This window comes from Eubalaena glacialis, chromosome 2, assembly GCF_028564815.1.
Source record: "Eubalaena glacialis isolate mEubGla1 chromosome 2, mEubGla1.1.hap2.+ XY, whole genome shotgun sequence".
Taxonomy (NCBI): domain Eukaryota; kingdom Metazoa; phylum Chordata; class Mammalia; order Artiodactyla; family Balaenidae; genus Eubalaena; species Eubalaena glacialis.
In genome coordinates, this window is record NC_083717.1 from 149,579,192 (window position 1) to 149,705,294 (window position 126,103).

At 40.1% G+C, this 126,103-nt stretch overlaps 1 protein-coding gene across 1 annotated transcript; it reads right to left on the reverse strand.

The window, feature by feature from the left end:
- Positions 1-15,871: 15,871 nt before the first annotated feature.
- Positions 15,872-67,830, reverse strand: GCH1 (GTP cyclohydrolase 1). The gene is made up of 6 exons (XM_061182584.1): positions 67,359-67,830; positions 40,427-40,536; positions 28,905-28,960; positions 18,386-18,417; positions 17,233-17,317; positions 15,872-16,458 (listed from the first exon to the last, which is right to left on the reverse strand). The coding sequence occupies exons 1-6, from the start codon at positions 67,696-67,698 to the stop codon at positions 16,332-16,334; spliced, it is 750 nt and encodes a 249-aa protein (XP_061038567.1). The 5' UTR covers positions 67,699-67,830; the 3' UTR covers positions 15,872-16,331.
- Positions 67,831-126,103: the final 58,273 nt, after the last annotated feature.

The window sequence follows — 126,103 nt, forward strand, 5'->3', positions numbered from 1 at the left end:
AATAAAAGGTAGATCCCCACTGATTCACTTTAGACCAGTAAGAATTCTGACCCCACAAAAGGAGCCTGCTGCCATGATGACCTGGATTACCCTGACCAGTAACAAGCAGAAAGAATATGCTCATTTCTCAGAGACAGAGACTGTGAGGGCCCCTCCTCCCAGAGATTACCTCCCACTCGAAGAAAATAAAACTATTTTTCATTAAGGTGTACTTAGAAAAGGTAAGTATCCTTTGATTTAGATCAAATCCCTTTTAGAAATAATTTTAGCAAAGTCTTCCAGTCTGTCCTTAGCCAGAAAACCCCATTAAGCAAAATACTATTGTCTCAACTCCATGAAAAGAGTTTCTATAAAGTTAGTACCAGTTTTGTTGAAGGTAGAAGTCTGTATGCTTATTGCATTTGGCAGCTTCAGTGACTTGATTTTTGCTGAAAATAATGTTTCAAAGTATTGGATAACCAGAGAAATGAAAGAAACGGCTGTCCCATGTTCTCTAGGAGAGGATTTGTAATACTCTTTGAGACCAAATTTGATAATAAATGCATTAAAAGACTGTTAAAGTCTTTTATGTTAAATAAAGGTAGGACAGTGAAAATATTGTCCCCCTAGTAATATATTACATTTTTAAATGATACCCAATTCTGGTAATACCTTGCCAGGAAGTAATTTGGAATATTTATCAAGAGTCTTTAAAATGTGAAGGGAGGAGGTGTGATTACAATAAGGGAATACAAAGGATTTTTAAAAAAATTTTTATTGGGATATAGTTGATTTACAATGTTGTGTTAGTTTCAGGTGTACAGCAAAGTGAATCTGTTATACATGTACATATATCCAATCTTTTTTAGATTCTTTTCCCATATAAGCCATTACAGAGCATTGAGTAGAGCTCTCTGTGCTATACAGGAGGTCCTTATTAGTTATCTATTTTATATATAGTAGTGTGTATTTGTCAACCCCAATCTTCCAATTTATCCCTCCCCCTTTACCCCCTGGTAACCATAAGTTTATTTTCTACATCTGTAACTCTATTTTTGTTTTGTAGATAAGTTCATTTGTAGCCTTTTTTAAGATTCCACATATAAGCAATATCATGATATTTGTCTTTCTCTGTCTGACTTACTTCACTCAGTATGACAATCTCTAGGTCCATCCATGTTGCTGCAAATGGCATTATTTCATTCTTTTTTATGGCTGAGTAGTATTCCACTGTATATATGTACCACATCTTCTTTATCCATTCCTCTGTTAATGGACATTTAGGTTGCTTCCATGTCCTGGCTATTGTAAATAGTGCTGCAATGAACATTGGGTTGCATGTATCTTTTCGAATTATGGTTTTCTCTGGATATATGCCCAGGAGTAGGATTGCTGGATCGTATGGTAGCTCTAGGTTTAGTTTTTTAAGGAACCTCCATACTGTTCTCCATAGTGGCTGTACCAGTTCACATTCCCACCAACAGTGCAAGAGGGTTCCCTTTTCTCCACACCCTCTCCAGCATTTATTGTTTCTAGATTTTTTGATGATGGCCATTCTGACCGGTGTGAGCTGATACCTCATTGTAGTTTTGATTTACATTTCTCTAATAATTAGTGACGTTGAGCATCTTTTCATGTGCTTTTTAACCATCTGTATGTCTTCTTTGGAGAAATGTCTATTTAGATCTTCCACCCATTTTTTGATTGGGTTGTTTGGGGTCTTTTTTTTGATAATGAGCTGCACGAACTGTTCATATATTTTGGAGATTAACCCCTTGTTGGTTGCTTCATTTGCAAATATTTTCTCCCATTCTGAGGGTTGTCTTTTCGTTTTGTTTATGGTTCACTTTGCTGTGCAAAAGCTTTTAAGTTTAGTTAGGTCCCATTTGTTTATTTTTGTTTTTATTTTCATTACTCTAGGAGGTGGATCGAAAAAGATCTTGCTGCGATTTATGTCAGAGAGTGTTCCGCCTATGTTTTCTTCTAAGAGTTTTATAATATATGGCCTTACCTTTAGGTCTTTAATCCATTTTGAGTCTATTTTTCTGTAAGGTGTTAGGGAGTGTCCTAATTTCATTCTTTTACATGTGGCTGTCCAGTTTTCCCAGCACCACTTATTGAAGAGACTGTCTTTTCTCCATTTATATTCTTTCCTCCTTTATCATAGATTAGGTGACCATAGGTGCATGGCTTTATCTCTGGACCTGCAGCATTGGAGCCATTCAATATCGACTATGGTGGTGGATACACCAACCCATACGTGTGATAAAATTGCATAAAACTTGGGCTTCCACGGTGGCACAGTGGTTAAGAATCTGCCTGCCAGTGCAGGGGATGCAGGTTCGAGCCCTGGTCCAGGAAGATCCCACATGCCGCGGAGCAACTAAGCCCATGCACCACAACTACTGAGCCTGCGCTCTAGAGCCCGTGAGCCACAACTACTGAGCCCGTGTGCCTAGAGCCCGTGCTCCGCAACAAGAGAAGCCACCGCAATGAGAAGCCTGCGCACCACAACGACCCCGCTCGCCGCAACTAGAGAAAGTCCGCGTGCAGCAATGAAGACCCAATGCAGCCAAAAAAAAAATAAATAAAACAAATTTATTCAAAAATATATAAATAAAAAAATAAAATTGCATTAAACTTAATACACACATGTGTCAGTATAAGTATAAGTGGAGAAAACTTAATAAGACTGGTGAATTCTATCAATGTCAACATCTTGGTTGTGAGAGATTGTATGATAGTTTTGCTAAATTTACCACTGGGGAAAACCTGGCAAAGTATACAAGGGATCTCTGCATAGTGTTTCTTACAACTGTATGTAAATCTACAATCGTTTTGATAAAATGTTCCATTTAAAAATGTGAACCTGCCAAGATAAATGAGGCATAAGGTACCCATAGGTAAAGAAAGAAATTAATTTGTGTGCTATAAAAATTTTAGCTATAAGACAGAGGATAGCTATACATTGCAGGGGATGAGCAGTGAATAGCTCATCCTAAGCCATCTATTCTTGTCACTTAGGGGAGGGGAAGAGAGAAAAGGTGGTGACTTCTTTGTCCCAGTTAAATCCGTATCTAGAGCCTTATTCTTGAGAAATAGAGATGTTTACTGTAGCATTATTTATAGTAATAAAAAACCAGAGACAACCTAAAAGTCCATCATTATGAAATTGATCGTGACATTAGGACATTTCTACCATGGAATGTCACGTGACCATTTAAACAAATCTACAAGATAAGATACCAAGATAAGAGAGGGAAAGGCTATGTGTACTTTACAGTATCCAAGTATTGTAGACAGTTACATGGGGAGAAGCAGGAGGCAAAGACTGGCAGAGTAGCTATCAAAGTGTTAATAATGAACGCTAAAAGGAAATTTGAGACAATCCAGGGAGTCAGTGCAGTATGGGTATGATATTAAGTAATCATGGTAGATTTTTGTTGGGTGTAATAATGTGTGTGTGTGTGTGTGTGTGTTTTAAATCCTTCCTTACCCTTTATCCATTAGTGTTACATACTGAAGCACATACAGGTAATGTCTGGATAGATTTGCTTCAATACTCCAGAAGGGTCCATATATTATTTGCACAATTTAAAAAGTAAGTAAAATAAAACAAATGTTAACAGTAGTTCTTTCTGGGCTATGTAATTATGGGTACCTCATCTTTTTCTTTATGCCTTACTATATTTTCTATGTTTTGTATGATGAACAACTAAAAATCAGAGGAAAAAAAGTAGGATATGTTTAGAAAAATCAGGCCAGAGAACTAAGTGATTTATACACAGGTAATTGCAGCACTGATTATATTAATCTGGAGACAGTCCCTTTTAAGGGGCAATTTACCTTTAGACTTATCAGCTGAGTGGTTGCAGACGCCCTTAACCCTGGGTGGTGGAACCGATCTCTCACAGAGTGATCCACGCAGCTGTTCTCCAGCCCAAATCGCCTGGGTATGGGCCCAGTAGCTTCCTGGTGGGTTCCACAGGTCTGAATGGTTGTATCTTAGGCTGGTGGTTCACAACTGGGGGAGCCCACCAGAATAATCAAGGGCAATTTTTAATACAGTTATTTATTTATTTATTTACTTTTGGCTGCATTGGGTCTTCGTTGCTGCGCACGGGCTTTCTCTAGTTGCGGAGGGCGGGGGCTACTCTTCGTTGCGGTGCGTGGGCTTCTCATCGCAGTGGCTTCTCTTGTAGCAGAGCACTAGCTCTAGGTGTGCAGCCTTCAGTAGTTGTGGCACGCGGGCTCAGTAGTTGTGCCTCTCGGGCTCTAGAGCACAGGCTCAGTAGTTGTGGCACACGGGCTTAGTTGCTCCGTGTCATGTGGGATCTTCCCAGACCAGGGCTCGAACCCATGTCCCCTGCATTGGCAAGTGGATTCTTAACCACTGTGCACCAGGGATGTCCTGTGATTTATTTCAAAATAACAATTACAAATAGTGAATAAGTCCTCCTAGGGTGCAGGCACATGGATTATCTAAAAGTTCCCCATGTGATTTTGATGGACACACATGGTCAAGCACCCCTGATTTAAATAAGCAAACAGATATGTAATATATATAATATAGAAATAATTTTGTGTGTATGACTTTTCTTACATGTGCCTTAAATATTTTTGGAAGTATATTTAAGAAAGTGATACAAAAATAGTGGTTTTGGGTGTCCCCAGCAGTGGCTGGGAAAAGAGAGAGACTTTTCACTGTATATCCTTTTGTGCTTTCACATTTTATGCAAATGAATGTATTGCCTATTCCAAAAGAAAGGGTGAAAAGTGAAACAAAACCAAATTTTAAAAGAGTCTCTGCTTGAGACACTCGGTTCACCAGAAGCACTTTTCTTTTGCTAAGATAGTCAAAGTTCTGTAAAATGAACACATTTTGGGGGCAGAAGTTTTTGCTAAACAATTTTTTGAGAAAGCACCTAACATTGACTTAAAAAGAACACTAGAAATAATCATTGTAGTGGATCTTACATTCTGACAGTTATGGAGACCACTCACCACTTTAGAGCCACGCAGCCTACCATCGGGAAGAACATACAGTCAGCCGGCTAGAGAAGGGAAGGGTTCTCGTTGTGCAGGAATAGTAAAGCACTTCATAAAATATCCCTGGTGATAGCAGTTGCCTGGCTCACTCAAGGGTGGAGGTGGGTAAGCTTCTCCTTAACATCCTTTTGTGCTGTTTGAATTTTGTGCTAAGTACACGTATTACCAGTTTAAAATCTCTACACGGTATTTTTAAAATATGAGCATTTAAGACTGTGTGATCAGGTGGAACTACAGGTGGCCAGTTCACGCCCCTATCTTAAAGTTACTCCCAGCAGCACTTCTGAGTTCAAAGGGCAAAGCCAATTGCATACATCTTCAAAAATCTGATTCCACAGATTGAGGCCAATACATTCTGTGGACAGGAAATTCAGTTTTAGCAAATACCGCACAATAATTAAATGTGGCTGGGCCATGATCGCAAAATCTAAAATTTAAAAACAAATCTGATTCCAATTCAAAAAAGTGGGGCCTCAGAGTTACAGAGGTCAACTGGAAAAGATTAACCAGCTACAATGGTGAGCTAGAGGTGACCTCATGGTTTAGGCCCATTGGTTAACAAGATGACCAACAGATGGAGAGTCAAGACAGGAACCTCCACTCTAACCCAGTGGCAGCAACGCAAGTCATTTAATCCTCCCTGAGGCCCAACTTGCTCACTGATAAAATGAAATAAATATTCTTAAGAAAGCTGTTGAGGAAATACTACTTGTGGAAAGTACTATTAAAAGTTTAATACATCCCATAAAAGAAGTAGCACTTTATAACAATTTTTCCAGATTTAATGTAGGGTACAAACACACACGTACACATGTACACACATACACACATAATGCACACGTGTACACACATATACACACACACACACACACACACACACAAAACATTAAATCTGGAAGATTTCTCTTCCATCTTCAAAAACACTAAAATGCAGGAAACATAAATTATCAGTTCTCAGGATTCAGGGTTTCACCTTGATTTTATTTATTTTTAATTAATTAATTAATTAATTAATATATTTTTGGCTGCGTTGGGTCTTTGTTGCTGCACGCGGGCTTTCTCTAGTTGCAGAGAGTGGGGGTCACTCTTAGTTGCGGTGCGTGGGGTTTCTCATTGAGCCTGGAGCATGGGCTCTAGGCGCAGGGGCCTCAGCAGTTGTGGCACACGGACTCAGCAGCTGTGGCTCGTGGGCTCCAGAGCACAGGCTCAGCAGTTGTGGCGCACGGGCCCAGTTGCTCCGTGGCATGTGGAATCCTCCCAGACCAGGGCTCTAACCCATGCCCCCTGCATTGGCAGGCGGATTCTTAACCACTGTGCCACCAGGGAAGTCCCTTGATTTTAACTTAACACTCTTTTACAGTGTTCTAGTTAAAAAGGCCATGAGAATTCATTGGTTTTCTTTAAATTTTATTTATTTATTTATTTTTGGCTGCATTGGGTCTTCGTTGCTACGCGCGGGCTTTCTCTAGTTGTGACGAGCAGGGGCTACTCTTCGTTGCGGTGCATGGGCTTCTCATTGCGGTGTCTTCTCTTGTTGTGGAGCATGGGCTCTAGGCACGCAGGCTTCAGTAGTTGTGGCACACAGGCTCAGTAGTTGTGGCTTACGGGCTCTAGAGCACAGGCTCAGTAGTTGTGGCACATGGGCATGTTGCTCCGCAGCATGTGGGATCTTCCCAGACCAGGGATCGAACCCGTGTCCCCTGAACTAGCAGGCGGATTCTTAACCACTGAGCCACCCGAGAAGTCCCGAGAATTCATTGTTGACCTATCGATACTTTAAGTGCACCAGATACTTTTAATGTTCTAATTATTTTCTAAATATTAAATTTATATGGAAATTCTGTTAAAATAATCAAGCATTGACATAAGAAGTCTCTCTTTCCTACCCCTTCATTAGGAGGTGATTTGACAACTGTTAAACAAGAGAAGGTCAGATAAGATTTGGATGAGAACTTCAAGCTCACATGTTCCTTGCTCACAGATGAATCAGCTTTCAGAAGGACCCAGAAATGAGAAATTTTTCTCTGAGATTAGCTGTCCTTAGTTAAAGGTACTTTCCAAATGGCCACTATGAAATAATTCTGTGGTCCCTGATCGTTTTAAACTGATTTTTATCTACTAGCTTTTCTGTTTCCTATTCAGTTTATCTCTGGGTTTTAGAAGTGAAATGGCCCTCTAAAAAAGAAAAATCCCCATAAAGAAATTTACCAGTCAAGATCAAATATGACTTTAAAGATTAGTGTCATCACATGGGAGACATTGGAAACCCCGCAAAAAGACAAATTAGAAAGAAAAGTATCTCATTTGTCTATTCATTTGGCACATTTTCAAACATGAGAAGATCCAGGAAAAGGAGAAAGAAGAAGAAACTCATTCTAAAATCAGGAGAAAATCAACAAAGCCTAAGTGTGACAGCCTCAGAGGAAGTTTTCATACACGCCCCAGCATTTCATCACAGCTCTCCCTCAACACAGCCTTCTCAACACTGATCAACAGCCAAACCATGGCTCTCTGGGCAGCACGGTCAGTTCCTGAAGTTCAAGGATTTCTCAAAAGGTCAGAGTTGTGGACACATTGCTTAAACCAAACAGGAGAATGTAGAAATAAGAGGAAAAGCAGATGGACGCATTAGGGCTGTGTACTGCATGTGCTAGGAGTCATCCCAACAGGATTTGTAAGCAAGTCATAACTACACTGTTATGGAGAGCATAAAGGAAGCTACTTAAATACAAGACTGGGTGTGTCACTTCCCTCCCCACCCCAGTCAGCCAGAGCCTGGTATTCTTACTCAGAGGGCCATGGACATGTAACTGAAGTCAGGCACCCAAACACTCCGACCGTCCAACCCAAACCTTGGAATTCCCCAGGAATAGGCCCACAAAGTGATGTCCAGTCTTGTGGGATTCACCAATTCCAGTCCTACAATAACACTTCCTCCTTAACCCAAATCTTGACAGCCAAGGAACACACCACGATGAAGCCAAGGAAGTCACGTGGTAGATGTTTTAAAACTGAAGCCTGTCCAGAGAGGACAGACCCTCCCAAAAAAGGAAGGAACTCTGTTCCATACCTGGGAGGGTGACTCTGAGTTACAAAACAAAGGAGAGCTGTGTCCAAGGTAAAGGCTGAGCAGGACCAGGCTGAGGGGGGCTGCCTCAGGAGTAGGAATACAAGGTCATGGAGGAGTACTGTAGAAGAGAACAACCCTTTTGTCTTCTGGTCAGCTGAAGTTTCACTTAGTTGGACAGCCATGGACATTCCAGCATTTGACATTCCTTGGGGTAAACATAGGGCTTCTCAAAAGCAAATGACCAAATAAATTGTAAAGGAGAATATGGGACTGAGGGAGCAAGAGGTGAATCTACAGCTTTAAAAAAGGCTTTGAGGAACTTCCCTGGTGGTCCAGTGGTTAAGAATCCGCCTTCCAGTGCAGAGGACGCGGGTTCGATCCCTGGTAGGGGAACTAAGGTCCCACATGCCATGGGGCAACTAAGCCCTTATGCTGCAACTACTGAGCCCGCACTCTCGAGAGCCTGTGCGCCACGACTAGAGAGCCCACATGCTGCAACTACTGAGCCTGTGTACCCTGGAGCCCGCACCACAACTAGGGAGAAGCCTGCACACCGCAACGAAAAGATCTTGCATGCTGGAACAAAGATCCCGCGTGCCACAACTAAGACCCAACGTGGCCAAATAAATAAATAAAATATATTTTTGAAAGGCTTTGAAAACACATCAACCAATGAACAATCTAAAGAGGAACTTAACCTCTCACAGTATACACAACAAAAAGTGGCATTTTTGACATCTATATGAATGGCAACTGCAAATGAATGTCTTTGAATTTGTTATGAATAAATATGCAGTTAACTCATAAAAAAATAAAAAATAAAGAAGAAATTAAGAAAATACTTTCATTTACAATAGTATCAGCAAGAATAAAATAGGTGATGACTGTGGAACATGAATGATTTTTCGGGCAGTGAAACTAATTTGTATGACACTATAATGGTGGATACATATCATTATACATTTGTCTGAATCCATAGAATGTACAACACCAAGAGTGAAACCTAATGTAAACTACGGACTTTGAGTGATTATGATGTGTCAGTGTAGGTTCATCAGTTGTAACAAATGTATCACTGTGGTGTGGGATGTTGATACGGGAGGCTGGGCATGTGGGGGGGCGGGCAGGAGGTATATGGGAAATCTCTGTATCTTCCACTCAATTTTACTGTGAATCTAAAACTGCTTTAGAAAATAAAGTCTGCTAATAAAAAAGAATAGAATACTTAGGAATAAACTTAGCTAAGGAGGTGAAAGACTTGTACACTGAAAAACTATTAAAAATTGATAAAAGAAATTAAAGACATTAATAAATTGAAAGATACCCCATGTTCATGAATTGTAAGACTTAACATTGCTAAAATGTCCAGCAATCTACAGATTTACTGCAATCCATATCAAAACCCCAATGGCATTTTTTTTTTCAGAAATAGAAAAAAACATCCTAAAATTCATATGAAATCTCTGAGACCCCAAAGAGCCAAAACAATCTTGAGAAAGAAAAACAAAGCTGGAGGCCTCATCTGGTTTCCAAACATATTATAAAGCTACAGTAATCAAAATAATGTAGTACTGGCATAAGCACAGACATATAAACCAATGGAACAGAATCAAACAATCCAGAACAAATCCTCAAGTGTATGATCAAATGACCTTTGACAAAGGTACAAGTGCTACACAATGGGGGAAAAACAGTCTTTTCAACAAATGTGCTGGGAAAACTGGACAGCTACATGCAAAAGAATGAAGTTGGACGCTTACCTTACATCATATGCAAAAATTAACTAAAAATGGATTAAAAACCTAAACTTAAGAAATGAAACTATAAAATTCCCAGGAGAAAACAGAGGGGGAAACTTCATGACATTGGAATGGGCAATGATTTCTTGGATATGACACCAAAAGTATAGGCAACAAAGGCAAATAGACAAATGGGACTACACCAAACCTAAAAACTTCTGTGCAGCAAAGGAAACAATCAACAAAGTAAAAAGGAAACCTACAAAATTGGAGAAAATATTTGCAAACTATTTATCTGATAAGGGATTAATATATAAAGAACTCCTACAATTCAACAACAAAAACATCAAATAACCTGATTTTTAAAAAGTACTTGAATAGACATTTCTCCAAAGATACACAAATGGTCATATGCACATGAAAAGATGCTCAACATCACTAATCATCAGGGAAATGCAAATCAAAACCACAATGAAATACTACTTCACACCCATTCCGATGGCCACTATCACAAAACTGGAAAGTAACAAGTTTTGGCAAGAAGGTGGAGAAATTGGAACCCACGTGCATTGTTGGTGGGAATGTAAAATGGTACAGCAGCTATGGAAAACAGTATGGCGTTACCTCAAAAAATTTTAAAGAATTACTATATGATCTAGCAATTCCACTTCTGGGGTATATATCCAAAATAATTGAAAACAGGATCTTGAGATATTTGCATAGTTATGTTCATTGCAGTATTATGCACAATAGCCAAGAGGTGGAAACAATCTAAATGTCCATCAGCAAATGAATGGATAAAGAAAATATAGTATATATGTATATAGTGGAATATTATTCAACTTTTAAAAAGAAGGAAATCCTTTAAAAAAAAAAAAAGGAAATCCTTATACTACAAAATGGATGACTCTTGACGACATTATGCTAACTGAAATAAACCTGTCACAAAAAAGACAAATACTGCTAATTCTACTTATATGAGGAATCTGAAGCAAACTCTTAGAAAGTAGAATAACAGTTACCAGGGTCTGGAGGAGGGGAAAAGGGGGAGTTGTTCAATGGGTAGAGGGTTTCAATTTTGCAACATGAAAAATTCTAGAGATCTATTGTACAATGTGCATATAGTTACTACTGTACCATACACTTAAAAATGGTTAAGATGGTAAATTTTATGTGTTTTTAACCACAGTTTTAAAAACCCAGATCAAGCAATTGCAGTGTATAGACCTCATTTGTACTTTGATTCAAATAACTATTTTTAAAAATTATGGGACAATAGAGAAAAATTGAATGCCAACTGAATATTTTATATTAAAGCATTGTCTTGTGTGATAATGAATGGTATTTGGGTTATGTGATTCCTCTTCTTTTAACTAATTAATTAATTAAAATATTTATTTATTTATTTAGGCTGCGCCAGGTCTTAGTTGTACCACACGGGATCTTCATTGCAGCATGCAGGACCTTTTAGTTGCGGTGTGCAGGCTTCTTAGTTGCGGCATGCAAACTCTTAGTTGTGGCATGCATGCGGGATCTAGTTCCCAACCAGGAATCAAACCGGGGCCCCCTGCATTGGGAACATGGGGTCTTACCCACTGGAACACCAGGGAAGTCCCTCCTCTTCTTTTAGTTAATCTGAAATATTTATGGGTGAAAGGATGTCTGTGATTTGCTTTGAAATCCAGATGGAGGAATCACGAAGACCATGAGTTGAGACTTACTGAAGCTGGATGATGGGTACGCGAGGCTCATGTACTCATGTACTGTCTACTGTTGTACGTTTTTTCCGTAATAAAGACTAAAACACAAAGCAAGTGCCCCTGGAAGGGTTGGGGCTGTCAGGCATTTACACTGTGCCCTTGAGCTCATCTACTGAGACTTTCCTCCTCACCATCAGCAGGACCAGGCCCATCATGGTGAATCTTGGGCGTTCTGTGTTGATGGACAGCCTTCTCTAAAACCTTTGGTGTCTGCAACTGCTCTTCCACTAAGTGATAAAACAAGGAACTCACCCAATTTAATCTTTAAAAAAATTTTTTTTATTGTAGTCGATTTACAATATTGTGTTAGTTTCAGGTGTACAGCAAAGTGATCCGTATATATATATTTCAGATTCTTTTCCATTATAGTTTATTACAAGATATTGAATATAGTTCCCTGTGCTATACAGTAAGTCCTTGTTATTTTATATATAGTAATGTGTATATGTTAATCCTAAACTCCTAATTTATCTCTCCCTCCTCCTTTCCCCTTTGGTAACCATAAGTTGGTCTTCTATGTCTGTGAGTCTATTTCTGTTTTGTAAATAAGTTCATTTGTATCATTTTTTTTTAGATTCCACATATAAGTGATATATATTTGTCTTTCTCTGTCTGACTTACTTCACTTCATATAATAATCTCTAGGTCCATTCATGTTGCTGCAAATGGCATCATCTCATTCTTTTTCATGGCTGAGTAATATTCATATATATATATATACCACATCTTCTTTATCCATTCATCTGTCCATGGACATTTAGGTTGTTTCCATGTCTTAGCTATTGTAAATAGTGCTGCTATGAACATAGGAGTGCATGTATCTTTTTGAATTAGAGTTTTCATATTTTCTGGATATATATGCCCAGAAGTGTGATTGCTGGATTACATGGTAACTCTATTTTTATTTTTTTGAGGAACTTCCATATTGTTCTCCATAGTGGTTATAACGATTTACATTGCCACCAACAGTGTAAGAGGGTTCCCTTTTCCCCACGCCCTCTCCAGAATTTATTATTTGCAGACTTCTTGATGATGGCCATTCTGACTGGTGTGAGGCAATACCTCATTGTGGTTTTGATTTGTATTTTTCTAATAATTATCGATATTGAGCATCTTTTCATATGCCTGTTGGCCATCTGTATGTCTTTTGGAAAAATGTCTATTTAGGTCCTCTGCCCATTTTTTTATTTTTATTTTTTTGATATTGGGCTGTATGAGCTGCTTGTATATTTTAGAAATTAATCCCTTTTCAGTCGCATGGTTTGCAAATATTTTCTCCCATTCCATAGGTTGTCTTTTCATGTTGTTTATAGTTTCCTTTGTCATGCAAAAGCTTTTAAGTTAATTAGGTCCCATTTGTTCATTTTTGCTTTTATTTCTATTACTCTAGGAGACATATCCAAAAAAAATATGCTGCGATTTATGTCAAAGAGTGTTCTGCCTATGTTTTCCTCCAGGAGTTTTATAGTATCCGGTCTTCATTAGGTCTTTAATCCATTTTGAGTTTATTTTTGTGTATGGTGTTACAGAATGGTCTAATTTCATTCTTTTACATGTAGCTGTCCAGTTTTCCCAGCACCACTTATTGAAGAGATTGTCTTTTCTCTACTGTATATTCTTGCCTCCTTTGTCATAAATTAATTGACCATAAGTGCATGGGTTTATTTCTGGGCTCTCTATTCTGCTCCACTGATCTCTTTCTGTTTTTGTGCCAGTACCATACTGTTTTGATTACTGTAGCTTTGTAGTATAGTCCAAAGTCAGGGAGCGTGATTTCTCCAGCTCTGTTCTTCTTTCAGCCAATTCAATCTTTAGTGAAAAACCTCTGGAGCAGCAACTTGGGCTTATTGAGTAGCTCATTGTTTTATTGACACGTGTGAGTTGTGGTTTCAGGAATGTTTTAGGAATTCCCTGGTGGTGCAGTGGCTAGGACTCTGTGCTTTCACTGCTGAAAGCATGGATTCGATCCCTGGTTGAGGAACTAAGACCCCACAAGCTGTGTGGTGGGGCAAAAAAAAAAAAAAAAAGGAATGTTTCTTGCATTCCTAGTTTAGGTGATTAGGTTCACTACCTACAGGCTACGGGGTCCTTCAAAGAGCAGCAGCCCACTCCAGTGGCCCCAGCACCTGGACAGGCTGACAATCAGTGATGGCTGGGGCTTCTGCCTAGGTGGAGCAGGGAATGGGAAGACCACCCAATAGAGGGAATGATGTGGTCACCAGGCATGGACAGAAAAGAGGCAGCAAAACCCTTGCTCCTACTTGGAAGTTTTGCCCAGGCAGGCTCTTCCCTATAAAAGGGAGGGAAACTCTTCCACTCCCTGCACTGCCCAGCTCCCTGCCCCAGCCAGCTCTTCCCTCCTCAGCTGCTCCCACACAGAAAGCAGTGGAGTTCTCAGGAGCTGCAGTTATGCAAAGTTAGGCTTAGAACAGGGACATGAGGGCCATTCAGATTCCTTACTCTTACCCCACATCTGTCCTTCCCATTACTGCAATAGGGTGAGGACAGTAATACCCAAACTGAATACCAAAGGGAAACAGAGAGCCTGGGGTAAATTTATGTCTGGGATTTATATTCTAATAGCTTGATGGCTGAGAGAAGCCCTTATGAAGGGTATCTTTGCTAAAACAGAATGCAGTAAAAATAATTGAATTTATTGACATATCTATAGCAGTGGTTCAAAAAGAAACTACTTTCACAAGAACAAAGTCATAACACTTTAATAATTTGAATAAAACCAACTTCAGGAACAATATACATACAATTTGAACAATTAAACTGAACAGTGTATTTAAATGCATCAAATTCTTAAAAATCCCCAAAATGAACTCAAGGCCATGGATATGAAAAGGTAATTTTGAAGTACTACAGACCAGAGTAAAACAGACAAGGTAATTACTTTGCATTTATCAATACTCTAGACCAATATTGTGGATACTGTAGACCTTTATGAGAACAGTTCTAAGGAATGTTAGAATAAAGAGTCATTAAAAAGGAATACAATTGATCTCAGAAAGATGAATTAACAACTAACAATTTCTTTGGTCCTCCAAGTCACAGGTGTAAAAACTTTAAAATACCAAATGTGAGCTGAATGTTTAATTCTATCTCTAAATGTTAAGCAGGATAATGTTTATATCAGGTTAGATTTTAAAAGGAACTCAGAATCAACCACCACTCTACTTTAGAAACTCCAAGTAAAAAATATATATATAGGAACTAGAAGTAGGGAAGATTTAAAATTCAAAAAACAAACAAACAAAAAAACTGCCATCTGGCCCTAGCATAAGCCAAATGGCATCAGAGTGGCAGAGACAGGACTACCAGAGTTACCGCAAGCATTGTAGTTAATCTTTGCTAAGGTAACGGGATAAATTTGAAGAGCACAATGTCAACCAAATAAGAGACTTCTCCATGGAATAATTGTGTTTGTTTTTGCAGAGAGTTGGGGTTTTTTTCGTTTGTTTGTTTTAATTTGGCCCACACTGCCCCAGTGGAGGAAATTTTAAGATAATCATTAATAAGGCAGCAGCTTCCTGGACTAAAAGACCTATCCCACTTGAACAGTTACACAGAAGACAAGATCCACATGGACCACAAGGGAAACCAGAACACTGGCTTCCAGTAGCTTCCAATCACTCCAGAAAATGACGGTGCATTTTTACAGACACCAACAATACAGCTTTCATTAGACATGGGACATAGCTCAACGCAGTCCACAGTGCAATTCTGCATTCTCTCATATTCACGAAAGCTATGGTTCTGCAGACCTGAAAATGATGGACACTTTCAAAAGTTTCTGTAAATACTTAGAAAAATATTTGATAAGTTAAAAAAAAAAAGTTTTGAGGCATCTACAAGGAACTCACAAAGTAAGGTCCCAAGAAACGTGTAAAGGTAGAACTGTGAGAGCTAGTTATTTGCAGTGTCAGTACTAAGTCTTATAAAATAATGGCTTTTAAAAAAAAGGCAAAGGTATCTACACTCTAAATGGTGTGATATTCTCATCAAGGCACAGAGAGTTAAATGTCTAAATCCCTGTATACTGACATGAGAATACACTCGTAAACAACTCCAGGAACTAATTCCCTGTACTTGAATTTTAAAAAGAATAGAAGGTAGAAATTGCCTTTTTAACTCACAGTGAAATTAAAAAACATAGATATTCCACCACCTTCCCTTGGTGACATATGTTACAATTGGATAGTTAAAAAATAAATATATAAAAAATAAAGTGTCACTGGCAGTTAAATAAACATGATTAAAGTGGAGCCTGTTGGACTTTGAATTTGCAGAGCAATGCTGCACACTGTACATAAATTATTTTAAGCACTATGCCATTTTTGCTTGGGGAGGATAAAATAAATATATTGGTCATAGTTTTCTCCCATTCCCAACACTCCTGTGCTTCTGAATCAAATTACCATACTCTGAACAAAACACATGAATTCTTCTCCCTTCCCAGCACCCTCAGGTTACCTGAAAGGCAGTGGTTTTATGCAAGTAACTTACACTATTGGCAGTTTGCTTGAATGTTGCCACTAAAAGGTGGCAAGAAGAAAGTAGATTAATTACCCCTTTATTAATTATCTTTACTTGACTTGCTTTAAATAATTATTAAATACAATTAGTGACAAGGAATAAGCAACAACTGGAAATGGAATGTACAAACAATTAAGACCAAATGATGCTACTAGCTGCACAATCTGTAAACCATGTGGCACACGCTGAGGTTCAGCTCTTAATGAGAGTCAGAAACTCTTCCCGGGTCTTCGGGTCCTCGCGGAACACCCCCAGCATCGTGCTGGTCACGGTTCTGCTGTTCATTTTCTGTACCCCTCGCATTACCATACACATGTGTCTGCAAAACAAGGCAACAAACGTGGCTTCAAAGAGTAGACAGTTGCTGGTTTGGTATTTAAAATAAAAGCAGCCTGAAAGATTAAATCTGATTCAACTGAGTTCACAGTTACCAAGTATATCAAAATGTCGCTTCTTAGACAAATTTGGTCTAAAACTTTTTTTTTTTTAAGTTCCTAAGCTTTATAGCTCTTATTCTTATCAGTGGTTGAGTCCTTAAGGCATCCAGTCGGAGGGGGAAAAATAGAATTTTCTTCCTGGGTGAAACTAATACAAAGTGTCTACAGAGATACACAACTTCTAGATAAAAAGAAATTCAGGATTCTCACTTGATCCATCTTCAGGACCGAGACAGCACTAAGCTAGCTTAGGTGTTCCGAGAAATACTGAGGCTCGCTGGTCTCACCAGGCAGAATCCAGAGAACGGTGACCACAGTGGGTGAAGCTGGACAGCACCCATAGTGCACAGTTCACGCCATGACAAAAAATGGGTGAAAACTGCCCACAAGATGGTCGCAATTCTCATAATTCATTCTAACTTAAAGAAGTGTCTTCAGTTGCCCTTTGTACCTATTCTTAAGTACAACTCTTTATTTTTCAAATGTGTGACAAAATATTGGGAAAACTCTGCTCTTAGCAACAAAGAGCTAAAGAAGAAATCAAGAGAAGACTGATTTGCACTGTTGTGCAAATTCTCTACACCTAAGCCTATGACTCTCTACACCTCCAGCCCAAAACACCACTGGGACATTATTATAGGCAAACACGGACTTACGTCGCTTCAACCACTACCCCCACTCCAGCAGGTCGCAAGGCCTCTGTGATTGCTACAGCAATTTGTTTCGTAAGGCGCTCTTGAACTGTGGATATGACAAGGAGCTCAGTTTAAGAGTCTGACACAAACAGAGACCTGGAAGCTTTTGTTGTCTCTAGAATATTTGAAATCTTAAAAAGCAAGACTTTGGTGAGGTTTAAGAGCCAAGACACACCACCTTTTACCAGTTTGCTTGCTCTGCTGTCTGGGCCACAGGATGCCCCTGTTCAGTCCCCTCACCTGCAGTACAGGTGCCAAGGGGAACTCAGGAACCCCCAGTGCCCTCCAGCACCACTGGAAGGAACAGATCAGAATGATGACTGTCTCTTTAGGTGTGCGGAAAGACTGACCCAATATTGATAACAAGCACCCCCGTGGAGGCAGAGTAAAGTAAAATAAATAAATATTATTAAATAAATATTTAATAATAAATAGCTTGAAGCAGGGTTAACAAAGGAGCTACAGTCCAATTATTGAATTGTACTTAGAGCAAAGTTGAAAACCAACGATTTAACCTAAATAATGTAGTTCCTGTGCTGAATAAACAACACCTTTGAAAACATTAAGTGTTCAGCACTGCATCTATTTGAAAACCGACAAAATCCCCAGGAACTGGTTAAATCAAGCCACAGCGTAGCTGTACAATGGAATGCTGAACAGCCAGCAAAATGAATGAGATGGTTACATGTATGTGAAAAAATGTTTAAGATTTGGTAAGTGAAAAAGTAGGGAAAAAAGAAGGTGACACCAATTTTCAAATACAATAATAAAAGTAGATTGATTTTTTAAATGTTGATATATGCAATAAAATGTGAAAGAATGTGCAAATACAATGATTTGTTCTGGAGGCTTGAAACGCAGCAGACTTTCTGTTTTATAATTTTTTTTTTTTTTTTTTTTTGGTCACACCACACAGCTTGGGGGAATCTTAGTTCCCTGAACAGGTATTGAACCCTGGCCACCGCAGTGAACGCACTGAGTCCTAACCACTGGACCGCCAGGGAATTCCCTTGATTTTTATAAGCCATATGTATTACACTTGTAATAAGAACAAAAAATACTTTTTCCTTAATAAAAAATGTTTTTCTGTAAATAAAATAGTTTCAAAGTTTACCTTGTAATCTTCTACTATAGATTTCTACAATCCTAGAAAAGAAAGAATTGTTTTAGTTAATTATAAATTGTTTGAAGTGAAATTGGCAAGGCTTCCCCATAAGTCTAAAGAATAATTGCTTTATTGAAGTAATTGTAGGGTCTGGGCAGGAGATAAATGCTTATAGGAGGAGGATAGAAAGATACAAAAACTACAAGTAAATGAGAAGAGGGAGGGTCTAAAGGAGACCACCAACCATGACACAGTGGTGCTTCCCTAAGTCCACAAAGACAGAGAGAATTAAGTGTAACATTCACTTAGGAAAAACAACAATTAGAGGTGAGTAATTTTCAAGCTCCCACGTCATCAATTTTAGGTCATGTCTCACGTGTTCTAATTAATCATATTGTTTAATAAGAGCTTAAAGCTCAAGTTAAAAATAAAGACTATTTGTTAATTAATAGCAGACAAATATCAACTATGTACCAACTAAACCTATTAGGATAATCAGATTAGAGCTAAACAGACTTCTTCAGACATCTCTTTATAATACAGGTCTACATAAGCACTCAGTAGGATTAACCGCCCCCTCCAAATAAAAGCCCCTGATCTTAGCTCATAACACAATCTGTCAAGTGATGAATTTCCCCTTTCAACATCTTTTACTCTGGCTGTAAAATGTAAAGATGGCTACAGAATTACACATTTGAGGATCGCAATTCACATGAAGGGTCTTTTTTTTTTAATTTGGCCTTTTAGTCATGAATTTGGACTCAATTTAAGGGTCAGCTTACCTATGAGGTATGTTATGGCCCTTTCCCCCACTGTGCCACTCAGACAGAACTGATGACTTGCTTCTTTATACCTGCGACAGCCAATGAAGTCAGTCACAGGTGGCCCGCCTACCCTAACAGGAATGCCTCTAACATTTCACTGCCAGCCCCGGTGCCTGCCTGTTGCTGGTAGATAGTGGCGACCATGTCAGAAGAGGGTCATTCGTTATTGAGTGCCTACTGTGCATATGATTATGTGGCGAACAGGGCCCCTATGCTCAGAGTTTATCATTTCTTATTCCTAGTTTATTTGTTTTTCAAGTAAAGAATAGGTGTTGGATTTCTGTCTTCTCAGCATTAAAGATAATCACATAGTGTATGAAGGCCATTCAAGATGGCTGTTGTGTTGCTCTCTCTACATCTCCTGCTTGATGAGTCCCTGCTTCACTCACATGACTATCCAATCCTCTTCATTATAGGGCTTAATCAGTAACTGCCTCCATGCTTGCCCCCTGCCCCAGCCGCTGGTTTCCCTGGTAACTGATGAACCAACCTGATGTCAATTCCCCCTATAAATGGTAGCCTCCTTCTCCCCCGGGGAGTGAAGGTTGTTGCCGCGCACGGTGAGGTGTTGCTCCAGGACCTGGCTTTGGACTAGTAAGATCCTCCTCTCCACTAAACCGTTGATGTCTCTGTCACTGTTTTGGGGCTCGTTCTTCAGTCTTGAGGCTGGGCAATCAATCATAAGGCTTGCAGGCCTTCGAGGCGCATCCCAATAATTGCTGAGCCAGCCAGGAGGCCGAGGAAACTCCCGTGAATGCAGAGATGTTGGGAAATACGGGTGGGGAACGGAAAGTTGGTGGGGGGGGGGAATCGCGAGGTGGCTGTCCACTAGCCATGTGGGGCCCTGTGGCAGCTGACTGCCATGAGAGATGCCGTCTTCTTCCATTATATTGATGATAGCCTGTTATCCTCAGAGTCTCCTTCCAATTTAAAAGTAGCAGCCCCATGCTCATAGCTCATGTGACTGCACTGGGCTGGCTGGTGAACACAGACAAAACTCAAGGACCTGGAATAGCTAGAAAATATAAGCATACCCCAACTCACCATCCCTAAACAATTACAGACACAGGCTTTAGGGATACTAACTCAGGGGCAGGCTTGCGAATTGGACGTGGCCAGTTACCTGGGAGGATTTGGTTGGGGGTCTGTGGCAACGGCAAACTAATACGAGTACCCATGGGCTTCTGGTCCCAGCTGTGGAAGGGGGTGGAGCAACCATATAGTGTCATGGAACAACAGCCATATGCAGTCTGCAGTGCATTACAGTAAGTGGAAGACGCTACAAAAGGCCTACCCGGGTCATCGAGCAATGCACAAAACCATGATTTGGGGTCTAGAACAGCTGCTTGTGACACACAGGACCCTCGTGAACATCGATAGTGACCAAGGAATCCACTTTGCCAGCTGTGAAGTTCAGGAATGGGCTGATAGAAACGACACGCTGGCATTTCCACCTGCCCTACAACCTCACTGCTGCCTGCTAATTGAAAGGCTGAATGGACTACTTAACAACTGAGATGGGAAACCGGCTCTCTCAACGCATGGGCCAGGAAGCTAACTCAAGCCCTACAAACTATAACTGAACATCCCAGGATCAATGGTCCCAGTGCCTATGTCATGTTCACCCAGAGGTAACCAGTCAACACCATCTGAGTTCAGCTGTTGACCACAGGACAATAACTCATTTTTGCCCTTGTCACAGGATCTAACCCCAAGGGGAACACATTATAAAATGGCCCTGGAACTGACAGTAAGTCCCAGGTGGTTTGGGTTTGCCGCCCCATTGGGGAATAGGATTAGAAAGGGACTTAGCGATTTCACCTGTCTCCTACCCAGCCCCGCCTAAGACTGCTGAGGTAATTAATCTGGGCCCCTACTGGAGAAAGGCAGCGTTGTTACACCACCTCTCCAATACTAGGCACGGCTGTGGGGACTGAGGGTGGACAGGTGGTGTGGTCCCACAGGCCAGGACAAAAACCACGTTGTCTCAGGATGCTATTATTGCTTATGTTTTGCTTAATGGTCATGACCTCCCCTGTATTGTGCCTGTTAAACATCTTATATTTTGTCCCTTGCCTGAGGGGAGGGAATCTGTTCCAGGGCTGGGTGACAACAGTGGGCTCGCTGCAAAATGAGCCTGCCCCTGAGTTAGTATCCCTAAAGCCTGTGTCTGTAATTGTTTAGGGGTGGTAAGTTGGGGTATGCTTATATTTTCTAGCTATTCCAGGTCCTTGAGTTTTGTCTGTGTTCACCAGCCAGCCCAGTGCAGTCAGATGAGCTATGAGTGTGGGGCTGCTACTTTTGGAAAGAGACTCTGAGGAAGAGGGGTGACCAAGATTGTAAGGGTCGTGCAGGGTATGTAAGGGTAGACGGTATGGTCAAGCCATTCAAGATGGCTGTCCTCTTGCTTGATCAGTCCCTGCTTCACTCACATGACTAGCCAATCCTCCTAGTCATAGGGCTTCATCAGTTACCGCCTTTGTGCTTGCCCCCTGCCCTAGCCGCCAGTTTCCCTGGTAACTGATGAGCCAACCTGACATCAATTTCCCCTATAAGTGGTAGCCTTCTACCCCGAGTAGTGAAGGTTGTTGCCAAGCACGGCGAGGTGTCACTCCAGGACCTTTCTTCGGACTAGGAAGATCCCTCTGTCCACTAAACTGTTGATGTTTCTAGGTTCTTTCTTCAGTTTTGAGGCTGGGCAACTACAGAGCATGCAGGCCTGTAAGGTGCAGCCCAACATATAGCTTCACTGAATTTAAAAAAAAACTTTATTTTGCCCTTATCTGTCAAGATAACTTGCTGAGAGGTACTTATTGGGAATAGAATTCTAGTTTGACACTGACATTTATCTGCCTTTCAGTACTGCCATAGGCAAATCAACGGTCAGTCTAATTGCTGTTACCTTGTAGGTAACACTTTTCAGTGTGGCTGCTTTTATGGTATTTGAGTATGTGCACTCTTGCCTATGTTGTGTCTAGACGGGGGTTTAATTTCATTTGTCCTGTTTGGGATCCATTAGGCTTCCTGAATCTGAAGACTGATAGGCTGCATGTGCTCTGGAAACGTCTCAGCTGTTAACTTCTCTAATACTACACCTACCCCATTGCCTCTTACCCCCAGGAATTTCAATGAACGGCATATTATACCTTCTTAGTCTTCCATGTCTTACACTCTCATTCATACTTCCCACCTGTCTGTGTTGTATTCCATGCAGTTTCTTCAGACCTTTCTTCGGGTTAACTCATTTTCAGCTGTGCCAAATCTGTTTGATGTGAGTGTACTGGACTTCGGATTCCATTATCACATCTTTCTGATAACTCTGGTATCTGCCCTATTTGACCAATTGTTTTAGCTGAATCTGGCACATGGTGACTTTCTTTTACTTTCAGTGAACACATGCTCTTAGGAACATTTGTGGGAATTCTTTGAAGCCTGGATAAAACTATCCAAACACGCACTTGTTTCTGCTAGGTGCTAGAAGGCTACCTCCTTAGTGACATCTTAAATAATTGCCTTGGGTTTTTTGAGGACCACACAGGTAATGTGAATTCTGACCCCACACCTGAGTGACTATGTGCCTAGGAGTGGTTCTTCCTGCTATCCCCAGAATAATTAGGGGAGAATAGGGAGGACAAAACCCTGACTTTGGCCCCAGTGCTGGGTAATTCCTGTGGATTCTTACAATAACTGCTTCATATTTCCCCCAATGTGTGAAATGTTAGTACACATGATATCTTAGTATGCTATACCAAGATATCATTACAATCTAGTTTACCATACTCTTGGAATCAGTAGTTCTCAAATTTTAATGTAACCTATTTTTGTATTCTTGAAGTAAAGCTCCTTGGATGATGAAAACAGTACTTGTAGCCTACTGAAGTAGGTTTTTTGATATTTAGGATTTTTACGACTACTCATAATTGAGGGTAGTCTATAATTAACAGCTTTATCAGGCTTTGTTATCAGGGACAGACAGCTTCATCTAATTAATGGTATAGCTTTTCAGGTTTTTCCATGCTCTTGAATTACTTACACAACATGAAAACTAGTGGTTACTTAGAAGTTTGAAAGAATGCCTGGTAAATTGACTGGGTCCAGCCCCTTCCCCTCCACCCCTCTCCCAACATTAATTTGACTTTTACTAATGGTTACTAGCTGATCCAGGTTTTCTAATGCTTGCTTCACTCCTGTCCATCTTTTTCTTTAACCTGTTTTTTAAAGTTTTTAAAGCATATTCTTAGTTATATAACCCCTCACTTCTAAATAGAATTATTCTCTCAGACTTATAAGCAACTTATGATAGATTTTCATGCTTTCAGCTTGTCACCATTGAGTAAGATGTTAGCTGTGGGCTTGTCATATATAGCCTTTATTACACAGGCAATGAGGTAGGTTGCCTTTCTACTCTGAGTTTTTATCATGAATGGATATTGAATTTTGTCAAATGCTTTTCTACATCTAATGAGATGATATGATTTTATCCTTCATTTTGTTAGTGTGGTGTATCACATTGATTGGTTTGCAAATGTTGAACCATCCTTGCACCCCTGGAATAAATCCCACTTGATCATAGTGTGTGATCCTCTTAATGAATTAACTGATTTCAGTCTGCTAATATATTGTGGATTTTTGCATCTATATTAATCAGGGGTATTGGCTTGTAATTTTCTTCTTGTAGTGGCCTTGTCTGGTTTGGTATCAGGATAATGTCTTGAAATGAGTTTGGAAGGGTTCCTCTTAAATCTTTTGGAAGAGTTTGGGGAGGGTTGGTGTTAGTTCCAAAGAATGGCTTTGTAGTAAAGATTGTATACAATTTATGTAGTGTTAGCATCATGATTTTTTATCATGTCTAAGGAATTTTTTTAAATTTTGACTTGTAAATAGTTGGGTTTTTAATCTTGAATTTCTAGTTTTCTTGTTACACAACAGCCTGTTCAATTTTCTTAAGTTTAAGCTTACCTTTTGGCCAAAATTCTATTACTCTGCTGTGTACATCCTTTTTGTCCACCTCAAAGACTGAGAGGTAATTAGTGTTCCTACTCCTTCCAGGTTTGTCAGTTTCTCTATGCATTTCAGCCAGTTCATGTTTTGTTTTGAGCCCATTTGATGAAGATTCATGACCACTTTTATTATACAACCTTCTCAAAATAAGAGGACTCACTTTATCCCCTTTGACAAATTTTGCCTTGATTTTTATTAACATTTTATTATTTTAAAAGGGGGACACGGTTGGAGACTAGATTTAACCCAGTGGACAGCTTATTTACATAGCCTACTTACTGGTCTTATAACCTCTGTGCTCGATCCTCTGTTTTCTCTTGCATTATGCTTTCTCTCCTCTTCCTCCTCTGGCAACTGGGAAAGTAATCTGGTGATACTTTTGCAGGAAGAACCCATGGATGGTATAATTTAACCCTTGCAAACCTTAGAAGTATTCCTGATGCCTTCATATAACTTGACAAGCTAGACTTGACACTGGGCTGCAAATTCTCAAGTGTGGTTAGAGCAAAAAGTGAAAGAAGAGCAAGAAATAGAGCCAGATCACAGTGGGACTTGTCAGCTAAGGTAAGAAGCTTGAACTTTATTAAAAGCTATGGAGCTGCGAAGGGGCAGCATTGCCAAATCCACACTTGAGAAAGAACATCCTAGCAGCATATGAGAGCAGATTTAAGGATCCTAAGAGATGAGAGGACAGGACTTAGGAATTTAACACATAACCCAGGAGGAACATGAAGGCCCAGAGAGTGGCAGCGAGGATAGCAAGAAGGCAGTGTGGTGATGATGCGAGGGAAGTGGAGGTGTTACAGGGGGTCAGTGAGCATACAACAGCAATGGATGGATTCCCCCTTACTCCTTGCCCCAAAATACATTTCCAGATGAAGCAAAGATCTAAATATAAAAATAAAGCCATAAAAATAACCCCAAAAAACCTATGGCTACATAGGTTTTAAACCTCATGAAAAATACTACTAGAAAACAGACAAATGACAAGCCTGGAAAAATTATTTGCAGCTTTAATATTCAGAGAGCTCATACAGATCAGTAATAAAAAGACAAGCAACCCAATGGAAAAATTAGCCAAGACAAAGAGCAGGAAGTTTCTGAAAAAATTCAGCTTCACCCGATTAAATGCAAATTAAAACAACGGGTACCATTTTTTACTTACCTGTTTGGGTTTCACACTCTTCAATGTTTGCCAGTGTTGGCAAAAGGGTAGAGAAACACACACCTTTAATCTTATTATTAGAGTATAGATCAGTATGATCTTTTCTGGAGAGCAATTTGGTAATATCAAAAATTTAGCTACCCTTATCCCAGCAAATCCTACTCCAATGTTACAGACTCAAAGTAAGGAAATAGATAAGAACGTGTTCACCAAAGTTCTTCTTTTTCCCATTTTTGACAGTAGTCTCAAACTGTAGGCTATACTTATATCAAAGACTGGTTAAATGAATTATATTAAAGAAATACTATGTAGCCATTGAAAGGAACTTTTTTAGACTAAAAGATGTCCAAGGAATTTCAAGGTATTTTAAGTTTAAAAAAAGAGTAGTATAGAATGTAGGATATGATCCCCTTTTGCCTTGTTTAGCTAGTAGTTTTAAGGCTACATGTTCGTGTTTGCATTGAAATCTTCCAGGAGGATGGTGAAAGATCTCTAGTGGGGAATGGAAATAGGAAAGAAAAGTTTTCCCTTTACTCACTCATCTGTATTTAAGTTTAACTGGTATGTTACTTTTATAGCATAGAGAAACAGGAAAACAATGTTCCCTTTGTAATCTAATGTTCCCTTTGTGACCTAATCTACCCTTGTTAACTATCTCCCAGTCACCTCTGCCTAAATCTCTTGTATCAATCAACCTGCTCCCCATCCACTGGAAGATGCCTTGCTCCTACCCTCTGATTTGCCTTTGTTTATGCATTAACTATACCTACAGGAATTTCTCTTCTGTTCAGAATTCTGTTCAGCCCTCTACCTCTGGGTCTCCTCAGTCCTGCCAGGCCACAGCCATCTTGGCTTCTCTGAACTCAGACCTCCTAACCAGGCACGTCTGTGGCACCTGCTGCCGAGTACTGTCCACTCTCCTTGAGGGCAGTGGCTCTGTCCTACTTCTCTCTAGCAGCCACGATAACTGGCATATTGTCCTTTCACAGTAGGTGCCCAACAGTTGAACCATGGCTACCTGAGGCACTACAATTCTATATTCAAGATTTAATTGTGTTCACTCAATTTTCTAATTCAAGAAAATGAATACATGTTCAATGGATTTTCAGCAACAAAAGGAATTTCTATTCAAACTAAATTTACTCTAGAATTCTACTAGAGTTACACCAGATCAACTCACTTTTGGCATTTTCTTGTTACTTAAAGCTTTACTGTTTGATATTTGACTTCCCTGGCACTGAAAGGTCATTCGTTTAAAGGCAAGCATATAACAAACTTCACATACAAGATTAAAATGAGCAGTGAAGTTTTGCTAAGACATTTAGCCTTATTTATTCCTCTTCATTCCCTAAATATTCCAACTTCTTATAAGGAATAAGAAGTTGGATAATATCTTAGTCTCCTGTTTCATTTAATAGACCCTTTATTCAAAATTTTTACAAAATATCTGAGTTCAGTTCTTTGGTTTACTGCTCCTTTTTTTTTTCTTATGTTTTAATCCTATTGGTGTAAGGACAAATCCCCATGCTAATAATTAACTCCTTTGTATTGTTCATAAAAGCTTAATTATTGGAGAGCTTTTCCTTTCACTAGGAAAGGAAATAACCAAAGACTATTCCCTTCTACCCCCAAGCCACCACTTTTTCCAAGATCTCACTAGATCACTCTCGAATCCATTTCTATAAAGTGTTACCCATGGCCTATATAGTGTGGTCTTCTAGAGAAGACTGCTTACATTAAGACCATGGCCTAGTGTGGTCTGCCAAGCTTTTTATAATGTGAAAACTGTCTATGCTACACCTTTCACACATGGGCAGTCTGATACAGGCAGGAGCAGTGCCAGGATTTCTATATAAGGTGGAGGATTGGCAATCTTGCTGGAAGAGAGGGAACCAGGGGAGTGAGCCTACAGCTATGTTTGCACAGCAAGCCTGCTGATCTTAGACTATGTATTATAAAACAGTAAGAATAATCAATTATAATAAAGACACTTGTATTCAGCTGATATAACTTTATCACTTGGGAGTAAGTTATTGGAGAGGAGGTTGCTAATAGAAATTATAATAAGGTTGATTACCCCCATCACCACCAATACTATTTTTCAGCCACTCCTTGGCACCGCCATTGGGTACAGATCACTGAAAGGCACCAACATGTTTGCGTATTTGTATTAAGAGCCTGATTGCAGTGAAGCAATTATAGTTATGATGTAATAACATCCTTTCATGGTACCAAGTAGTCCTATCTGGTAGTGAGATTGCCGAGTAGGAATAAAACTAGGGAAACTAGTCAGAAACTAGGGAAGTTAAATTTCTCTATTCTACCTACTTTCTCCTTAATCCCTAGAAGAAATGAGTAAGAAAGTGGAAATGAAAACAAAGTAAAAAGAACAGCTGTGGAGACCAGGCATCAGATTGCAGGGGTGGTGTTTACAGAGTCCAACACAGAATTGAAAAAGATCTGGACCACCATTTCAGGATTGTCTAAGTGGAGAAGAAGCAGGAACATATCAGAGCCACAGATAGTCAGTTGGTCACAAAGGTATGTTTATTCCAATTTTGATATGGTCACTTTCACCTCAATCAAGTTATCCAAACTTAGCTTGGCTTATTTTTAGAAGGAGGGGGACTCTTGGTGACTCTTGGCATTTCGTTACCTACTCCTTCATTTTAACTCTCCTTTAACACATACACCTCCCAATATTTCCCCATCACCCACAACTCGCTAACTCTATACAAGGAAACTACACAAAAGGGTATTTAGGTCTAGTCCCCAGTAGTTTATTGTCCCTATCAGAGATATATGAACACTGACCCTCAGTTTGACTTCTAGTTAAACACAGGAGACCATGCTTGTATATATCACCACTCTTTCCTAAAACTCAAAAATGGTAGCAAAGGCCAGAACCCACAGGACAAAGAATGAAAAAAGACTGTACCAGAAAGAGAAATAAAGAGAGAGTTAGTATTGTCCCAGAATAGAGCTGAGGGGGAAAAAAAAAAAGCTGAAAAAGCCAAGGAAGGCATGGTCTTGGGTCTGTAGAAGCAACAGAACCAGATGTGAACCAACTGGCCCTACAGGATGCAGAGATGTGTGGAGGTACCCAGGTACAGTGGAAGGCAGGGTTGAGGCCCCCACTTCAAAGTGCAGTGCAGTTAGACCTCTGTGCCGGTTTCCTCTCCCCTGCAGTTAGCTAAACCACCCTTAAAGAATGGGGGCTGAACTGAATGCACCCTCAGGTCCTCTCCAGTCAGCGAAGTGTGAGGTAAGGCTTCAAGGATGTGCAGGTGGGAGGTGGAGAAGGAAGGCAGGCAATAGGGGAGCAAGAAGGAAAGGGCATTTGTGTTTTCAGGTCCTCTTAGTCTGTCTTAGACTATACTTATTGTCTATATATTGTCTCTGCAACTATGAAGTAAGTTGGAATGTACCTTTCAAGTTAGATCCACACTGATCAAGAGACAAAGCCTGATAAGATTCTCACCATGTAGGGGCAGGTCCTGTAAACCTGTCATCTTATTCACTACACAGTCATACTTACCTAGCAAGTTTGCTGAGGCCAAGAACTTGCTTGTTAGGAAGATAACCGATATGGACCTTCAGAGAAGAGACAGAAATCATGAGCTAAGTGAAAACACAGTACTTCTTTGTGACGAAAGGAAACATAATACAGTATACTTAGAATGCAGTTCAACACAATGAAAACATATTTTTAAAACATCTAGAAGCTTTAAGACATAGAAAATGAAGCACTTACATAAGCAGTTAAAAAATCACATAAATTAAGTAAAAGGAAAATAAGAATGACTATTAATAAAATGACAAATTTGAAGTACAATCGTGGTATTTCCTGGTGAAGTTAAACTCTTGATGCAATTCTTAAAATCTTTCCTCTGTTGAGGGGACACTTTCTCAGGAAAGTTCTAATTATCCCACAGCAACATTAAAATGTAGCTAAGAAAACCTCCTTTAAATGGCTGAAACTGTAAGTATAAATATTGCCATTCTACACATCATGGTGGCCTTAAAAATCTTGCCCTGTTGCACAGAAAGAGGGTCTCTGTGCTCTTTGCCATCCTGGGCAGTCCCATTTCTAAGCTGCTAGAGAACACCATCCTCCTGACAGGAAGAAAAGGACACAGCTACAAGTTGTGACTCAGAAAGAATCTGGATCCTAAGACCTAAGTTCTTGTAGGACCTACGATAAGGCAAAGCCATTTCTATAATCTTAAAAAGCACTGATTAATATCTAATATGAAGAAGTTACATGTCTTTCAGCCAAGTGTTAAGTATGAGAGAATATTAGTTCTCCAAAAAGATTAATAAATGGTCACTTATAGGCAATCAATTTACCTAATATAAAATGATCAACTCATTTGCATCATGGTTTGCCAGCATTTGTTGCATTTGTTCACCTAATATTTACTGTACACTTGAATAATCCAGGAGTAATTAGTGGTTTTGTTTTTTTTTTTTCCATCTATTAGGCACTATGCTTTGGGAGTCTGAGAATACCAATTCATTGCCTTCCTGCTCAGCAGAAGGAGAAAGTTAAGTAGCACCTGAACATTGGGTATTTCAAAGAAAAATTAGAGTTGAAACTTTCCCATAGAACCAAGGTACCGAAGTACCACTTGAAATTTATACACTTATATACAGAGCTATAATTTATTTGTTTATACTATTTTTAGTCTTCCCAAAGATCCTGTCATCTAAATGGTCACTTTTTATTTTTTTTGGCCACGCCGTGCAGCTTGTGGGATCTTAGTTCCTTGACCAGAGATCGAACCTGGGCCCTCGGCAGTGAAAGCGCGGAGTCCTGACCACTGGACCACCAGGGAATTCCTGTAAGTGGCCACTTTAGGCAATCATCACTGAACAATATGTTTAAAAACCGAGTTAGTAAGAATACAGACACAGAAGTAATCAGAGCAGAAGGTAGGAGGATATAGTGGAGAGAGGCTGAGTACAGGATCAAGTTCCTGGGTCTGACCCCAGCCAAGTCACTAACTCCCTATGTCCTCTTGGACAATTCACAGCTTCCTGGGCCTGATATTCTCACTTAAAATAAAAGGTAGCCATGAGCTCAAAGGTTCCCTCATTTCTGAAAATCCATAGCCCTGCTGTCACGGCCCAGCATCATTAGTTGTGGGACTACCAGACCATATATGCCTCCTCATGTGATGGAACACGGAATCCTCAGCACCCCGATGAACTACTCTTGTCAAATATGTTTAACCTTAAACTTAGGAGGTTTTAGATCTAATCCAGTTTATAGAAAAATGCAGAGATTGAATGGAGCAAATCCAGAAACTGAGACACTCTACAGAACAACTGGCCTAGTTTCTCCAGTAAAGAACGTCATTGGGGTGGGGCTGGAGGTGGGGCTGGCAGAGGAGACTATTGTAGATTAACAGACTTAAGATGCATAACAACCAAATGCAATGCGAGAGCAAATGTGTAACCCTTATTTGGATTCTGGTTTAAACCAACAAGACAGCTGAGACACCTGGAAACATGTAAATATCAGTTAGTTATTAGATGCTATTTAGGAATTACTGTTACTTTTGTCTATGGTAGTGCTACTGAGGATAAGTAAGAATATTTTAGAGATAGGTAGTAATAATTAGTAATGAAGAGTCGTGTTGTCTATAACATACTTCAGTATATTGAAGGATTTACTGCCAACTTTTTAGGTTGATAATCAAATCAGTTATGTTTCTTAAAAAAATCCTTATCTTTTAGAGAAATACGCTGGAAGAAATTATAGAAAAAAACCAATGTTATCTAGGATTTGCTTCAAAATAGTCCAGTGGGGGATGTATATAGAACAAGATTGGTCCTTTACGGATAACTGTTGAAACTGGTTGATGGGAACATGGAACATTATATACTAATATACCTATTCTTAGATATGTTTGAAATTTTCTGTAATAAAAGGTTTTAAAAAGAGATACCACTACACACACATCAGAATACTAAACTTAAAAAGACTGAAAGTGCCAAATGTTGATGAGGATGTGAAGTGACTAGGACTCATGAGAGTATATGAAATGTAAACTGGTACAACCAATTTGGAAAACAAAGTCTGTCTTTAATCAGTTGAACACAGGTATACCCTGTATCCCTGTGCATCCACTCCTAGGTATATTCCAATAGAAATGCATGCAAGAGGAGGATCAAGATGGCGGAGCAGAAGGGCGTAGAGCTCATCTCCCCCAACAAGCACATCAAAAATCCATCTACACATGGAACAATTCATACAGAAAACCAACTGGAAACTGGCAGACTTCTTATATAACCAAAGCTGTAAGAAAGTTCTCTGTGTAACCAGGTAGGATGAAAAAAAAGGCATCAGGACAGGACCGGTGCCCCTGGGAGGGATCTGTGAAGGAGGGAAGGTCCACAGGGGCAGGCCCAAGCCCTGAGGGGCCCCCTTGCCTACTGGGAGGTTTGCTGGAATAGACAGAGGGGCTAGAGGGGCCTGGACTCTGCTTGCAAGGAGTGTACAAGCTGGCTGGCCAGCAAGCAATCAGGGGAGAGAGGGCACCGCTGGCACCCACCTGGCCACACTTCCAGTCCAAAACACTTGCCAGGGCTGGGAGGGGTGCTGCTAGTACACACAGGGCTTAGGCACTGAATCCCGGATGGACAAGTCCTGAGAGAGGACCCAGCCTAGCTGCAAAGAGACAGTCCAGAGGGCCTGGGGTGTGGTCAGGGCCAAACCTCAAAGTCTACTGTCAGCATTCACATGGTAGGGGCAGTCCAGCCATGGCAGGCTTGGTCAGCACACACACTGGGTGGCACCACAGAAACGTCTTGGGTGGACAGCCTCTGGGGAGGAGTAAACAGTGGCTCACTACCTGCCAGGAGCACTCCAGGTCCGCCCACCCCACACTACAGCTCGGTGCCAGATCTGGGGCAGATAGGTCCTGGAAGAGGTCCACCACAGAGGCAGCCCAGGTCCCAGGCAGCAGCACAACCACCTGGATTCCTGCAGCCATCGCACCCTGGCCCCCTGCACCAGCCCGCTCCACATCACAGCCTAGAGCTAGGCCCGGGACGAACACAACGGAGAAAGGGACATGGCCTTGGGCTGCTGCTGAGCAGAGGTGCAGACACCTGCGTGGGCGGTGCCTGGGTTCACTGTGACCATGTGGGCTTCACCTGCTTCAGCAGCCACATGCTTTGAGACAGGGCATGCATTCAAGGGCCGTGGAGCCTTACTGAACCTGACCCTCTGGGCTTCTGCTCCAACCACTGGGGAGCACACCCTACCCCGTGTGTCACAGCCACGGAGCAAAGAGGAGGCCCCACCCAACATCCAGCTCAGGCTCTGGACACACCACCAATCACATCCGTTATCAGGAGGATGACGGCCAGTACACTTTGAGGAAAGACGTGGCTGGCATGCATACCAAAAACAGCCCTTGCATCAAAAATACAGGACTCACACAGTCTACACAGGGACACTCCCACATTAAAACAGCCCTTCAAGACCACAGTAGATTAACTTTATGAATTTAGGAGAAACAGTTAAGTAAAATGAAAAAGCAGAGGAACTACTCCCAATTAACAGGACAAGAGAAATCCCCTGAAAGAACTAATAATGAAACAGGCTTTACCAGTCAACTAGACCCCAAGTTTAAAAAATAGGTAATAAAAATGCTAAAGGATTATAGATGGAAATGCAGATCACTGTAACAAGGAACTAGAAACTATAGAGGAATCAATCAAAATTAGACAACTCAATTCCCAAGATAAAAACCAATCTAGAAGCAATAAAACAGAACAAATAAGTGATCTGAGATAGAATAATGGAAATCTGGAAATCATCCAATCAGAACAGCAGACGGAAAGACAAACAAACAAAAAAATGAAAGCACCATATGAGAACTATGGGATGATATAAAGTGTGCCAACCAACTCGTAACAGGGGTTTCAGAAGGAGAAAAGAGAGAAGATCAAAAATGTATCAGAAATTATGGCTGAAAACTTTCCATACCTAAAGAATGAAACACATTCAGGTACAGGAAGGATAGAGGGTTCCAAACAAGATGAACACAAACAGACCCAGACCAAGATATATCATAATTGAAGTGGCAAAGGTTGATGCAAGGATTCTAAAGGCAGCAGGAGAAAAACAGTTACAAGGGAACCCCCATAAGGCTAGCAGCAGATTTCTCTGCAGAAACTTTGCAGGCCAGAAGGGAGTGGCATGATATATTCAAAGTCCTGAAAGGGAAAAACCTGCAACTCTACCCAGCAAGAATATAATTTAGAATAGGAGAGATAAAGAATTTCTCAGACAAGCAAAAACTAAAAGAATTCAGCAATACTAAACCTACCCTTAAAGAAATATTGAATGGTTTTCTCTAAATAGCAGAGAAGCAAGGATCTATAAGGGGACTTCCCTGGTGGTGCAGTGGTTAAGAATCCACCTGCCAATGCAGGGGATACAGGTTCGAGCCCTGGTCTGGGAAAATCCCACATGCCGCGGAGCAGCTAAGCCCATGCACCACAACTACTGAGCCTGTGCTCTACAGCCTGTGCGCCACAACTACTGAAGCCTGTGCGCCTAGAGCCCATGCTCCGCAACAAAGAGAAGCCACCACAATGAGAACCCCGCACACTGCAACAAGTAGCCCCCGCTCGCCGCAACTAGGGAAAGCCTGTGTGCAGCAGTGAAGACCCGATGCAGCCAAAATTAAATTAATTAATTTAAAAAAATGTTCTCAATTAAAAAAAAAATCTATAGGATAGGGAAAAATCACAATAGGAAAAGCAAATATATGGGACTTCCCTGGTGGTCCAGTGGTTAAGAATCCACCTTCCAATGCAAGGGACGTGGGTTCGATCCCTGGTCAGGGAACTAAGATCCCACATGCCATGGGGCAACTGAGCCCATGCTCCACAACTAATGAGCCTGTGTGCCGCACCTACAGAGCCTATGCGTTCTGGAGACTGTGTGCCACAACTACAGAGAAGCCCAAGCACCACAATGAAGAGCCTGCATGCCGCAATGAAAGATCCCACATGCTACAACTAAGACCTGATGCAGCCAAAAATAAAATAAATATATAAAAAAAGAAAAGCAAATATATAAAAGGATTGAAGATCACTTAAATAAGCCAGTACATAGATTAAAAAACAATAACTGAATCACTGTGCTGTACACCTGAAACTAAGATGACATTGTAAATAATGTTTACATTATTTACACTGCAAAAAAATCAAAAAAATTTGTAAATGCAATTATAACTACAATTAACAGCAAAAGAATAAACATGAAGATGTAAAATGGGACATCAAAGCCATAAAATATGGGAAAGGGGAGTATAAAAATGTAGATCTTTTAGAACATGTTCAAACTTATATGATATGACTATCAGTTTAAAGCAAGTAGATATAGTTATGGGTCAACATACTTGAAAACCAGGATAACCACAAATCAAAAACATACGACAGATTCACAACAACCAAAAAAGAAAGGAACTCAAGCATAATATAAAAAAGAAACATCAAACCACAAAAGGAAAAACATAGAGATGAACAAAGAAGAACTACAAAATCAACTGGAAAACAAGGTTTCAAATGGCAATAAGTACACACCGATCAATAATTACTTTAAATGTCAATGGACTAAATGCTCCCGTCAAAAGACATAGAGTGGCAGACAATAAAAAGACAAGAAACTAAAATGCGCTGCCTACAAGAGACTCACTTCAGGGCAAAATACACACACAGACTGAAAGTGAAGGGATGAGAAGAGATATTTCATCCAAATAGAAATGACAAGAAAACAGAGGTAGCAATACTCATATTGGACAAAATAGACTTTAAAACAGAGTCCATAAAGAAAGACAAGGACATTATATAATAAAGGGATCAATACAAGAAGAGGATATTATACTCATTAACATATATGCACCCATTCTGGAATACCTAAATATATAAAAATACTAACAAAGGGAGAAAGTGACAGGAATACAATAATAGTAGGAGACTTTTAACACCTCACTGACATCAATGTATAGATCTTCCAGACAGAAAATCAATAAGGCAACAGAGGTCCTAAAATGACACTAGACCAGTTGGCCTTAACTGATATCTATAGGATGGACATTACATTAAAAAAAAAATTCTTTTCAAGCACACATGGAACATTCTCTAGAATAGACCATATACTAGGTCATAAAACAAACCTCAACAAATTTAAGAGGACAGAAATTATTTCAAGCATCTTTTTTGACCACAATGGTATGACATGAGAAATCAACCACAAAGAAAAACAGGAAAAAAACAAAACAAAAAAAAACACATGGAGGCTAAATAATATGCTACTAAAAACCCAATAGGTCAATGATGAAATCAAAGAAGAAATCAGAAAATACCTTGTGACAAACAACAAAAACACAACCTTACAAAAATCTATGGAATGCAGCAAAAGCAGTTCTAAGAGAGAAGTTCATAGCAATACAGGATTTCCTCAAATAAGAAAAATCTCAAACAACCTAACCTATCACCTAAAGAATTAGAAAAAGAAGAACAAAACCCAAAGTCAGCAGAAGGAAGGAAATCAGAAAGATCAGAAAGAAAATAAATAAAATAGAGATTTTAAAAAAACAGAAAAGATCAATAAAACCAAGAGCTGGTTTTTTGAAAAGATAAAATAGACAAACTTCTAGCCAGGCTCACCAAGAAGAAAAGAGAGAGGACCCAAATATACAAGAAGTGAAAGAGGAGAAATAACAACCAATACTGTGGAAATACAAAAAAAAAAAAAAAAATCATAAGACAATACTATAAACAGTTGTATACCAACAAATTGGACAACCTGGAAGAAAAGGACAAGTTTCTAGAAACCTATGGCTTGCCAAAACTGAGTCAAGAAGAAAGATAATTTGAACAGACCAATCACTAGAAGTGAAACAGAATCTGTAATAAAAAATTTAAAAACAAAACCTCCCTGCAAACAAAAGTCCAGGACTTGATGGCTTCACTGGGGAAATTCTACCAAACATACAAAGAAGAACTTACACCTATCCTTCCCAAACTATTCCAAAAGACTGAAGAGGAGGAAACACTCTCAAATTCATTCTAGAAAGCCACCATCACCCTAATATCAAAACCAAAGACACTACAAATAAAAGAAAATTACAGGCTAATATCTTTGATGAATATAGATGCAAAAATCCTCAACAAAATGTTAGCAAACTGAATCCAATAATACATAAAAAGGATCATAAAACATGATCAAGTTGGATTCATTCCAGAGTTGCAAGGATGGTTCAACATACAAATCAATGTGATACACCACGTTAAGAAAAGGAAAGACAAAAACCACATGATTATCTCAATAGATGCAGAAAAATTATTTGATAAAATTCAACATCCACTCATGACAAAAACTCTCACCAAAGTGGATATAGAGGGAACATATCTCAACATAATAAAAGCCATTTAAGACAAACCCACAGCCAATATAATACTCAACAGTGTCAAGCTTAAAGCCTTCCCACTAAATTCAGGAACAAGACAATGATGCCCACTCTCACCACTCCTATTCAACATAGTATTGGAAGTCTGAGCCACAGAAATCAGATAAGAAAAAGAGAAGGTACCCAAATTGGAAGTAAAGAGGTAAACTGTCACTATTTGCAGATGACACAGTTCTCTATATAGAGAACCCTAATGACTCCACACAAAAACCATCAGAATAAAAGAAATCAGCAAGGTAGCAGGATACGAGACTAATATACAGAAATCTGTTGCATTTATTTACACTAACAATGAAATATCAGAAAGAGAAAGTTAAAAAATTCTGTTTAAAATCACATCCAATTAAAAAAAAAAACAAACCTAGGAATAAATTTAACCAAGGAGGTGAAATACCTATACGCTAAAAACTATAAAACATTGATCAAGTAAGTAAATTGAAGATGATTCAAAGAAATGGAAAGATATCTCATCCTCTTGGATTAGAAGAATTTATATTGTTAAAATGGCCATACTACTCCAAGCAATCTACAGATTTAATGGCAATCCCTATCAAAATACCCATGACATTTTTCACAGAATTGGAACAAGTAATACTAAAATTTATATGGAACCACAAAAGACCTAGAAATGCCAAAGCAATCCTGAGGGAAAAGAGCAAAGCTGGAGGCATAACTCTCCCAGACTTCAGACAATACTACAAAGCTATAGTAATCAAAACAGCATAGTATTGGTACAAAAACAGACACATAGATCAATGGAACAGGACAGGAAGCCCAGAAATAAACCCATGTACTTATGGTCAATTAATCTACGACAAAGGAGGCAAGAATATACAATGGAGAAAAGACAATCTCTTCAAAAAGTGGTGTTGGGAAAGCTGGACAGCTACATGTATATCAATGAAATTAGAACACTCCCTCACACTGTACACAAAAATAAACTCAAAATAGTTTAAAGACCTAAATATAAGACATGACACCATAAAACTCCTAGAAGAGAACATAGGCAAAACATTCCCTGACATAAGTCATAGCAATATTTTCTTAGATCAGTCTCCCAATTCAAAAGAAATAAAAGCAAAAATAAACAAATGGGACCTAATCAAATTTACAAGCTTTTGCACAGCAAAGAATACCATCGACAAAATAAAAAGACAACCTACCTAATGGGAGAAAATATTTGTAAATGATGTGACCGACAAGGGGTTAATATCCAAAATATACAAGCAAGTCATACAACTCAATATTGAAAAAAAAAACCCAATCAAAAAATGGGCAGAAGATCTAAATAGGCATTTCTCCAAAGACACACAGATGGCTAACAGGCACATGAACAATGTTCAACATGTTAATTATTAGAGAAATGCAAATCAAAACCACAATGAGGTATCACTTCACATTGATCAGAATGACCATCAATCAAAAAGTCTACAAATAATAAACGCTGGAGAGGGTGTGGGGAAAAGGGAACCCTCTTACACTGTTGGTGGGAATGTAAATTGGTGCAACCACTATGGAGGTTCCTTCAAAAACTAGAGTTACCATATGATCCAGCAGTCCCACTCCTGGGCATATATCCGGAAAAGATTAAAACTCTAACTCAAAAAAATACATGCACCACAATGTTCAGAGCAGCACTATTTATAATAGCCAAGACACAGAAACAACCCAAGTGTCCATCAACAGACAATTGGTTTAAGAAGGTACGGTATATGTATACAATGGACTATGACTCAGCCATATAAAAAAGAATAAAGTATTGCCATTTGCAGCAACGTGGGTTGACCTGGAGAATACAATACTAAGTGAAGTAAGTCAGACAGAGAGAGACAAATATCATATGATATCACTTATATGTGGAACCTTAAAAATAATACAAATGAATGTATAGACAAAACAGAAACAGACTAATAGACATAGAAAACAAACTTATGGTTACCAAAGGGGAAAGGGATAAATTAGGATACAAACTACTATACATAAAATACATAGGTAACAAGGATTTACTGTATAGCACAGGGAACTATATTCTATATCTTATAATAATCTAGAATGGAAAATAACCTGAAATATATATATATACACACACACATACATACAGCTGAATCACTTTACTGTACACCTGAGACTAATACAATATTGTAAATCAACTATACTTAAATTAAAAAATAAATTAGTGAGTTCCCTGGTGGCCTAGTGATTAGGATTCTGGGCTTTCACTGCCATGGCCCAGGTTCAATCCCTGGTCAGGGAACTGAGATCCCGCATGCTGTGTGGTTCGGTAAATAAATTAAAAATAAATAAATAAATAAATAAATAAATAAATTCAGAAAATTAAAAAATAAATAAAAATTTAAAAAAGAAATGCATGCATCTGTGCACCAAAAGAATGCTGGTAGCAGTATTGTTTGTAATAGCCAAAAACAAAAAAACCACCACCAACAACAACCAAAAAACCCAAACAGAGAGAGAGAGGAAACAATACAAATGTCCTCCAAGAACAGAATAAATTGTGGTATGTTTGTACAATGGAATTATATATAGCAATGAAAATATAATGACAGGCAATAACCTAACATCAAGGACTCTTTCAATATGGAACAAAAGAAGCTAAACACAAAAGAGTACATTCTGTAGACCCCACCTATTTATATATAGTAATTGAAAAACAAGCAAAACTAATCAATCTATAATGTTACAAATCCATATACTGGTTACCTGTGGGGACAAGATGGGTTAGGGATTAACAAGGGGCACAAGGTGAGCTTCTAGGACACTGATAATGTTCTAGTTCTTGATCTGTGAGGTAGTAGGAAATACCCTCATGATTTGTGCATTTTTCTACGTTTCACTTCTATAAAAAATGAAAAAATACTTTAACAAAAAAATATGAAGCAAATGTTAACACATTAAATTTAGGTGATGGGTGTTTAGATATTCATACCACTATTTCCTGTAAGTCTTCTATTTGAAAATTATTAACAAAAAGTCAAAATAAAATAAAATTATGATACGGGGGGAGGGAAGAGAAAAGGACAACTCTTGGTAACCCACATGTTCTCAAAAGTAGGTTTAACTACAGCAAACTAGATAACATTATCTAGCTCACAGATTCATTTTTCCTAAAATAGAAAGGGTTGGAAACAAATTAAACCCACTAATACTATAACCTCTGCCACAAGAAATTCTGCAATCATTACTGCTCATGTCATATTATACAAAAGTATATCTTGGATCAAGTCAAAATAAAGGGCAAAGGTTTTCAGAGCCTGCAGCAGCTACCTAAAAAAAAAAGATGGTCTTTAATCTCATTATTTTAACCTATTAACATGGTATTTACTGTGAAATGCTTGCCCAGAGGGCCTTCTGCTACTTTGTTTTTATTTTGTTAATATCCAGCTATTAGATTAGTAGGGTTGATAAAGAGTAAATGTTTATGTGTAATTCTAAATATCTGGGATATTAGGAATTAGCAGGTGACAATTTAAAATATAATTATCCTAACTTTAAAACTGTCATTGTGCTTTTAAACACTGTTAGGAGACAACATAGAAAAACTTACCTTTCCAACAAATGGAACTAGATGATGTTCACACATGGAAAACATGTCTATGTCCTTCACAATCACCATCTCATCATGATCTTCATCAAATATAGCATCGTTTAGGACATCTGAAATCAGAGGTTTGCTTTAGTAATGTTTCCAATTTTATAGTAAGATAAAGAATAGAAAAGCTAACACCCTGTAGGTACGTGTAAATTGACAGTCAACATAAGAATGTTAATCCTAACTAAAATATTAATGGCATGCAAATTAAAACTAGTTATTTTTCTCCCACCACATTAGCAAAGCCTTTTTCTTTAAATGGTGGGGAAAATCCTTATGATGTGGTATTACATAAAAAATGCAGGATTACCAATGTATTTGTAGCCTAGGAGAGGAAGAGAAAAAGAGGGAGGGAAGAAAGGAGATAGATTATGCAAAACAAAAGAGTGGGTATTTCTGGTGATAGGAATGGTCTACTTTCACTTTCTTCCTTACATTTTCCTGTACCTAACACTTTCTCTATAACAAATGTGTAGAAAACTATGTCTGAGAAAAAACCAATTCTTACCTCTCTGATTTCTGAAGATAGATCCAGATACCCATAAACTTGACCTCTGTTATTACCACCCCAAATAATTATCTATTCTTATAAAATTTTCTAGTTATTGTATGCAAGCATCAGACTCATTCTAAATAGATGCCTTCCTCCTCCCTTCCTAAGGAAGTTAATTCTATAGTTTCTATGTGTGTGCCTGTCCAGGTTGGCTTTGGGTGATGAACAGTGTCTTGTTTAACCTGTGGACTCTGTCATATATGGCCAGGCTTACAACAGACATTTAGAAACAAAAACTTTATTTTTAAAAACTGCACTCATATCTGAACAGCTTGGCAGACTAGATACATTCAAGTCATCTATGTATGTGATTTCAAGGATTTGGGGATACCCAATCTACACAGCATGAGACAGAAGGGAGGAGATGAACAGAGCTTTGTAGCCACATACTGCTATTTCCCCTTGGAAAGGCAGGCTGCTGAGTGAGTCACAGGGAAGATGTGCAAATGTCCACCCACACAGCCTGACCTTCAGTGGCTCTGTTGCTACCAGAAGAGAGGCTCACAGATATTGAGTTATCATTTAACCACAGTTGTCATCCCCCGATTTAAGCTATTCAGGGACACATTTGACTGTGTAATACAGCAGTTATTAGTGTGGTAAACAAAAGTGAACATGTGGGGTTTAGACACACAGATAAACATGACACCCTGGTTAAGAGAGGCTAAAAAAATCCAGGGAGGAGAAGGCTCAGGGCCATTCTTTAAGTAAATACTCCTCCAAAAGCAGTTTTCTCTTCTGAATACTCTGTCCTAACCTTCAGTCCTATTTTTGAAAGAAGTCCAAAAATAGATCCTCAATGCTCCCCAAAGTATCTTGGAGTTCTCCATGATTTTAATGTAATGTTACTGCCATGCATAGCTGACTAAAATCTTTAGTCACACAAGGAATCTTCCTGAAAGTAAAAACAAAAAAATTTTTCTTAAAGAACAAAAGAGAATTGTCAAATATAGGAAGTGTTCATTTGTTTTCTCTGGCAAAAAATGAGAGCACCCCCATTCTAAGCTCTGACAACAACCATATGGCACATGTTAAATGCTGGCCCTCAAGTTAGGCTTATGTTAGCATCTGGCTCCACTGCTAACTGCTGAACCTTGGGCAAGGCACTCTGTGCCTCAATCTTCTCAGCTATAAAATGGGCATGAAAAAAGTATCTACTTCAAAGAGGTATCCTGAGGATTAAATGAGATAATCCACTTGTGTTTAGAAATATGCAGGTGGGGTATGCGATAGATAACATTATTACTATTACTATAATTAAGATTAAGAGAGTTGCTAAACTATGTTCCCATGCACATTGATGTACACCAGAATTTAAAAAGCAATAATTTGCTTCTAAGGAACAGACTGCAGAAAAGGAAAAGTAATAAATTTACTATGGAGAAACCTGGCAGACACTGCTTGAATCAAATAATTAAGGTTAACTTTACCAGTAATAAGACATACTGATATCATGTAGCTCCTGACATAAGACCATGAGAAGGGCACATCACCTCTCTGGAATTCTTCCCCAAAATCTGTAACTGCAGTCTAATCACCACACAAATTGACGGACATTCTACAAAATACCTAAACAAGAACTCTTTTTAAAAAGACATGGAGGGAATTTCCTGGTGGTCCAGTGACTAGGACACCGCACTCTCACTGCTGTGGGCCTGGGTTCAATCCCTGGTCGGGGAGCTCAGATCCCACAGGCCACGCGGCGTGGCCAAAACAATAAATAAATAATTAAAAAATAAAAAGACATGGAAAGACTAAGGAACTGTCCACGCTAGAGGAGACTAAAGACACATGACAACTAAAAGCAACAGAAAAACTAAAATCCAAATAAAGCCTGTAGTTTCGTTCATAGTGTTGACTATTGCACCATGGCCATGGGAGATGTTAGCATTAGAGGAAGCTGGGGAAACGGTATATATAGAATCTCTCTTACTATTTTTATCATTATTCTGTAAGTCTAAAATTATTTCAGAATAAAAACTTTTAAAAAACACAACAGAGGGACTTTCCTGGTGGCGCAGGGGTTAAGAATCCGCCTGCCAATGCAGGGGACACGGGTTCAAGCCCTCATCCGGGAGGATCCCACGTGCCGCGGAGCAACTAAGCCCATGCACCACAACTACTGAGCCTGCGCTCTAGAGCCCACGAGCCACAACTACTGAAGCCCGTGCACCTAGAGCCCGTGCTCCACAACAAGAGAAGCCACCACAATGAGAAGCCCGCACAGCGCAACAAAGAGTAGCCCCTGCTCGCTGCAACTAGAGAAAGCCTGTGCACAGCAACAAAGACCCAATGCAGCCAATAAATAAATAAATTTTTAAAAATTAATTAATTAGGGCTTCCCTGGTGGTGCAGTGGTTGAGAATCTGCCTGCTAATGCAGGGGACACGGGTTCGAGCCCTGGTCTGGGAAGATCCCACATGCCGCGGAGCAACTAGGCCCGTGAGCCACAACTACTGAGCCTGCGCGTCTGGAGCTTGTGCTCCGCAATGGGAGAGTCCGTGATACTGAGAGGCCCGCGCGTGGCGATGAAGAGTGGTCCCCGCTTGCCGCAACTAGAGAAAGCCCTCGCACAGAAACAAAAACCCAACACGGCCAAAAATAAATAATAAATAAATTTTTAAAAAATTAATTAATTAAAAAAAAGACACACAACAGAACAATGTCCATCAACTGGAGTATATAAGCAATGGAGTACTACTCAGCAATAAGATGGGATAAAATAATGATACATGTACTAAGATGGTTGAACCTCCAAAGAATTATACTAAGTAAAAGAAGTCAAAGACATACACACAAAAAAAACTATGTGAGATTCTAGGAAAAGCAAATATAGTGATAGAAAGCAGACAGAAAGTTTACCAGAGACCACAGAGGTGCGACAGAGGATTGGCTGCAAAAGGATATGAAGACATTTTTTTTTGGTTGATGGAAACCATCTAAACCTTCATTGTACTGGTGGCTATGCAACTGTATGAGTTTGTCAAAATTCAAATTGTGCATATAAAGTTGGTAAATTTTATTGAATATAAGTTACACCTTAATAGAGCTAACTTTAAAAGAAACTGTGGTATACAGGGACTTCCCTGGCAGTCCAGTGGTTAAGACTCCACACTTCCACTGCCGGGGCCACAGGTTCTATCCCTGGTCGGAGAAGTAAGATCCCACGTGCCGCGCAGTGTGGCCAAAAAAAATAATAAAAACAAAAAAAGTTTAAAAGCTGTGGTATATTATGAAACCTTTTGTGTAAAAGTCGAAAGGAGATACGAACATATACACACATATATACACTTATCTTCAAAAGGAAACACTAGAAGAATAAATCAAAAAGCAAATAAAAATGATTACCCATAAAGGACTAAAAGAACAGGCAAAAAGGGATATGATAAAATGAGACATCTTTGAATAAAATTTGTTACATAATTTTGACTTTGAAATCATGTAAATATTTTACATACTCAAAACTAAACTAAAAAGAAAACAACTAGCGACCCCATACGTTGTGATGCTTTGTGTGATAATGGGGCATTGATGCTTTGCCTATATCCCATTTCATTAAAATGGACCCAGACTATAAACTTGACCCAGCCTAATCATTTTTCTTCAGTAATGAAGTCTCCCTGCTATATTTATTTATGTTTTGCTCCAACATATCTGAAAGCTACCATCTGTGGCTAATAAGAACAAAACACTATCACGGATTGTTTTAATTTCCTGTCTGTTATCAGCAGCAAGGAGGTAACCCTGGAAACAAGGATTTATGGCATTCTATTTCCTACTGTTGGTCATAACCAACAAAAGAAATCAAAGCCACCTCCAAAAGTTAAAGGCCTATCTATAACAACACCACACACAAAAAGTATAAAAGTATACCTTCCTCATGTCATTAATGACTAAGCAATGACAACAAACAACCCTGCTGGGCAGCCATCCCTCAAGCATTTTGTCCCTTCCTGAAAGTGCATTAAGGCAGGCCCACTAATGACCCAGAGTAAGTATTTAAGCACCCTCTGAAGCAGGAGTTCCTACTCCCCCAGTGAGCTTGTTAAAACACAAATCCCTGGACCCCACCCCCAGAGCATCTGATTTAGGAGGTTTGGGTGAGCCTGATAATTTGCATTTTTAACAAGTTCCCAGAAGATGCTAATGCTCCTGGTCTGGGAACCACACTTTGAGAGCCGCTGTTTTGAGGTATTCCATGTTCTGTGCTGCTACACAGAATCTTTACACCTTGAAAATGCTCCTACTGATACATCATATATATTAAGGAACACAGACCTGTTTCTGCTGGGGTAAAAGGAAACTCCTAGGGGAAATTCCACACAAAAGGAAAATTATATCTAAGGAACTTTCTTTTGCATGAGTGGTAACAGTAATTAGCACTATCCTGGATGTTTTGTGATCAGCACCAAAAATTAGAGATCTCTGAGGAAGTCAGAATTGCACAGATGATCCATCTTCCTGGAGGACAGCATTTAAAGACAATGGAAGAAGACCTGGAATGCTGAACATGCGTCCATCCTAAGGGACAGGAAAGAGAGAATGGGGTCTGCTTACTGGTTTTCTAATTAAAGAGAGAACAAGATGCAGAGAGTGAGACCTAACAAGGCATCAGGCCTCTTCGCTCTTGGCTGGAATTAAATCAACTCAAGGGGCTAACAAAGACAAGCCCACCTGATTTAGTGGAGAAAGATCTGAATCACTGGCCCAAACCCTCTAACATTAGAGCTGCCTCAACCAGCATAGAGTACTTACTTCATTGTACTTCCTGGTACCACTGTTATCTGTGCTGATTTCTCCCAACCTTGGAGGTAAGTGTTGTAGCTGAAGGCTTTGGAGTTTCCACACAGTACCCTACACACCACGCACAGAGCCAGAGCTAAACAGAGATCTTCCATTTTATCTAATTAATATCTCAGTCTTTACCCTGTGATTTACTTCCTTAAAATAGAAGAGACTCCAAAGAAACTCATGTGGCCAAGGGAACATAAGAATTCTCATTGCAACATTATTGGTAATAACAAATATTAGGAATTTAAATGTGCATCAGAAGAACAATTATACATCTTACTTAGAAAAGCACTAAAACCATTAACTAAGGTATCTCTTCCTTGTGAGTAGCAGTAACCTTCGACCAAGAGGTGTGCTTGATTATCCTTTGTCAAAATCACATATGTACTGACCTCCCCGCTTACCGCTTCAGAACAGTTCTCAAAGTTCTCTGAGAGACTGTCTCTCAGGTTGGCTCAAATAAAATTTTCCATTTCTTACTTAGATTGACTATTGATTAATTTTTTTCATTGACAAGAGTATGTCCATTTAAATGAAGTAGAAACAATACTACCTGTTGTTTGTGGACACACACATAAAATGAAAGTATAAAAATAGGCATGAGAGTAAGAGATCAAATTCAGGATAGTGGTTAACTCTGCGGAGGGAGGCTAGCAGGATCAGAAAGAGATAACTATGAGCTTTATCTGTATTTTTTAAAGCAATTATAGCAAAATATTAAGGTTTGCTAAAATTGGATGAATGTTGGCTAAATTAGTTCTTTATACTTTTTCTTGTATATTTGAGATATTTCATTAATAAAAAAAAGATTTTTTAAACTGAGGAGTTCATACACATGCTGGTGTTTTGTTTTTTTTCCTGAAAAAACAGCAAGCAACTGAGGTTGCCCTTGCACAGAAGAACTGGGACTGGGGAAGGGTTCCACAGGAAAGGCACAGCCTGCTTCATGCAATGCTGCAAACGCCTTCGGAAACCTCCCTAAATCACACTCTGCCATTAAAACAAAGGCTTCTGCCCTGAGTGTGGCACTGAAACTTTTTGCTTTCTACCTCCTGTTTGAAAAGTTTGTCCTACGAGTAAGAGCAACATTAAAACAAATTAAAAGAGAAAAGAAAATCACTATCTCTGCTTTCATTTCCATCATGGTAATACACCTCTTGTTAGTATTCCAACAGGCACAGCTTTTTGGACTTAACAAGACAGAGCTAACATTTGTAAACTGGCCAAAATAAGCATGAACCCGAACATTCCACAGGCTGACATAATGACAGAAACTAAGATGACTCTAGACAACCATTCGCACCATCTGAAGTAGGCAGAGCTGCTGCACAGCTCTGATATGCTCCATGAACTTACTTCATAAACTGCAAGTTTGTCAGCAGGAAAGATCCAGTGCATTGCAAAGAAAGTCAAAGTTCGGTTATTTTGGAAATTTTCCTTCCTGCCATCCTTGGCAGAGATAAATTCCCATGTTGCAACTAAGCAACTAGAATATAGCTAAGACAACATGAATGGACCTTGAGGGCATCATGCTAAGTGAAATAAGTCAGATGGAGAAAGACAGTGTATGATCTCACTTACATGTGGAATCTAAAAAAGCCGGACTTGTAGAAACAGAGTATAATGGTGGTTACAAGAAGCTGGGAGGGTGGAGGAGATGGGAAGAGGTTAGTCAAAGAGTACAAACTTCCAGTTAGAAGATGAATACATTCTGGGGATTTAACACACAGCTTTTTAATTATAATTAACAATACTGTATTAAATATTTGAAAGTTGCTAAGAAAGTAGATCTTAAAAGGGTGGTAATCATATTGCAACATATAAGTGTATCAAATCAATACATTGCACATCTTAAATTTATACAATGTTACATGTCAATTATATCTTAATAAAGCTGGGGAAAAATTACATAGCCAAGGCTATGGAAATAAGTGTGCTGGCTGCCCTCAAAGAGTATGGATATGCATGTTTCAGCAAATATAGTAGCAGTATGCTCTTCCCATCCTCTCAGCAGCTGTTGTAATGAACACAACGTCTCTCCCTGAGAGACAAGTTTCATATATGAAGTTAATTAAGACCTTTTTCTTGATCACAACAGTAATGTTTGTTACAGTTTATCTACAAGACATTAAAACACTGAAATGAGAAAATGGAAGCACATAAAATCTCTCTACCCACAATGACTTAACTGGCTCTTAGGGAACCACACGCACAGTCGTTCAAGAAGTAGTATGGTAGGGCTTCCCTGGTGGTGCAGTGGTTGAGAATCTGCCTGCTAATGCAGGGGACACGGGTTCGAGCCCTGGTCTGGGAAGATCCCACATGCCGCGGAGCAACTAGGCCCATGAGCCACAACTACTGAGCCTGCGCATCTGGACCCTGTGCTCCGCAACAAGTGAGGCCGCGATAGTGAAGAGGCCCGTGCACCGCGATGAAGAGTGGCCCCTGCTTGCCGCAACTAGAGAAAGCCCTTGCACAGAAACGAAGACCCAGCACAGCCAAAAATAAATATAAAAATAAATAAATAGAAGATTACTATTAAAAAAATGCAAATGAGTGGAAATTATAACAGCCAATTCTTTAAAAAAAAAAAAAAGTAGTATGGTAAAGTAGAAGGAATGAGTTAAAAGAGTCCAGAGACCCGAGTTCTCTTTCAAGCTCTGTGCAGACTGTGACCTGGGTGGCAGGGTCCTCACAAGTAAGAGGATGGTTTTGAAAAAGGAATTCAACATGACTCCCAGGTTCCTGGTTTGCACAACTCTGCGAGTGTTGGAAATCGATGCCAAATTACAACAGAATTACCCTCCCACTCCACTGGTCAGCTTCTGAGATGTGCACAGCAACGGCTAGTGGCTTTCTGTACTGAGGAAGAGAAAAGCACCTGTTTTAAACTATTCAGATTTATTCATGGATAAAACTGAAGGTTCCCAATCATATACACTATTAACTCTCAAAGTTACCTAAGCCAAAGAACTCTCATTCTGGTCACAGTTTACTACTCTGAAAATCTGTGGTAAAAGTTTCTTATTTGTGGAAAATAAGATCCTTAAAAGGCTGTTTAAAGAAACAAACACAGAGTATTCAAGGAATCATTAAAAAAAAAAACACACCTGTCAAATTTAGTTTTTTAATTGGATAATTCTGTATACCTTTCACAATCCAGCTGTTAAACTGAAAATGGAATTTACAAAACAGCTGGTGGTAACAAGGTCTGGTGTGCAGCAGTTCTAAAGAAAGAGCACACCAATCTGATAAACTATCCATTTGCTTCAAAGCCTTTAATAGGCTCATCCCTTATCATCCTACTTTCACTTATGCCATGAGATTTCACACTGACGGATGTTATGGAACCATTTGTAATGCTATCCGACAAATAAGTACCAGCAGGGTGTGCAAGTCTCTATCATTCATGACAAATGATTAAGGGACAAGGGATCATCTTTTAGAACAGTGGCTCCCAAATATAGCCAATCATAGGGAGCCTTGGAAAATACAGCTTCCCAAGCCACCCTGACAAAGTCCGATTCACTGGGTGTCGGGGTGATCCCAGGATTACATCTTTTAAAAACCCAAACGATTCCGATAACCAGTCAAGCTGGGAGCGTAGGCTTTTAAGGGGTGAGAGAGGATGAAGGTTGAAAATGGACCTACTACTGGCTCTAATTTGCTGTTCAGCAAGGCCGAACGGTGGGCAATATACTTCCTCACCATAAACCCTCACTACAGTCACCAAGTCACAGGGTGACAACTTGCACGGAACACTGTGAGCTCTGCACAGGAGGCCTGGAAGAGAGACTGAGGTTGGAGGTGGTGGGGTGAGTGACGAGGAGAGACAAAGGTAAGAAGCTGGAGCCACCTTCACAGCGGGTGGCAGAGAGGACCACATGGCCCAGCAAAAAACAGAGGAAGGAGGACCTCACACAAGAAAGTTGTACCCATCTCCCAGAAAAAATATCAGCCATTTAAGAAACCAATTGGCCCCTACAGCCAATGCACTAGAAATCAGTTTCAAAGGTAACATGATCACGTTTTCATAGAACTCCTGTACTAATTTCCAAGCTGGACACAAATATATCAGACTGTGACCTCAAGAACCTTAAGATCTGAGGAAATAAGTCTATGTGTAAAAATATTTGGAGAATGACTATAGCTAAACTACAAAAGCAATAGTTTACATAAAGGGAAAATTATGGGCCAGGAGAAGAAATACAGCTGTACAAAATTGAAGATAAAGATTTGAGCCAGGCCTTAAGGATGGATACGAGGAAAGGAAGAGAGGGTTTTCTAGAGGGCGCGAGGGAAGGAGGTACTATATGAGATGAAATACAGAGGTGAGAAACAATAAAAGGAGAGGTACACTGCCTGAATGGGTCATGCACTGGGCAGAAACCAAATTCCCTTCTGTTTTAGAGCATTTTTCAAGTTAAAATTTACATTTAGTTCATAACCTCTTTCAAGTCCTGCCACACTCTGCATTGGTCAAAAGTTATTATCCTCATTTGAGAGATGAGGAAACTGATGCTCTATTTGGAAACACTAAGTGCCTGCTGAAGAAGAGCCAACTGCTGGTTTGAGGGCTGGATTTTGACCCCTGTCCTCTGACTTCCAGATGACAGCCTGATCACCAGCCACCAGAAGTCTGAACCTGGTGAGCCCAGTGGCTGGAAAGCCAAATCAGGAGTTGCTGCAGCCATGAGGTGACAAGGCCTAGAACAGCAAAGGAAATGAAGAGAGCAAATCTGATTCTTTAAAAGAAAAATAAAATATCAATAGTTACGTATACAGAGGCTGAAGGAGAAGAGAGGGTCAAGCTAACTGCCAGCCCAGGAGAGCAGCTAGAAAGAGTGGCCTGATACCAACCATCTGCTAGAGCCCAGAGCTGGTGCACCTCAGTCGCAAAATACTGTTTAACCAACTATTTATTTGGTTTATATGCAGGAAAATTCAGTAATTTAATGCTACTTTGACCTTTACTTTTCGAAATCAAACTGGAACAGTTTCAGGGGAAAGGAGAATCACATTAAATCTTCAAACTAATAAAAAGGCTTTTTTTAAAAAAAGGAGCTTCTCTATGGAAGTTTATCCTAGGAAACCAGTAAAAGATAGCTTTTCAAACCAACTAGAGTCTTACAATCTTCAAGATCCAAATATTGTGTCTCTCCTAATTGTGATATTGCATGAAGAAAACAGCATTCCTAATGAAAATGTTTTCCCTGAATTTAATCAAGTCTTCAGACCTAACTTCCAGTTTCCAGGAATATGAGGGATAGAGAAACAAATTAAATGAAAACAAGAAGAAAAGAATCACACAAATCTCAAAGGTGGAATATCTTACAGGATAGCTGACAATCTCTGATAAATCGGGGGGAGGAGGGTAGTAGGAACTTTTCTAGATTTAAACCTAACAATCAAATGCAAATGTATGGATACTGAGTGGGTCCTAGTTTGAACAAATCATGAGTGAAAGACATTTGGGACAACTGGGGAAATCTGAATGTAGATTAGGTACTAAATGATATAAAGGAATTAATAGTTAGTTTTACTAAGGATAGTATAAACGGTTAAGAAGAAAAACACCTTCAAGAGTGACATTTTACCTCTAAATACACATCTCTGATTTGCTCTCAGTAAAAGAATAGACCATACCAATATGACAAAATGTTAATTTTGAATCTAGGTAGTAAGTATACAACTGTCCCTCATACAATTTTGTCTACTTTTGTGTTTGGAAATTTTACATAATAAAAATTAAAAGTAAAATAAAATGTCACGATTCTAACAGAATATCAGTTTTCTTGGTATTACTGTTTAACCAATGAATCCAACAATTCCTCTTCTAACTGATATAAAGCTTTATTAATAGACTGAAACCTCAAGTGCTAGTATGACTAGCAACTGCTTACTCTTCTTGGAGAAGTGTCTACAATACTCCTGAGGGGAAAGTCTTTAAATAAATGTTGTGTCCAAGCAAAGGGGCTACAGGTTAGAAGATCACCAACCCTAAAGAGCATATCAACGAAGAACCTTTTAAAAAATCTGCGTCACAAGAAAAATAAGAGAGACCTGTTACCATAGAAACTACCTGTGTGGCTTGAATGTTTCAAAGGAAAACAGCACCTCTAGCAACAAAAGAAGCCTGAGGTCCTTGCTAGGACCTCACCTGTCCGCTGCTGGAAGTCAACAGAGTGAGCAAAGAGAGAATGCCGACAAGCGTGCCCATACTACAGAGACCTCAGCGAGACAATCCAACTCTAGCGTAACTGCCTTTCCCTGCAGACCAGATCCACAATAGTCTTGAAAGTGACTTGTGCAGGGTCATAAACTAGTTAGTGCAGATGCTGTGACTAGTCCAGACTAGTTGTTCTTCCCATTATACCAGGATGAGTCTTTGTTAACACACTAAAATGGTTTGAGAAACACCAAATGGACGCTTAGCATCAATATTATATCAGTGAACATTTCTAACATGCTAAATATGTAGCTAAAAGACTTGTCCCTCTTATAAGCTACTTTACTTGTAAAGGGCCACCCTTGAAAAGGCTCAGTTTGTTGTGCTGGAGGGGTACAGAAAGAAAGAGTTAAGATATTAAAATGAGAGAAAAAAACAGCATGGGCTAAGCTTGGCCTCCACGGAGGCAAATCCTGAAGGCGCTGACAGCTGGGGGCTGTCAGCTAACTGCACCTTACCCTTATGGCTGAAAGGCAAATTGTTTCTGATGGGCAACCAGAGTGGCACTCCTCCACAGTTGCCTGTGCATTAACAGAAGCACTTATATCTTGAAGGCGTGGTGAGCTAGAGAGGTGTGATCTACAGCCGCTCTACCTTAAAGTGGTCTGGAGTTCTGCAGAGCCCTCGCCGAGTTAGCAGCCTCTCAGTTGAACTCCAGCACCCAGACCTTCATCACTGCTCATGAACATCTTACTGCGAGTGCATAAACTATACCATCGGTGTAATTGTATTTTAAGCTATTTTAGTGACAAATTCCTTGTTTGGGACATTTGTCAATGGCCTCTGTTGAACTGGGCTCTGATTCCTACTTAGAATAAAAACTAATACATGTATGATCATGCCTCACATCAATAGCCAGGAACTTCACTGAAACAGCATCTGGACCAACCAGATCTCAAAAAAATTCAACCCAGAACTCAGCAACTGCCAATTTCCTCACCTAAACCTGGGTGCTTGTTCACAGAACTCTAGAGAGGCAAAAGGTGTTGAGTGGTGGAGGTGGCAGGGGGGTGGATTCTCATGGTTAGCAGCCAAAAAAAAAGAGGAACAATTAGAGGAAGAGAGCAGGCATAAGGGCCAAATATTGCAGAACAATCCTCATGTAGGACTTCTGCCTCAGTCTCCAGCTCCAGTGTGAGAAGGAGACAGAGTGTATTTTCAAAACAGGCTATGCACTAAGCTATGCACTAAACTAAAATGCTAACTTGCCCTCGTGAGGAGGTGGTGATGGAAGAGAATTTAAAAATGCAGGCAAGAGGCTGGAACACAACAAAACATTACAGCCGTGGTGAGGAAAGACAGGAGGAAATCAGTCAAGTGTTTCTGGAAGGAAGAGATCTACTCGATGTCTGTAAAATCACTCTGGCACTGATGGATGGGAGCAGGACAAGCTAGGAGGCAAGACAGCCAGTAAAGAAGTGAGAGATGACTAAGAGTCAAAGCAAGAGAAGGTAAGAGAGTCTAGAGATAGTCAGGAAGTGTAAGAGTCAGGACTTGGGGCATGAGTAACCAAGGGGATTAATGAGAAGGAAGAATTGCAAGATGAAACGAACGACCAGATGATAAAGCCTGGACAAGCAACACGTGTTCAGGTAAAGTTGTTCATCAGAAGGGCTGACTGGTCAAAATGGACTTTAGAAACATCAGAGAAAGGAGCCAGCCCTAATGCCTTCCCACGCTGATCTTTAAAAAGTTTAAAATAAACCTGCTTTGAAAGCTTCATTTAATTTTAACTCTATGGTGCAGACAACTATGAATATTAGTGTATTCTTTTTATTCCAGAACACCTAAGAGCGTAATCTTCTCTTAACTATCATGGACTACTTGTTTAAAAAAAAAAAAATTCAAAATGAATTTCCTTCTAGGTTCAGCTCAAAATCTACCTCCTCCATAGTCATCTGTGGTTTCAAGTCTCTCCGCCATAAGAACCCACCTTCCTTCTGGCCACACAGGACCCCACTTGCTCTGCTCTGCAGGAACTTAGTGTCTGGTCCCGGCTAGCACAGACCAGAGGCTCCCTGAGGGCCAAGCCAAGGCCAACCAGTTTTGCTTCCCTTTTAACAGTTAGCTCAGGGTCATTCACAGGCCTGATGTTTGATAAATAAATATGCACACAGTTAATATATCTTCAATTCTAAAGATTTCTTAAAATAAGAAAATAAAATAATTACAAATTTAAGAACATACAACATTCTACAGATGAGTTACTGGCTCAAACAAGGACCAAACGGTTCTTTTCTAACTTTAAAATGATGCTCTTAACACGGACGAACCTTGAAGACATTATGCTAAGTAGGCCAGACACAAAGGACAAAATGATATGATTCCACTCATATGAGGTCCCTAGAATACTCAAATGCAGAAAGTAAAATAGAGGTTACCAAGGGCTGAGAGGAAAGGGGACCAGGGAGTTATTGGTTGATGAGTATGGTTTCAGTTTGGGATAACGAAAATGTTCTGGAAATAGACTCTGGTGATGGTTGCACAACAATGCGAATGTACTTAATGCCACTGAACTATATACTTAAAAATGGTTAAAATGGTAAACTTTATGTCGTGTATGTTTTAAAGCAAACAAATAAAAAAAAAGAATATACAACATTCAACTGCATGCTCTTCAACACAGTTGCAAACATGCAGTAGGAAACACAATTGGGTAAGTTGGTAGAGATGCAACATAATTATGTTGTATTATTTTGCCTAATTATTCAAAGAGAAGATAAAATAAATTGTATCTATGAAATTTACATACCATTGTAGTTACAGAAAAAATTACTTTAAATAAAAGGAAAGATTAAGAATTTAGAGAAATGGAAATAAAAACACAAATAAACAAATGGGACCTAATGAAACTTAAAAGCTTTTGCACAGCAAAGGAAACCATAAACAAGACCAAAAGACAACCCTCAGAATGGGAGAAAATATTTGCAAATGAAGCAACTGACAAAGGATTAATCTCCAAGATTTACAAGCAGCTCATGCAGCTCAATAACAAAAAAACAAACAACCCAATCCAAAAATGGGCAGAAGACCTAAATAGACATTTCTCCAAAGAAGATATACAGATTGCCAACAGACACATGAAAGAATGCTCAACATCATTAATCATTAGAGAAATGCAAATCAAAACTACAATGAGGTATCATCTCACACCGGTCAGAATGGCCATCATCAAAAAATCTAGAAACAATAAATGCTGGAGAGGGTGTGGAGAAAAGGGAACACTCTTGCACTGTTGGTGGGAATGTAAATTGATACAGCCACTATGGAGAACAGTATGGAGGTTCCTTAAAAAACTAAAAGTAGAACTACCATACGACCCAGCAATCCCACTACTGGGCATATACCCTGAGAAAACCATAATTCAAAAAGAGTCATGTACCAAAATGTTCATTGCAGCTCTATTTACAATAGCCAGGACATGGAAGCAACCTAAGTGTCCATCATCGGACGAATGGATAAAGAAGATGTGGCACATATATACAATGGAATATTACTCAGCCATAAAAAGAAATGAAATGGAGGTATTTGTAGTGAGGTGGATGGAGTTAGAGTCTGTCATACAGAGTGAAGTAAGTCAGAAAGAGAAAAACAAATACAGTATGCTAACACATATATATGGAATCTAAGGGAAAAAAAAAAGGTCATGAAGAACCTAGTGAAGAACCAAGATGGGAATAAAGACAGAGACCTACTAGAGAATGGACTTGAGGATATGGGGAGGGGGAGGGGCAAGATGTGACAGGGTGAGAGAGTGGCATGGACATATATACACTACCAAATGTAAAATAAATAGCTAGTGGGAAGCAGCCACATAGCACAGGGAGATCAGCTCGGTGATTTGTGACCACCTAGAGGGGTGGGATAGGGAGGGTGGGAGGGAGGGAGATGCAAGAGGGAGGATATATGGGAACATATGTATATGTATAACTGATTCACTTTGTTATAAAGCAGAAACTAACACACCATTGTAAAGCAATTATACTCCAATAAAGATGTTTAAAAAAAAAAAAAGAATTTATAACTGCATTTAAGAAAAAGTACAAAACCTAAAAACAAAGATTTAAAACAGAACTGAAAAGTTTCCAAATAGTAAAACCATTAAAACAGACTCACATTTGTAAAGTATAAATGATCAAAATATAATTAAATGTGCTTTAGACAAAATGTATAAAATTTTGATTTTCAAATATCTCCCTCAAAAGATAAAGTGGGGAAAAGTTTGTTAGTTATTAATCTACCTTTGAACTGAATGTAATTTAGCTAAATTTTTTGCAATTATTCACAAATTCCCCTGATTAAAAATTTCATGAACTATCTTAAAGTCAGGATGTTAAGAAATGCCTCAAAACTAAAACTACTTGGCTTTCTGTTTGCTAGAATTCAAGAAGAAAAACAGAATGCCTATGGATTACACTGCTCACATCTTAATTAAATGGATCATCATGTGAAACTGTAACATAGGCACTTAAAACCTGAGGGGGCACGATGTCCATTGGAACATGAGCTCTGTCATCACACACACCTAGGTTTTGCTCTGTGCCCTCTGGCAAGTGATTTGACCAGAGGCCTCTCAGTTTCCAACTCTTTATAATGAGTACGGCCTCCAAGTTGACAGGAGGATCATATGAGATCACACGCATACAACCTGGCCCACTTCCCAGGGTTTGGGTGCCCATGTTCTTCTCTTCAACACCTAACACTTTCATTCACCAGCAACCAGCACATTGCTGCCTTGATACACACCAAGGGGAAGCTCACATGATCCTACCGGTCAGGAAAAAATACCTCAAAAAACTTATTTTCTGTAATTTGTTAAATTACTCCCTAAAGTCCTACAATCTGGCTTCTGAGCACATTAAGCTATTGAAACTACTAACATCACCTTCAAATAAAATCTCAGTACTCACTGCTAACACAGACAAAAGGTCTGTAGCACTTCATACATGCTGGGCATTTCTCTCAGCACTTTATATGTACTAACTCACTTAATCCTCACAATAACCCTGTAAGACGGATGATTACTATTAACTGCCCCATTTTACAGATGAAGCAATTAAGGCACAGCTGGTCAGTAATAGGATTTGAAGCCAGGCAATCTGACTCAAGTCTACTATGTCTCGGGACCTTTTCCTTCTGTTCCACGTTCCTTTTAAAACCATTTTCTGCCAACACTTATACTCCTGGATCTCCTGCCTCTCACATCTCCCTTTATGGCGGTCTCTGCTGGTTCTTCTCTCACTCTCCTTAGTGTCAGAATGCTGACATCTCCTCTTCTCACTCCTTTGAGAAGCTCAGGCACTCTCCGAGCTTAACTCTCAGCTTTATACTGATAATTCATAAATTTGAATTTCTAGCCTTAAACCACCATGCCATCTCTTGGCCTGTTTAAGTCACTCCCTTTTCCTCTGCACAAATGCAAATTCTAACCACCCTCATCTCAAACTCTGGTCCAGTTGCTTTTGGTGCATAACAGAACATCCCAGAATTTAGTGGTGTACAACTATTTTATTATGTCCTGGGATTCTGTGGGTCAGGAATTCAGACAAGGCACAGGAGAGATGACTGGCCTCTGGTCCACAACGTCTGGGGCTCAGTGGGGACGACTAGTTGACTGGGGGCTGGAATCACCTGGAGGAGTCTTTACTTGCATGTCTAGTGTTTGGTGCTAGCTGTTGGGTGGGACCTCAGCTAAAGCCATCAGCTGGAACACCCAGTTGTGGCCTCGCCACGTGGCAGAGCTTCCTCACAGCATGGCAGCCTCAGAGCAACTGAACTTTTTACATGGTGGCTCAGGGCTCCAGAGTATCCCACATTCTTAAAACACTTTCCAATTAATCCAACCCCATAGTTCTTCCTCATCGTAAAAGAAGGAATATATTAAGCATCAGGTGCTTTTCGCATACCTTCTTAATTCTTGTAAGAGCCCAGGCAAAGCAGGTATTACCATCCTTTATAAAAAGAGAAAGATGAAAATTAAGTTTGGAGACATGCCAGTAATTATACAGATAGTTAAGGGACAAGGTCACATTCAAACTCAGTCTCTTTCTTTACATAATATGGATCACAATGAAGATCAAGCTTGCAAATATATACATCTAACTATTTTTCTCTAATTCCAGGGTAAAGGTTTTCAGTAACCAGATTTTTCTTATTAGCTAGCCCTTAAAAAGTTGTATTTCCTTTGCTCCTAGATTTGAAACAACTTTGTCACAATGTTTTTAATTTATCTATTTGAAAATACATGTACATACTTCAAAGATCAAAAACTGAAAATATAGTGAAAAGTCTTGCTTCTACCCTGGTCTGCCATCTGCCCAGTTCATATCCCTGATTAACACATAACCGCTTGTGTATCCTCCAATTCTTAATGTCAATATAAACATTTTATTGTCCTCCCCAACATAACTCCTCTGCATCTTTAGCCATTCTAAGGGACTAGACATATAGAATGGTTCTTTTCATGGCTGCAGTGACTAACCTTGAGCATATGTCATTTCGTGTATGCAATTCCCAGAGGCAGGATTTTCAAATAGGATATATGTATTTGTATATGTATGTATTTGTATTTAATAGATGTTGCCAAATTATCCTCCATAAAGATAGCTACACTCTCAACAGTAATATTTGTTTCCCTGTAACTTCCATAATGTAATGCAGTATCAAGTTTCTAGACTTTGGCCAATCAAACAAGGAAAAAGTATATCTTTGGGTGGTCTGTGTGCATTTTTCTTATTGAAGGTGAGGTCAAGCATCTTTCCATGTATTTAAAAGTCATTTGTATTTCCTTTCCTGTGAATTGTCTGCTTACATGTCTTGCCAATTTTTCAATTGTGTTTTTGGCCTTTCTCTCACATTAATTTCTAGCATCTCTTTTATATTAGTATGATTATCCTGTTGTCTACAATATGAATTGTAAATATTTCTTCCCAGTTTGTCATTTCTGTTGGTATTTGACCTGTGAAAGTTCTTAGTTTTTATATAAAGTAACAATTATTTTCTTTTATGGCTTCTAGATTGAGGCATAATTAGGTCAATCTCCAGTGCAGAATTAAAGAAATATATTAGAGAAATGAACAACCTTATATATCTTTAAGCTTTATTTAAAATACTTTTAAACTTACTGAATAGTTGCAAAGATGGCCTAAAGAGTTCCCATATATCTTCTTTATAGAAGAACTCCAGTTAATAAATTCAGAAGGAATTAAAGAACCAAACATCATTATTTTTCAACTTCTAAAAAATACTGGATATAGGCAATCACCAATGGCTTCTAAAGTCAAGTGAAATGCTGGTGAGAAGCTCTGTAATGGACAACTTAGGCTGATAATGCTTAAAGCTAATCGATTATAACATCACAAAAAGACAACTAGATATTTAACTGCTTACCGATGGAAGCACATGCCACCACCTATGAAGTATTCTTGACTAAATTTAAGAGTTATTTGGTGGGGGTGGGAGTGGGGAGAGGCAGGAAGGCAAGCGTCTAAATCTAACTGCTAGTATATAAGCAACACAGGAGCTAAAGGAACATGTTAAATTAAATTGTGAGAAAAATAACGAGCAGAACCCAGAATGTGGGAAATTCTATAGGACAAATGACCCTGGTTCTTCAACAAATTGTTAGGGGATAAAAAAGAATACCAAACTAACAAATTTTTTAAAAACTTGAAGACATTTATCAAATATAATACGTGAATCTTGTCTGAATCCTTATTCAAACAAACCAATTTGTAAAGAGATACCTATGAGAAAAATCAAAGAAATGTAAATATTGGTTAGATATTTGATATTAAGGAATTACTGTTGATTTCAAGGATGACAATATTTTTAAGTCTCTATTTTCAAGATATAGTAAAGTATTTATCAATGAAGTGACATATCTAGGATTTGCTTTAAAATAATTCAGTGGGGGAAGGTGTGTGACGAGGAGTGAAGCAAGACAGACCTATGTTTATGTTAAAGGTTGGGTGATGGGCACATAGAAACTCATTATACTATTCTAATTTTGTGTACATTTGAACACTTCTACAATAATTTAAAAACTGACTGCAGTCCTGACAGATTTTCTAGAGATTCTTCCCCATGAGAATTTTGATGTGCCAGGGAAACACGCCAGTTGCTTCAATTGATACCTTGGAATAATATGTTGACTGGATATAGAAGAAGCCATCTCGCCAAATAGGTGAGTTTCTACAGGCGCAGGACTATGAAGGACACAAAGATGTCTAAAGGATGACCTCTGGCCTAGAATAGAAGTGTTCAGGAGATCCAGTAGAAATAACTTCCATGGCTTTTCCATAAAGCTAATCCCCTACGTTTTTCTTTAGTGTATAAAAAAGCCAGCATTTATTGAGCACCTATGCACAGAGCACTGTGGTAGGAGAAAGACAAGTGTTAAGAAGGGGTCCTTGTCTTTTTTTTTTCCCAATATTTATTTATTTATTTATTTATTTGTCTGCGCCAGGTCTTAGTTGCTGCACACGGAATCTTAGTTGCGGCCTGCGGGATCTTTAGTTGCAGCATGCAGGCTCTTAGCTGCGGCATGCGGGATCTAGTCCCCTGACCAGGGATCAAACCCGGGCCCCCTGCATTGGGAGCATGGAGTCTTAACCACTGGACCACCAGGGAAGTCCCAAGAAGGGGTCCTTGTCTTTAAGAAATTAATTCAAACATTCATCAAGTTATCTACATGTGCTGGGCAATTTGCTAGGCATTCAAAGGTGAGTACAGACAGTCCCTCTTCTAAAAAACTGTGACTGATGCTATAACAGAACCAAATTCTAGTGAGTAAATGTCCTCTCAATCTTGAGTATAACAAATTTACCTTGATTCAGACAATCTTTGATTAACCCCAATCTAAATTATCCCTCAATCTAATTGCCATAAACTCAGTAGAAAATGTATAACCATAGGGAACATATTCATTACATAAACTGGAGTTATGAATTGTTCATATAATCTAGGATTCATAACCTAGAATTCATCGAAGATTAGATAGTTGCCCTCTCCTGGCAAATTTTATTACTGCAGTCTGACTCAACCAAATACTGGACTCAAATAGAGGTATACTGCAAATGAGTCAGTGGGGGAATGCCCAGGCATAGAAGAGTTTCTAGAGCTGGACAAAGAAAACAGCAGAGGGCTTCCCTGCTGGCGCAGTGGTTAAGAATCCGCCTGCCAATGCAGGGGACACGGGTTCAAGCCCTGGTCCGGCAAGATCCCACATGCTGCGGAGCAACTAAGCTCGTGCGCCACAACTACTGAGCCTGCTCTCTAGAGCCCACGAGCCACAACTACTGAGCCCGTGTGCCACAACTACCAAAGGCCATGTGCCTAGAGCCTGTGCTCCACAACAAGGGAAGCCGCCGCAATGAGAAGCCCGTGCACTGCAACGAGAGAAAGCCTGAGTGCAGCAATGAAGACCCAACGCAGCCAAAAATAAATAAATAAAATTAAATAAAATAAAAAAGAAAAGAAAACAGCAGAGAAGATACAGAAAGGGAAGGGAAGGGGAGGGGAGGTGATTCAAATAAATCAGTAAAATATTATGATTAAAATTAAATAGACTATAAGAGATTATGATGATTCTCATTCTCTATCATTCTCCCAGTGCTGCTACTTTTCAGATATGATCTTGTGCAAGTTCTCTCTGTGCCCCAGTTTCCTTATCCCTAAAAACAGGGCTAATATTACCTACCCCGTAGGGTTATCGTGAGGGTCAGTGAGGCAATACATACAAAGAACTCACAACTGTGTTCAGCACATAGTAGTCAGGAGTGTTTGTTGTTATTCAGATGTCAGCTCAAGCATCCACACTTCCCATCTCCTAGCACAGATCAAGTTCCTTTGGTAAATGCTCTCACTGAGCTGTGTTCTTTTTATCACTAGATTTCTCCATCTATAATCACACTCATTCATGTGATTCTGATGAATATCTGTTTTAGTCTAATAGACTGTCTGTTCCATGAGGGAAGGAACCATATCTGGTTTTGCTGAGCCTGTTTCCCAGCATTCAGTGCAGTGGTTGGCACTCAGTGAATAAATTAAATGAAATTATAAAGTTCCCAGTCAGTCTTATGAATAACAGCATTTAACACTGGTATAGGTTAAACTGTGTTGAAGGTTAAGTTGAAGTCCTAAATCTCAGTACCTCAGAATGTGACCTTGGAAATACAGTAACTGCAAATGTAATTAGCTAAATTAAGATAAGGCATACTGGTGCAAAGTGGATTCACTCCTATATAACTGATGTCCTTAAAAGAGGGAAATGTGGACACCGACAGAAGCAGAGATGGGAGTAATGCAGTTGCAAGCTAAGGAACAGCAAGGACTCACAGCTACCACCAGAAGCTGGGAAGAGGCAAGGAAGGACCGCACTCCCCTCCCCATTCCCTGTGATTTTCAGAGGGAGTATGGTTCCACCGACACCTTAATTTCAGACTTCTAGTCTCCAGAACTGTGAGACAATGGATTTCTGTTGTTTAAACAGTCCAGTCTGTGGTACTTTCTTATGGCAGTCCAGTGAAACTAAAACAAGTACCAGTTTGTTTAGTATTTCAAAGTTATGTGTAGGACTTTTCCTCCCAGGCCAGAAAAAAGCGTTAACAGATAATACATTTTTAAAAGAAACTAGTAAGACTAGATTTTCTCCTCCATTCTCAATGACTCTTAACAGCTTTAATCAACTTTGACTACTCCCAAGTTCCAGTCATATACTTCAATAGTCCTGTTATTTTTTCTTCTTTATTCATAGTACGTTTTCTGGCAATACACAGAACTAAGTCCTATGTAAGAAGTACTCATTAACAAAATGAAAATGAAACTTATTAGTGAATCAAGATTTAAATGAACTATACACATCTAAAATAGCACCTCTCAATAATGAAATTAACTTTTCTAAACCTACTTTAAAACATGGGACATAAACTCACCTTTTGCCCACAATATGGGAGGCTATGATAAATAAGTATTATCACATCTTAGAAGTTGTTACAATTCTTAGTTCATCATGGTAGTCTGATTTAAATCACAGACGTTCATGATTCAAAAAGAAAAACCTTTTGTGAGTGCTGGCACGTTTCAGTATGAAGTGGCTAAGGCTCATTTTTGTGTAAATAAACTATCTAATTGCCTCGCTTTAGCTTTAGAGAATAGTTGTCATCTTGCAGTGAACATGGTTGAGGCAGGGTGGGGAAACAGTCAAGAAGTCCATCACTGGGACTTCCCATGTGGCGCAGTGGTTAAGAATCCGCCTGCCAATGCAGGGGACATGGGTTCAATCCGTGGTCCAGGAAGATCCCACATGCCGCAGAGCAACTAAGCCCGTGCACCACAACTACTGAGCCCGTGTGACACAACTACCAAAGCCCGCGCACCTAGAGCCCGTGCTCTGCAACAAGGGAAGCCACTGCAATGAAGACCGCGCACCGCAATGAAGAGTAGCCCCCGCTCGCCGCAACTAAAGCCCGCGCACAGCAATGAAGACCCAACACAGCGAAAAATAAATTAAAAAAATAAAATAAATAAATTTATAAGAAGTCCATCACCTGTGATACCATCTCCTCTTCCTGCATTATATACAGGCTCACAGGCTTCCCAAATTTGGGACACTGTCAACTTGATTTATGAAAACTGCCTTGGCATCCTGGATAAGACAAGCTAAAACCTACTTCAACTAGAAATGTGACAGAAGACTCAAGACTCTTGTGTACTCCCATAAACTTATAAAAAGGACAACTGATGAGACAAGTTACATTCACTTAACCTTTGATGGATAATACTATCTAAGAGGTTGTTCCCATTTATACCCAGGAGAGGACAGGGAAAGGGAAGGGTCAGATACAAGAACACGAAGATCAAAGACCTCAGGCAACAGCAGACCCTCCAATTTAATTAGGATTCTGAATTTTAAAAATAGTGGAAATACAGGAAATATATAGAAAAGAAGACCTCATCAAAGGTTCTCCGAATATGTAAGAGAACTAGGATGTGGTTAAATTGAAATGGGATAGCAACAGATAAAGATGAGCTGGTCCAAGGATCACCCTGTGATGCTATTCAAAGGACAGCCATTCCTGGGAGAGGTGATAGTGTCTCTTCCGGCACCCCCTCCACTACAAGCTACAGCCCAGTGGTGAACAGTAACCAGGAGACTTGCACAACCTTGACAGAGCCCCATTACAGGTGACCACAGATGCACCCATTATAAGGTACATACTGGAAAGTAAAGAAAGGTGTACCACGCAAGGGTCATGAAAATACGCTGCAGTGCAGGGAGAACTGACAAATTCCCCAAACACCAGAAATTAGCATCAATTCACTCAAGAGGAACTAAAAAAAATAACAATTTGGGGAATGTAAAGTACCAACTTATTTTATTTATTTTATGTTTTACAAAACTTAAGTCAACACTAGTAACAAGCAATTAATATACAGAGATATAAAAGATGTTAAGTAGCTTATCTACAAGCATAGAAAAGCGACAGTTTCAAAGAAGTTTGCTTCTATCCAAAATAATCTACAGTGGTCATTGACTTATACTCTCTAAAGAAGTAAAAATTAGGGATTGGGTAGGAGTGTTTTCTCTATTACTTACTTCTGTATTTTCTATAGATTTAAAGTATCCTTCCTTCTCCCACCCAGGTTGGTCCAAGGCCTGGACCACCACCATTTCAGGTTCATTCCTTTAAGTTCAGCATCATCCTTGTCATCCTCTCCTCTCTGTCTTCTATTTATGTACCTCTAAGTAATCAATATTAAGCCCTTAAGTGTGATCCTCTAGACAGAGGCTTTCAAACTTTTGACCACAACAAATACAAGAAATACTACATTCTACAACTGGAGCCAGTACATACCAGAAAAAATCATACCTATAAAACCTACTTGTAAGCTTCTCAAAACATTTACCCTTACTACATATGATAGACTGATTTTCTCCATTCTACTCCACCTTATTTTAATGCTGGTGACCCAAGTATTAGGTCAGAACTCAGTTTGAAATGCTTAGTAGAGAAGATACACTGACATATCTCACTAAGTAGCAACATAAGGAAGCAGGTAAGAGTTCGGCATTCAGGCTGCATAGATTCCAACACCAGCTCTACCACCTGAAGCTGTCAACCTCTCTGCCTCAGTTTCCTTATCATGGGGTAAAAGAACAGTGTTTACCTCAAAAATGAGGATTAACCAAAGACCATCCACATAAAGCACTTCGAGCATAAAAAGTATTCCATTTATGGCTACTAATAATTCTTAAATGGTCTGTGACATTTTCACTGTCGTAAAATACATATAACACTCATCATCTTAACCATTTTAAAATGTGCAATTCAGTGGCATTTAGCACATTCACAATGTGTGCAACCATCACCACTCTCTAGTCCTAGAACATTTTCATCATCCCAAAAGGAAACCTGGAACCCATTAAGCAGTCACTCCCCATTCCACCCTCTCCCCCAGGTCGTCTTGGGTAGGGAGATGATTAGAGTCCCCCTAATCTGATTTCTGTTCCTAGGTCCATGGACTTTTTAAATAAGAAATTAATACTTGACTAGAACTGTCTTCTAAGGTAGAATGAAGTGTTCTTTGCAGTCATTAGTCCTATGGCTCATGAGACAAACTTCTGCTAATCATTTCTTAAGTAAACCTTTTGAGACACTTTAGGTCTCAAAAGTCGGGAGGACCCCCCCCTACTCTCGAGGTCAGAAATCCCTCTCTCCTGTGAATTCTATTAGGGCAAGATTCCCAAAGCCTGACCAAGTGCGGTGGACACTTTCAGTGTCCACAAGAGGCAGACTGAGCAAGGCCCTAAGAAGATGTTTCTTCATTACATCGTGGAATATCACCAAATGGTAGAATATTCACCAAACGAAGACTGTTTATTCTTCAGTCTTTGCATTTTGAAATTCTGTATTTTTGGCCCCAAACTTTTACCAACAAGGGTTTAAAAAGTAAACTTGGACACAGAACTAGATATCCATTTCTTGGCTTTAAGATGTAGTGTCATTTCCTTTATGTGCCTCACCCCTCTCACACTGATTTCCCACCCTTCCTTTGGGGTGGGGGAGACTGGGCAAAAATAACTGTTTTTCCCCAGAATCTATTCAGGAAGTCTCCAGAAACTTGATTGGGGAAATAACCTGAGCAGGGACGTTACCTTGCAAAGCAGCAGCACTGTTATTCTTTGAGAAATGGTGACGGCAGAAGGCTTCTTAGGCCAAAGGAATAAATGTCACCAAAAGGTACAGAAGATGTGAACTGGAAAACAATGCCCTTGGTCCGAGCTGTGCAAGACAGAGCTTTTTTAACTCTTTTTTTTTTTTTTTAATTAATGACCAACATCGCTCACCCAGCAATTAGGCAGCGAAGTCCTCAATCATTTTCCACCGCCACCCCGCGCCCCCTGCTTCCCGGCCTCCTGGGCAAAAGCCTGACCCTCCTCAGGCGCCGAGGGCACTGGGCCAACCCCGCTCCTTTGGGATGCGTGGGTGGGAGGTGGGTGATAGAGGGACTCCGGGTCCCACAGCCCAGCGAACCTCCCCGACTCCCAGAAAGTCGCTTTCCTGCTTTGGGGTTTGGGGAGTGGGGGAGAAGGCTTTAAGCAGCAAACTAACCCCCCCAAAACCTCACACTTCAAACTCCAGGAAAGCCCATGCCCAGAACTATGCCAAATTCTGGCAAAGTCCTGAGCTGGAGTGAACTGGATGTGAACAAAAGAGAGAATTACGACTTTCGGAACACCTGGGTACCCTGGCAAGTCAGCGAGAGTGAGGGTCCCCGAGTTTGCAGCAAAGGATCACCCCCCGCTCCAGACACACAAAGCCAAGGCTTCACCCCAGACCTACCAAAAATGAGACCTCCAGAGCAGAGATGACCTAGGAAGCCGTCACTTCCACGAGCCCAGGTGCACGTTCCTCGGGCATCCGGCCCTGGGCGCTCAGGCGAGAAGGGCTCCAGGCTCCCACCCGGGGGCGGGGGTAGGGGGCGTGGGGAGGCTCTGTGACCGCGATCCCGCCAACCCGAGGCTGGAGGAGAGGGCCGCGTGCAGCGAGCGGGGAGGACCCCGCGAGGGCCGCTTCAACCAGTCCCCGGGTGGAGAGGCCGCTGACTCCCACCGCGCCCGAAATGCGTCCCACGCAGGGCCCTCTCCTTGGCCAGACGGCTGGGCCAGGGCCGAGGGCGGGGTTCGGAAAGTGACAGCACTCCGCTTCCTCCGCCAAGAGTGAGCAACTCCGGGAACTTCCCGGAGCCGGCGCGCGCTTCCTGCAGCCACCTCCCCAGTGCCCGGCACGCCGGCCGGCGGGCGCACTGACCTGAGATGGTCTCCTGGTAGCCCTTGGTGAAGAACTGCATGGCCGTGGCCGCCCTCCAGGGCGTCTTGAGCAGCCCCTGCCGCTGGGGGTCCTCGCCCAGCGAGCGCAGGATGGACGAGTAGGCGGCCGCCAGGTTGGGGAGGTTCAGCTCGTTGTCCTCCTCGCTGCGGGGCCGCTCGCCCTTCCAGCCGTCCGCCGGCTGGACGCTCTTGCTCTCCGGCCGCGGCGGCTTCTCGGTGGGCGTGCTGGGCCTGGGCCGCGGCGGCTCCCCCTCGGGGAACCCATTGCTGCACCGGGCGTCCCGCGGCTTCGCCTGCACCCGCCCCGGGCCCTTCTCCATGGACTTGCCGCTGCCGCCCCGGAGGGATCCTCGGACGCGTCAGGGGCTGCAACTGAACTTTGCCGGCGGGCAATGGGCTGCGACCGGAGTCACCTGAAGAAGGTAGGCCTCGGGCCAGAGGTACGCTCCGAGCCCGGAACAGACGAGACTAAGAAATGCCGGAGTGCCTCCTTTTTATGGGCTGGCGGCTCGGCCGGCGCCGCGGGGCGTTTCCATTGGCCGAGGCTCCTGGCGTCATGGCGCTCACTCCTCCCCCTCGCCCTGCCCTCCGCCGGGTGCTTTGGAGGCCGGGGACTGTGGCGCGGACTTTGTCCGAGTCCCTCCCGCTGCAGGCAGGAGGATTGGGTTGGACCCCTCCGGCTATTGCCGGATGAACCGAATCCTAAAGGGGGCAGGTGTCCGGCGCTGGAACCTCGGCGAGGGGAGGCAGGATCTGGGTGCCCCGTCAGCCCTCTCCTCTTAGAGCAAAGAGCACGCTGCATCAAAAGTGTTCTGGTCGCCTCGCCCTGTGAAAGATGAGCAAACAGGTGGCCTCGCCGGGGAAGAGACTGGGTTAAAATGTAGGTATGGAAACCAACTCATACTTTTAGGGCAAGAGAATAATATGAATTGAAACGACTGCGTTTGTTAGTTAAAAATATGTCCAACGCACCGGCCTCCAGCTGCTGTCAGGAGGAATGTTACACCAAGTGGTCCTTAAGTGAGTCCCTATATCTAGGAGGACGGTATCTGTGGTGGCCAGAACTTTGACCCTGCAGAAATTGGTTTGCGAGCGAAGAAAAACTGGGCTCTCATTAAAAACCCATTTGCGTTTTGTGGAAACGCAATTGTGGAAATTTGGTGCTGATCGTTTTAAGAGTGACATGCTGAGTGCCTTTCTCCTGATGCTGACAGATTGTGAAACGTTATTGATCAACTGGACTCTTAACCAGTGACATCTGCTTTGACTGTTTAAGATTTTTTAAATGGACTTTTTTTCTCACTAGAGGGATTATTTCATAACACCAAAGGTGAGTTTTAAAACATGTATCAAATTAATATTTTATGATTTGCCCCAGACTTTCTAATGCTGATTTTCTGACATATAAACACGTATTTAAAGGCTTAGGATCAGACAAACCAGGAGGGAAGCCCCTGGAATTATTCTATACTAATAAAGTAGCTCAGTTATTTTTATTAGTAATTTGTATTTATTGGATGTCTGCTCCAGGCATATTCCTGTTCTAAACATTAAGGAAAGAAATATGGGAAATACCTAGCCTCCTAGGTACTTTTAGTCTAAAGTAGAAGGATTATTGGTGTAAGTGGGGTTTTTCAAAATAGATATTGGATTTCTATATACATTAAATATCAAACTACATAGATCAAGAAATATGAACATCCCTTGGAAAGCCTCTTTGTCACTCTCCTAATATTCATTGTCAGTGTTCCCCTCCCGTCCCCATCGTTAAGGTCCTATAATATTTTTTCCCTCTAACTGCTCTGCCCACTGTCCAATGATACTTCCTGGTCAGAATTATCCACTGGGTCTCAAACTATTTCAAGCTGGAGACAACATTAAAGGATGGCCTTGTATTTAACAAATGAAAATAAAGATACCAAATGAAGTATTTTTAAAACAGAGGGATTCAATGGAGATGCTTTCCATGAGATTTCCTTTTTTTTAGTGGCAATCATTTGCCTTCCTTTAAAAACACTTGTAAACATTAACTAATATATTTCCCAAAGCAATTTCTAATGAAATTTTTACCCTAAAAATTAACCTTGTCTTATAAACACTGCCACTAAGGCATTAGCATTTTTATTGCCAGTTACCAGTACAAGGTCTCTGGATTTGTTCTATATTTACTTGTAAATTGGAGGCAGTGTATTTCAGCCAAATGCCCAAAGGCAGTACAAGGAAGCTTTAAAATCATGAACACTATGCAAACAGTTTAACAGTGAAATGTAGGTAATTGGCAGGGATGGTTATAAGTAGAAATGGGAGAAGAAGAGGGAATAAATTAAGACAGGAGGGATATATCCCACAGAATTAATTAGCATAAAATGGTTCAGCAGTGAAACTCTGAGCAGTCCAACCAGGAATTACAACAGCATTCATGTTTTTAACCCAGTAAGGGGACTCATTTTCACCTTGGACCCAACCTGGGAGTTGCTTTCTATCAAAAAGCCAGGAATTTTTTTCTTTAAGTTCTCCCATTTCTAGGGCAGTAGCAAAACAGAGAAGCAGATGAGTGAGATACACAGCACCAAAGACTGAAAATACTGCAGGGCTACAGACATATGTAGTCACTTGCCAAGGGTAACAGGTAAACTAACATTAGGCATTTGGCAATGGTAATTGGAAAAAAGCAAATTTCTCTAAGTGTGCTTGATGAAGGTTCTTTATTTGAAATCCAAACTTTGGAGGAGATTCCGGATCAAGATTGGACATAGGGCTTCCCTGGTGGTGCAGTGGTTAAGAATCCGCCTGCCAATGCAGGGGACACGGGTTAGAGCCCTGGTCCCGGAAGATCCCATATGCCGCGGAGCAACTAAGCCTGTGCGCCACAACTACTGAGCCTGCGCTCCTGAGCCCGCGAGCCACAACTACTGAAGCCCGTGCGCCTACAGCCCGTGCTCCACAACAAGAGAAGCCACCGCAATGAGAAGCCCGCGTACTGCAACAAAGGGGGTAGCCCCCGCTCTCAACAACTACAGAAAACCGGCGTGTAGCAGCAAAGACCCAATGCAGCCAAAAATTAAATAAATGAATAAATAAATAAATGTATATAAATAAATAAATAAAAATAATTTAAAGATTGGACATAGATAATAACAAGGTGGACACAAGAAAGTTGTCCTTGTTCCACTCCTAACTTCCAGAAGCTAGCCTGTGGAGTCAATGCAATCCTGAGATGTCTCACTAAATCCCCCAAATGTAGGGAGAAGCAAAGTGAATGGAGGCCCTTACGTTTCTTCTCTTCTGAATGAGGAGGAATGGAACAAGAGAGAGAATGGGAGAATGTTAACACTGAGCTGACTTTCTGAGACGGAAGGGAAGGCTCGAGGGCACCTCACTGAGTTGAGAAAACTATCCACAGCCCAAAGGTACCTCACAAGGGAAGAATAGACATACCCCAGATAGTCACCTGTCCCTGGTAGAGGATCTTTAATACCACCTCGGAAGAAAGGGCAGATGCTAAAAAGGGGATGTTAATGGAGAGTCCAGCCACCACAGCTGAATTCTGTCCTAATCGTCACGATCCCTCAGGGAAAATGAGATACAACACAACCTCCTCCAGCCCCAAACTGTAGCAGAGTGAGGGAGACAAACAGGCTTCCACTGTAATAGGAAACACAAAGAAGTCACCCTCAATAATATGAGGCATGGACAGGAAGCAGAGAATCAGCATGGCGACCGTGCAAACATACTGTACAATGGCCAGATGGAACAAAACTAAACAAAGAAAGATAACAATGTAGCATGTAAAAAACACAACATCAAAAAGTGCAACTGAAAACAAACTCACAGAATAGAAGAAAATTCTTCACAAATGTTTCGTTTGTTTGCTTGGTGTTGGACACCCGTTTAATGCGGACACTCAAGGCCTGGGCAGACTAGGGAGCACGCAGGAGTTGGGCAGGCAGGCAAGGTGGGTGGGTCACTGGCCCACACCTGGCCCCAAGAGGGGATGCTGGAGGTGGAGGCTGACCCAGGCAGGCCAAGGGAAGTACCAGAGGGTGGCCTAGGCAGGCAGACCCCCCCAGGAGACCCGTAGCCCAGCCCTGGAGAAGGTATCTAAGCCAGAGGATGAGTGCTCAGGCCAGAGCCTGGCCCAGGGAGGCAGGGCTGGGGCCTGGCTGGGGGCTCCCGAGCTTAGGGGCTGGCATCGCTGGGTGCCTCCCCAGTTGGATTCAAGCAGCTCCTGGAGGCTTTATTCTTTATTCTTCTTCTTTATTGAAGAAGTTCCCAGAACTTCTGCTGCCAGGGTCCTTGTCCCCACCATGAGCCACAGCCACTGCCCGCCTCTGCAGGAGACCCTCCAACACTAACAGGTAGGTCTGGTTCAGTCTCCCCTGGGGTCACTGCTCCTTCCCCTGGGTCCCGATGCGCATACTACTTTGTGTGTGCCCTCCAAGAGTGAAGGCTCTGTTTCCCCCAGTCCTGTCGAAGTCCTGCAGTCAAATCCCACTAGCCTTCAAAGTCTGATTCTCTAGGAATTCCTCCTCCCGTTGCCGGACCCCCAGATTGGGAACCTGACGTGGGGCTCAGAACCTTCACTCCAGTGGGTGGACTTCTGTGGTATAAGTGTTCTCCAGTCTGTGAGTCACCCACCCAGCAGTTATGGGATTTGATTTTACTGTGTTTGCGCCCCTCCTACCGCCTCATTGTGGCTTCTCCTTTGTCTTTGGATGTGAGGTATCTTTTTTGGTGAGTTCCAGTGTCTTCCTGTCGATGATTGTCCAGCAGCTAGTTGTGATTCTGGTGTTCTCGCAAGAGGGAGTGAGAGCACGTCCTTCTACTCTGCCATCTTGGTTCCTAATCTCAACTGATTTTCAACAAGTGTGCCAAGACAGTTCAATGGGGTAAAGAAGAGCCTTTTCAACAAATGGTACTGGGACAATTGGATATCCTTTTGCATGTAGCAAAAGAAATAAGTTGGGACTTCCCTGGTGGCGCAGTGGTTATGAATCCGCCTGCCAATGCAGGGGACACGGGTTCGAGCCCTGGTCCAGGAAGATCGCACATGCTGCGGAGCAACTAAGCCTGTGCACAACTACTGAGCCTGTGCTCTAGAGCCCACAAGCCACAACTACTGAAGCCCACATGCCACAACTACTGAAGCCGTGGGCCTAGATTCTGCACAACACAACGAAGAGTAGCCCCCACTCACCGCAACTAGAGAAAGCCCGCACACAGCAATGAAGTCCCAACGTAGCCAAAAATAAGTAAATTAATCAATTAAATAAAAAAAGAAAAAGAACTAAGTTGGATCTCTGTCTCACGCTACAAACAAAAATCAGCTCAAAGTAGATCAAAGACTAAATCTAAGAGCAAAAATTATAAACCTTTTAGAAGAAAACATAGGCATTAATCTTCATAACCTTGGATTAGGCAATTAGATTTACTAGAAATGACACCAAAAGTGGAAGCAACAAAAGAAAAAAAAAAAAAGATAGATTAGACTTCACCAAATTAAAAATTGTTGTGATTCAAAGGACACTATCAAGAGAGGAAAAAAACAACCCACAGTTGGGAGAAAATATTTGCAAATCATATATCTGATATGGGACTAGTATCTAGAATATATAAGAACTCTTACAACTTAATAATAAAAGGACCAATAACCTAATTTTAAAATGGGCAAAGGATTTGGATAGACGTCTCTCCAGAGAAGATATACACATGGCCAATAAGCATGAGAAAAGATGCTCAACATCATTAGCCATCAAGGAAATGCAAATTAGGGTATGACTGAATACTACCTCATACCCACTAGGATGGCTATATTCAAAAAGATAGGTAATAACAAGTGTTTCTGAGAACTAAAGAAATTAGTATCCTGGGCTTCTCTGGTGGTGCAGTGGTTGAGAATCTGCCTGCTAATGCAGGGGACACGGGTTCGAGCCCTGGTCTGGGAAGATCCCACATGCCACGGAGCAACTAGGCCCGTGAGCCACAACTACTGAGCCTGCGCGTCTGGAGCCTGTGCTCTGCAGCAAGAGAGGCCGCGATAGTGAGAGGCCCACGCACCGCGATGAAGAGTGGCCCCCACTTGCCACAACTAGAGAAAGCCCTCACACAGAAACGAGGACCCAACACAGCCAAAAATAAATAATAAATATATAAAATTTCAGTTTAAAAAAAAAAAATTAGTATCATTATACACTTCTGGTAGAAATATAAAATAGTCCAGCTACTTTAAAAACAGTCTAGCAGTTCCTTAAATGGTTAAACATAGAGTTCCCATATAACCCAGCAATTCTACAGCAATTCCAAGAGTAATAAAAACATATATCTATACAAAAACTTATACATGAATGCTTATAGCACCAGTATTCATAATATCCAAAAAGTGGAAACAACCCAAATGTTCATCAACTGATGAATGGATAAACAAAGTGTGATATATACATGCACTGGCATATTATTTAGCCATAAAAATGAAGTACTGAATACTAACATAGCCTATAACATGGATAAATCTTTTTTTTTAATGTATTTATTTATTTATTTGGCTGCGTTGGGTCTTTGTTGCTGTGTGCTGGCAGCAACTCTTCGTTGCAGTGTGCGGGCTTCTCATTGCAGTGGCTTCTCTTGTTGTGGAGCATGGGCTCAGTAGTTGTGGCTCGCGGGCTCTAGAGCACAGGTTCAGTAGTTGTGGTGCACGGGCTTAGTTGCTCCGCGGCATGTGGGATCTTCCTGGACCAGGGATTGAACCCGTGTCCCCTGCACTGGCAGGCGGATTCTTAACCACTGTGCCACCAGGGAAGTCCCACATGGATGAATCTTGAAGACATTATCCCAAGTGAAAAAAGTCAGGTGCAAATGGTCACGTACTGTGTGATACTATTACATGAAATGTTCAGAATAAGCAAATGCATAAAGATAGAAAGTAAATTAGTGTTTGCCATGGCCTGGGCAGAATGGGGAATAGGGAGTGACCACTAACAGGTATGGGGCTTCTTTTGGGGGTAATGAACATTCTTTGGAATTAGATAGTGGTGACGATTGCATAATTTTGTGAATATACTAAAAATTACTGAACTGTACACTTGAAAAGGATGAACTTTATGGTGTGTGAATTATATCTCAATAAAAAAAATTAGTTCTCTTAAAAATACAGTTGGCAAAAAATACATATATTTGATTGGCAAAAAAAAATTCATTCGGGTTTTTCCATAAGATGTTTCAGAAAAACCCGAATGAACTTTTTGGCCAACCCAATAGTTTTCTAGAACATACTGTTCTAGAAAACATTGAGACAGAAGGCTTAACTTAACTCCAAGCTAGATAAAATTCAAGGATAAAGACAGCTTCAAGGATAGAGTGTTTTAAGCATCCAGGCAAAAACCAAGCCAAACCAAAACAACAAATTACCTAAAAGAAAGGGGTTGGGAGTAAGGACATAGGCTACCCTCCAAATTTTCCACAGCAACGTCCATTGCCAAAAAACAAACAAACAAAAATTTTGAGGAGACAGCTTTATAGCTTTAAGGAAAGTAAGCTATACTCAGTGAAGAAAGCACTCAAGTTATAAGGGTGCACCATCTCAAAGATCTATGAACTCAGAAAGCACAACTCCTATAAGTTCTTATTGAGAAAACCACTTGACATGAGATCTTGCTAATTGAGATAATCAAAATAAAGAACTCAAGAGTGAAGAAATTATGGTAAACATTTAAGTGTACAACCAATTTAAAATATTTAAATATGAAAACAGTGTTAGTATAAAGCCAATACTAAATAACTTTGATAATCATCATTACAAACAGAAGAACATGAACAGTATGAACCTGGACAACATAAGAATAAGAATACAACCAACCAAAACTAAGAATTGGAGAAAAGGAGACAGGCACAGTCTTCACCCTTCATAAAAAGAAGTCAATAATATTAGTTAAACTGAAACATAGTAGTAAAAAAATCAAAATTAAAAAAAAAATCTTCATGGAGTTTATAATTTCTTTTTTTTTTTTTAACTTCAGAGAGATTGTTAAAGAAATATTACTGGGGCGGGGGTGTGAAGAAATTTTGTGTCAACTTGACTGCGCTAAGGGATGCCCAAATATCTGGTAAAACATTTCTAGGCATGTCTGGGAGGGTGTTTCCGGAAGAGATTAGCCTTTGAATTAGTGAACTGAGTAAAGAAGATTGCCCTCCCCAATGCGAGTGGGCATCATCCAACTCCTTGAGAGCCCAAATAGAACAAAAAGGCAGGGGAAAAGCAAATTCACTCTCTCAGCTTGAGCTGAGAGATCCATCTTCTCCTTCCTGGGCCTCAGTCATCAGTCAGTGCTTCTGGTTCCCCAGCTTTCCAACTCAGATCATGGCTTACACCATCAGCGCCCCCTCACTCCACCCCTGTTCCCAGGCCTTTAGACTCAGACTGAATTACAGCACTGGCTTTCCTGGCCTTCCAGCTTGTAGATGGCAGATCGTGGGACTTCTCATCCACCGTGACCATGTGAGCCAATTCCTATAATAAATCTCCTCATATATATATTTATATCCTATTGGCTTCATTTCTCTGGAGAATCCTTACTAATACAGATTGTTCAAAATAGATTCCTTCAGATTTGCTTCAGATCCCTTTTCTTCTATTAAATTCAAATAAAATGAATTTAAGTGTTTCTATTAAAAATAGCATTTCTGGTAGGATGCCATTTGGCAAAGGGTTTCCACCAGTTTGTAGTGAAGAATTAGAAATTCACACTGGGATGCCACTGCATGGTATTCATAGTTACTGATCCAATAAACTGTATTTGGTTCTCATCCTGCTGGGTAGGTTCAGTTATAAATCACTTTAAAGTCCCAAGTACGTCGGAATTCCCTGGTGGTCCAGTGGTTAGGACTTGGCTCTTGGCCCGGTTCAATCCCTGGTTGGGGAACTAAGATCCCCCAAACCGCAGCACAACCAAAAAAAAAAAAAAAAGTCCCAAGTACAGAATAAGCCATGTGGAGCCCCAACCGAAGATTGGATCTTGATGCCCACAGTCAGCAATCAGGTAAATGCCACTGATTTAAAACACTGAAGGCTGTTTTAGCAATGATTCTTCTCTGGGTGTACCACGTGTTAATTGCAGCACAGGAAATATGGTCAGGACAAAATCCAAGCTTCTGTTTCCTGATGAGCTATAAAAAAAGTCAGGCAACACAAGCTGTCACACCCTGAGGTGCCTTAGGGAGAATTCATAGGGAGAGCTGAATGTGAAGCATTCTTTAGTCTGCTTGATGATGGGGGCTGGGAGTGGAGCTTCAGGCCTGGGATCCCTTCCTCCAGTTACTGCCCTGGTTCAGGACCACCTGCCCACCCACAGGTGTGTTAAAATACAACAAGCCTCTTTCCATCCATATTCCATCTAACCTTGTCCATATCAGTAGGCACAGATAGAAGACTCCCTGGAGACAGTTTCCCCTATTCTATACTGGATCCCAAACCAGATGTGAACATTGAGATTGAGAATCCAAGCCAAGAAGGAGATATTTAAAATTTCATATAATTGTTCAAATGTTTTCACTTTGAGCCAAGTCACTCAGGATTTCAGTCAGTTCGAGTCAGGTGTTTGTCCTTTTTGGTCTATCACCTGCAGTGTGCAAAATATTTGTGGTTTTAAAGATTAACAAAAATTAAGCTTGTCATCTACCCTGGCAGAGTTAAATTTCAGAGAGGGGCTCTACTGCCATGGAGAAAGAGTGCCCTCATGATGCCATCAGGATTATGTGTCATTCAACAAATATTCATTGACCATCTGCTACATGCTAGGGTCTGTATAAGGCATAAAGGAGTACAACAGTGAACAAAAGAAACAAAAACTCCCTGCCTTCAAGGAGTTTCCATTCATTCATTCAACAAGTTCTTTGATGTTGTTACCTCTGAGGCATATGTGCTTTTTTTTTTTTTCATTGTTTTTGGAAGAATTCTAGGGGCTTTATTGCCACTTAAAAAGTAAAACTGGGGATTTCCCTGGTGGCACGGTGGTTAAGAATCCTCCTGCCAATGCAGCGGACACGGGTTCGATCCCTGGTCCGGGAAGATCCCACATGCCACGGAGCAACTAAGCCCGTTAGTTGCTCCGTGGCAATTAACACGTGGCAACAACTACTGAGCCTACGTTTTAGAGCCCGCAAGTCACAACTACTGAGCCAGCACGCCTAGAGCCCATGCTCCACAACAAGAGAAGCCACCGCAATGAGAAGCCCGCACACTGCAATGAAGAGTAGCCCCCGCTCGCCGCAACTAGAGAAAGTCCGGGCACAGCAACGAAGACCCAATGCAGCCAAAAATAAATAAATAAATAAATAAATTTATTTTTTAAAAAAAGTAAAATTGGGTAAGCTCACAAATTAGAAAAAATAAGGGCCACGTCATGTAGTGGTTAAGAAACAATCTGAGGTGTCACCCTCCCTGGGTTTGTGCCCTTGCCTCCATCGGTTATCAGCTTGTTGACCATGGGCACGTTTCCTAATTTCTTTAAGCCTCAGTTTCCTCATCTGTAAAATGAGTATACTAATAATAGAATATTCTTCATAGGCTTGTTGTGGGAGTTTGAGATAATCTATGTAGAGAATTTAGCAACAGTACTAGAGACAGAACAATTGAGTGATAAATGTTAGCCATTGTTAATGGCAAGAGAGTTTAAAATACAAAAAGAATATTCTGATTATAGAAAGATCCCTTGGAAAATGAGTATTTAACTGCTAATTTACTTAAGGGAACCTAAGTACATACCAGAAAAAACTTAGTGTTATATCTCATTAACTGAAAACTAATCAGAAGTTGAAATAAAATATTTCTGTAATTATAATGTAAATCCATAAGAATATGATTTGTTTCAAGCTTTTCAGTAATAGATTGTGTTAAGTGAGGTAAAACTGTATTATAAATACTGTGAGTTTGGTTTTTTTTTTTTTTTTAAGCACACTATGCAACCCCTGATCATGGAAGTACAGAATTATACTTTAGACAATGTATTTTGCTGAATATTGTTTCCTAGTAAACACCTATTTGTTGAGTTCCCAACCAGGCATTGTGAAATGGCACAGTTCAATAAAAGGTTGTCAGACTCATGTATGATGAGAACACTGGGCTGGCGCTCTGTCATTTGAGACAAAGATGATCTGAACACTGACCAACATTTATCTGCAGAGTGCCATCTCCAACACAGCCGTGTCTGATGGCAAGGCTGTACATCCAGCCACATATTTCCACTGCTCATGCCTTCTCCCTGATCCCCTCTATCAATTAGTGTGGGAGTTATTTCTGGAGGATGCCTAGTTTGTCCAGAGTAGAGGATTTGTTTTCTAGTCAGCAGATGCTTTCAAGTGGTAATTTAACTGTCAATGAAAAATAAATAAATGGTGTTGCAAATTCTGGATGATCTTAGCAATTCTTGGAAGCTCTGAGTTATTGAATGTATCTCCCTCTCAGTTGCCTGGGGAACTGCATTTTAATGTCACACGTCAAGCAGTTCTTTCCTGAATGTAATTGTAGTTTTTCTGATGCCATGCTTAAAGCTGTTCAAATGTTTGGCTTCTGGCAAATATTTCCTAACATCATTCATGACAGTGATGGATCTGAAGCAATTTTAATACATTTTTAAACCCCACTAACTTGTTAAATAACCAGAGAAAGAATCCTATATAAATTGAAAACATCTTTATTACCAGAAGAGATGTCTGGGAAGATATATGCGAATCTGTATTGATCTGATGTTTTCAAGACCATGGTTGGTCCTTTGCAGGATCAAATCTTAGAAGCCAGTCATGCATCTTCATATAGTGAGATGAAGCCCAATACTGGGTGGACCATTGGTTTCTGGAAGTCACTGCTAGATGCCTACCCAATATTCTTTCTCCCCTTCTTTTTTTACTGAAATATCTCCAACTCAGTTCAGAGAGGCAGTGTGCCTGGACTTGGCTAAAAACACAAATTTTCCAAGTTTCCTGGAGCTGCAATGATCACATATTCTGTCCAATGAGTTATCCGTTGCTAGGTGGCACTTCTGGGAAAGGCCTTTGAAAGGGTGAAGATAGGTGTTTAGCCTATACTTGCCTCCTGCCCTTCACATTCTTTCTCTTGCTAGGAATGCAGAGGTCATGCAGAAGTGGATTAGCCATCTTGTGCCACAAGCACATGGTCAGGATAACTGAGCAGAAAGATAGGAAGATCCTGAGTCCCCAGTGACACAGCAGAACCTCTGTTCCAGCCCTGGATCACCTCACCCCAGCTTGCCATTACTTGAGAAAAGTGAAAAAATTTACTGAGCCACTGGTGTTTGAGTCCCTGTCATTAGAAGCCAAACACAGTTCCTAACCGGTAGTGGAATGCTGCAAGTAAAATGGGAAACTAAGTGTTTGACAGAGGGCTTTAAAGATCCACCTACTGGAGCCTGGAAGACTAGTGGTCCCTGTTTCAGCAAGGTAAAGCATTTGGTCAAACTGTTCTCTGCTATACCTTTCTTGCAGTACTTCAGTCATCACTCTGATGGCAGAAGAGGAAGAGAGATGGGACCTTGTTCGTTGACAGTATTGCCAAGTCATTCTAGACCAGCTCTGCCACCCCCAGACCTCTTTTTGGGTGAGAAGAATGATCCTTTATATTTTCTTTGCATTTTACATCATAGAGTGCATTCTACTTAAGGCATATAAATGAGAGGAATAATTCCAAATACCCTGCATGGTACCCGGCATATGGAAACTATTTAATAGAAATTTGTTGGGGGGGCGGTGATGATGGGATGAATTGGGAGGTTGGGATTGACATGTATACACTGATATGTATAAAATAGATAACTAGTAAGAACATGCTATATAAAAATAAAATAAAATAAAATTTTTAAAAAAGATTAAAAAAATTTGTTGAATAACTAAATGGGAAACTCTTATCATTCTATCCGTCTCACTTCAGAATGTACATAAATGAGGACCTTGCTTTTGTTGGTTTTACTGTTACTTATCTGCCAATTTATTATGCCTTGCTCCAGGAAAGTAAACAGTTTACAGATTGATTAAAAAATTAGGTTGGACTTTGTGATATCGAGCCCTCAACGAAACCATAAGACAATGATGATAGCTAACAGTTTTTGAATGCCCTCTATGTGCCAGTCACTGTTCTAAGAAATTTATTAACTGATTTAATCCTTACTACCATCCTATAACATATGATTATTATGATAATAATTCCATAGGTGGGAAACTATTATTATAATAGTTTTGTAGGTACAGAAGGCACAGATAAGCTAGGTCACTTGCCCAAGATCACACAATCAGAATTAGTGAGTGGCAGAGCCAGGATTAATCCAGGTGTTCTAGCTCTTAACTACCACACTTTAACTTTGCTTTAGTACATTTTTCTTCATTCTTCATCCTCCTCCTCACTCCAGCCTTTGGGCTTCTGTGATACTTGCTATCACCCTGTGAGTTTGGGTGTTTAAAGTCTTTGCTTTGCCAGGCTGTGTATTTCTTCTTCTTCTCACCTGTGAGGAGGTGATTCCTGGGTTCAGACTTCATAGTCTGCTGGAGGCAGGTTCTCTGTAGGGATGATTAATGTTTACACTTGATGCTTTTTGAAAAGCAAAATCATAACTTTTGTGTTTATTATAACAGTGAGGCATAATCATTTGCTGGTACTATGTTGACTAGTGTGGCAGAGAATTCTAGATGTTCCTGTATCCCTGCTCCCCTTCTTCTAAAGTAACAGATCCTATTATTAAGCTGGGCACATGGCCACTCTGAATAATGACACTTCCAGCCACTCTCACACTTAGATGAGGCCACAGAGTGCTGGTCAGTGGGATGTGAACGGAGGGGATGTATACAACTTCCAGGTGGCATCTCATTTCTCTTGCCCTGGAATGGGAACATAATGGACCATGAGAAAGAGCAGTCCCCTAGAGATGGTGGAACAACCAGATGGATGGAGCCTGGAGCTTTGGTGACATTACAGAGCAAAGCCACCTTATTAATCCAGTCATATACTCAAGAGAGAAATAAACTCCTCTGTTGTTTAAGCCACTGGTATTTTGGGGTTTTGGGGGGTTTTTGGTTTTGTTTTCTTTTTTGTTTTTTTTTTTGTTTTTGGCCGCACTGCATGGCATGTGGGATCTTAGTTCCCAGACCAGGGATTGAACCCCGGGCATGGCAGTGAAAGCACCGAGTCCTAACCACTGGACCGTGAGGGAATTCCGAAGTCACTGGTATTTTGGACCGCTATTGTTGGCAGCAGAGCCTATTAATTAATTCTAATTAATACAACTGAGGTATACAATCAGAGCCAGACCTAAAGAAATGCAAATGTCAATCATATCATGTTAGTATCCTGCATGATTTACCTGACTCAGCAATCTTTAATTGACATCCATCACTGTTGTATAACTCTGGGTTGAATAGGGAAAATCCCACATTTGAGTAAAAACAACTCTGAATCTTTCCTGTAATCAGACCCCTTCCTGATGACTTCTAGTCTCAAAGCCTCCAGATTCCTTTCTGTAGCTGTCAAGGACTCCGTTTACCACGATTAGAGAAATGATCTTGCCACTCTCTTTGACTTTGTTTTTTTCTTGCTTGATTCAGGGTTCGAATCTCTAGAGTTGACAACCAGGTTCTAGTGTTAGGTGACAACCATCCCAGTTTGCTTGGGACCTTCCCAGGAGATCAGCTTGGTGCTTTGTGACCACCTAGAGGGGTGGGATAGGGAGGGTGGGAGGGAGACGCAAGAGGGAGGGGATATGGGGATATATGTATACATATAGCTGATTCACTTTGTTATACAGCAGAAACTAACACAACATTGTAAAGCAACTATATTCCAATAAAGATGTTAAAAAAAAAAAAAGGCACTGAAAGCCTGGAATCACAGAAAACCCCTGATTCCTGATCAAACCGGGATAGTTGGTCACACTATTACACTTAAAATATGTTATCCTATTTCTTTTCTCAGAGCTTCTCAGTTTTTATCTACCGCTACCTTTCTACTTTCCTTCTTACTTTCATTCTCATGTGTCATTTGTTGTCCAGTATGTGTCAAGTATAATGTTAGGTGTTGGAGAAGTACAACAAAGAGTAGTCGGATCAGAAAGTTTCCATCTACTAAAGGAGACAGATGTATAAATCTAATTATAATACAGGATAGTACATTCAGTTGAAGAGGTAAGTGTGAAATATTTTGGGAATGCAGAAGAAGAAGTAATTTAAGGTACTGAGTGATTTAGGAAAGGGCTTCATAGAGAAGGGGACATTTGATCTGCATCTTAAAAATGATTAGATAGTCATCAAGCAGGGAAGTTGCTGAGTAGTTGCCTCTTACCACTTAATCCTTCCATTTTAATGGAGCTTTAATCTGAACAAAAGATCAGTATAAAACAAATCCAGGAAAAGGATGCTCATTATTCATGATTTCTTATCTTATATGAAATTTTTATCTGAATCTTTCTCTCACACAGAAACAAGTTCTAGTAGTTCTGGCTAAAGAAATGCAAACAGAAGTTGTTGGATGGGTGGGAAGACTGATTAAAAGGGACAGACAGAGTGTCCTTGTCCCCACGGTGAGCTACAGCCAGCACCTGCCTCTGCAGGAGACCCTCCAACACTAGCAGCCCTGTGGCTGACAAGGTCTTGGTGCTCCGGCTGGGTATCAGGCCTGTGCCTCTGAGGTGGGAGAGCCGAGTTCAGGACATTGGTCCACCAGAGACCTCCCAACTCCATGTAATATCAAATGGCAAAAGCTCTCCCAGAGATCTCCATCTCAACACTAAGACCCAGCTCCACTCAACGACCAGCAAGCTAGAGTAGTGGACACCCTATGCCAAACAACTAGCAAGACAGGAACACAACCCCACCCATTAGCAGAGAGGCTGCCTAAAATCATAATAAGGTCACAGACACCCCAAAACACACCACCGGCCACGGTCCTGCCCACCAGAAAGACAAGATTCAGCCTCATCCACCAGAACAAAGGCACCAGTCCCCTCCACCAGGAAGCCTACACAACCCACTGAACCAACCTTAGCCACTGGGAACAGGCACCAAAAACAACGGGAACTACAAACCTGCAGCCTGTGAAAAGGAGACCCCAAACACAGTAGGTTAAGCAAAATGAGAAGACAGAGAAACACACAGCAGATGAAGGAGCAAGGCAAAAACCCAACAGACCAAACAAATGAAGAGGAAATAGGCAGTCTACCTGAAAAAGAATTCAGAGTAATGATAGTAAAGATGATCCAAAATCTTGGAAATAGAATGGAGAAAATACAAGAAATGTTTAACAAGGACCTAGAAGAACTAAAGAGCAAGCAAACAATGATGAGCAACACAATAAATGAAATTTAAAATTCTCTAGAGGGAATCAATGCAGAATAATTGAGGCAGGAGAATGGATAAGTGACCTGGAAGATAAAATAGTGGAAATAACTACCGTAGAGCAGAATAAAGAAAAAAGAATGAAGAGAATTAAGGACAGTCATAGAGACTACGGGGACAACATTAAACACACCAACATTCGAATTATAGAGGTCCCAGAAGAAGAAGAGAAAAAGAAAGGGACTGAGAAAATATTTGAAGAGATTATAGTTGAAAACTTCCCTAATATGGGAAAGGGAATAATCAAGTCCAGGAAGCACAGAGAGTCCCATACAGGATAAATCCAAGGAGAAATACGCCAAGACACGTATTAATCAAACTATCAAAAATTAAATACAAAGAAAAAATATTAAAAGCGGCAAGGGCAAAACGACAAATAACATACAAGGGAATCCCCATAAGGTTAACACCTGATCTTTCAGCAGAAACTCTGCAATCCAGAAGGGAGTGGCAGGACATATTTAAAGTGATGAAAGGGAAAAACCTACAACCAAGATTACTCTACCCAGCAAGGATCTCATTCAGATTCAGCAGAGAAATTTAAACCTTTACAGTCAAGCAAAAGCTAAGAGAATTCAGCACCACCAAACCAGCTTTATAACAAATGCTAAAAGAACTTCTCTAGGCAGGAAACACAAGAGAAGGAAAAGACCTAATAACAAACCGAAAACAATTAAGAAAATGGTAATAGGAACATACATATCAATAACTATCTTAAATGTAAATGGATTAAATGCTCCAACCAAAAGACACAGACTGGCTGAATGGATACAAAAAAAAGACCCATATATATGCTGTCTACAAGAGACCCACTTCAGACCTAGGGACACATACAGACTGAAAGTGAGGGGATGGAAAAAGATATTCCATGTAAATGGAAATCAAAAGAAAGCTGGAGTAGCAATTCTCATATCAGACAAAATAGACTTTAAAATAAAGACTATTACAAGAGAGAAAGAAGAACACTACATAATGATCAAGGGATCAATCCAAGAAGACATAACAATTGTAAATATTTATGCACCCAAGATAGGAGCACCTCAATACATAAGGCAAATGCTAACAGCCATAAAAAGGGAAATCGACAGTAAGACAATCATAGTAGGGGACTTTAACACCCCACTTTCACCAATGGACAGATCATCCAAAATGAAAATAAATAAGGAAACACAAGCTTTAAATGATACATTAAACAAGATGGACTTAATTGATATTTATAGGACATTCCATCCAAAAACAACAGAATACACTTTCTTCTCAAGTGCTCATGTAACATTCTCCAGGATAGATCATATCTTGGGTCACAAATCAAGCCTTGGTAAATTTAAGAAAATTGAAATCTTATAAAGTATCTTTTCTGACCACAACGCTATGAGACTAGATATCAAGTAGAGGAAAAAATCTGTAAAAAATACAAACACATGGAGGCTAAACAATACACTACTAAATAACCAAGAGATCACTGAAGAAATCAAAGAGGAAATCAAAACATACCTAGAAACAAATGACAATGAAAACACGAGGACCCAAAACCTATGGGATGCAGCCAAAGCAGTTCTAAGAGGGAAGTTTATATCAATACAATCCTACCTCAAGAAACAAGAAACATCTCAAATAAACAACCTAACCTTACACCTAAAGCAATTAGAGAAAGAAGAACAAAAAACTCCAATGTTAGCAGAAGGAAAGAAATCATAAAGATCATATAAGAAATAAATGAAAAAGAAATGAAGGAAACAATAGCAAAGATAAATAAAACTAAAAGCTGGTTCTTTGAGAAGATAAACAAAATTGATAAACCATTAGCCAGACTCATCAAGAAAAAAATGGAGAAGACTCAAATCAATAGAATTAGAAATGAAAAGGAGAAATAACAACTGACACTGCAGAAATATAAAGGATCATGAGAGATTACTATAAGCAACTATATGCCAATAAAATGGACAACCTGGAAGAATTGGACAAATTCTTAGAAAAGCACAACCTTTTGAGACTGAACCAGGAAGAAAGAGAAAATATAAATAGACCAATCACAAGCACTGAAATTCAGACTGTGATTAAAAATCTTCCAACAAACAAAACACCAGGACCAGATGGCTTCACAGGCGAATTCTATCAAACATTTAGAGAAGAGCTAACACCTATCCTTCTCAAACTCTTCCAAAATATAGCAGAGGGAGGAACACTCCCAAACTCATTCTACGAGGCCACCATCACCCTGATACCAAAACCAGACAAAGATGTCACAAAGAAAGAAAACTACAGGCCAATATCACTGATGAACATAGATGCAAAAATCCTCAACAAAATACTAGCAAACAGAATCCAACAGCACATTAAAAGGATCATACACCATGATCAAGTGGGGTTTATCCCAGGAATGCAAGGATTCTTCAATATATGCAAATCAATCAATGTGATAAACCATATTAACAAACTGAAGGAGAAAAACCATATGATCATCTCAATAGATGCAGAAAAACTTTTGACAAAATTCAACACCCATTTATGATAAAAACCCTCCAGAAAGTAGGCATAGAGGGAACTTACCTCAACATAATAAAGGCCATATATGACAAACCCACAGCCAACGTTGTTCTCAAGGGTGAAAAACTGAAACCATTTCCACTAAGATCAGGAACAAGACAAGGATGTCCACTCTCACGACTATTATTCAACATAGTTTTGGAAGTTTTAGCCACAACAATCAGAGAATAAAAAGAAATAAAAGGAATCCAAATCGGAAAAGAAGTAAAGATGTCACTGTTTGCAGATGACATGATACTATACATAGAGAATCCTAAAGATGCTACCAGAAAACTACTAGAGCTAATCAATGAAGTTGATAAAGTAGCAGGATACAAAATTAATGCACAGAAATCTCTTGCATTCCTAAACACTAATGATGAAACATCTGAAAGAGAAATTAAGGAAACACTCCCATTTACCACTGCAACAAAAAGAATACAATATCTAGGAATAAACCTACCTAAGGAGATAAAAGACTTGTATGCAGAAAACTATAAGACACTGATGAAAGAAATTAAAGTTGATACAAAGAGATGGAGAGATATACCATGTTCTTGGATTGGAAGAATCAACATTGTGAAAATGACTATACTACCCAAAGCAATCTACAGATACGGTGCAATCCCTATCAAACTACCAATGACATTTTTCACAGAACTAGAACAAAAAATTTCACAATTTGTATGGAAACACAAAAGACCCCGAATAGCCAAAGCAATCTTGAGAAAGAAAAACAGAGCTGGAGGAATCAGGCTCCCTGACTTCAGACTATAATACAAAGCTACAGTAATCAAAGACAGTATGGTGCTGGCACAAAAACAGAAATATAGATAAATGGAACAGGATAGAAAGCCCAGAGATAAACCCACGCACATATGGTCACCTTATTTTTGATAAAGGAGGCAAGAATATACAATGGAGAAAAGATAGCCTCTTCAATAAGTGGTGCTGGGAAAACTGGACAGCTACATGTAAAAGAATGAAATTAGAACACTCCCTAACACCATACACAAAAATAAACTCAAAATGGATTAAAGACCTAAATGTAAGGCCAGACACTATAAAACTCTTAGAGGAAAACATAGGCAGAGCACTCTATGACATAAATCACAGCAAGATCCTTTTTGACCCACCTCCCAGAGAAATAGAAATAAAAACAGAAATAAACAAATGGGACCTAATGAAACTTAAAAGCTTTTGTACAGCAAAAGAAACCATAAACAAGACGAAAAGACAACCCTCAGAATGGGAGAAAATATTTGCAAATGAAGCAACTGACAAAGGATTAATCTCCAAAATTTACAAGCAGCTCATGCAGCTCAATATCAAAAAAACAAACAACCCAATCCAAAAATGGGCAGAAGACCTAAATAGACATTTCTCCAAAGAAGATATACAGATTGCCAACAAACACATGAAAGGATGCTCAACATCACTAATCATTACAGAAATGCAAATCAAAACTACAATGAGGTATCACCTCACACCAGTCAGAATGGCCATCATCAAAAAATCTACAAACAATAAATGCTGGAGAGGGTGTGGAGAAAAGGGAACCCTCTTGCACTGTTGGTGGGAATGTAAATTGATACAGCCACTATGGAGAACAGTATGGAGGTTCCTTAAAAAACTAAAAATAGAACTACCATATGACCCAGCAATCCCACTACTGGGCATATACCCTGAGAAAACCATAATTCAAAAAGAGTCATGTACCACAACGTTCATTGCAGGTCTATTTGCAATAGCCAGGACATGGAAGCAACCTAAGTGTCCATCGACAGATGAATGGATAAAGAGGATGTGACACATATATACAATGGAATATTACTCAGCCATAAAAAGAAATGAAATTGAGTTATTTGTAGTGAGGTGGATGGACCTAGAGTCTGTCATACAGAGTGAAGTAAGTCAGAAATAGAAAAACAAATACCATATGGTAACACATATATATGGAATCTAAAAAAAAGAAAAAAAAGAAAAAATGGTTCTGAAGAACCTAGGGGCAGGACAGGAATAAAGACGCAGATGTAGAGAATGGACTTGAGGACCTGGGGAGGGGGAAAGGTAAGCTGGGATGAAGTGAGAGAGTGCCATGGACATATATACACTACCAAATGTGAAATAGGTAGCTAGTGGGAAGCAGCCACATAGCACAGGGAGATCAGCTTGGTGCTTTGTGACCACCTAGAGGGGTAGGATAGGGAGGGTGGGAGGGAGACGCAAGAGGGTGGAGATATGGGGATATATATATATGTTTAGCTGATTCACTTTGTTATAAAGCAGAAACTAACACACCACTGTAAAGCAATTATACTCCAATAAAGATGTTTAAAAAAATTTAAATAAAAAATAAAAAAATAGTCAAATTCAAGGAGACTGATTAGTAAGTGAATAGAAATATATCTTTTAAAATAAAATATTGGCTGTCTATAAAAAAAAAGGGGGGACAGACAGCTGGGCAAGCCCTTTTGCCATTTCCTCTTTGTTTTGTTGGAATTCAGAGGTGATGACTAGCACTCCCACAGACATCTTGGACCATGAGGCATCTTTGAAAATGAGTGCACTAATGGTGGCAGATCAGAAAGATATAAGGAATCTGGTCCCTGATAATTGTGGAGCAACCACAGAGTCCTGAACTGCCTACCTCAGAACTTTTACAAGAGAGGAAACTAATCTTCTGTGTATTTATAACAATTGCTATTTAGGGGTTTGAGTTGTATGAAGTTAAACCTAAACACAACGGTTATAAGTAACAAGTCAAATTTTTAGTGATAACTTTAGTGTATTAACAGTCATATACCCACAACTACTATTGAGTAAGAATTTTCTGACATAGTACAAAATATGCAGACATCATTGTAGATAACAGCAGACAACCTTTGGCCATATTCCTCTTCAGTCCAACTAGGGCTCACATCTCCCTCCAGATGCTGGATTCTTCTCCTACCACTTCCCCTCTTCTCAAGGTTAGCTCTGTTTGCCTACCACCTCAACCATCTCGTTCCTGTCCATTTATTCTGTGAATAAGTTAATCTACCACTCCAGACCTCAGCCTAGCTCAGCGCTGATGAACATGTACTTTCTACTCCCAAAAGATATTTTGCTTATTGTAGGTAATTTTCCTCCCTAAAAAGAATTCCGATTGTAAATCAACTATACTCCAACCAAAAAAATAAATAAATAAGAATATTGTATTAACTCAAACTAATATTTTTCCTCTACTACATATACTTTAAAAAAATTTTTTTGTTTAAATATTTCTTTATTCAGGCTGCACTGGTCTTAGTTCCGGCACACAGGATCTTCATTGTGGCATGCGGGCTTCTTAGTTGTGGAATACGTGTGGGATCTAGTTCCCCAATCAGGGATCGAACCCAGGCCCCTGCATTGGGAGCACAGATTCTTACCCACTGGACCACCAGGGAAGTCCCTCCTCTACTACATACATTATCTCAAAAATTCCAAAGCTTACTCAACCAATTTTTACCTATTTGTTGAAGTCCTGTGTCATTTACTACCCATGGAAAATCTTGGTCCACGAAGGAAACTCCTAACCAAAAATGTATAGATTGAGTTTATCGTGTTAAAAGATAAACTGAGGCATATTAAAATTTTAAGTTTATTTAAGCAAAAATCAATTCCAGTTGGGCAGTGCTAAATCAGAAGTGGTTTGGGTGCGCCACAGAAAGGAGCCAGCGAAAAGACTTTTATAGAGAAGTCACAGAAGCAAAGCAAGGAATTTATTTGATTGGTTATAGCTTAAGCAGCTGCCTTATTTGGGAAAGATTAGCTGGCTGTTTGTGATTGGTTGTCCTTAGGTTTTGATTTCTTAACCTTGAGGCATTTACAGGTTTAGGATTTGGTTTTCTTACTTAGGCTACTAAGGCATTAAAGCCTCCTCAGTCTAATGACCTCCTTGTTTAATTAATTTAACAATCCAAAGCCCTAACAATTTCTCCACACTCTGCGGTAGCCCCCAAGCTGCAAGCTTAATCAGCTTTCTGCTTATCGGAGAACTGCTTGCCTCTTTCTTGGTATGGCTCCTGACTCTGTGGTTTGAGCGTAAAAAAGGAAAATGGCTGGAGGCCAGTTTCGTTCCAGGAGTCTGCTCTGGCCAAAGAGCCCCTGGTTAATCCCAGGAGTTTGCTCTGGCTAAAGAGCCCCTGGTTGCTCCCCAGAAGAAGGACGTGCTGCCCTGAAGGGACGGTCTGTAACTCCAAAGAATGGCCCATTGGGCATGCTGACGCATAGTCAGGTGGCAACAGGATCATGTGGAAAACGAGGTTTACTGATTTATTGCCTTCTTTCTGTTCCTTAACTAACCTATATATGTGATCATGTTCTTTGAATAAACTTGCCTTGCAACCATCAGTTGTCTTGGCCCTTCTGATCCCATACTGGTGCTTTTCAGTTCCTTACCCCTCACCGCCAGGAACTCCCAGCTTTCTGCAGCCGGTCTGCGGCAACACTCCATCTGCATAGCACAAATTGCTTTCTAAATCTCAGAAATGTGATAAGAAATATGACATACCCATCACGTCCCAGAAAAAATTCTGAGTTAATGTGCAGTCCTATTCATGTATCAGTCTTACATTTTCTTGATGAAACCTAGAGACAAAAATGTTAAAATTTTAGGCTGGTAAGGAGGTATTTTTGAGCAGGTAAGCCTCAGTCCCCCCTCAGTTTCCAATGTACAAGAAGTACCCTGACCTTCAGCCTCTGAATAGATCTGTCTTTGGCTTCCATGTACTGCGAGGTATAGGGGAGATGAGAGACACTTCAATGGAATTGGACAAAGGGATATCCTAGCAAGAGCAGTGAATCCTAGGTCTTGGGAAATAGCATCAGGTGGGTCTGTGTATTTGCAAAGTTGTGGAGAATCTAAAAGGAAAATTGTGGAAACTGGGACTTCTCTGGTGGTGCAGTGGTTAAGAATCTGCCTGCCAATGCAGGGGACACGGGTTTGATCCCTGGTCTGGGAAGATCCCACATGCTGCAGAGCAACTAAGCCCGTGCGCCATAACTAATGAGCCTGCGCTCTAGAGCCAGAGAGCCACAACTACCGAGCCCACGCACCACAACTACTGAAGCCCGCACACCTAGAGCCTGTGCTCTGCAACAAGAGAAGCCACCACAATGAGAAGCCCGCGCACTGCAACAAAGGGTAGCCCCCACTCGCCGCAACTATAGAAAGCCCATGCGCAGCAACGAAGACCCAACAAAGCCAAAAATAAATAATTAAATAAATAAAATAAAAGGAAAATTGTGGAAACTTTCCTCTCCCCGATCACCTCATTTTCCTTCTCTTAACTCCCTAGTTTTGCTTGACCTGTTTCTTTCTTCTTTTGGCTTCTTTCATACCCGCCAAAGTCTGCTCTTCTCGCTTTTATCATATACATAATATTAATTATTATTTTAAAAAATGAAACATTTCCAAACTGCTGAGAAGATTATATATGTGTGTGTGTGTGTGTGTGTGTGTGTGTGTGTGTGTGTGTATATACATACACATATTTTTTCTATTGAAATCTACATAGAATAATATAGAAGCAGGCAGTTGTAAAACTTGTGAATGCATTTGGGAGATATAGTTTAAAAGATATAGTTGAAAGATCAGTGAGACTTTCCAGAATGTTAACATGATAGGAGCATGTGTTTAAACTGTATATTCCAAGCTTCAATCATTCAAATACTATCTGGCTGTCAGGATTGTCCCTGCTTCTCAGGATGTTTTAAAAACTCCGGGATCCACCCCATACAACCAAAAACTTGGAGGGAAGTTCAAAAATGTTCCCAGCCTTGTATGTTATAATTGTTGCAGGAAGGGAGACCCCTTCCAGGGCCCGAGAGTGGGCTCTTGTCTAACACTCGGTAGTGAATTGTCCGAGGAGACACATGTGCTGACAAAGCAAGAGACTTTATTGGGAAGGGGAGCCTGGGAGTAGAGGAGGAGGGTAAGGGAACCCAGGAGGACTGCTCTGCCACGTGGCTCACAGTCTCGGGTTTTATGGTCATGGGGTTAGTTTCTGGGTTGTCTCTGGCCAATCATTCTGACTCAGGGTCTTTCCTGGTGGTGCGCGCATTGCTCAGCCAAGATGGATTCCAGCGAGAAGGGTCCTGGGATGTTGGTAGGACATATGGGCTGGTGTCTCCTCTCTCCTTTTGACCTTTCCCGAATTCTTCTGGTTGGTGGTAGCTTGTCAGTTCCCCGTTCCTTACCAGGACCTCCTGTTGTAAGATAACTCATGCAAATGGTTACTATAGTAACCATTTGGCCAGGGCGGGCAGTTTCAGTCAGTGTTTCCCCTAACATAATCACCAAACTTAAATAGATTCAAACCATGAAAAAGAACAGGCCCTTTGGTAGCCAGGCCGGAGAATGGTATCCATCTGAACAAGGATGAGACAGAAATAACCAAATGACCAGAAAGCAGAGAAACTCAACCCTTACCCTGGGTCCCTTCACCACCCTTGCTCGAGGTAAGGGAGAAGGCCACAGCCAAGCACCAGTCTAATCCAGTCTTTGCTGGAATTGAAAGGACAGGGATTCTTTGGGAAGAGCCTCTGAAAGTCACTGGTTCTGGTCTTCTGATCAGAAGCTGAATTGATAGATTGTTCCATCTCATTAAACCAGTCTCTTAGTCTTGATACTAGGGCAGTCCAGTTAAATTCATTTCAGGAGGCAGTGATATAGGTGGGCTTTCAAAGTTAGGCCTATAAAGTGCAAGCAATCAGGTATTTAATAAGAGGCATTTCTGTGGAGACAAAAGAAAAACAAAGGTTAATGATTGGAGCAAATTATAAACCAGTTTCTGAACCTGGGGGCAGTCAGTTGAGAAGATTTCTAGATGTCAGAGCTGAAGCATTTTGCAATTTAAAATGTCTCTGGGGACTTCCCTGGTGGTCAGTGGTAAAGAATCCGCCTTACAATGCAGGGGACGCGGGTTCGATCCCTGGTCAGGGAACAAAGATCCCACGTGCCGCAGGGCAACTAAGCCCACACGCCGCAACTACCAAGCTCGCGCGCCTAAACTAGAGCCTGCGTGTCGCAAACTACAGAGCCCACGCACCCTGGAGCCCAGGCGCCACAACTAGGGAGAGAAAACCCACACGCCACAACTAGAGAGAAGCCCATGCACCACAACGAAGATCCCGCATGCTGCAACTAAGACCCGACGCAGCCAAAAATAAATAAAATAAATAATAAATTTAAAATAAAAATTAAAAATTAAATGTTTCTGATGATGTCATCAGGTGTTCAGGTAAACTTTCTGAGTGGCTTACACAGCAACAAGCATGAAGATTGTGTAAGCATGGGCTATTGTGGTAATCTCTATCACGTTTATATCAAGTTGTTCAGCTTCAGAGGGCTTCAGGAAAAGGGCAGCTTTAGTTCTCAATGATTCCAAGTCAAAAGTGGGAGAAAAATTGGAAATGTTACTTCAGAGAGTTGTAGTTAAATTTTTGAGGAAACTAGAAGAATTTAGAATCCAGTCCAGTTTACAGAAAAAGAAAACCTCAAAGATGATTAACAACTAGAATCTAATATCCACAAGTGTCTGTTATAGTTTCTGCTGAAACACAATTTTTTCTCTCTAAAATCACCCTCAGTTCTACCAAAGATAGCCAAATTAAGACAAATTTGTTTGCAAAATAAGTTTAGTCTCATTAAACTTAGCCTGCTTATTTACATAAGTCCAGCAAGAAAAGCAATTGACCATAGAGGTTCTTTTGAATCTGCTTTGCATGCACGTTTCATAAGGAATCCCCAGATTGAACTTTTACATGCCTCTCGAGACCAGGAGACCATACCAAGAACATGCCATCAGACTTGTCTGTAATACCTATAGATTTGGGTGAATTCCTTTCTTCTTAAGGTCCCCCAAAGATCCTGAGGTTCCTGCATCTGCTGGGAAGTGGCCTCCCTTACTCACCTGGTAAGGCTGCTGGGAACCCTGTAATCAAGGTACCAGGCTCTTTTTCCAAGGGGCTGTATGGCTTCATAAAGTCAACCTTAGTTCCTTAAAGCCATCCAGTCATATCTGAGTCTATGCATGTCTTTCTCAAATATGACATTCTAGTCAAAGCCTTGGCAATATAACCAATGTTCCCAAATGTGTCCTATTATAATAAAGAAGACAGATTCTTAATGAACTTATGTAAATAACTATATTGCCATGAGAATAAAAATATTCACTAAGAGTTTCCAAATTCTGGAGGAATCAGGTAGGGATAAATGTTTCAATTCTGCTTACAAATGCATAATTTACTAAATTGCTGTAAGTCATAGTATAAAAGGAAATGTTTCCTTATATCTGGAAAACAAAAATTTAGTATTTCAGACAAAGAGTCATAAAAATTATAATCATATTCATCAGTTTATTCAGTCCCATGTGATTAATTCTTGTTGATCTTGGTCTTCTTTTAGCAGTTTTATGGAGCCATCAAGTTTTTCATTAGTGTTCTGTAATTTCTTGCCCAATTCAGTGGTATGATCTGAAAGTTATCAGAAAACTATATATGTCAAAAAGTCCATTCTATGAATCTTCTTGAAGATGAAGCTTTTTTGCAAAAGCATCAGAGTAAAACAATAACTGTTTATAAATAACAAAAATGGCATGGTTAAAGCTCTAATCGCAATGCAGTTGACAAAGAAATTTGGTTATTTCTGCAATATACAATATTTTAAGATAATAACTAGAATTGTGATGGGTAATATTATATCAGGACATATCTGAATTTTAGAAATTTCATATAATTTCTAGATCATTTATATTAATAACGTTTATCCACACAATATAACCTAAGAAGGTTTACCAACACCCTTTGACAGTGCTTCCCATGTAATTTAACATACCAAATAAAACTAATTAATTTAACATTGCTCTTTTGAGATGTTTCAGGGCCCTCCGAAACATCCCAAAGTTAGCTAGAGGTCAAAAAGACTTCATTTAGAATTTGATTGCAGAAAGTTTGTCAAAGATATCAAAATTTGGGCTTCCCTGGTGGCGCAGCGGTTAAGAATCCGCCTGCCAATGCAGGGGACACAGGTTCGAGCCCTGGTCCAGGAAGATCCCACATGCTGCAGAGCAACTAAGCCCGGGCGCTACAACTACTGAGCCTGCGCTCTAGGGCCCTCAAGCCACAGCTACTGAGCCCATGCACCACACCTACTGAAGCCTGCATGCCTAGAGCCCGTGCTCCAAAACAAGAGAAGCCACCGCAACGAGAAGCCTGTCGACACAACTAGAGAAAGCTCTTGCGCAGCAACGAAGACCCAACGCAGCCAAAGATAAATAAATAAAATAAATAAAAATTAAAAAATAAAAGATATCAAAATTTGTTTAAACACTTGGTCAAATAGGATCATAGGTCACTGTGAAACAATATTTATTCATGTAATCAAAGTGACAATAAAAGATTTCAAAGGCAAATACAGAAAGTTACAACAGATTACTTAAAAGGTAAAAAAACTTTATAATCTGTTATCAAAAGCAGATCAATATTCTAAGAAAACTCTGTCCTCTTAACAGAAAGAAAATCAAATTCTAGTTTTGTACCAGCTTATCTTTAATATTAAAATGCATTCACTCACCAAAGCTATCTTGAGAAAGAAGAACAGAGCTAGAGGTATTCATACTCCCTGACTTCAGATGATATTACAAGGATACAGTAAACAAAACAGTACAGTACTGACACAAAACAGATACATAGATCAATGGAACAGAAATAAACCCACACACGTATGGCCAATAAATCTACAACAAAAGAGGCAAGAATATACAATGGAGAAAAGACAGTCTCTTCAATAAGTAGTGCTGGGAAAACTGGACAGCTATGTGTGAAAGAATGAAATTAGAACATTCTCTAACACCACATACAAAAATAAACTCAAAATTGATTAAAGGTCTAAGTGGAAGACCAGAAACCAAAAAACTCCTAGGAGAAAACATAGGTTAAACAATCTTTGATATAAGTCATAGTAATATTTTGGGGGCCTGTCTCCTAAGACAAAGGAGACAAAAGAAAAAATAAACAAATGGGAGCTAATCAAACCCAAAAGCTTTTGAACAGTAAAGGAAACCATCGACAAAACAAAAAGACAACCTACCAAATGGGAGCAATATTTGCAAATGATATGACCAATAAGGGGTTAATATCCAAAACATATAAACAACTCATACAACTCAATATCAAAAAACCAAACAACCCAATTAAAAAATGGGCAGAAAACCTGAATAGACATTTTTCCAAAGAAAACATACATATGGCCGACAAGCACATGAAAAGATACTCAACATCACTAATCATCAGGGAAAAGCAAATCAAAACCACAATGAGATCCCCTTGGGAGATCCCAGTGACTGGGACAGGACCCTGAGAGGTATTTCTGGGTGCTAGTCATGTTTTATTTCTTTATCTGTGAGCGAACTACATAGGTGTACTTACTTTTTGACACCCATGATTTGTGTACATTTCTTTATGTATGTTACACTCAAATAAAAAGTTTGCTTGAAAAAAAAACACAATGAGATATTATTTCAAACCTGTCAGAATGGCTATCATCAAAAAGAACACAAATAACAAATGTTGGCGAGGATGTAGAGAAAAGGGAACCATTGTACACTGTTGGTGGGAATGTAAATTGGTGCAGACACTATGGAAAACAATATGGAGGTTCCTCAAAAAACTAAAAATAGAGCTACCATATAATCCAGCAATTCCATTCCTGGGTATATATCCAAAGAAAATAAAAACACTAGTTCAAAAAGATTCATGCACCCCATGTTCATAGCAGGATGATGATGATGACTATCAATAGCCAAGATATGGAAGCAACCTAAATGTACATCAGTAGATGAATGGATAAAGATGTGATATATATATATATATATCACATATATATATATCACATATATATATATATATAACACATATATTCCTATATATATATATTCCTATATATATATATATAGGAATATATATTCCTATAAATATATACAGGAATACTACTCAGTCAAAAAAAGAATGAAATTTTGCCATTTGCAAAAACATGGATGGACTTGGAGGATATTATGCTTACTGAAATAAGTCAGACAGAGAAAGACAAATACTGTATGTTATCACTTTTATGTGGAATCTAAAAAATCAAACAAACAAATGAATATAACAAAATAGAAACAGATTCCAATATATAGAGAACACATTAGTGGTTACCAGTGCGAGAGGGAAAGGGGTAGGGGCAAAATAGGGATAGGGGACTAAGAGGTACAAACTACTATGTATAAAACAAGTAAGCTACAAGGATATATTGTACAGCACAGGGACTCTATAGACAATATTTTATAATATTGGGTTGGCCAAAAAGTTTGTTCAGCTTTTTCCGTAAGATGGCCCTAGTGGCGCTTAGTTGTCTGTAACTTCATTTGAAACAATTTTGTTAGATTGTATTGTGACAGCTGTCATATCAGCGTGCATTAAAAAAAAAATTATCAAAGTTGGTGAATCTTTGTGTAGCCATTTTACTATTAAAGATGGAAGAAAAAAAGCAACATTTTTGGCATATTGTGCTTTATTATTTCAAGAAAGGTAAAAACACAACTGAAATGCTAAAAAAGATTTGTACAGTCTATGAAGAAGGTGCTGTGACTGATTGAACGTGTCAAAAGTGGTTTGCGAAGTTTCATGCTAGAGATTTCTCGCTGGATGATGCTCCATGGTCGGGTAGACCAGTTGAAGCTGGTAGCGATCAAATCGAGACATTAATTGAGAACAATCAACATTATACCACGTGGGAGATAGCCGACATACTCAAAATATCCAAATCAAGCGTTGAATATCATTTTTCCAGCTTGGTTATGTTAATCGCTTTGATGGTTGGGTTCCACATAAGTTAAGCGAAAAAAACCTTCTTGACCATATTTCCTCATGCGATTCTCTACTTAAAACGTAACGAAAACGTTCCGTTTTTAAAACAAATTGTGACGGGCAATGAAAAGTGGATACCGCATAATAATATGGAAGAGAAGAGATCGTGCGGCAAGTGAAATGAACCACCACCAACCACACCAAAAGAAGGTGATGTTGTGTATATGGTGGGATTGGAAGGGAGTCCTCTATTATGAGCTCCTTCCACAAAACCAAATGATCAGTTCCCACAAGTACTGCTCCCAGTTAGACCAACTGAAAGCAGCACTCAACAAAAAGCGTCCAGAATTAGTCAACAGAAAACGCATAATCTTCCATCAGGATAATGCAAGACCGCATGTTTCTTTGATGACCAGGCAAAAACTGTTACAGCTTGGCTGGGTAGTTCTGATTCATCTGCCCTATTCACCAGACATTGCACCTTTGGATATCCATTTATTTCGGTCTTTACAAAATTCTCTTAATGGAAAAAATGTAAATTCCCTGGAAGACTGTAAAAGGTACCTGGGACAGTTCTTTGCTCAAAAAAATAAAAAGTTTTGGGAAGATGGAATTATGAATTTGCCAGAAAAACTGCAGAAGGTAATGGAACAAACAGTGAATACGTTGTTCAATAAAGCTCTTGGTGAAAATGAAAAATGTGTCTTTTATTTTTACTTAAAAACCAAAGGAATTTTTGGCCAACCCAATATTTTATAGTAACTTTAAGTGGAATATAATCTATAAAATTTTTGAATCACTATGTTGTACAACTGAAACTAATATCATATTGTATATCAACTATACATCAATAAGGGACTTCCCTGGTGGCGCAGTGGTTAAGAATCCGCCTGCCAATGCAGGGAACACGGGTTTGAGCCCTGGTCCGGGAAGATCCCGCATGCCATGGAGCAACTAAGCCCGTGTGCCACAACTACTGAGCCTGCGCTCTAGAGCCCGTGAGCCACAACTACTGAGCCCACGTGCCGCAACTACTGAAGCCCTCATGCCTACAGCCTATGCTCCGCAACAAGAGAAGCCACCGCAATGAGAAGCCCATGCACTGGAATGAAGAGTAGCCCCCGCTCGCCGCAACTAGAGAAAGCCCGCACACAGCAAAAAAGACCCAACTCAGCCAAAAATAAATAAATTTATTTTAAAAATTATACACAAATTCTTTTTGCACAGAGGCTTGACAAGGGCAATCAACAAGAGACTTTCAAAAAAGAATGTTGAATAAAGTTCAGTAGAGGGAAGAGAAATGGACATATAAATTTAAGGAGAAAAATGAAGAACAAGAAGAGCTTATTCAATAATTTGCTTAACTGGATGGTGGTAACAAACTACTATGTATTTACATTCCATTGGCTACTCTCAGAATGCTGTTCTGGTTTTGTTTTAAAGTTCGTGTTTAAAATACACCACATCTCCAAAGAAGACATACAGATGGCCAATAGGCACATGAAAAGATGCTCATCATCCCTAATTATTAGAGAAATGCAAATCAAAACAACAATGAGGTTCCATCTCATACCAGTCAGAATGGCCATCATTAAAAAGTCTACAAACAATAAACTCTAGAGAGGGTGTGGAGAAAAGGGAACCCTCCTACACTGTTGGTGGGAATGTAAGTTGGTGCAGCCACTGTGGAAAACAGTATGGAGGTTCCTCAGAAAACTAAAAATAGAATTACCATATAATCCAGCAATCCCACTCCTGAGCATATATCCAGACAAAACTATAATTCAAAAAGATACATGCACTGGTGTGTTCATAGCAGCACTATTCACAGTAGCCAAGACTTGGAAAAAAAAAAAAAAGACTTGGAAACAACCTAAATGTCCAACGACAGATGAATGGATAAAGAAGATGTGGTACATATAAACAATGCAATACTACTCAGCCATAAAAAAGAATGAAATAATGCCATTTGCAGCAACATGGATGAAACTAGAGATTATCATACTAAGCGAAGTAAGTCAGAAAGAGAAAGACAAATACTATATGATATCACTTATATGTGGAATCTAAAATATGACACAAGTGAACATATCTATGAAAAAGAAACAGACTCACAGACATAGAGAACAGACTTATGGTTGCCAAGGGGGAAGGGGGAGGGGGAGGGAAGGATTGGGAGTTTGGGATTAGCAGATGCAAGCTAGTATATATAGGATGGATAAACAACAAGGTCCTACTGTATAGCACAGGGAACTATATTCAATATCCTGTGATAAACCATAATGGAAAAGAATATGAAAAAGAATATATATATAACTGAAACACTTTGCTGTACAGCAGAAATTAACACAACATTGTAAATCAACTATACTTCAATAGAGTAAAAATAAAAAATAAAATAAAATACACTGCAAATATATCCTTTACAACTACAATCTTATAAAACTTTTAGTAATCAGTCTAACAGTATATGTGTGAGGCAGGGAAAAGGTAGACGGACACATAGATTTCTAAAATTCTTTTGGAGGTACTTGAGCAAAAATGTTTGGTGACAACCACTGTGGGATTTGGAAACTTAAGTGGCAGCATGTAACCTCACTTCCCCTCAACCTGTGCTGTGCAGTGCAGTAGCTACTAGCCAATATCACTCTTGAGTACCTGAAATATCGTTAGTCTGAATAAGAAACAAATGCTATAAGTGTAAAATACATACTGGGTTTCAAAATTTAGTATTAAAAAATGTAAACTATCTCATCAATAATTTTTATATTGATTACATGTTGAAATGATAATATTTTGGATATACTGGGTTGAATGAAATATATTATTAAAATTAATGTCACCTATTTCTTTTTTAATGTGGCTAACTAGAAAAATTTTAATTGTATAGGTGACTTGCATTTGTGGCTCACATGATATTTCTATTGAACAGCTCTGTGCCTAGACAAATGTTTCCCACATCCCAGGCATCCCCGGAGCCCTGTAAGATTTTTGCAATATCTGCTATTACTGGTGGTATTATTATTATGTACTTAATATTGACTCACATTTTTACTTAAAGTTATTTTTAAAGGAAGCTATATATCATGGGCTTAATATATGAGCTCAAGTTGTTAATACACATTAAGTAAATATATAACCCTTAAAATAAAAATTGCTTGTGTCTCGGGACTTCCCTTGTGGTCCAGTGGTTGACTCCGCCCTTCCACTGCAGGGGGCATGGGTTCCATCCCTGGTCGGAGAGCTAAGATTCCACATGCCGTGTGGTGCGTCCAAAAAAGAAAAAAGAAATGTTCTGTCTCAGTGTACCTCTGAAATCATGTTATGATGTGGTAATAACAGACCCACATGTGTTGGGAAACTCTTCCTTGGACGAAGGAAGAGGAGTTTGGGGGGAATTTCCCCAGGTGGTAGAAGCTCTAGGCCCACTCCTGAACAGTGCTATTTCCGGCCACCCAAAGACTGGCCATCACGAGCCGTGGCCCTGGAGGCAGCAGTGAGGCAGAGTGGGATCCGAGCTTCCGAGGAGGCGTGGAGCTGCCTCTCTGATGGGGATTCAGACAGCTTAGATGGCAAGCATCTCAGTAGCAATCAGGTGGACTGAGCAATAAAGACCTTTATTTTCCATACCCCCTCAAACACCACCTCAGCACCCCATTCTGGTGTAGTCCTCCAAGAAAAGAGTGCCCCACCTTGACATATGGGTTGAAGTCAGGTTAAATTTGATTTAGAAAACAACGTGATTTCTTTTTTTTTTTTTAATAAATTTATTTATTTTATTTATTTATTTTTGGCAGTGTTGGGTCTTTGTTGATGCGCATGGGCTTTCTCTAGTTGCGGCAAGCGGGACCTACTCTTCGTTGCTGTGTGCAGGCTTCTCATTGCAGTGGCTTCTCTTGTTGCAGAGCATGGGCTCTAGGCACGCGGGCTTCAGTACTTGTGGCACGCAGGCTCAGTAGTTGTGGCACATGGGCTTAGTTGCTCTGCGGCATGTGGGATCTTCCCGGACCAGAGCTTGAACCCATGTCCCCTGCATTGGCAGGTGGATTCTTAACCACTGTGCCACCAGGGAAGCCCCAAACAACATGATTTCTGCCTCCAGGATTGTGAAGTAAAATTCAGATCCCTTATACACCTCTGCAACATGGGTACTGTTATCCTTATATGTAGATGAAACTCAGATGATGTAAGGGACCCCCCCAAGGTCATGCAGCTAGCAAGTGACACCTAGCTGACTTCAACCTTGGAGGCTTTGCTATTTCCCTCTGCTCCCATTTTGCAATAGGCATCATGGACACAAGAGAGATGTGATCCTACCCTCTACACACTTGAAATCTAATTGGGACTCAAAATATTTTCCCCTCGTATTATCAGGAAAACATCAGAAAAAATTTTCACTGGCAAACATACATCCAACTCATTTCCATAAACAAAATTTAAAGCCATATTCAACATCCTTTTGGGCCCACAAAGTAGTTTCTTTTATTTTTCTAATTTATTTATTTATTTTATTTTATTTTTTATTTTTGGCTGTGTTGGGTCTTCATTGCTGCACATGGGCTTTCTCTAGTTGCGGCGAGCGGGGACTACTCTTCATTGCGGTGCATGGGCTTCTCATGGCGGGGGCTTCTCGTTGCCGAGCACGGGCTCTAGGCACGTAGGCTTCAGTAGTTGTGTCATGTGGGCTCAGTAGCTGTGGCTTGCGGGCTCTAGAGCTCAGGCTCAGTAGTTGTGGCTCACGGGCTTAGTTGCTCCATGGCATGTGGGATCTTCCTGGGCCAGGGCTGAAACCCGTGTCCCTTGCATTGGCAGGCAGATTCTTAACCATTGCGCCACCAGGGAAGCCCTAGTTTCTTTTATTTTAATATTTTCCTCTGACCACAAGGAAATGACCGTTTGGCAGATATGGTAAAAATAGTCCAGGCTGATGTCTGACAGACCTGGATTCCAAATCCTAATTCTGCCCTTTACTGTGTGACCTTGGGGAAATAATCTCTCTGGGCTGCAATCTCCTCACTTGCAAAAAGGGAAAAGTTGTTTCGAGAATTAGAAATAATGTATGCAAAGGACCTTGCAAAAGTACCATAAGTAATAATTATGATGATGATTATAGCAAATGATCATTCCTTACGCCTCTTTGTCCTCAAAATCTTCCTTCAGCTTTAATACAAAATGAGACCAAGGCTTTCGTCTTTCAAAGAAAAAAAAAAGCCTAAAGGGTGTTTGTGTGGCTGCACCTGTCTGTTCACTTACTTAGTGTCATCATTTCCTGGGAATCAATATGATTATTTGCCCCTGGACATAGTTTCCCGGCAACACACATCTTGAGCCAATTCAGGTGAATTTTCTCTGTCATTATGGTCACCTGGCTCCTGCATCAAGTGGCTCCTTGCAACCTTCCATAAATATTAGAATTACGTTGGCTAGAGGGAAATTGAGCAAAGGTTATGTTTATATACCGTCTTTCTCTTGGGATTTTACAACACTGAGCAAAGAGTCATCAGCTGAGGCCACCACAGTCTCTTTGAAAGCAGCTGGGTGGGTATTTTTGTGCCATGCAAACAGAGCAGAACAGATTTATTCCCAGAGTTTTCTGACCAGAAGGAAAAGGAGTACCCTCAGTGAATCCTCAACAACTATTGTTGATGATCGGGAGAGACCCAGGAAATAATCTGATTTTCCTGAACAAGGGTCTACCCTGACATTTTCTCTTTCTTTCCACTGGGAGCAGGCTGGCAAATACGTTTAAAGCAAAATAACAGTCAAGTTATTGCTAAACCATTTAGCAAACAGTATATGAATTTTCCATGTTTTAAGTGTAAATATTCTTCAATTTAAATTCCCTTTATCCTTCCAAGTCTGATTTTTAAAAAAATTTTTATGTTGTTTGAATTCCTGCAGGCAAGACTTTTACTTTGATATTCATTAAATAGGTTTTTGTGATTGCTAAGCAAACATATCATATTTTTAATAATGATGTATAGGTTTTTTAATTTGAAAAATAATAATGACAACTATTTTTGATAGGATTAAAATATTCCCTAATCTCGCCACCATGTTATCAATTTGCTATATTTCTTTTTAATAGTTTTCCTATGTACAAATGGTGGTTTTATTTTGTATTTTTATATTCCATTGGCAACATACTTCTTTCTTTTACCACTATATTAATTTTTCCATGTTACAACAAAACTTTCATGACTACTTTTTTAAAAAACTGGCTTACTACCCAGTTAATTTGATAAAAATCTATTAATGATAGAGTACTTCATCACTATCACTCAAGGACAATCACTTTAAGAGAACAAATGTATGGGGCTTCCCTGGTGGTGCAGTGATTAAGAATCCACCTGCCAATGCAGGGGACACAGGTTCGAGCCCTGGTCCAGGAAGATCCCACATTCCACGGAGCAACTAAGCCCGTGCGCCACAAGTACTGAGCCTGCGTGTCACAACTACTGAAGCCCACACACCTAGAGCCCGTGCTCTGCAACAAGAGAAGCCACCGCAATGAGAAGCACGCGCACTGCAACGAAGAGTAGCCCCCACTCACTACAACTAGAGAAAGCCCGTGTGCAGCAACGAAGACCCAACGCAGCCGAAAATAAATAAATTAATAAATTTTTAAAAAGGGAGAACAAATGTATGGACACCAAGGGGGGAAAAGGGGGTGGGATGAATTGGGAGAGTGGGATTGACAGCCATATGTACACTACTATGTATAAAATAGGTAACTAATGAGAACCTGCTGTATAGCACAGGGAACTCAATGTTCTGTGGTGACCTAAATGTGAAGGAAATACAAAAAAGAGGGGATATATGTATACGTATAGCTGATTCACTTCGCTGTACAGCAGAAGGGTCTTCAATTTGTATTGATAAGTAAATTACTGTTTGCTTGTAAGGTATTTTTCCTTATTCTGTACTTACATAAAAATCTAAAGTACAAGCAATGTGACCTTGTGTAAGTTATTTAGCTTCTAAACTCTGCCTCTTCATCTGTAAAATGGGAATAAGAGAACCCAGCTCAAGAAGATGTGAGATCAGTGCCTCTCATACGCTAAGCCATCAATAAATGCTATTGATAAACGTATGTTTTAAACAGGATTCATTTCCCATCAAAATAAACAGAAAAGGAACAGTTGGACTTTTCCTAACCGATGTCCAATTAGGTTACGATCTTGCCCAATGTGTAGGGGGCAGCTAAAGGAATGTAAGTCATACAGTCAGTGGAGAATGTTATCTCTTGATCCAGCAGTGTCAAGCTTGCCTTTCTCAGCCCCTGCCAGCTCTGTCTCTGGCAGAGTCACAGACCACAGCACAGGGGCACCTCGGGGCTCTGCACTGGTCAGCTCAGTGCCTCCCCGCAAGCCTGCCCCTCTCAGCTATCAAGCAGATCTTAATGCTTTCCTACAAAGCACAGGACCTGTTATTTCTCTTTAGCCTTCAAATATCTAGATGTTATCCCAAACACAATTTTGTAATTTGGAGCCCACATTTGGAATTTATTGAAAGCTACTTTTCAAAGATTCTGAAATGCCTTTTATGGGGAAGAGGAAGAAAAACTACCTGATTTTCAGAGTTTTAAAAAACATTTTATACTGAAATCATTTTAGATTGAAATTCACTAAAATAGCACAAAAAATTCCCCTGTACCCTTCTACAAGATCCCCTAACTCTGAACGTTTTACCACGCTTGCTTCTTCCTTCCGTCTTAAAGTCACTCAGTACTGTGTATGAGTTCAACACATTTCCTTTACAGCCACTTCCTTCATGTGAACTGAGATGTTCTCTATGATATTTGTCCTATGATTTACCACTCAGTGTATGCTTTAAAAATATCTATCTATATCACACACACACACATTTATAATTAAAGTGATACACACATATAGTCCAAAAACCAAATAGAAAAGATGACCTTATGATGTGGGAAGCCACAGTTCCACCCTCAGCTCTGCTCATCAGAGGCATATATATATATATATTTTTTTTTTTTTTTTTTTTTTGGCTGCGTTGGGTCTTCGTTGCTGCGCGCGGGCTTTTTCTAGTTGCAGCAAATGGGAGCTACTCTTCGTTGCGGTGTGTGGGCTTCTCATCGCCGTGGCTTCTCTTGTTGCGGAGCACGGGCTCTAGGTGCGCGAGATTCAGTAGTTGTGGCACGCGGGCTTCGGTAGTTGTGGCTTGCGGCCTCTAGAGCGCAGGCTCAGTAGTTGTGGCGCACAGGCTTAGTCGTTCCGCAGCATGTGGGATCTTCCCAGACCAGGGCTCGAACCACTGCGCCACCAGGGAAGCCCAGAGGCGTATTTTAAGCAACACTTTTTGCTTTGGGTTTTTCCCAAACCCACACATCTCAAAACAATATGCTTCTACTGCTATTTCTTACTAATCAACTTTGCACATTTAGTTTTAACTTCCCACCATGAAAGACAAGAACTTAGCCCATTTAATCCCTCTCTCCCTTAGTGATATCATTGTTCTTAGTTCTTACTCTAGTCACCTCTGTATCTTCAATCAACATACTTAAGTCTCAACTTCGGCTCCAGTCACCAAGGAAAGTGAAATGACCTGCTTAGTCAGCAGAGGATATTAGCATTCTAATTCCTTATCCTCTTCCCTTCACCTAAAGGCTGTACCTTTACTTTTACATTGTCAATATATAACATTTTCATTCTGTTCCAGAAGCACCATTCAAAGGTCCATAATTTGTCTATGAGTTCACCTTACAAGGTGGAAAGCTAATAATTTACATTTCCATGACGATGTGACCAAGTATCATGCTAGGAGTCCTTCTCCACAGGGCGGGATCATGACCACCTGTCACTTAGTGGAGAAGTTCCCTGTGTCAAACTGAAGTGGGATTCTACCTTTTACCTCCACCAAATCCCTGAATCGTATCTTTGTGATTTTCCAACTCCTGGCTACTACCTGATCAGTCATTGTCCTGGCATCTGTGTTTTGTCTCTGGCTTATTCCTTCCTTCTCAGTCTTTGTGACCATCAGGAACACCACTCCCTTACCCTCCGCCTCCCCCTTAGCCCCCCACCCCTGCCTTCGGAATACCAGAACTCACTGCTCTGGTTCCCCCTAGGAAATTTGCTCACTTTCTTTAGAATAGCCTTCCATTTTAATTAGTTGCCAAAAATGAAACAAATTCAGGAGACTTCACACAAATTCTAGATTTCTGTCTTCTACCGAAAATTGTAAGATTGGGTAACTCTGGGCTCAAATTCTACAGCAATGGCCTAGGGTGCAACTGTACTAGCTTTCTTCCCTTTACCTGTCTGGACCCTATGATAATGGGTTCTCAACCCTTAAAATACAGACTTACACTTAATCTCCTTGGCTCCAGCCCCACGTCTCACTCCTGCCCTGATCAGAAGCCTCTCTCATGTTCCACAGGGCGAGCTGTGCCCTCCTGGGCCATAGCCCCTCCTTATATATTCTCCCTTGTTACTTACTCAACAGGTGGTCCTCGGACCAGAACAGCCTCAGTGGCATCACCTGGGAGCTTTTTAGAGATGCAGAACCTCATGCCCCACCCTAGACTTATTGAACCATAATCTGCAGTTTAATGAGATCTCTTGGTGATTAGTAGGCCAGTTAAGAAAAGAGCTGGCCTAGGTTATAATTTCCCTGCCTTGCTTCATTGGGCATCCCTCTCTTTTTGTCCTCCTAAATTTACTGAATTCTGTCATGCATGGATGTCCCTCATCGCTTTCACTTCATCATTGATTTTGTGGATTTATTTACTTTCTATTTTCATTTCTTTTCCATTGTTTTGTGGGATCGCTGGAGGCAAAGGGAAAAAAATTTTGCATGGTCAGTAATTCAGCAAGCAGTTTGACAGTTTTCAGACACAGGTCTTAAAACACTAGAGTGTTTAGACTAGAGTAAACACTAGAGTAATAGAAAGTGTTGCTATGCCCTGTTTTTGTTTTGTTTTGTTGGCTCAGTTGTGTTTTATAGCTGTTCTCTCAGTAAGAACACGGATGTGAGAGGGGATGATAGATGTTTATGATCTTGATGGAACAGTTCCTCATGTTAGAGTCTCCTGATGCCCTTTGGTTGCCTAACTGAGCAAGGGCTTGTGTGCCTGTGGGTAGAAAATCAAACTCTGACAGCAGGTGTTTGCAGCAAAGTAAGGCTTTATTGGAGGGCGCCAAGCAAGAGAGTGGGAGACAAGCCTCAGATCCACTGCCACTTGGTCTTTTTTTTTTTATTTTTGGCTGTGTTGGGTCTTCGTTTCTGTGCTAGGGCTTTCTCTAGTTGCGGCAAGCGGGGGCCACTCTTCATCGCGGTGCGCGGGCCTCTCACTATCGCGGCCTCTCTTGTTGCGGGGCACAGGCTCCAGACGCGCAGGCTCAGTAGTTGTGGCTCACGGGCCCAGTTGCTCCGCGGCATGTGGGATCTTCCCAGACCAGGGCTGGAACCCGTGTCCCCTGCATTGGCAGGCAGATTCTCAACCACTGCGCCACCAGGGAAGCCCTCCATTTTTAAAAAATTGAAGTATAGTTAATTTACAATGTTGTGTCAGTTTCAAGTGTACAGCAAAGTGATTCAGTTATACATATATATATTCTTTTTCAGATTCTTTTCCATTATAGGTTATTACAAGATAGTGAGTATAGTACCCTGTGCTATACAGTAGGTCCTTGTTGTTTACCTATTTTATATTACAGTAGTGTGTATATGTTAATCCCAAACTCCTAATTTATCCCACCCTCCTTCTATCCCCTTTGGTAACCAGAGGTTATTTTTCTATGTCTGTTGAGTCTATTTCTGTTTTGTAAATAAGTTCATTTGTATCATTTTTTAAGATTCCACATATGTGACATCATATGATATTTGTCTTTCTCTGTCTTGTGACATTTTTTTTTTGGCTGCACCACGTGGCATGTGGGATCCCAGTTCCCCAACCAGGGATCGAACCTGCACCCCCTGCATTGGAAGCATAGAGTCTTAACCACTGGACCCCCAGGGAAGTCCCTGTGACATTTCTTAATTGTAGTTTCAAGAGTCTGGATGCCTACAGTTTATGAGTCTCTGGTCTGATGGTCCAATGGCCCGGGTGATCTGTTAGCTCATCCTGCCCTAGAGAAAACAACCTGTATGTTAGTGATAAGTAATTGACCATAGCAACTTTAGCACATTAACGATGTTATTGACAACAGCAATTTTAGTCCTCTGACTCTGGTTGATTAGTCTTCAGTATGCACAGGACTGAGGTCAGAGGGGACAAGACAGGGAATAAAGTTTTGTACAGAGAGGTTAACCATAAACTCTTCAGGGGAGCTCGGTTTTAGGGGGACCTGGTTTCAGTTGATTACTTTACACCTGAAAAACATTGCTGCCTGTAAGGCTGGTGGCCACCATTTTGCCAGAAGATATCAGCATTAAAAAAGCAAATTGGAAATTACAATAAAGACAAAGGGAATGGAACAGCTTAGCAGAGTTGTGCAAAGCTGTGTTTCTTTGTTGTTCTGGGTGTATTTGTATTTTTAGCATCACAACTGCTACTGTACATTTGTCCCAGCCCGTCATCCAAGTATATGTGGAAATTAACTGCAATGTTATGAATGTTTCACAGATGGATGAACCAAAACTGATGAGAAAACAAACTGGTTCTGATCTTTTCACCATTTGGGGAATCTGAGTTTTATCCGGCTGAAATAAATGTTTTCAATCAGAAACTGTATCATGAAGGATATTTTTTTCCTGCCAAAAATGGAATACCCAACTAAAAGTGGCCTGGACTGGTGGTTCTCAAAATTGGCTGCACGTTGGAATCACCTGGGAAACCTGACTCCTACATGGTGAAATCTGATTTCATTGGTCTGGGGTATGACCTGGGCCTTGAGAGGGATTCTCAAGTGCAGCCAAGGTTGAGAACCACCTGCTTAAACAATTCAGACACATTGTTTCGCTTAACCAGAGTCCTGGAGATGGCATTGTAGGCATGGCTGGGAGACTCAATAATGTTATCAAGGACCCAGGCTCTTCCCGACTTTCTCCTTAGCCATTCTCAGCATGTTGTCAGTGTCTGCCCTTCCAGACACAGATGGCTGCTGTCGCTCTGAGCATAAAGTGTTCAAACACAGCAGGGAAAACGAAACCACCTCCTCCTCTTTGTCAGCGAGGAAGACTTTCTAAGAAGCTCCCCACCGCCACCCACCCCAGGAGATTTCTCCTTATTTCTTTGGTTAAAACACAGCCACCCAAAGACCAACTGCTGGCAAAGAATGGCTTACATCAATTGTTGCTGTTACAAAACAAAATGAGGGTGCCATTAAACTAAGTAAAAAGAGGGAAAGGCTGTTAGGTAGGCAACCAACAGTGTCTCTGTAGCCTTGTTATCCAAAGCAAATTAGGCATACTGTATAGCCGATTGTGTTAGTTGGGTACCTAGGCTAACTTTGTTGGACTTATGAACAAATTGGACTTACGAACATGCTCTAGGAATGGAACTCGTTCATATGTAGGGAACTTATCATATGTTAATGATGTAATTCATCATTAACCCGTGGAATACCATCAGGCGCCATTGAACCTGATACTAGTTTTTAAATTTTCTTTTGGAGCAGTTCTAACTATTTGTAAGGAGTAATCTTTTTTCTTTTTTCTTTTTTTTAATTTATTTATTTTTGGCTGCATTGGGTCTTCGTTGCTGCGCACGGGCTTTCTTTAGTTGCGTCGAGCAGGGGCTACTCTTCGTTGTGGTGCACGGGCATCTCATTGCAGTGGCTTCTCTTGTTGCGGAGCATGGGCTCTAGGCGTGCAGGCTTCAATAGTTGTGGCACGTGGGCTCAGTAGTTGTGGCACGCGGGCTCTAGAGCGCAGGCTCAGTAGTTGTGGCGCACGGGCTTAGTTGCTCCGTGGCATGTGGGATCTTCCCGGACCAGGGCTCGAACCCATATCCCCTGCATTGGCAGGTGGATTCTTAACCACTGCACCACAAGGGAAGCCCAGGAGTAATCTTTTGACTTTTTCTTTCTTAGAGGTCTTCCAAAAAACAAAGGGAAAATTTAATTTAAAAAAATAGAATAAAATTCATTCTATCCTGGTGATTACCATATGGGCCACTGACACTTTTATAAATCTAAGATACGTTAGGGGATTTTACTGATCTCATTTTTCTTATTTCAGGTTTTGCTATTTCATCATTTAAGAAATTCTTTTTTTTTTTTTAATAAATTTATTTATTTATTTATTTTTGGCTGTGTTGGGTCTCCGCCGCTGCGTGCGGACTTTCTCTAGTTGCGGCGAGCGGGGGCCACTCTTCACTGAGATGCTCAGGCTTCTCATTGCGGTGGCTTCTCTTGTTGCGGAGCACGGGCTCTAGGTATGCGGGCTTCAGTAGTTGTGGCACGTGGGCTCAGTAGTTGTGGCACGCGGGCTCTAGAGCGCAGGATGAGTAGTTGTGGCACACGGGCTTAGTTGCTCTGCGGCATGTGGGATCTTCCTGGACCAGGGCTCGAACCCGTGTCCCCTGCGTTGGCAGGCGGATTCTTAACCACTGCACCACCAGGGAAGCCCTAAGAAATTCTTTTATCATACACTTCAATTTTTCCCAGCTATATTTAAAAAAGGAGTTAAATTATAAGAAAATGGAAAAATGATGGAATCACCTAAAAGGATGATGCAATGTTTAAAAAAATGTTACCCTGCAGTTTTCTTATTATAATGCCCAAAGTATTGCCTCATTTTCAAGAAGGAAAAAAAGAAGACTGGAGGGATTATCTTTATAGTTTGCTTTAAGATTTCATAGAACAAGTTGAGAATTCAGAATTTTTCATTTTCCATCCATGGTGGCAAAGAAAAGGAAACTGACAGGGGAAGATGTTTCAAAGTTATTAGATGAATCAGAAGATAAATGCAAGGAGACAAATAGCAGCACTCTAGACTCTATTAATGATGGTGGAATTGGTCATATAAATGAAATGTCAGGTTATGAGTTTTCAGATGAAGTTATCGTAGATGAATTTTTCTCAAACTCAAGAATTAATGTGACCTATATATTCCTAAGGACACAAAAGCAATGTGGTATTTTCATCCAGTTAGTCATTTGACAGGAAGCATGTCATCATGCAATATTTTGTGACAAGAACTTGTACCATCTTGTTTTGCCAAAATGATGTATGATGATATTCTTTAATCTTTTTTATTGTTTGTGCACCAGTGTTTTGAGTTGAAGAGGTTTGCTATGTTTTAATTCTTGTGAACATTCCTAATAAAGTTTTCTTCTTACTATCCCTTTATTCTTCTGCAAATTAATCATAAAATGACTTCAAAAATATAATGAATATTTTTCTTGGTATATTGACAAAGAACATTCAGATTTCTCAGTTGTGAGCTCAAAATCCTTTATCAGTGTTGACAAGAGAAACATACTGATTATCTTGTTTAGGAGAGGCACTGTGCCAGGTTCTGACAATACAAAGAAACCCAGGTCTGCTCTTAAAGAGCTTATAACCCTGTTGGGGGTCAGGAATATAAATTCTCTTCCATTAGCGACAAATGCCTCATTAGGGTTTTTCATTTCCAGTTGCAGGATATCCTCAGATATCCCCTCCCAGTGTTAATATCTTACAGAACGATAGTATAATATCAAAACCAAGAAATTGACACTGAAATAATCTGTACAATTTATTCAGATTTTACCAGTACAGACTTACTTGTGTGTGTGTACCTCTATGCAATTTTATCACATGTAAATCCTTGTGAAACCACCACCATAATCAAGATACTCAATTATACCATCACCACAAGACTTGCTCTTATTCACCCCTATATAGCCACATCCCTCCTTTCCCCATCTTTAACTCTGGCAACCACTAATACATTTTCCATCTCTGTATTATTTCATGAATGTTATATAAATGGAATCATGCAGTGGAATGGAATCAAAACATCCTTTTGAGATTGGCCTTCTTTCACTCAGCTTAATTTTCTTGAGGTTATTCCAAATTGTTGCTTGTATCAATAGTTTGTTCCTTTTCATTGCTGAGTACTATACCATGCATGGTATGAATGTACTATAGATTAACTATTTAGTCATTGAGGGACATTTGGGTAGTTGCCAGTTTGGTGCTATTAAAAATAAAGCTGCTATGAACAATCATGCACCAGTTCCTGTGTGAAAATAAGTTTTCATTTCTCAGGGATAAGTGCTTAAGAGGGCAATTGCTGGTTATATAGTAAGTCCCTTTTAGTTTTGAAAGGAACTGCCAAACTGTTTTCTAGAGTGGCTGTACCATTTTACATTCCCACCAGCAACATGAGCGATCCAGTTTCTCTGCATCCTTACTTGTATTTGGTGTTATCATTATATTTCATTTTAGCTGTTCTGATAGGTGTGTAGTGAAATCTCACTGTAGTTTCAATTTGCATTTCTCTAATAATTAATGCTATTGAACATCTTTTCATGTGTTTGCCTTTTGTATATCCTCTTAGTGAAATGTGTTTGTGTCTTTTCCTAATTTCTAATTGGATTATATGTTTTGTTTTTAATGCTGAGTTTATGAGTTCTTTATATATTCTAGATATGCCCAGCTACTATTTTTAATCAGCTGCTATAACATTTGAGGGAGAAATGATGTCATGAAGAGTCTCTATCTCATTGAAGCACATTAATACTCCTCCCTCTTTAGAAAAACCATCTGTATCAGTTCCAATCCAGCTGTTTTCAGAGAGGAACACTCTTTGTGGGGGCCAGTTTCCAACCTTCGGTGAACACTTTATTTGCCACTAATCTGCTCCACACTATTCTTGAGGAATTAGAGTGCCACTCTTCATCCTCCTTTCTCTAGGATTTTTGTTATCAGGGCCACCAAAGCAGCTGAGATAATGTTGACCTGACAATTTTTGTTTGTTTTTCTTTTTTTCCTCACTTTTCCACTTTCACTAGATGTATTTCCTCTGCTCATTTGTTTCTCTGCTTTCCCACAACTTTAGCTTTCCCCTGCTGTTGTTATGACACTTGCTTCTACATCCCTGTGCAGCTCAGTTCCTCAGATTAAACGATTCTGCTTCTGTGTCCAAATTCCAAATATCAGGGAGAGAGATGGGATCACTGAATACTGGGGTCAGTCGTGCAATTCTGGTGCAGTGTGGCCTGCGGAAGTGACAGCAAGTGATATGTGACTATCCTGGGATGGTTCTCTGAGAAGGAGGTCTGAGCAGAAAATTGCTGTCATTTTTATTACAAGGACCATAGGAGTTAGAGAGATTAAGTGGTTCCCAGAGCCACATAGCTCCAGTGGTAGAGGCAGTATATAAACCCTAAGCCTAGCGAGTTCCAAAGATTATACTGTATCGACTATGCCAATCACCCCACCAACACAGTTCCTGCCCTTGAAAACCTGGGTCTCTTGGTGAGATCAACAAGCATCTACAATTATTGATATAATAGAGACACATACAATCCGACAGAAAAATATACCCGGAGAAAACAGAAGACAGAGGTCTATTAAATGAAATACAATTTACAACTAAAAGAACAATAGCATTCTTCTCTTTTAAAAAAGTTTGGCAGTAGTTTAAATTTATGCTTATATTATTACCCTCATTATAAAAATACATTAGTGTGTTTATGAGCCCTTGGGTGAAATGGTTCAGTAACATACAAAGTTAATTCCATACAGTGTCAGAAAAAACCAGAATGGCACAAATCCCTTTAAACAAGATACATGCTTTTATGCAAGACACTTTAATTTTGTCCTTTAATCAACATTAACTGACTTTCTAATGTTAGACCAATGTTGTTTTCTTGTGATTAAGTCAATGGGGTAACTAAATAGTATCTTTTTTTATACAATGTTGGATCTGGCCTACTAAAATTTTTACTTAGGGGTTTTCTTCTATGTTCATGAGTGAGATTTGTTTAAAATTTCCCTTCTTAAAACTAACCTTGTCAGGTTTCAACATCAAGGTTATGACAGCTGCTATACTAAATAACTTGTAGGCGATTGTAACTTTTACTTGACTGTGATAGAACTTGACTCTTCACCCAGAATTTTAAATATAGACTAATTTTTAAAATTGGTTATAGACTTCAGATTTTCTATTTCTCTGAGTCAGTTTTTTTTCTTCCAGTTTTATTGAGACATAACTGATGTACAGTACTGTATAAGTTTAAAGTGTAAAACATAATGATCTGGGACTTCCCTGGTGGCGCAGTGGTTAAGAATCCGCCTGCCAATGCAGGGGACATGGGTTCGAGCCCTGGTCCAGGAAGATCCCACATGCCGTGGAGCAACTAAGCCCGTGCGCCACAACTACCGAGCCTGCACTCTAGAGCCTGCGAGCCACAACTACTGAGCCTGTGTGCCACAACTACTGAAGCCCACGCACCTAGAGCCTGTGCTCTGCAACAAGAGAAGCAATCGCAATGAGAAGCCTGCTCACTGCAAAGAAGAGCAGCCCCCACTCACTGCAACTAGAGAAAGCTTGCGTGCAGCAACAAAGACCCAACCAGCCAAAAATAAAAATAAATAAATAAATTTAAAAAAAAAACAAAAAACATAATGATTTGACTTACAACACGAAGTAATTATCACAATAAGTTCAGTGAATATCCATCATCTCATATAGATAAAAAATTAAAGAAATTAAATATTTTTCTTGTGATGAGAACTCAGGATTTACTCTCTTAACTTCCAATATATTGATATAACATATAGCAGTGTTAATTATATATCATGTTGTACTTTACATCCCTAGTACTTATTTATCTTACAGCTAGAAGTTTGTACCTTTTGACTGTCTTCATCCAATTCCCCTCCCTTCCACCCCTGTCTCTGGTAACCACAAATCTGATCTCTTTTTCTGTAAGTTTGTTTGTTTGGAAGTATATTTGACCTACAATACTTTGTTGGTTCCCATTAACACAATGTAGTGATTTGATATTTTTATACGTTTCAAAATGATCACCATAAATCTAGTTATGATCACCAAAGATATTACATAATTATTGACAATATTCTTCACACTGTACATTTCATACCCATGACTCATTTATTTTGCAACTGGAAGTTTGTACCTTGACTCAGTTTTTTTTATAACAACTTTATAGAGACATAATTCACATACCATGTTCACCCGCTTAAAGTGTACAATTCAGTGGTTTTTAGTAAATTTAGAGTTGTGCACTCACTGCCACTATCCAATTCCAGAATATTTTTGTCACTCCAAAAAGAAACCCTGTACCAATCAGCAGTCAGCTACCCACCCTTTCCTCTTAACCCCCAGCCCAAGGCAACTACCAATCTACTTTCTGTCTCTATAGATTTGCCTAGTCTGGACATTTCATAGAAATGAAGTCATATAAAATATCATCTTTTGTGACTGGCTTCTTTCACTTAGCATGTTTTCATGGTTTGTCCATGTTGTAACATGTATCAGTACTTCATTTCTTTTTATTGACAAATAATATTCCATTGTATGGACATACCACCTTTTGTTCATCCATTCGTCACTTGATGGACATTTGGGTTGTTTTAACTTTTGGGCTATTATAGATTAATGGTGCTCTGAACATTCATGTACAATTTTTTGTGTGGACATGTTTTTATTACTCTTGGGTTTATACCTAGTTGTGGAAATGCTGGGTCATTTGATAACTCTGTGTTTAACCTTTTGAAGAACTTCCAAACCACCATTTTACATCCTACCAGTAAAGTCTGAGGGTTCCAATTTCTCCACATCCTCACCAACACCTGTTATTGCCCATTTTTTTCATTATAGCCATCCTAGTGGATGTGAAGTTGTATCTCTTTGTGATTTGATTTGCATTTTCCTGATGCCTAAGGATACTGAGTATCTTTTCATGTGCTGATTGGCCATTTGTATATTGTCTTTGGAGAAATGTTGATATATTTTAACATTTAAGAGTTGTTGATACATTTCAGTTACAAGTTCCTTATCAGATATATGATTTCCAAAAAGCTCTTCGCTTTCTGTGGCTTGTTTTTTGCACTTTCTTGATGGTGTTCTTTGAAGCACAAACATTTTTAATTTTGATGATGTTGACTTTATCTATTTTGCTTGTGCTTCTGGTGCTATACCTAAGAAACCATTACTTAGTCCAAGGTCACGAAGATTTACACCTATGTTTTCTTCTAAAACTTGTAGTTTTAGTTTACATTTGTGTCTTGATACATCTGGGATTTTTTAATATGGTGTGAGAGAGGGGTCCAACTTCATTCTTTTGCACGTTTCCAGTTGTCCCAGCACCGTTTGTGGAAAAAGACTATCCTTTCCCCATTTACTTGCCCTGGCACCTTGTCAAAATCAACTGACTGTAAGTGTGAGAGTTTATTCCTGGACTCTCCATTCCATTGATCTGTAGGTCTATTCTCATGCCAGTACCACACTGTCTTGATTAATATAGCTTTGTAGTTAAGTTTTTAAATTGGGAAGTATGAATCCTCTAGCTTGTTCTTTTTCAATATTATTTTGGCTATTCCAAGTCCCTTGATTTTCTATATGAACATTTGGATTAGCTTGTCATTTTCTACAAAGAAGCCAGCTGGGGTTTTGATAGGATAGCACTGAATCTGTAGATCAGTTTGGGGGGTATTGCCATCTTAACACTAGTAAGTCTTCTGCTCCCTAAACACAGGGTCTTTCCATTTATTTGGGTCTTCTTTTATGTCTTTCAACAATGTTTTGTAGTTCAAAAGAATAAGTTTTGTACTTGTTAAATTTATTCCTAAGTATTTTAGTCTTTTTTGTAGAAACTTGTTCATTTCATCGGAATTTTCCAACTTACTGTCAGAAAGCTGTTTAAAAGTCTTGAATTAGTCAGTGTTCAACTGGAGAAACAGAACCGGTAGGATATATATATTGATTTATTGCAAGAAATTGACTCACATGATTATGGAGGCTGGAAGGCAGATCTGAAATCCCAAACCATAGGGGAGACCTTCAGGAAAGGCAGGCTGAAAAATCTCAAGGCATGAGTGGAAGCTGCGATCTACAGGTGTCGTATCTTCTTCTCCCTCAGGGAAGTATCAGTTCCGCTCTTAAGGCCTTTCAACTGATTGAGGTGGGACCACGCAGACTATCTAGGATAATCTCTTACTTAAAGTCAACAGGAGGGGGCAAGATGGCGGAAGAGTAAGACGCGGAGGTCACCTTCCTCCCCACAGATACATGAGAAATACATCTACACGTGGAACTGCTCCTACAGAACACCCACTGAACGCTGGCAGAAGACGTCAGACCTCCCAAAAGGCAAGAAAATCCCCACGTACTTGGGTAGGGCAAAAGAAAAAAGAAATAACAGAGACAAAAGAATAGGGACGGGACCTGCACCAGTGGGAGGGAGCTGTGAAGGAGGAAAGGTTCCCACACACTAGGAAGCCCCTTCGTGGGCAGAGACTGCGGGTAGCAGAGGGGGGAAGCTTCGGAGCCACGGAGGAGAGCGCAGCCACAGTGGTGCGGAGGGCAAAGCGGAGATTCCCGCACAGAGGAGCGGTGCCGACCAGCACTCACCAGCCCGAGAGGCTTGTCTGCTCAGCCGCCGGGGCGGGCGGGGCCTGGGAGCTGGGGCTCGGGCTTCGGTGCTAGCCGGGAGGGAGTCCGGGAAAAAGACTGCAGCTGCCAAAGAGGCAAGAGAATTTTTCTTGCCTCTTTGTTTCGCGGCGCGCAAGGAGAGGGGATTCAGAGCGCCGCCTAAACGAGCTCCAGAGACGGGCGCGAGCCGCGGCTATCAGCGCGGATCCCACAGCAACAGGGACGCAGAGGGAAAAACGGAGAGATCCCCGCACAGAGGCTCGGCGCCGAGCAGCACTCACCAGCCCGAGAGGCTTGTCTGCTCACCCGCCGGGGCGGGCGGGGGCTGGGAGCTGAGGCGCGGGCTTCGGTCGGATCCCAGGGAGAGGACTGGGGTTGGCTGCGTGAACACAGCCTGAAGGGTCTAGCGCACCACAACTAGCCGGGAGGGTGCACGAGAAAAAGTCTGCAGCTGCTGAAGAGGCAGGAGACTTTTTCTTGCCTCTTTGTTTCGCGGCGTGCAAGGAGAGGGGATTCAGAGCGCCACTTAAACGAACTCCAGAGACGGGCGCGAGCCGCGGCTATCAGCGCGGACCCCAGAGACGGGCATGAGACGCTAAGGCTGCTGCTGCCGCCACCAAACAGCCTGTGGGCGAGCACAGGTCATTCTCCACACCGCCCCTCCCGGGAGCCTGTGCAGCCCGCCACGGCCAGGCTCCCGTAATCCGGGGACAACTTCCCCGGGAGAGCGCACGGCGCGCCTCAGGCTGCTGCAACGTCACGCCGGCTTCTGCCGCCGCAGGCTCGCCCCGCCTCCTCCGTACCGCTCCCTCCCCCTGGCCTGACTGAGCCAGAGCCCCCGAATCAGCTGCTCCTTTAACCCCGTTCTGTCTGGGCGGGGAACAGACGCCCTCAGGGGACCTACATGCAGAGGCGGGTCCAAATCCAAAGCTGAACCCCGGGAGCTGTACGAACAAAGAAGAGAAAGGGAAATCTCTCCCAGCAGCCTCAGAAGCAGCGGATTAAAGCTCCACAAACAACTTGATGTGCCTGCATCTGTTGAATACCTGAATAGACAACGAATCATCCCAAATTTAGGAGATGGACTTTGGGAGCAGGATATATTAACTTTTCCCCTTTTCCTTTTTTTTGTGAGTGTAGATGTGTATGCTTCTGGGTGAGATTTTGTCTGTATAGCTTTGCTCTCACCGTTAGTCCTAGGGTTAGGTCCGTCCGTTTTTTGTTTTTTTTTGTTTTTTGTTTTTTCCTAATAAATGTTTTCTTAATAATTTTTTCCTTATTTTCTATTTTTAAAAAAAATTTTTAATAAGTTTTTTCATATTTTTTATTTTAAAAAATTAAAAAATTTTTTTTCTTAATAAATTTTTTCTAAATAATTTTTTTCTTATTTTTAGTATAAAAAATTAATAAATCTATTTTTAAAAATTAAAAAAAAATTTTTTTTCTTAATAAATTTACTCTTAATAATTTTTTTTCTTATTTTTTATTATAATTGCTTTATTTTATTTTATTTTATCCTCTTTTTTTCTTTCTTTCCATTTTTTCTCCCTTTTATTCTGAGCCGTGTGGATGAAAGGCTCTTGGTGCTCCAGCCAGGCATCAGGGCTGTGCCTCTGAGGTGGGAGAGCCAACTTCAGGACACTGGTCCACAAGAGACCTCCCAGCTCCACGTAATACCAAACGGCGAAAATCTCTCACAGATCTCCATCTCAACATCAAGACCCAGCTTCACTCAACGACCAGCAAGCTACAGTGCTGGACACCCTATGCCAAACAACTAGCAAGAGAGGAACACAGCCCCATCCATTAACAGAGAGGCTGCCTAAAATCATAATAAGGCCACAGACACCCCAAAACACACCACCAGACGTGGACGAACCCACCAGAAAGACAACATCCAGCCTCATCCACCAGAACACAGGCACTAGTTCCCTCCACCAGGAAACCTACACAACCCACTGAACCAACCTTAGCCACTGGGGACAGATACCAAAAACAACGGGAACTACGAACCTGCAGCCTGTGAAAAGGAGACCCCAAACACAGTAAGATAAGCAAAATGAGAAGACAGAAAAACACACAGCAGATGAAGGAGCAGGGTCAAAACACACCAGACCTAACGAATGAAGAGGAAATAGGTAGTCTACCTGAAAAAGAATTCAGAATAATGATAGTAAGGATGATCCAAAGTCTTGGAAATAGAATAGACAAAATGCAAGAAACATTTAACAAGGACGTAGAAGAACTAAAGAGGAACCAAGAAACGATGACAAGCACAATAAATGAAATTAAAAATACTCTAGATGGGATCAATAGCAGAATAACTGAGGCAGAAGAACGGATAAGTGACCTGGAAGATAAAATGGTGGAAATAACTACTGCAGACCAGAATAAAGAAAAAAGAATGAAAAGAACTGAGGACAGTCTCAGAGACCTCTGGGACAACATTAAACGCACCAACATTCGAATTATAGGGGTCCCAGAAGAAGAAGAGAAAAAGAAAGGGACTGAGAAAATATTTGAAGAGATTATAGTTGAAAACTTCCCTAATATGGGAAAGGAAATAGTTAATCAAGTCCTGGAAGCACAGAGAGTCCCATACAGGATAAATCCAAGGAGAAACACACCAAGACACATATTAATCAAACTATCAAAAATTAAATATAAAGAAAACATATTAAAAGCAGCGAGGGAAAAACAACAGATAACACACAAGGGCATCCCCATAAGGTTAACAGCTGATCTTTCAGCAGAAACGCTGCAAGCCAGAAGGGAGTGGCAGGATATACTTAAAGTGATGAAGGAGAAAAACCTACAACCAAGATTACTCTACCCAGCAAGGATCTCATTCAGATTTGATGGAGAAATTAAAACCTTTACAGACAAGCAAAAGCTGAGAGAGTTCAGCACCACCAAACCAGCTTTACAACAAATGCTAAAGGAACTTCTCTAGGCAAGAAACACAAGAGAAGGAAAACACCTACAATAACAAACCCAAAACATTTAAGAAAATGGGAATAGGAACATACATATCGATAATTACCTTAAATGTAAATGGATTAAATGCTCCAACCAAAAGACACAGACTGGCTGAATGGATACAAAAACAAGACCCATATATATGCTGTCTACAAGAGACCCACTTCAGACCAAGAGACACATACAGACTGAAAGTGAGGGGATGGAAAAAGATATTCCATGCAAATGGAAATCAAAAGAAAGCTGGAGTAGCAATTCTCATATCAGACAAAATAGACTTTAAAATAAAGACAATTACAAGAGACAAAGACGGACACTATATAATGATCAAGGGATCGATCCAAGAGGAAGGTATAACAATTGTAAATATTTATGCACCCAACATAGGAGCACCTCAATACATAAGGCAAATACTAACAGCCATAAAAGGGGAAATCGACAGTAACACAATCATAGTAGGGGACTTTAACACCCCACTTTCACCAATGGACAGATCATCCAAAATGAAAATAAATAAGGAAACACAAGCTTTAAATGATACATTAAACAAGATGGACTTAATTGATATTTATAGGACATTCCACCCAAAAACAACAGAATACACATTTTTCTCAAGTGCTCATGGAACATTCTCCAGGATAGATCATATCTTGGGTCACAAATCAAGCCTTGGTAAATTTAAAAAAATTGAAATCGTATCAAGTATCTTTTCCGACCACAACGCTATGAGACTAGATATCAATTACAGGAAAAGATCTGTAAAAAATACAAACACATGGAGGCTACACAATACACTACTTAGTAACGAAGTGATCACTGAAGAAATCAAAGGGGAAATCAAAAAATACCTAGAAACAAATGACAATGGAGACACGACGATCCAAAACCTATGGGATGCAGCAAAAGCAGTTCTAAGAGGGAAGTTTATAGCAATACAAGCCTACATCAAGAAACAGGAAACATCTCGAATAAACAACCTAACCTTGCACCTAAAGCAATTAGAGAAAGAAGAACAAAAAAACCCCAAAGCTAGCAGAAGGAAAGAAATCATAAAGATCAGATCAGAAATAAATGAAAAAGAAATGAAGGAAACAATAGCAAAAATCAATGAAACTAAAAGCTGGTTCTTTGAGAAGATAAACAAAATTGATAAACCATTAGCCAGACTCATCAAGAGAAAAAGGGAGAAGACTCAAATTAATAGAATTAGAAATGAAAAAGGAGAAGTAACCACTGACACTGCAGAAATACAAACGATCATAAGAGATTACTACAAGCAACTCTATGCTAATAAAATGGACAACCTGGAAGAAATGGACAGATTCTTAGAAATGCACAACCTGCCGAGACTGAACCAGGAAGAAATAGAAAATATGAACAGACCAATCACAAGCACTGAAATTGAAACTGTGATTAAAAATCTTCCAACACACAAAAGCCCAGGACCAGATGGCTTCACAGGCGAATTCTATCAAACATTTAGAGAAGAGCTAACACCTATCCTTCTCAAACTCTTCCAAAATATTGCAGAGGGAGGAACACTCCCCAACTCATTCTACGAGGCCACCATCACCCTGATACCAAAACCAGGCAAAGATGTCACAAAGAAAGAAAACTACAGGCCAATATCACTGATGAACATAGATGCAAAAATCCTCAACAAAATACTAGCAAACAGAATCCAACAGCACATTAAAAGGATCATACACCATGATCAAGTGGGGTTTATTCCAGGAATGCAAGGATTCTTCAATATACGCAAATCAATCAACGTGATACATCATATTAACAAATTGAAGGAGAAAAACCATATGATCATCTCAATAGATGCAGAGAAAGCTTTCGACAAAATTCAACACCCATTTATGATAAAAGTCCTGCAGAAAGTAGGCATAGAGGGAACTTTCCTCAACATAATAAAGGCCGTATATGACAAACCCACAGCCAACATTGTCCTCAATGGTGAAAAACTGAAACCATTTCCACTAAGATCAGGAACAAGACAAGGTTGCCCACTCTCACCACTATTATTCAACATAGTTTTGGAAGTGTTAGCCACAGCAATCAGAGACGAAAAAGAAATAAAAGGAATCCAAATCGGAAAAGAAGAAGTAAAGCTGTCACTGTTTGCAGATGACATGATACTATACATAGAGAATCCAAAAGATGCTACCAGAAAACTACTAGAGCTAATCAATGAATTTGGTAAAGTAGCAGGATACAAAATTAATGCACAGAAATCTCTTGCATTCCTGTATACTAATGATGAAAAATCTGAAAGTGAAATTAAGAAAACACTCCCGTTTACCATTGCAACAAAAAGAATAAAATACCTAGGAATAAACCTACCTAAGGAGACAAAAGACCTGTATGCAGAAAATTATAGGACACTGATGAAAGAAATTAAAGATGATACAAATAGATGGAGAGATATACCATGTTCTTGGATTGGAAGAATAAACATTGTGAAAATGACTCTGCTACCCAAAGCAATCTACAGATTCAATGCAATCCCTATCAAACTACCACTGGCATTTTTCACAGAACTAGAACAAAAAAGTTCACAATTTGTATGGAAACACAAAAGACCCCGAATAGCCAAAGCAATCTTGAGAACGAAAAATGGAGCTGGAGGAATCAGGCTCCCTGACTTCAGACTATATTACAAAGCTACAGTAATCAAGACAGTTTGGTACTGGCACAAAAACAGAAATATAGATCAATGGAACAGGATAGAAAGCCCAGAGATAAGCCCACGCACATATGGTCACCTTATCTTTGATAAAGGAGGCAAGCATATACAGTGGAGAAAAGACAGCCTCTTCAATAAGTGGTGCTGGGAAAATTGGACAGGTACATGTAAAAGTATGAAATTAGAACACTCCCTAACACCATACACAAAAATAAACTCAAAATGGATTAAAGACCTAAGTGTAAGGCCAGACACTATCAAACTCTTAGAGGAAAACATAGGCAGAACACTGTATGACATAAGTCACAGCAAGATCCTTTTTGACCCAGGTCCTAGAGAAATGGAAATAAAAACACAAATAAACAAATGGGACCTAATGAAACTTAAAAGCTTTTGCACAGCAAAGGAAACCATAAACAAGACCAAAAGACAACCCTCAGAATGGGAGAAAATATTTGCAAATGAAGCAACGGACAAAGGATTAATCTCCAAGATTTACAAGCAGCTCATGCAGCTCAATAACAAAAAAACAAACAACCCAATCCAAAAATGGGCAGAAGACCTAAATAGACATTTCTCCAAAGAAGAGATACAGATTGCCAACAGACACATGAAAGAATGCTCAACATCATTAATCATTAGAGAAATGCAGATCAAAACTACAATGAGGTATCATCTCACACCGGTCAGAATGGCCATCATCAAAAAATCTAGAAACAATAAATGCTGGAGAGGGTGTGGAGAAAAGGGAACACTCTTGCACTGTTGGTGGGAATGTAAATTGATACAGCCACTATGGAGAACAGTATGGAGGTTCCTTAAAAAACTAAAAATAGAACTACCATATGACCCAGCAATCCCACTACTGGGCATATTCCCTGAGAAAACCATAATTCAGAAAGAGTCATGTACCAAAATATTCATTGCAGCTCTGTTTACAATAGCCAGGACATGGAAGCAACCTAGGTGTCCATCATCGGATGAATGGATAAAGAAGATGTGGCACATATATACAATGGAATATTACTCAGCCATAAAAAGAAATGAAATGGAGGTGTTTGTAATGAGGTGGATGGAGTTAGAGTCTGTCATACAGAGTGAAGTAAGTCAGAAAGAGAAAAACAAATACAGTATGCTAACACATATATATGGAATCTAAGGGAAAAAAAAAAAAAGAGGTCATGAAGAACCTAGTGGCAAGATGGGAATAAAGACACAGACCTACTAGAGAATGGACTTGAGGATATGGGGAGGGGGAGGGGTGAGATGTGACAGGGTGAGAGAGTGTCATGGACATATATACACTACCAAATGTAAAATAGATAACTAGTGGGAAGCAGCCGCATAGCACAGGGAGATCAGCTCGGTGCTTTGTGACCACCTAGAGGGGTGGGATAGGGAGGGTGGGAGGGAGGGAGAGGCAAGAGGGAAGAGATATGGCAACATATGTATATGTGTAACTGATTCACTTTGTTGCAAAGCAGAAGCTAGCACACCATTGTAAAGCAATTATACTTCAATAAAGATGTTTAAAAAAAATAAAAGAAAAAATAAAGTCAACTGATTATGAACTTTAAAACAATCTATAAAACTACCTTCATAGCAACACATAGGTTAGTGTTTGATTGAATAACAACTGTAGCCTAGCCAGATGACACATAAAACTGACCATCATAAGCCTCTTACCTTTAAAAAATCTGTACTGTTTTTGTAGTTAATAATTTCCTTTTCATTCCTAATATTACTTATTCATG

Excerpts from the sequence above, each read along its gene's own strand:
- GCH1 (XM_061182584.1), bottom strand. The coding sequence starts at position 67,698 with ATGGAGAAGGGCCCGGGGCGGGTGCAGGCGAAGCCGCGGGACGCCCGG. Across the intron at positions 18,418-28,904 it reads GGCCTCAGCAAACTTGCTAG|GATTGTAGAAATCTATAGTA; the intron begins GTAAGTATGACT and ends TTTCTTTTCTAG. Across the intron at positions 16,459-17,232 it reads GGGGTAGTGGTTGAAGCGAC|ACACATGTGTATGGTAATGC; the intron begins GTAAGTCCGTGT and ends CTTGTTTTGCAG.